The sequence below is a fragment of the Saccopteryx leptura genome, chromosome 6 (genome assembly GCF_036850995.1).
Source record: "Saccopteryx leptura isolate mSacLep1 chromosome 6, mSacLep1_pri_phased_curated, whole genome shotgun sequence".
NCBI lineage: Eukaryota > Metazoa > Chordata > Mammalia > Chiroptera > Emballonuridae > Saccopteryx > Saccopteryx leptura.
Window position 1 is genome coordinate 55,928,558 of NC_089508.1, and position 102,399 is coordinate 56,030,956.

The 102,399-nt window shown below is 41.2% G+C and overlaps 1 protein-coding gene across 1 annotated transcript; it reads right to left on the reverse strand.

Annotated features, from left to right (window-relative positions):
• Positions 1 to 3,391: 3,391 nt before the first annotated feature.
• On the reverse strand, positions 3,392 to 77,384 carry RAB8B (RAB8B, member RAS oncogene family). Its single transcript, XM_066341531.1, has 8 exons — positions 77,175 to 77,384; positions 24,951 to 25,011; positions 22,233 to 22,293; positions 15,394 to 15,471; positions 13,986 to 14,075; positions 12,645 to 12,710; positions 8,875 to 8,925; positions 3,392 to 7,729 (listed from the first exon to the last, which is right to left on the reverse strand). Exons 1-8 carry the CDS (start codon positions 77,296 to 77,298, stop codon positions 7,637 to 7,639), a joined length of 624 nt encoding a protein of 207 aa, XP_066197628.1. The 5' UTR covers positions 77,299 to 77,384; the 3' UTR covers positions 3,392 to 7,636.
• Positions 77,385 to 102,399: the final 25,015 nt, after the last annotated feature.

A 102,399-nucleotide genomic window follows, 5' to 3' on the forward strand; every position in this document is an offset into this window, starting at 1 on the left:
GTGTGCCCTGGCCGAGAATCGAACCCGGGACTTCTACATGCCAGGCCGACGCTCTACCACTGAGCCAACCGGCCAGGGCCCTTTTTGTTCCTTTCTTATTCTCCTATTCTCTTCACTTGTATATTGATGTCTTTCTGTAGTGTTGTGTTTAGATTCCTTTCTCTGTTTGGGGGAGGGGAAAGGAAGGGAGAGAGATGAGAAGCATCAACTCATAACTGTGGCACTTCATTTGTTCATTGATTGCTTCTCATACAGGGGGCTCTAGCCAAGCCAGTCACCTTGGTTGGACTCAAGCCACCAACCTTGGGCTTCAAGCCAAGCAACCTTTGGGCTCAAGCCAGTTACCATGGGATCATGTTGATAATCCCATGCTCATGCTGGAGACCTTGGGGTTTCGAACCTGGAACCAAAGTATCCCAGGTTGACGCGCTATCCACTGCACCACCGCCAGTCAAATTGGATTCCTTTCCCTTTATTTCTTGTATATCTCTTGTAGATTTTTGGTTTGTGGTTACCATGTGCTTATATATACCAGGCAGTTTATCACAGTCTATTTTAAGTTGATAGTCACTTAAGTTTGAACAAGTATAGAATTACTACCATTCTTAACCCTGCACATTTATATTCATATTTTTGTTTTGTGCATGTTTGTGTGTATCCTTAATTTACTGTTGTGATTACACATGATCTTCCTACTTTTGCCTTTTAGTCTTTATACTAGCTTTATTGTTGGTTGATCCATTGCTTTTGTTATGTGTTTGCCTTTGTCAGTGAATTTTTTTCTTTGTAATATTTTTATTCATTTTCTTTATATTCTTTTAGTGATCGCATAAAAAAATTCTTTTAGTGAGAAGAGAGGCAGAGAGATAGACTCCCGCATGCACCTTGACCGGGATCACCCAGTAAGCCCACTAGGGGGCGATGCTCTGCTCATCTAGGGCCCTGCTCCCTTGCAACCTGAGTCATTTTTTAGCTCCTGAGGTGGAAGATATGGAGACATCCTTAGTGCCCAAGGCCAGTTTTAAAAACATGTCAGCACTGTTTAAACTGGCTTGGAGCAGAATAAGATTAGTGAGTAGGATACTAGTTAGGAGAGGTTGCAGAAATATGGGCAAAACACGAGGAGGCCTAAAATAATGATGATGAGACCTGAACAGAAAGGACAAAATAATGGATGACTATATAGATTAGCAAGATTAGGGAGTTAGGACCCATAAGACTTGGAGGCTGACTGCTTTGGGGTCTAGGTAGATGACAGTGCCATCTATTTTGATGGGGAAAAGAGAGGACAAGCTTCTCCTCCTGAATTGAGGGTTGCTGGGGGAATTGCTGGCGATGGGGAAGGATGGAGAGCTGAGCTGGAGTTGGAGACGTGTGGTTCGATTACCTGTCGCAGATCCAAGAAGAGATGTCCAGTAGGCAGACTGACTTCAAAGCCTGGCAGTTTGCGAAGAGCTCAAGGCTAGAGATACACATTTGAAAGCTGTGTGAACATCCTATTGCTGTAATAAATTACCACAAATTTAGTGGCTTAAAACAACACAAATTTATTTTTTTACAATTCTGAAGGTCAGAATTATGAAATGAGTCTTAAGATCTAAAATCAAGCTGTCAGGTTCTGGCTGGTCCCTTCTGAAGGTTTTAGGGGAAAACCCCTTCCCTCACCTTTCTCATAGCCTAGCAGCTACCGACAGTCCTTGGCTCATAGCCCTGCATCACACCTTTTCTCCTTTTGTTCCCATCATCACATCAGTTCCTTTTCATTCAGACTCCTGTGTCGCTCTCACAGAGACCCGTGGGATTACGTAGGGCCCTCCTGGATAATCCAGGAAAATCTCCTATCTCAAGATCACAACTGCAAAGTCCCTTTTGCTACATCAAATTACCACTCACCGGTTCTAGGAATTAGAACATGGACATCTTTGGGGGCCATTATTCAGCTTACCACAGCAGCACATTTAAGAACCATGAAAAAGAATGAAATTACTTTGGAAAAGTGGGGAAGACTGTCACAGAAGCTAAGAGAAGAGAACATTTCTGGGAGGGAGCAACATACAGGTCAAATGCTGACAAGTTAACCAAGATAAGGGTGGAAAACGCAATTGCTTTTGCAACAAGGCCATTGTAAATATCATGTCAGTGAAGTGATGGAGGGGAAGTAGGCAGAGGAATGAACGGGAAATGGAAAAGCGAGGACAGTATCTATAGGTAACACCTTGCAGAAGCTTAGCTGTGGCGAGAAAAGGAAAGAGCAACAGGTGAGAAGGACACGAGGCAAAGGGGTGGGCAGGTTAAGGGTGCTTAGATGCTAAGGGGAAAGGGATCACGGAGGGTAAGAGTTTGGAGGTGTTAGAGCTGTGAGTTCCCTAAGAAGCAGGATAGAAGGGCAGGGGGATGAATCCAGAGAAGAGGCAGGGAGAAAAGCGTGGACTAGGAGGCATGCCTCTGATACAAAAGAAGGGAGGCGAGAATGAGGGCAGATGTAGCAAAGCCAGCCTGTGGAGGATATAGGTTGGGGAGGGAGAGGCAGTTAAGGTGCTTTTCTCTGTGAGGCAGGAAATGAAAGATCTGTTGACCAAGAGTCAAAGAAAAGAAGTAGGATGCTTGAGGAGAATAGTGACAGCTTGAAATAGTAGTTGTGGCAATTAACGGGAGAGGCTACAACTGGAAACACGCACAAGCACAGTGGTAGAACATCAACAGGGCTGGGGCGCTTGACCCATGTTATTTGGAAGTGAAAACAAAACAACAGGCCCTGGCCAGTTGGCTAAGTGGTAGAGCGTTGGCCTGGCGTGCAGGAGTCCTGGGTTCGATTCCCGGCCAGGGCACACAGAGAAGCGCCCATCTGCTTCTCCACCCCCTCTTCCTCTCTGTCTCTCTCTTCCCCTCCTGCAGCCAAGGCTCTATTGGAGTAAAGTTGGCCCAGGCGCTGAGGATGGCTCTATGGCCTCTGCCTCAGGTGCTAGAATGGCTCTAGTTGCAACAGAGCGACGCCCCAGATGGGCAGAGCATTGCCCCCTGGTGGACATGCCGGGTGGTGGATCCCGGTCAGGAACATGTGGGAGTCTGTCTGACTGCCTCCCCATTTCCAAATTCAGAAAAATACAAAAAAAAAAAAACAACCAAACAAACAAAAACCAACAGAAACTAAACTGGCAAGGACTAAGAAGGGAAGGATGATCAATTTAAGGCTGCAGTTCTATCACAGAACAATCTCAGTGTATTCTGATCTAAGTATAAACAGGAGACCTGGCTATTTTTCTAAGTCTTTAAACAATGCTACGTCAGAAAGGTTGCTGAAATATCCCAAGCATGCCGTGCATTGAGTCACACACCTATAAATTTGACTAAAGAGTTTCAAAATGGGCAATCCATTTCAGAGAGTCATGAGTATTTTCATTATGTAGTCTTTATTTTAAACGAACATTTTTTGTAAAAAAAAAAAGTCCACCTGGAATAAATCCATTTAAAAAAAACAAGAACACAACATCAGTATCAGTACACAGTTAATGAACTGGCTTAAACAAAGTTAACCACATGGCAGGTCCGCTTTAGCTGCAGGAGCTCTCCACATACAGCCATTGCAGCAAAAGTAAAATACACTGAGACATATACAGAGGATAATTCTATGGAAAAGCTAGATATTTCCCATTAGGGGCATGATTTTAGTCAACTTGTTTATGGTATTTTGTGTTAAAGAAACTGCAATGTCAGCTGCAAACAAAATAAAACCCATCAGTAAGGCCATAGGAATGAATTATAATTAAATTCACATTTTTAAAAAAAGGTAAGAAAATGAAACAAGAAGTTCTATTAGTTCTTGGCAATAAGAAATGCAATTGCATATGGTACAAGCATTTCAAAATATGAAATAGAATTTGAATATATCCCTAAAATAATTGTGTGCTAATTTTCATTTCTGTAAATTTTTTTTTAATTATTTTTAATTATTATTATTCATTTTAGAGAGGAGAGGGAGAGAGAGAGAGAGAAGAGACAGAGAGAGAGAAGCGGGGGAGGAGCTGGAAGCATCAACTCCCATAAGTGCCTTGACCAGGCAAGCCCAGGGTTTCGAACTGGCGACCTCAGCATTTCCAGGTCGACGCTTTATCCACTGCACCACCAGAGGTCAGGCTCATTTCTGTAAATTTCATTTAGGTTTTTTTCATAGTGAGCATGACATGTTAATTTTATTAGTCTTTTTAAGAAAAAAAGACTGATTCTACTGTAAAATTGCGCTAGTATTTGAAATTTTACTAGCATATCCTGTCTCCCTAGGTTTCTCTAGGACAAGAAATTTCATTTTTAGACATTCTTCCCCCCCTTCTTTAGATATAAGAAGGAAAAAGGAATGTACTTTCTGTTAGAAGAAAAATTCTAAAAACCTGACAGCAGAAATGACTGCTTAAAATCTGAGACAAGTAAACCAACATAATGAAGTGCTGTTTTAAAATTTTAAGCTTTGAAGCTCATCTTTAAAGATTAAGAACTAAATTTATAAAGAAATCTAAGTCAACTGGAAAAGAAAGTCTGCTTCAATGTATTACCTACTGTTCACATGAAAAACTTTATTATATAAGCCTTAATACAGATTCTCAGCATTAGAACCTGTAAAATGGAGCTATAATTTCTTAGTTAGAAATTTCTGCAAACATTTATCTATATTGCACAGCTAAATTTAGTTATTAATGGAGACAGGGAGATAATACTCCCCCCCCCCCACTACTGGATATGACATTTATGCTCTATTCTAAACTATCCCCTACTATTCCCAATGATACCTTTAATTTAAAACAAAACATATAACTTATATTGTGTTGGATGCTGAAAGGCTGGTTCACTGTTTTTCTACCAGGTATTAGAATACTAGTTAGCTAAATGAGGTATAATTAAAAATAGTCCTTCAAAGTAAAGAGTATAGTCTTCTGAATATTTATAACAAAGACTGCACAAAATGTTCATGTAAATAGTAAGAAACCCTGCAGCACCTCCTAACTGATGCACAGGTGGGTTGTTTTCTCATAATCTGTCTGAAGTAAAATATAGCTAAAATATGTTCCCAGTGAAACATTTTACAATCAGCTGATTTACATGCTACTTAGTTACAGTTCATTTTCACTGTCCAATACCCTCAGGCTCTATTTGAAAAGGTCCAGCGTCCAATCACATTGGCAGAAATTAGCACACTGATAATAAAGTGCCATCATGGAATACCATGAATACTGCTGCAGAAATCTTCATGGACCTCATCCATACAACCAAAAAAAAATGCTCACATAAAACTAGATTTCTTCAGTTTCAGCAGGGAACAGACAATTATCTCTCACTAAATTCATCTACAAATAGAAAAAATAATGCACTATATGTACATTATTAAGTAAAGTGGAATATTTATTGGGTCATTTTACCATGCAGACTGTGAATTTCCTATGGTTTTAGCTCAAATTATATACAATTTAGCAAGACTAAATGTAAGAAAATAGCAAGGACAATTTATTTCTATATAACAGAGCATATACCCCAAATTTGCTGCTACTTCAAAGAGCACCTTTAGACTCATCTAGCTTTTACAGGCTCTTTCAAAGGGAAGTTCATGGAGACTAGTTATTATTCCATATAAGACAAAAGAAGAGAGAAGAAATAAAGCAAAAGCAAAGCATTATATATATATATAAAAAGCTAACCACAGAATATGTCAGATTTGGTATGCAGACAACCCCTGAGATATAAACCAAAGTGTTAAGACACCAAATAGTCAGAGGTAAATTACTAGAATTACATTCATACATGGTGTCATAGCACTTGCCTTTTAGAAACTACTTTGTTACCTTCTAGAAAGCTTAACTGCTTAAATCTTTTTTCAGAAAATTAGTAAATACAAGATGTTTCTTAGAAATTATTTTCTCTTTCCAAAAATGTATCTAATTTTAAGACAGTAGACTTACAATCAACTTTCAATCAAAGAACCACTTGATCATACTGAGATACCAAGAGATGCCTTTAAGCCTATTGGGTAAGCCAAAAAAAAAAAAAAAAATCAAGGAGGCTGAAATCTCTTAACAATAAGTTTAGTATATCCATTATATCCATCAAAAATTCTCTGGAATATTTGCTGTAGCTAAAATGTGTGTAGGTTTTCAAACAAGTAGTAAAGGTTGGATGGTTCAAGCATTCTAATGATACATCTTAATTTGAAGCAGAATTCTCTGTGGTAACAAGCAATCCGTTTCCACTTTCATTTCCCATTCTTCATTTTAAGCATGATGGTAAACTTTGTCGGGGAAAAAAGGCCTAAGAGAAAGAATAATTATCAACAGAATTCATTTCCTTTATCACCTCTTTATTACTATCTTCTGTGTTACGACACTGAAGGCTAGAATAACAGCAATGACATAATGGTCTTAATTTGGCACATAAGTTAACACTAAATATCTTTATGTGATGGTTTCATCTACAAAAGGTTTACCAGTACCAGTGTTTGGTGAGAAAGGCAGCTAAACTTTTGGTTGGCGTTGGCCCAAATGACTAGCCCAGGTTCTCTAATAACGAGCCTGAACAGATGGAACTGGGTTCTACACATTCAACTATACTTGTTTTAAAACTGAAACCTTGCTTGTATTTTCTCTAATGAAAAGGAATGACTTTTCTTAAAGGCTGCACTAAGTCTAATTACTTTTACTTTTTTAAAAAGCCCAAGTAAAAACAGAACTAAAATCATTATTTTCACCATTACCAAGAGCTACCTCTACTAAATTTATGTTAACAAAGGAATTTTTCTCCCTATAGATAAGCTTTCTATGAACTAAAATCTAAATCTAACTCTTGTAGACAAGGATTATGGTAGGAATTGGTACTACAACTAACCCAGCAAGCAGAGGTATAAACCTAAGAAAAAATATTAAAGCTATGCTAAAGTGATAGAACCACAATTAGACACTGAAATATACCCTAAATGGTACATCTCTCTGCCCATAGAAAATTTCAGCTCAAGAAGTTCACAACTAGAAACAGACAATAATGGTCAAGGATGTATGTATAAAGAAACTGTGGCCTCTGATGAATAGATGGACATTTTTATAAATTTTTAAAATAAATTTTATCAGAATTTAATGATTATTAACTAAGAAAATCACAAATCAGAGCCCTTAAATAAATTATAGGAATGCAGTGACATCTGGCTATATGAACCAGACCAAATGTCCATTAATTTTAGTAGACTGACCTCTGCTTTAAATGTTCTACTCTTTTTTTAAACATCCCCCAAAGCACAAATTTGCCTAGAACTTCAGGAGACAAAAGTATGCACATCCGAGTCTAAGACTGTGCTATACCAGGGAAAGGCTAACATTGATGTGCAAAGTGAAAAGAAAAGGTAGCAGCTTCTGCGACAGGCAATAAAGAAAAAACAAGTCTTGCTGTGTCTCCATTTCATTGCTTCCGTGTCTGAAAAAAGGAGCCTGTTATCTTGATAGGCCACGAGGCTGGAATCCACTTGGCGTTCTGTGACAAGAGGCCTAGGTTCAGTGGTGCTCTCAGCAGCAGCCTGGTGATGCAATTCTGAGGCTGGGTGACCTGTGCTTTCAGAGAAGCAGGAAAGTGTCCTCTAGGTGTGCTGCAGTCTCTCAGAAAAAGTTTATCAAAGTAGTGAACAACGGAAGAAACTGGTCTTCTTTGATCGGTTTTCTGTTATCTTCACTGGTCCACCTGCCCCTGATGAATTGCTGTCGTTCTAAAAAAGGGAAGATAAAGTTACCAAGAAAATAAAAGTTTCAGCTCATGGTTTGATCCCAATTATCTAAAAATAACAATATCAAACCATACTGTAACTGTGTACTCAGTAGAGGATTTTATTAGAAAAGGAACTAGTGAAGCTCCAATGTTGGTTTCTTTGGAAATGGTGGATTAAAATGAGAAAAATCGTTTTAGGATAGCTCCTTTTATACATATTAAATGTAGTTAGGAAGCTCCTATTTCCAATTCAAAGAAATTATTGCCAAGGGAGTGTAAAGTTTCAAGGGTAATGATGGAAACAATGCTAAGATATTGGTATAGGCAATCCTGTTGTTAGAGGTAAGAGTTGGTAACATAAGGTAAACAATTATATTCAGAATTTAGGTTAAAATAAACTTTCAAGGTTGTCCTAATGATTCATCACTGAGATCATTTCAAACTTTTTTTTTTTTTTTTTGTGACAGAGGGAGAGAGACAGATAGGGACAGACAGGAAAAGGGAGAAGCATCAATTCTTCATTGCAGCTCCTTAGATGTTCATTGATTGCTTTCTCATATGTGCCCTGACCAGGGAGGGGGAGGCCTACAGGAGACCAAATGACCGCTTGCTCAAGCCAGCAACCTTGGGCTCAAGCTGGTGAGCTGTGCTCAAACCAGATGAGCCTGCGCTCAAGCCGGCGAGCTCGGGGTTTGGAACCTGGGTCCTTCGCATCCCAGTCCAACACTCTATCCACTGTGCCACTGCCTGGTCAGGCAAGATTGTTTCAAATTTAAGCAAACTTTAGCAACTCCAATTTCATATAGATATAAATATCAGTCACATCAAAACTGAACTAGATAATTTTATGAAAAAAATGTAATTAGTGCCATTATTATTTTAATTATTCAGATCAAAATTCAGTCAAAGTCCACTAAAAGAGCCAGATGAAAGAAATGAAATAGCTGCTGTTCAGAAGTTAAAAACCTGAAGAAACAGAAATAGGAATCAAAGTTCAACCAGGTGAATACATGAGTCAAGAAAAAAAATAAGTTCATGTGAATATATTATAATCAGGCCTATCCTTCTAATCAAATAAATACACAGCATAAATAATACAAATTTACAAATAGCATAATGAAAATAAAAATTATAAGTGATACAAACCATTTTTCTGTTGAGTTTTGTCATTATATCTCGTGCGAGTGTAAAAAAGGCCTAAAGGTAAACCAAAAATAGCATTATTATATATTTGTAATATATTTTAAAATAGAAATGTAGAATGTTTTCATTATTACACTATAAATTATAAATATATTATTTTAAATCTTTTATAAATTATTTATTTATTTATTTATTACTGATTCTAGAGGGAGAGAGAGAGAGAGACAGGAACATAGATCTGTTCCTGTATGTGCCCTGACTGGGGATTGAACAGGCAACCTCTGGGCTTTGGGTTGATGCTCTACCAACCGAGCTATCCAGCCAAGGCTATTTTAAAGCTTTTAATTAAGAAAAGATCATAACTATAATTATAGTATACATGATTATTGTATCTTATTTTTCAATTATATCATAAACATTTTCCAATATTATCAAAATGTCATTCACTCATCAAGTATTTTCTGCACATAATATCTGGCCCAAGTTCCTAATGTGATACTTTTTTAGTTATGTTTACCTTCCTCAGTACACCAAGAGCACGTGAGGAACAGAGGCCCTAAGTCACCCCTACATCCCCAGAGTAGGGCACAGCGCCTGATCTAGGAGATGCTGACTATGTGTTTAATAAGTGAATGAATAAGTACCCTATAGTTCTAAAATCTGTTTTACAAAAATCTCTGCCATTTACTCCCAATGTTCTCTCTTTCACACTGCTTTCACTCTTATTTGTATCTGAGAATATATATAATCTTAACATTCTAAAATCCTGACAGTGCCTACAGCTCAGCTAAATACCCTTCCCCCTGTGGAAATCAGTTCAAATGTGAGGACAATCTGATTCATCTCAGAAACATTTTATAAATGCCCAGTGTCTCTTGGCCTAAACCAAACATTTTTAATCCTATCATCCCTACTTTGTTTCTAGGGAGCCAAGACTCTTAAAGCTTCTTCTTCTTCTTCTTCTTTTTTTTTTTGTATTTTTCTGAAGCTGGAAACGGGGAGAGACAGTCAGACAGACTCCCGCATGCGCCCGACCGGGATCCACCCAGCACGCCCACCAGGGGCGACGCTCTGCCGTGACCAGAGCCACTCTAGCGCCCGGGGCAGAGGCCAAGGAGCCATCCCCAGCGCCCGGGCCAACCCTGCTCCAATGGAGCCCTGGCTGCAGGAGGGGAAGAGAGAGACAGAGAGGAAGGGGGGGGGGTGGAGAAGCAAATGGGCGCCTTTCCCATGTGCCCTGGCCGGGAATCGAACCCGGGTCCCCCGCACGCCAGGCCGATGCTCTACCACTGAGCCAACCGGCCAGGGCCCCTTAAAGCTTCTTTAGTTGTTTCCAAGCTAAACCCACTACTATGTTAGGCTCTTTGTTCCCAACCATACCTGATGTCCTCCAAAAATTCAGCAAAAGGAGTATTTCCAGTTATGTCAAACAGACACAATAAGCAACTATTATCACTCACTGTTGGTATCTTACTGTCATACTGGTCACCTCTGAGTCTAAATTTCTAAATAAGCCCATTGTTTATGAGCCTAATCACACTAAGTTAAAGCTCTGTGGAAATTGCTAATTTCTGCAGAATACCAGGTCAGAATAAGCAGCTTGGGCACCTCCCAGTTCTACATTTCCATAACTCAGTGCTCTCTCTAAGTCACAGGTGTGATCAGGCAGTCCCTGGGTTATGAATGAGATAGGTTCTGTAGGTGTGAAAATGTTTAGGTATTTATATGCACAGAAAGGCAAAAATTAACACAATGTTAAGACTAACAGAGATCTAAGCCTGCTCCAGTAAGCCAGGGTACTGAGTTCATTCTACAGGAGAAATCCTAAGTGAGCTACTTCAGTGAGCAAGCTTTTCTCCTGTCTCCATCATTAAAGCTGACGTAAGCCCTAGCTGGGTAGCACAGTTAGTCAGAGTGTCATCCCAGTAAGACAAGGGGGTTTGTTCCCCAGTGAAGACACATGCAAGAATCAACCAATGAATACATAAATAAGTGAAATAACAAACTGATGTTTCTCTCTTTCTCTCTCTCATCCTATTCTTCTCTCTAACATCAATAAGTACAAAATAAAATAGAGCTGACTTAAGAGGCTTCCCTTTCTGACAGAAGGAAATCCTTTTGTGGCAAGCAGAAGGAAGCATTTTTCTGCTTATCCATGCTTATGTAAATAAATCAGTACATTTCCTGTTTCCTAACACCCATTAGTGAACCTGAAAAAAGAGTTTTAGGTTTTTAAAACAAAGAAAAAGTTCTGATCAGTGTCCACTATCTAATAAAACCATTTAATCCTCAATTTTTAGCCATGATATGGTAAACAGTAATTAGCCTAAGGATGTTTATGAAATCAGTATTACTGTTAAGTGAATTACATATATTAAAAATATTACATGTAATATTTTTATGATCAGTTAAAAAATTTATTTTTTTTAACTTTTCTGAAGTTGGAAACAGGGAGGCAGTCAGACAGACTCCCGCATGCGCCCAACCGGGATCCACCTGGCATGCCCACCAGGGGGTGATGCTCTGTCCATCTTGGGGCATTGCTCTGCTGCAACCAGAGCCATTCTAGCGCCTGAGGCAGAGGCCACAGAGCCATCCCCAGTGCCCAGGCCAACTTTGCTCCAATGGAGCCTTGGCTGCAGGAGGGGAAGAGAGAGACAGGAAGGAGGGGGAGGAGTGGAGAAGCAGATGGGTGCTTCTCCTGTGTGCCCTGGCCGGGAATGGAACCCGGGACTCCTGCATGCCAGGCCGACGCTCTACCACTGAGCCAACCGGCTAGGGGCAAAAAATTTTTTTAAAAGAAAATATAATCAACATTTCTGTCCTTGGTAAACAAAATCTATTTTTAGAAAACTTTAGATGATTTAGTTTTCTTTAATGGTTAACTAACTAAAAATTTATTAAAGTACTCTCTGATAAACATACTTCCTTATTTCTACTAAATGCCATTGTGTTACAATGTATCATGCTTAATCTACTTCAAACATGTACAATAAGATAATTCTCTATCTCTCTTGGGAGAGTACATGAAGAGTAATTACATAAAAATAATTAAGACTTTGCTGCTACAGGCTACTGATGACATGAACGATAAACGATGAAAGAGAGACTGTGCTTGGTCAGCTAGTGCAGATTTCCAGCTTCCCAAATACAGGGCAAAACTGAACTTAAAACTGAACATCTATCTTTGTTCAGTGAATCTTATTTCTTCTTTAAGAGGGAGAGAGAGGAAGGGCAGGAAAGGAGAGAGGGTGAGAAACAGTTGCTTTCACTGAAGTTGTACATTGTTTCTCATATGTACCTTGGCCTGGGCCATGCCAGTGTCCCCCTGTTTAAGCCAATGACCTTGGGGTTTTTTTCATACCAGTGACTTTCGGGCTCAAGCTGGTGAGTTTTGGGATCATGTGGATGATCCCCTGCTCAAGCCAGTGACCCCACACTGACGAGCCTGTGCTCAGAGCCAGCAACCTCAGGACTTCAAACTAGCAATACCAGCATTTTGGGTTGACGCTTTATCCACGGCACCACCCACCATGGGTCAGGTTGTTCCATGAATCTTAATTGAGCAGTCAAATATATTCCATGTGGGGGCTGGGTACTAGAAATTCAACAACCAGGGTCCACATAAAACTCAGAAGTTCACAAAATGGAGGTGGAGTTCACACAAGGCACTCAGTAAGTCAGAGAAAAACAAGGCTTTGAGAACTGCTTGAACACAGGCACTGAAGCACTAGTGTTACTATATAAGAAGTCACCGAAAACTTCTTCCTTACCTCTTCTACATTTGTACTGGATTTTGCACTTGTCTCCAAGAATTTAATCCCATAGTCAATTGCTAACTGAAAGGCAAACAAACACATTTAAATTCAGTGCAAGTTAACTGAACATATAAAGCATATGTATTTTCTAGGTTTTTCAAAGTCTCAGAGGTACAGTATCTAGTTCGGAACGCCTGTAGTTCTCAAATCTCTTCACTTGTGTGTTTGAAATAGAGACATCTCCCTGAATCATCAGAAGTAACCCGGCATCATTTCCATTCAAAACACAGTTTAAGTGCTTCTCTTTCTTCCTATTTTATTTTAGTTCCCTAATATACTTACAAGAAAAACTATGACAGACACTCAACCCTACCATTAATCTGGGATTCATCTGCTCCTTTTATCTGCTCTGAAAGTACAATTCTCCAACAGTCACTATATGACTTTTCATTATTTTTTAATAAATTGCTGCTTAACAGAAAAGCTTAAAATACTAATTACTCACTGCTTTGGTTTCTACTGATTGTGACAAATGTGAATTCTTCTATATTTCAATCTATTCCCAAAGAGTTCTCACCTCATTTATAACACTAATATTTACGAGAATGTTTTCAGGAGATAAAAGTTGCAGTCAGATTGAAAACTCACTCTCTTTCTCTCTTTCTCTCTCTCTCTCTCTCTCTCTCTCACACACACACACACACACACACACACACACACACATACACACACATACACGGGCACGTGTGAAAGCAAAATCCCAGACTTAAAAACGGAAGCCTCTAAGTCAATTTAGAAAGTGTCATAGAAGTAAGTACGTATATATAATAAACTCCTTTGCTTTTACAGGACACAAAATAGAGAAATGCCTATAAATGATCAATAAATGGCATCCTTTGCTTGATGACTTACAAGGAGTTTATCCATAATAACCTAAATTTAATATGTGGTACAATATTCTTTAAAAAAAATGATTGGGGAATGATTACTGAAGAACTTCACCTATCCTATTACATTTTTTTCCAAAGAAAATAAATTATTTTAACTTTAGAACGGGTCATTTTCACACAGATATGGAAGAAATAGCCTGAACTCTTTAAACTGCAAGAATCTGAAAAAGAACCAATTCTGTATTGCCCAGAAAAAGAGCAAATTCTTTAGGAATGAGTCATGACTACACAGCATACAGAGTTGGATCTCGAATACTAATTCATACCATTCAAGTATGGATTATACCTCTTTGTTGTTTTTAAAGGATTGAAATATAGATATTTTTAAAACTTAAATAATTATACTAAGAAAATAAAGTCTTAATGTGTGTAGATTTGAACCTTTATGCGTTCAGTTCAAATTTACCTTCTCTCCTCTTTCTTTTGACACTTGTCTTTTGTCATTCATGTCACATTTGTTACCCAGAATCATTCTTTCAACATCTGAAGAGGCATGCTGCAGGAGAAAATAGTGTGTTATAAAAACAGCCCAAGAAAATCACAGTTATTCAACAGACAAATCCTAACCTGTCAGAAACATACCCAGGAATTTGATAATTAAGACAACCTTCCACTTAACACAAGGCACGATTCAGACAAAATTTTAAAAGATGGGAGCAGGGGAACAGCTATAGTATAAGAAGCTGTGCAAACTTTCTTCCCAGTGGCTTGAAGGAATTCTCATTTCTTTTTGTACATGAACAAACAGAAACAAAACTTACGGTTATTTAACAATAAAACTTCCAAATATTAGTTTGAGTCAAAGAAGAAAAAAAAACTTGATACTGAGGGAGCCAATGGGGAAGGTATTCTGGATTATTATTATTATTTTTTTTTTTTGGACAGAGAGAGATACAAAGAGAGGGACAGACAGGCAGGAAGGGAGAGAGATGAGAAGCATTAATTCTTTGTTGCAGCTCCTTAGTCTCCCTAGTTGTTCATTGATTGCATTCTCATATGTGCCTTGACTGGAGGGCTGCAGCAGAGCGAGTGACCCCTTGTTCAAGCCAGCAACCATGGGGTCATGCCTATGATCTTACACTCAAACCAATGACCCTACGCTCAAGCTGGTAAACCCTCGCTCAAGCCAGATGAGCCCTTGCTCAAGCCAGCAACCTCAAGGATTCGAACCTGGGTCCTCCACGCCACCGCCTGGTCAGGCTGGATTCTGAATTACTTAATAAATAAAATCATGAAAGTTAATATAATTGTGTACAAAACTGTTCCTAGGTAAGATTTCTTCCTGAAATGTCAAAAACATTAAAAAAAATCTTAATACCAATCAAACGGGAATTATTTCAAATATCTAAGAGGAGAAGATGGTAGAAGGGCCAAATGATAAGTTGCTGGAATACATAGTTTTTTTTGCCAGTCAAACAGATGGTGAAACAGAAAGAACCTGGGAATCATATGTTTTAACCCTGGCTCTCCTTTTTAAAGACAGGGAAGTCATTTCTTTATGGACTGTTTTCTCACATGAAAAATGGGGACTTATGTTAAATTATTTCCAAGATCTGGCCCAAGTTTAAACTTCTGTGGAACTGCTCCTGTTCCACAGCCCCCCACACCGAGATCCAGCTGGGCAGTCAGACTGGCAGACAAGCGAGCTCGCGTTCTAGGTCGCCAGCAGAGCCAGGGCCTGACCCACCTACGCCCTACTTCTTAGCAGCTCAGCTGCCTCTTCTAGCGACAGGAGCCTTTATAAGCGGCCGGGTTGCATCATTCAGTATCACCATGATGATCTCCAGTACCAACATTCTCTTTCCTTTACATACCTCTTCAATGTTTCTTATCCAATTTTTAATATTGTCAAAGGACTTTTCATTTGTGATGTCATAGACCAGCATAATTCCCTATAGAAGAAAAAAAGATCTTTATTTAGTACAGTATACATTTAAAGTTATAAAATACAACACAAATAAACTCCTCCCCTCTAGAAACCTTTTCTTTGTTTTGGTCGTTCTAAAAGGTATTCACAATAATATTTTACAGTACAGAGAAGCAAAAATAAATAAATTCTACCACTGTCTTGCCATGTAAATAAATACCCTGTTAACATTTCGACTGTTAACCTGTAATGAATTAGTGATTATAGTAAAGATGATACTCCCTTTCTACCTGACCCCACATGATAAGAACTGGCAGCAACTGGAGCTGAAAGAGTGTTTAAGTTAAAACAGAGATAACGTTGAGAGTAAGAGGCAATCTCTTCTGCTGTGCACTTGTTTATTGCAAGTAGAAATTGTCTTGCTTCTTGCTCCTATGCTAAGATTGTAACCACACTGCTTTAAAATTATATCTTTTAATATCAGTTGATCAAAATGTCACTACTTAAGTAAGTCACAGATACTTCAAATACATTAAACTTATTATACAAGTTTAATGAAATCATATTTTTAAAGCTGGCTGGTGTTTCTAAAGGGCTTATCTTCTAAATCAGGGGTCTCAAACTCGCGGCCCCGGCCCGCAGACTAATCCACAAAGTTCAAAATATTTTGGATAAAATTAAGTAAGCCTAGGGGCCTACTTGTATTTTCATTTCTCTAGCATCCTAGCTAGATATTAGCTTAGTTAACAGCAGTTGTGATGCGAACTACAGTTTCTGGTCGTTTTGTGACACTGAGTAAACTGCTTGTACGATTGTGCTTGTTGTACTGATTTTTTTTTGTTTTCAACTGCAGTGAGAAAAGTGTTGCGTAACAGTTGCCTTTTGTAGACCTAGTGCGGCCCGCCGAACGGCTGTGATCTTGCTCTGCGGCCCACATGCTGAGTTGAGTTTGAGACCCCTGTTCTAAATGTTTCAAATGATAACTGTATGCTAACTATTCCAAACTCTGTATCACCAGACCACGCTTCTGTATTAAGTGCTAGTTCCACCCACCCATTCAGTCATTCAAAAAATATTTAGTGGCCTGACCAGGCGATGGCGCAGTGGATAGAGCGTCGGACTGGGATGCGGAGGACTCAGGTTTGAGACCCCGTGGTCGCCAGCTTGAGCGCGGGCTCATCTGGCTTGAACAAAAAGCTCACCAGCTTGGACCCAAGGTCACTAGCTCCAGCAAGGGGTTACTCAGTCTGCTAAAGGCCCGCGGTCAAGGCACATATGAGAAAGCAATCAATGAACAACTAAGGTGTCGCAACGAAAAAAAACTGATGATTGATGCTTCTCATCTCTCTCCATTCCTTTCTGTCTGTCCCTATCTGTCCCTCTCTCTGACTCTGTCTCCATAAAAAAAAAAAAAAAAAAATTTAGTAAATGTACCTGATCTTATACTAAGTACAATAAGCAGTGCACAAGATACAGACAAATCCCTTCCTCTCATGAATAGATAGCAAAGAAAACAATAAACAAAACAATTATACAACTAATTATGATTTTGATAACTGCTATGAAGAAGTATGAGGCGATCTGAGCACAAATGCTAATGTGATCGGCTTGATGGGCTGGGTTGTTCAGGGAAGGCTTCCCTGAGAAAAGGACACTAAAGCCAAGGCCTGAGGGCTCAGTAGACTTGACGGGCAAAAAAACTGAGGCTGAGGTGAAGAGGGAAAGACCACAGTGCCCGGCACATAGGAGGAACGTTATAAATACCTTGCTGACCAGGAGGCCCAGGACCCACTGGTCCGAGTGAAAGAATGTCAGCTTGGCAGCAGTGCAGAGATCCAGTGGGAGAAGAGCACAAGACAGGGCCAAAGAGAGAGGCGGGGTCAGATGTGACTTGGAGACCACTAAATGGACATCACTTCCCAGGTGTCCTCTGTGGTCACTGAAACTTCAACTAAGTAAAACACGAGGCTATCTTCATCCCCTACAAATCTTTGCTTCCCTCTAGTCCTCTCGTCTTGAGGAAGGGCAATCCAGCCCTGCCAGTTAGTGAGTCCTCTCCTTCACAGTCAGTAGTCACCAAGTCCTGCAGGCCCGATACCCTCAGTATTTCCAGAATACAACACCTCCCAACACACCTGAATGGCCTTATTAACATTCTCAGTAATTAACCTTTACCTGGATTATTGCTATAGTCTTTAAGTGGTCTCTCTGCTTTCATTCTTAACCACCTCTAACCCACTCTCCATAAGGACACTAGTTATCACTTTATTCATACCTCTCCAGTATATGCATAATTCACTAAAATTTCTTAACATGGGAGCCAAAGTCCTTCAGGGTCTGGCTTTCAACTTTGTAAATAAATATAAAACATATATGTAAATAAAAATAAATATAAAATACACATGTATACACTGACAAAAGGATCCAGGAAACAATTAAATGTTAACAGAAGCTATCTCAGGGTAGTGGAATTTTTTTTTTTTTAAGTGAGAGGAGGAGAGATAGTGAGACAGGCTCCTGCATGAGCCCTGACCGGGATCCACCTGGCAACCCCTGTCTGGGGCCAGTGCTTGAATCAACTAAGCCAGGGGTAGTCAACCTTTTTATACCTACCACCCACTTTTGTATCTCTGTTAGTAGTAAAATTTTCTAACCACCCACCGGTTCCACAGTAATGGTGATTTATAAAGTAGGGAAGTAACTTTACTTTATAAAATTTATAAAGTAAAGTTACAGCAAGTTAAAGCATATAATAATAATTACTTACCAAGTACTTTATGTCGAATTTTCGCTAAGTTTGGCAGAATAAATCTTTATAAAACAACTTACTATGGTTAAATCTATCTTTTTATTTATACTTTGGTTGCTCCACTACCACCCACCATGAAAGCTGGAATGCCCACTAGTGGGCGGTAGGGACTAGGTTGACTACCACTGAACTAGGCCATCCTAAGCACCCAGGGCCAACGCTCAAACCAACTGAGCCACTGGCTGCAGGAGAGGAAGAGGGAAAAAGGGGGAGAAGGAGGAGGAAGAAGCAGATGGTCGCTTCTCCTGTGTGCCCTGACCGGAAATTGAACCTGGGACATCCACACACTGGGCCAATACTCTATCCACTAAGCAAACTAACCAAGGTGGTGGTGGGATATCTGGATGATTTCTTGGGTTTTTCAAAGTTTTCTCTACTACATGTAACTTCTGACAATCAGAAAAATATATGTTATTGTTTAAATGACAAGCAGTAATATCCTGTATCCTCCTTCTAGCCTGGAGATTTTACAACTGTCAATGTAAACAACTTCTTTAAAAAATCAAAGTGGAAAACTATACACTTAAATGGTAAATTTTATGTTGTTATTTTACCATACACACACACACACACACACACACACACACACACACACACAAAACCACCTCAAAATGGAATCTGAATAATTCCTGATTCAAAGTACTTAGCTGCCTAGAATATTAATGTTAACCAAGTACCTGCCATCGCTCTATGAACCTTTGGGGTTATATGGACCGTCTCGATCATAACTGCCTATGTCTGTCAAGTGGCACTCTGGATGGTTAGAACAGGACGTGTGGGCAGTGCAGTGGGCAAGGACATAGGCCATGGACTCAGAGGCATCTCCTTGGAGATCCTGCAGATGTTATTTTATCCCTCTTGGTCTCCAGTTCTCATTTGTAAAATGAGGACAGAATGTTTTCCACAGTGGATTCTTCTGAGAATCTGAGACATTATGTATAAAGTATTTAACCTAGAACCAGAATAAAGCTTAGACTCAGTAAACAGCAGCTATTTTTAATTTATATCTTAGGTTTTAATAGCAAAAAAACTCTTTGACTATTTAATGTAAGCATACTGATATTATGAATCAGTTGGAAATACAGACTCAAGCATTCCAGTTAAAACTTTATATATCTTGCCTGACCAGGCGGTGGCGCAGTGGATTGAATGTTGGACTGAGATGCAGAAGACCCAAGTTCAAGACCCCGAGGTCTCCAGCTTGAGCAAAGCTCACGAGCTTGGACCCAAGGTCGCTGGCTCCAGCAAGGGGTTACTCGGTCTGCTGAAGGCCCGCAGTCAAGGCACATATAAGAAAGCAATCAATGAACAACTAAGGTGTCACAACAAAAAACTAATGATTGATGCTTCTCATCTCTCTCCATTCCTGCCTATCCCTCTCTCTGACTCTCTCTCTGTCTCTGTAAAAAAAATTAAAAAAAAAAATAAATTAAATAAATAAATAAAACTTTATCTTATACAGTATATACCTATAATAACAGTTTCCTTTGAGTTCTTAAGACAGTGTTCCTCTATGAGAAATGTTGATATGGTCCTTTTTTTCTCCAAAAGCCTGATTGTCATCAGGGTTACTGCTTTGCCACTAAATGTTGCTGAATAGCTTGAAATAGACCAAAAGACTGTGATGGTGGCTGATTCCAGTACAATGCTTATCAACATGTTGCACACCTGAATAAACCAAACTAACCCCACCAGAACTACCACTTGCTAAAATGAGGACATGCCCCAATAAGAACATGATGCCCAACAAGAACACGATGGCCACACATCCCACTGGAACAGATGACCTGCAAGATCCAAAACTCAAGTTGAACAGGCTTTCCTGAAGATTTACCCAAGATGGTATCTAGGTCTGAAATTTTCCACTGATTCATCCCTCCTGCAAGTATCTATTGGGCACCTACTATGTGCCAGGCACTGGCAATGCAGCAGAGTAAAATACACAAAAATCCCTACCTTCAAAATGGAAAAGACATAGTATCTTAGAGTAGCAACAATTTCTAATTATTTGTAGTAATGTGAAGACTAGGCAGTAGACAAATCAAAAAGACAGCCAATCCTCAAACTGAAATTAAATAACACATTTCAATGCCCTCTTTCCTCACACCATGAACTAGAACTAGACATCCAAGGGAAAGGTGCCCCCCAAGTGTTCCTGCCCAAGCATGCAAGTGGTATTAATACACCTCTCCTGGGAAATAAAAACAGGTCAATAGAAAAGCTTGTATTTATAAGACGCTTCTAATCAAAACTACCTGTAAACTATCCTAAATCATCCCTACTAAGATATTCGCATTTATCTCTAAAATCCTTCCTGGAGAAAACCAACAACAAACTTCTTCCTGGTACACAAGATAAGTCCCTCCTTTGATTATAATCTAAGCAAAATAGAGAGTAGCTGACAATTGCCTTTCTTAAAATGGTGACCTTTCACAATAGTAATATAGTATTATAGGGTGAAGTGTGGGGAATACATACACATAAAATGCTTAGTGGTGTATAGTGCCAAGGTCATAGAGCTTTAAAAAGAAATTCCCCATATTTTTGCGGGGATGGGTTACTGGTACTCAAAGAGAGGCTGAGTAGCAATGGAGAAGGAAAGGAGGGCAGCATGATAATAAAGGGATCCGCGGATTCCGATCACATCTTCCTGAAAGCAAGGGAACAGCTGGAACAGCTATCACCCCTACAGCTCTGTCACCCTGACACCATTCCCAGGAGCACGAGTCTTTTCAACAATGGACTGGGTATAATGGCAGCTGGTCCCCACAGACTAGGTTAAGCTTCAAGACCTCCACTTCTCAGCCTTCTAAGATTCTCTGAGCTCACTGAGTTTCATCAAAATTCAAAGCTCCAGGCCCTGGCAGGTTGGCTCAGTGGTAGAGCATTGGCCCAGCGTGTGAAAGTCCCAGGTTCGATTCCTGGCCAGGGCAACATGAGAAGTGCCCATTTGCTTCTCCACTCTTCCATCTCTTTCTCTCTATCTCTCTCTTCCCCTCCTGCAGCCAAGGCTCCATGGGAGCAAAGTTGGTCCGGGCACTGAGGATGGCTCCATGGCCTCCACGTCAGGCGATAGAATGGCTCCGATTGCAGTGGAGCAACACCCCAGATGGGCCGAGCATCGACCCCTGATGGGCATGCCGGGTGCATCCTGGTCAGGCGCATGCGGGAGTCTGTCTGCCGCCCACCCCAGCCCCTCATTCCTCACTTCGGAAAAATACAAAAAAATAAAATAAAATAAATTCAAAGCTCCAGTGTGTGCTTGGATTAGGCCTAAAAGCCAGAAATAGAGCCCTGGTCAGGGCCTGGCGTTCTAGGCGTGTTCAATACAGTCTTCTTCTCAGCTGCCTTATTCACCACTGTTCTCCTGCACCACTCAGAATCTGCACTGAGCCAACAAGCAATATAAATGGGTTGTATAGATGAAGCCTTAGGATGGAAAATAGCCAAGTGATGAGGTTACGCTAACAAGGATAAGGCTAACATGCAGCAAAGCAGGATTTGGCAGTCAAGATTTACTAGATTCTAGACCTCAAAGAGCCACATAGCATTTGACTCCTTCCCGGACAGCTAGTAGAACGTTGTTGGAGGAGGAGCCATTAGGAGTGGATGCTGTGGACCTAGTGAGAGGTCAGGAACGATGGCGGCAGGGCTGGATGATGAGAGGGTGCAAGAACTGAATACTCAGTCACAAAGCCTGTGGTTTGCTAAGATGTGGCAACGGTATTAATAAAAGGAAAAGAATATCACAAAAATAAACAATCACTCAGAGGAGGAGTTCTAAAACACCCACAGGCTAATTACCTAATAATATTATGAAGGCTGATCTGATGAGTTACTAAACACAAAACATTTTTCACATCAAAAAAATTTCCCCCCATTGTACTAGACTTTAGCTTGACTCCTATAAATTTGATAAACGAATATTCATGTTTTACCTTCACCTGAAGAGTTACAAACTCCCAAAACACACTCACCATGGCTCCTCTATAGTATGCTGTCGTGATGGTTCGAAATCTTTCCTGACCCGCTGTGTCCCTAAAATTTGAAACAAAGGATAGAGTGGTTTTAAAAGACATCACCAGCATTACTGTGGAGAGACCCAAAGCTATGAGTGAGGTAATTCTGGTCTGTTCACAAATGAAGTGGTTTTAGAGGAGAGAGGAATAAGATACAAAGGGAGCCTGTTGTGTGTCTGTGAAGGGGAGGCAGTGGTGGCCCCGGGAGCCTGTCATGAGCTCACAATGACTTGGGTGAAAAACTTGGACCATGATGACAAAAGCAGCAACAGGAAAACCCATGGTCTACTAGGAACTGGCATACAGTATTAGTCAAACACATGTGGGAGAGAACAGAGAATAGTTCTAAATTCTTGGACTCCTAGAGGTAGTTACAATCCCTTTTAGAAATGTCTAATGGTTAAGGCATTTTTCTCTCTTGAGTGAAACTCTGATTTCTGTACAAAGAAAGCAACTGGGCTGGACTTATTACTGTAGATCCTGCTCAATAGAGCACACCAAAATGGATCTCCTCTAGGACCTTTTCAGCTGTGGAGCCCGTAATTAAATGGGAACTTGGAGTTTAACACATAATTGTTGATGATGTTTCCAAAGACTTCAAAATATGAACAAGACCACGATATTACATAAGCTTTCATATACTCTTGCGTAGCTGACAGCATGCCGTTAGGATACATTCTAGAAGATACAAAACTTTCCAATTACATTTATTGAAATAATCCCTATAAAGTAGGTCAAACTTCCTTGATATCTGTGAAAAACCAATATTCCTAAATTTGACACTAACAATACTAATACACTCCCTGTGCTACTAACACAACCTAGATTGTACAATTTAATTGTATGGAAGGAAGTGGCGTTTGTGAAAATACACTAGAAATCTAATGCATACCTAACCCAAAAGAGAGATGAGGCCCGAGGGAAATACAGTAAATTTAAAACATTAATAAACCCCTTCATACTTACATCCTCGTTCCACAGCAGAGAAAAAGGTTTCGGAGGGCTGTGTTCCTAGTTCTGCCACTAACCAGCTCACAGCCTCAAATGAGACTCAAGCCACCTACACATTGGCTGGTATGGCAGGCCCTCACCTCAGTAATCTTACACAACCCTTGTCACTGATCAGGATTAGCTACACAGGACACTTGTTTGGTACATGGCAAACAAGTCATGGGGACAATACAAGCCAAGCACCCTTGAGTAGACTAACCGTATTTTGATTCTAACACACTTGATTTAGAACCAGCTCTGCAGCGAGACTGAATAGAGACCACTTTGCTGCTGAGAGTATCTGTAAGTAGTGCCATGATGTTATATTAAATTCTAGCTAGCTGATCACCACAGGCTCCTAGAAACACTCCCTATGCTATGATCAGGACTACACATCACAGAATCAGAAATTCTCCTTAAAGATTATTTTACATCTTTAAAACATTTGGCTTCTTATTAAACACCAATAGATAAAGAGGGTAGCCTGTGGTGACCTCACACTGTTTCCTAACGACATACTGGATCTGCTATACTAATATACGAGGTTGACATGATGCTCCAGGGGATTTAGGTAGCTGTCTGAGCTTTATCTCCAACCCAGACACAGGGCCTCCTACTCTAAGTGCTAGTTTCCTCCTCCATAAAGGAAGGTCCAGTGAATTTCAATATAATGTTCTAACTCTATCCCTATTCCGAGATTCAAAGAAGAAAAACAGCCTAGGAAATAAGTTTATATATTACTTTACCATTTTACCCTGTGTCGTCTGTGTAGCACTTTATTTCTAAGCTATGTCTACTGCTGTCATCATCACACATTAGATCAGTAAACATCATCAAAAACCTTTCCCGGGGCTCCAAGTCTATATGGCTCCATGGAAGGTGCTGTACTGAAAGAAATTAAACCAGCTTATAGGAGGTTAAACAAAAAATCTATGAAGTTTCTCAGTTCAGGCCAAAAATGTTCAACCTGGCCATCTGGAAGAACCATGCTTATTCACTATACTTGACAAATTCTTCAGGAATTAACCAATCCGATTTGGGTGGTCTTATGGAGATCTTTACCTTATATGTTGCAACATGAGAGATGAGAAGTATGACTATTTTATCCCTTATTTCCTAGTCCAGTAGTCCTTTTTTTTATTATTTAATGAGAAGAAATATGCAAATAAATTATAACGTATCAGAACTGGAGGAGAACTCAGATATCAGTCTAATCAACCAATATACAAATGAGAGAAAGTGGACCCTAAGAGGAGAAGTTGCAACAGACCCCACGTTCTCATCGTAGAGGTATTATTCTTGGCTGGAGCCCAGGTCTGAGCTTCCTGTTTAAGGTTTCTACCACTGGACTACTAAGCTTTATCTGATTTCACAGCTGTAACAACTACAATAAAAAAAGTCATTTACACTTTAGAATTTAGTTTCTTCCCCTATAAAATTAGCATTGGGGAAGAATGAGTTCTCAGCTCTCTTCTGGCTGTGAGTTAGTGATATCATTCCTTACCTTCTCCATCATGGTGGAGAGACCTTTGAATACCTACCCATTTCCCCCTGGTTCTGATAAAGAAAAGATGCGTTAGCTACCACAGAATACCTCTAATTTCTCACAATGCACATTTTAATTCCCACTTTCAATTCCTGACTAAAGTAGAAACTCTGTATGTGTGTATATATTTATTTACTTACCATATCTGAAGTTTAATTTTCTTTCCATCTAGTTCTATCGTTCTGATTTTAAAATCAATTCCTGCCAGAAAAAGAAAGACATTCTAAATTTCTTCAAATATAATCCAAGTCTTATTAGAAAAAGGACAAAAATTTCTATTGAAAAAAATCTCTCCAACGCTGTGGAAAATGTGAACACAGAGAGGGTGTGAATGGTATGTTTATTCTGACTGCAGGCTAAAGAAAGGAATGCTAATTACTCTGCAAAGAATCCCCACACATGTTAAATGCAATGTAGTATATGTCTCATTATTTTGGCATAAACAGATCACATCCCTCAAAGTTACATAATTTTTTTTTTTAAACATTTTTTTTTTTTTTTTTTTACAGAGGAGAGGGAGAGACAGAGAGAGAGAAGGGGGGAGGAGCTGGAAGCATCAACTCCCATATGTGCCCTGACCAGGCAAGCCCAGGGTTTTGAACCGGCGACCTCAGCATTTCCAGGTCGACGCTTTATCCACTGCGCCACCACAGGTTAGGCAAAGTTACATAATTTAGACTGAGAACATGCCATATTTTCTACTTCCTGAAATACATATAAAAAATATTTCCTACCCCTCATGCCCTATCGGTCCCTAAAGACAGCCATGGGGCCTCTTCACAATGTCTTCTTCCATCTCCTTCCACCTGTTTCTTTAGAAATCTGTAACTGGCTAAGCAAACCACCAAACAAAACAAAACAAAATAACACCCTGTCTATTTGAAGGCAGTGATGGAAAAACCTGTATATTTATTTTATACAGTTAAGAAGTATTTTACATAAATTTTAATAAATGTTCCCCACATCATACTGGCTAGAGCTGAAATAACTAAAATGGTTTTAGCCCTGGCTGCAGTTTAATATTACCTAGGGAGCTTTATTTTATTTTTATATGTTTATTTTATTGAGTTTAGAGAGAGGAAGGGAGAAGGATGGATGGAGGGAGGGAGGGAGGGAGGGAGGGAATGAGAAAGAGAGACAGGAACATTGATCTGTTCCTGCATGTGCCTTGACTGGGGATCAAACCGGCAACCTCTGCGCTTTGGAACAATGCTCTAACCAACTGAGCTGGGGAACTTAAAAAAAAAATGTTTATAACTAGGCCTGCTCCCTTCCAAAAATTCTGAGATTCTGACTTAATTGGTCAACATAAAGTCTGTGCCATAGTAATTTCCAAAGCTCTCTAGGTAATTCATTCTAATCTGAAGCCAAAGTTAGAAGCATTCAACTGGGGCTGACAGATAGCATGTGGAAATCATTTGGGGCTTGGGCAGGAACTCCAAGTTCAACTCCTCCCTCACATCTTCTCCCTACCCCCCAATATGATAACTCAAAACGTATTAGGCAATTTCAACTACAAAGCACCACAAAGTCTTGGACAAGTATCAGCATGCTCTATCAGGAAAAAGCCGCTACTCTTCTTAAAGAGACCAGTTAGAGAATACAATGTGACTGTAACGTGCTAAATCCTCATCATCTGGCTACTCCGATTTCTTTGAGATTTTTGCATTCTTTTGCATTCTATACAGAATCTGGTAAAGTGGTTTCCAAGACATTAAAAAAAACACATGTCAAATATGTATCCTCTAAATCAGTGGTTCTCAACCTTCCTAATGCCGTGACCCCGCAATACAGTTCCTCATGTTGCGGTGACCCCAAACCAAAAAATAATTTTGGTGGCTACTTCATAATTGTAATTTTGCTACAGTTGTGATTCGGAATGTAAATACCTGATATGCATTATGTATTTTCCGATGGCTTTAGGCAACCCCGCTGGGGTCGTCGACCACAGGTTGAGAACCACTGCTCTAAATTGACTTAAACATTAACTGTAGTAATCTGGGGGGAGGAGAGCCTTTAATGTCATGTTACTACAGAGTTTCTACATGTCAATATTGAGAGCATCCAAAAAGGCTGCCTGCCAACTCCAGCTTCATAATACCTAGGCATAAAACAAGTGGGTTCCTCCTTTTCCTCTGCATTGCACTTTCCCCTCAGGGACCTTTTTAAGGTACTCTTGTGTATCTTGAAATAGACAACAATCATACCCAGGTAAATCTGGCAGGACAGCTTCTCAATACTCCTTCTCCTCACTAATAACCAAACAAGTGCAGTACTGGAGACCCAGTATCCCCAGGTTATCCAGCTCCCATTTCCTCCAGGGTACCTCAGCATTACAGGGTCAGCAGTGGCAGGAGCAAAACTCAGCAAAACAGTATGAGTATTATTGTTAGCATCACACAGAGTTTACTGTGGCCACCACTCATTTAAGATTTAATATGCATTGATTTTTACTGTGATTTATCTTTTTTTTTTCTTTTCCAACTGAGAGGAGGGGAGATAGATTCCCACATGCGCCCAGATCAGGATCCACCTAGCAACCCCTATCTGGGGCTTATACTCTGCCCATCTAGGGTCATGCTTACAACTAAGCTATTTTTAACGCCTGAAATGGAGGCTCCATGAAGCCATCCTCAGTGCCGGGGGCCAATGAGCTTGAACAAATAGAACCATGGCTGTGGAAGGAGAAAAGAGAAAAGGAGGAAGAAGGAGGAGTGGAGAAGCAGATGGTCACTTCTCCTGTGTGCCCTGACTGGGAATTGAATCTGGGACATCCACGCACTGGGCCAATGCTCTACCACTGAGCCAACTGGCTGACCAGGGCTGTGATTTATCATTTTATACATCTCCAAGTCCAGTGTCACAAAGACCTTCTAGGGATTTTCAGCTATCTTTTATCTCTTTTTTTATCCAGGCATCAAGAATAATGCCCAACAGGCACTCAATAAATGTTTCTTGATACTAACATTTACAAAGAAATTCATAATTTTCCAAATTCACAGAAACAGAAAATAGAATGGTAGTTACCAGGGGCTAACGGGAGGGGGAAATGAGAGTTTAATGGGTATAGTTGGGATCTGCAAAAGATGAAAAAGTTCTAGAGACCTGTTTGACAGTGTTGACTATACTTAATACTACTGAACTATACACTTAAAAATGGTTAAGATGATAAATTTCATGTTTTTTTGTTCACCATAATAAAAAAGAAAAGACATCCATGACTGTCAAAATGCCAACTGTAGCTGGAAAATTAACTTTCTCAGTTGGAAAGCTCAAGTCCAACATTCCATCATTTAATAATAGTTCATTCACAGTTTAAATAAGAGATGGTGTATATCAAATGCCTGTTTATATGAATACTTCCCTTATGTTGGCTTATTGAGATTTTAACTCTTGTTCTTTCAAAGTTGTTTCTGCCTGTAGTTGGGAGTCATGGGCAACTTTTCCACCTTTATTCAATGAAGCCTTTTGAGGTTCCCTTAAAAGTCTCAGTTACTCTCCATTCATTTAAAACATTTAGGAAACTTTCTACTGACCTAGCCTTTTGTTTTTTGTATTCGTTAGAAGGGTTACCTTTCTGTTATCTGAGGAGGATTTACCATTATCTGGGAAACTGAACTATCTTTTCACTATTCAGCAGTTTTCAATGTTTATAAAAGTGTGAACTGGAATTTAGCTTTTGTTTATGTGCTTGTCAGGAGCCAGTTGACAGACATATGCTGCAGAGCACAAATTAACACAACTTGAATTTCATTAAAAATGGAAAATATTGTTCGTATTATTGAAAGCAGTGGATTTGGAAGTCAAAAGACCTAGACTGTAGGTTAGGTTCTGTCATTCACAACTTTTAGGAGGTTGCTTAATTGCTCTAAACCTCTATATTCTCATTCTTAAAAAAGACTGTAAGGATCTATTAGATAAATTAGATAATGTATATGATCGAGCTGTGGGAACTTTGAAATGCCATGTAAATATAAGATTCAGATTCTATATATTATCCAGCAGATCTTGTCACTTCGTGCATGGATTATAATAGCTTCCCAGGACATGTGCCAACCTCTCTCCTTGATCTAATTCCCTGCAAGCCACTGTGAGAATAAGTTTCAACAACGCCTGCAGTGATATCACCTCATTATTTAGGAAGCCCTGGATCCAACCTCTCAGCCTGGTGCTACAGCCTTTCCCACCAGACACCCGGCTCTCCTGACACCGCACTCCTCAGAGCCTCGGTTCAACTTCGGCCTCGGCGTCTCAGCGGGCTGCGCGCGCCCTCCCCTCTGTGTGTCCACGGCCAGCCACCTCGGCAGCCTCTCGGAGGACGCCTCTCTACTCATGCAGTACTCTCCCTTCTTCCTTCCTCCGCTGTCCACTCAGCCATGGTCACCCCCTCTCGAAGGCCTGGATTTTGCACAGTAATTCAATCCTGTGTTATTTGGTTTATTAACTTATTGCTCTGAATTGCTCTAACATCAAGCAAAGGTTCTATCCTCTCTATCAGTTAGATTGTACAAAGAGACACGTATTCAGTACAGTGCATAATAAATGAAAGGTTAAATACTCTTATGAAATTACATAAAGGTTAAATTCTACTAAGTATGGAGAGAGCTAACAATACCATGGAAGTCCAAAGTTTTCCTAATATACTACAGCAGTTTTCAACATTTTTACACTAGGGGACTGGTGAAAATAGGAGAATTATTTTGGGGACTTTAGGGGCAGAAATCACCATAAGCATAAGTGAATTCGACTAAGATCACTTGGGTCTACAATCTTCATACATCAGTAACTCTTTTGTGGACCAGCACAAAATTTCTGGTGGACCGGCCCGCAAACTGGAGGTTGAAAAACACTGTTCTATAGTAACAATAGTAAGGATGCTAAGAAATCTTATTACAGTAAAAAACAAACAAACAAAAACACAACAACAATCGAAGATCTTTATATTACAATTAGTTTGACAATATCAGTAGACTATATAGGTTAATAATAATTTTTTTTTATTTTTTTATTCATTTTTAGAGAGGAGAGAGAGAGGGAGAGAGAAAGGAGAGACAGAGAGAGAGAAGGGGGGAGGAGCTGGAAGCATCAACTCCCATATGTGCCTTGACCAGGCAAGCCCAGGGTTTCGAACCGGCGACCTCAGCATTTCCAAGTCGACGCTTTATCCACTGCGCCACCCCAGGTCAGGCCTCATTTTTAAATTTAAAGGAAAAATAAGTTCCTAAGGCTACTCCAGGATTAAAAGAATAACCAGTCATAGGAATAATAATACAATTATATCAATTAAGATGCTTTCTGCTGTGAATAACAGAAACCCCAAATCAAACTATCTTAATTTGTTGACTCATATAACAAGCCCAGTGGTGAGTTGGGGTTCAGAGAGGGCTCAGTCCGATAGTTCCGGCTCATTTCTCTGCACCTCCTTTGGCTCTACCCTCCTGGGAGTATCAATTTCATCCGCTGACTGTTAGCAGTTCCTGACCAGAACAGCAATACCAAGAAGAAAAGAGATCATCTTCCTGTGCCTCTTTCTTAAAAGAGAAGAAATGTTTCCCCAAAGCCTCCAGCGACCTTTCCATCATGTCTCATTTTTGGATTGGAATGTCATGTTCTGGAGACTATGGCTAAGTTCCTGAGCCAACCACTGCATGGGCAATTACCAAGATTAAATTAATCTAAACCTATCCTAAATTTAGATTAATCAAGGTCCATCCTGGGAGCTGGGTCACTCTCCCCCAGATCCACAGGGCTGCTAAAATTAGAATGGAAAAGCTACTGAATCATTCATAATATGATAGAATACTCAAATCTATCTGATTAATACAACTTTATATTCATAGCCATATGAAACAGACAAATCATACAGCTATCCTGACTGCCCTGGCATGAATGTTTTTAAACTTCATGACAACTATAGTACTTCTCTGAAGGTAATTTCGTCTAGTGTTCAGCCACAAGCCAGAAAATGTGAAGATGAAAAAAGGACAATGAGCCTGACCAGGCGGTCCGCGCAGTGGATAGAGCGTCGAACTGGGATGCGGAGGACTCAGGTTCGAGACCCTGAGGTCGCCAGCTTGAGCACGGGCTCATCTGGTTTGAGCAAAGCTCACCAGCATGGACCCAAGGTCGCTGGCTTGAGCAAGGGGTTACTCGGTCTGCTGAAGGCCCACGGTCAAGGCACATATGAGAAAGCAATCAATGAACAACTAAGGTGTCGCAACGAAAAACTAATGATTGATGCTTCTCATCTCTCTCCATTCCTGTCTGTCTGTCCCTATCTCTCTCTCTCTCTCTGACTCTCTCCGTCTCTATAATAAATAAATAAATAAATAAATAAATTTGTCCTGTTTTGTAAATCAATTTCTTAAAAAAAAGAAAAAGGACAATGAGCAACCTAAGGAGCTGCCACAGCATCTCTGTGCTAAACCGTGATCACTGCCGGGAGAGTTCCCGAGCCCACAGTTCCAAAGCCCTGGTGTGTGCTCTACCCTGACTGTTTAGACTGCCGCGGAGGGGGCTGTCATAGGAACAGCAGCAAGAACTTCATTACAGCTCATCCTGTGGTAAGGGGGCGCCTTTCCTTTTTTTTTTTTTTCATTTAAAAGGACTATATAATATCAAAAACATAGCTTCTGAAAGGCATTACATTTTCAGAATGCCCTTCACAATTCAATAGCCTTTCAGAGAGCATTTTTTTTTTTTAGCAGCACATCATACAATAATTCATGTCCAAAATAATGACCCTGAGTCATCTACTCATGAGCAATCCATGAGCCGCCAGGCTGCATGCAGCCTTCCTTCCCAGCTGGCAGCGCGGCCCAGCCTCTTCGCTCAGCACACGGTCTCCAACGTTGCTACCATGTTTCTGGAATATGCCCTGACATTCATCTTTTCATGACTTGAATTTTTTTTTATGGAAGCACCAGTTCTCTCATTAATATTTATCTAGTCAATTACATGGGAAACCTAAATTAAAAGAAAACATTCCCAAGGGATTCAAAGCCATTTTCATTTTAAACACACACACACACACACACACACACACACACACACACACACACGTGCACACGTGCGCGCGATTTTTGTTTTTTCTGAATAGATTCTCATGGTAAACAGTTACTCTTAACTGATACATATACACTATAGGACACAGGGAAGTGAGTATGAAAGGAATCACAGATTTCCAGACCTAGAAAGTACCTTAAAGTTTGTTAAGTGTGGTCTTCCCTTTGTACCTAAGAAAACTGAGTCCAGAAGACTGAGCAACTTATCCAGATTCACAAAGACAAATTTTAAAAGGGGTTGAAAGTGAATTTTGGCATTTAAAAATCAGGTTTTCCCAAACAGACATGTACAACTGAGGAGGCTTCTTTCTCCTTAAGGGTCCTAACAAAACCCTAGCAACCACGGAAATGTCCACAGTAGGAGAGGAGACTGCCTTGGTGTTCAAGGTAATACTCGTGAGCAGTGAACAGCCATGTGTATCAACATGAGTGAACCCAAAAACAAGTGAAAAGAGCAACTGCAGAAATTTAGTCAAACCACTTCTACAAAATTTCAAAAGTACCAAAACCAACAGTATCTATCATTTTTATATACATACAAGTGTAATTTAAGTATAAAAATATGCACAGGAATAATTATCAACAAAATCAGGATAACTGTTACCTCGAGAGAAATGGAAGAGGAGGGATTAGGGAACGGTTCACAGGGACTTCACTCAACTCTGTAATTTATTATTTCTAAATCTGTGTGGTTGTTACAGTGTTTTATATTAGGTATACTTTTGTATACCTGAAATTGCTTATAATTTTTAAAAAGCAATGATTTCTTATCTAGAAAAATAACATATGGAGGCACTCATTCATTCATGATAGGAGAAAAATTAAACTAAATTTTAGAGATGAAAGGCGCCTTCTGGATTTAGAGGGGAGGTGGAGCGGCACTGCCTCCTCCTGCCCTTGTTCAATATACAGACGGCCTGTGATCAAGAGCAAAACAGGATCAAGCTCAGAGAGTGAGGGGACAGATCAGGGGCTTAGGGCAGTAGGCAGTGCTGGCTACTCAGATTTCAAGCAGGGGTCAGGGACATTTCCTTCCCTGCCTGGAGGTATAGGTGCTTCCACTTAGGCCAAGGGAAACAGAAAGAATATACATTTGGTCACTATTGGGAGTGGCACTCTGGGGGAGAACAAAGGAGTTCTGATTTTTCATTCCAAAGACTGGAAAGAGGAAGCCTGGAGACGGGGATGCGGTGAGGAGAAGGTAAAGTTGTACTTGAGGCCTCCGCATTGCCCAATCGACCCATAGGAAGAAAAGTTGGCAGAGGCCTTACAGGGAGGCTCTAGCAAGGGATATGAAGCCAGCACTTTGAAAAGCACTGATTATCAGTCATTTCTCAGACACCTGTGGTGCATTTGGAGGCAACTGGAGGGAGGGCTTGACCAGCAGTACGGAGGGAAGGAAACTTTGACCTGAACCACGTCCACAGTTAACAGATCTACCATGGAACTTGGAAAGACCAGTGTTGAGCCACCTTTCATTCTACAAATTAGATATAGTTTAACATGGAAAGGGAACAGATTGACAAAATTCTTTTACACTGAAGCCAAATTAGTCAGCCAACAGATATTTAACAACATAATCTTTTCTGTTTCAAGAGAACAGGAGGGCACTAGCCAGTTGGCTCCTGGCGTGTGGATGTCCCGGGTTCAATTCCCGGTCAGGGCACACAGGAAAAGTGACCATCTGCTTCTTCCTCCCCTCACATCCCCCTTTTCCCCCACAGCCATGGCTCATTCAAGCAAGCTGGCCCTGGCACTAAGGATGGCACCAAGGCCTCGCCTCAGGCACTAAAATATAGCTCAGTTGCTAAGCAATGGAGCAATGCCCCAGATGGGCAGAGCATCATCTGAAAGGGGGCTTGCTGGGTGGATCCTGGTCAGGGAGCATGTGGGAGTCTGGCTATCTGCCTCCCTGCCTCTCACTTAATAAAAAATAAAAATAAATTTAAAAAAAAGAGAGAGAATAGGGAGGTTGCCATAGGTTTGTGAATAAATGAAAGGATACCATGGCTAGAGTATGAGAAAGAATAGGAAGAAGGACTTTTCCAGGTCTTAAGACTAACTCTCTGGGCCCACCAGACCTTCAGCATAAACTCGGCGCACTTTTGCCCTGTGGGTGGTGTAGCACACACACAGCTCTCTCTTCTGTCTGATGTACCATCTTGGTTTACTTGAGAAAATCTGCTGCTTGGCCCAGGAAAATCAGGGGTAGAGAAACAACAGGGACCTTCAACTGAGGTTTTAAACACATGGTTCCCACTGAAATTTTTCTAAAAGTCCAATAAGGATACAGCCAAGAGAGCCAGGAAAAAAAAAAATCTTATTTCTGGGACATTTAGGCTTACAGTGAATGACTGCAATGCAAGATTCTAAAACTGGGTTTAAAATCAATGAAGAAAAAACAAGGGCTATCTATACCCTTTGACCCACTTTAAGAAGCAGAAAGTTAACACTGCACTTTCACAATTAAAAACATGTACTTTGCCCTGGCCGGTTGGCTCAGTGGTAGAGCGTCGGCCTGGCGTGCAGGGGTCCCGGGTTCGATTCCCGGCCGGGGCACAGAGGAGAAGCGCCCATCTGCTTCGCCACCCCTCCCCCTCTCCTTCCTCTCTGTCTCTCTCTCTTCCCCTCCTGCAGCGAGGCTCCATTGGAGCAAGGATGGCCCAGGCGCTGGGGATGGCTCCTTGGCCTCTGCCCCAGGCGCTAGAGTGGCTCTGGTCCCGGCAGAGCGACGCCCCGGAGCGCCCCCTGGTGGGCGTGCCGGGTGGATCCCGGTGGGGTGCATGCGGGAATCTGTCTGTCTCTCCCCGTTTCCAGCTTCAGAAAGATTAAAAAAATAATAAATAAATAAATAAAAAACATGGGAGTTATTGGCATCTATTTAAAAAAAATAGAAAAAAAAAAAGAAATGGTACATTATTCACTTCCTTACTCAGATTTTAATTGTTAATGATGAAGATAGTGCAGATGGATCCTGCCAGTTTTGAAACTTTGACACCCACATTTTGCTTATGCCTTTTTTGTAGACTCTTAAACATGGAGATTAATGAAATTTTACAGTAGCTGTCTTTAGCATAATTAACTAAAATCTCTAATTAGAAAAACAGATTCCTGAAATAGGAAAAAATAAGAGTCATAGATTGAAGCTTTAAAATACATTTTTCTCCAAAATAAATTAAGGTCTTGGAGAAAATATGCAAATGTAGAAATGAAGTAAAAAATGTTACTTAGATTAAAAGATGTTCAAAGCATTGCTCTTTTGTAAATACACATTTTTTTAATTTCATAAAAGCATATTTTCACCAAGCACCAATTTTGTGGTATATTTAGAACCATTTAACTTTTGTTTTATTTATATTCAAATTTACAATCTTATTTTTTTTGTTTGAAAATTAAAAAGTCTAAAGTTTAGTACGAAAAACACTTTAAAAGTAAGTTTAGAAGACACTTTAACAACAGTTTGAAATGATCACTGACAGCTAAATGTTAGTTTTGTTAAATCCAACACAGGACAAGGAGGACTTATTTTTAAGTAGACTAACAAGTGGTCTGTGAGTAGAATTTGCCCTTTAAAAGGACACTGGATTGAAAAAATAAATAGAAAGACTAGAATTTTTCAGATTTCTTTGGTTCCTCCATTCTGTGACAAGGAAGTGATCATTTAAACCCCATTTGTGGTATAAATCAACACTAACACATACTACCACTTCCTGCTGAAAAGGCAGCACATCTTGACACTGTTTCAGAATTTCTTAATTGTTATTGAGTTAAATTCAACTCCGGGCATTCTTCATAAGACAGCAACACCCATAAAATCTAATCATACCCACAAAAGGTAACACACTCAAAAAAAAAAAAAAAGGTAACACACTCAAACTAATTCTAGAAATTAGGAAGTATTTACTAATTTTTCTCTGAGCCATAAACATATGCATGACAAATACAAAAATTGTACATTTAAGAATAGTTTTAAATAATGTCTACATTTGAGAGTCTCCAAGAGCATTATAGACTTAAATATAAAGATTAAATTAACCCTTTAAATGTCTCTGGGAAAATAAAAGGGACAATTAACAAATCATTATATACTAAAAACTACTAAAATACATATCTCTTGAATCACAAATAAAAAGTTTCTAAAATGCTAGAACTACTAAAATATCAAGAGAAAAACAGAAATAGCAAACAAAGTAAAATAACAGCTACAATTTTAGGAATAATTGAGAACTTTAAGTCTGAGTAAGGAGCCATACAGATTACCCAGGATTCAACTCACCATTTGAGAATGGCCAAATGAATGTACAAGTCTCTTGCACTTTCAAAAGGAAATGTGCCTTAAGTGTTACTCAATCTGGAAATAGCAATGTGCCTGAAGTTATCAAAATGTAGATTCTAGAGAGAGGTTCTCAGTGTTTTACCTCCAATAAAATCTCTTTTCATAAAGAGCCTAATTTATGAACTAAACTTTCTGCAGAATTAAAGTTAAGAATGCCTCTGAGCCTGAACAGGCGGTGGCACAGTGGATAGAGCGTCGGACTGGGATGTGGTGGACCCAGGTTCGAGACTCCAAGGTCACCAGCTTGAGAGCGGGTTCATCTGGTTTGAGCAAGGCTCACCAGCTTGAGCCCAAGGTCGCTGGCTCGAGCAAGGGGTCACTAACTCAGCTGTAGCCCCCCAGTCAAGGCACATATGAGAAATCAATCAATGAACAACTAAGGAGCCACAACGAAGAATTGATGTTTCTCATCTCTCTCCCTTACTGTCTGTCTGCCCCTATCTGTCCTTCTCTCTGACTCTCTCTGTCTCTATCACACACACAAAAAAGAGTGCCTCTGAGATTTCCATCTCTTTCCTGTTATTAATTCACGAGCAACTCAAAAACCAAACTACCTCTCAGTGAAACCAGTTGCATCTCCTTTGTTCCATCTACTATTTCTGAGAAAATGTACCTTTTTGGCAGGCACACCACTCCAGCATGAGTCACTACCACTTTCCTAACCCTGGAATTTCCTTGTTTGCACTTTGACCACTCAGGGTCAGGTTTGTTTCATTTAAGGGTAAAGGGAATATTGTGGTTATTTGAAGGATGAGTAAAAAAAGCAAATCCCTGATTTTACATACTATTGCTATGGGAAAACTATACTCCCAAATCACTGGAATTATAACTGGAAAAAATTACAACTACATTCCAATGATGTTGCACCAAAAATGCAGTGAAACTGATCTGTTAGATCTTTCCAAGTACTGACCATGTATCATATTTTCCATGCATTTGGAGGTAAGTGAAAGCTAAGAAGAAAAAGAATTATAAAGTAATAGAAGTAAAACTACCACATAGTGCACCTAACTAAAAGCAAATGATAGATATTTTTACCTTTGAGAATGAGTTCTGAAACTAGGAAAAACAAAAAAATGTTACCAACGTCAAGTATCAGCAACTACGGCTAAAACGGAATCTGGCTACATTTTTATTATTTTCCAGGAATATTTCCAAATCACTTGTTTAAGAAATATTTCAGCTTATATTGGTGCAAAATGTTAAATTTAGTAATTTTTCCTCTCCCTGTTACGACAAATCAACCTTTCTTTAGGAGGGGGTAGGGTGTCAGTACCAAATTACTGGAGTCCAAGGAATCTTCATCTAATCCTACCCTCCTACAATACCCACCTCACCTCTTCCCATCTTCTCCCTCTGACTTCTGTCTAGATAAAAGGAAAGTGATCAGAGATGATAAAATAAACACAACTACAAACTTCTCAGTGCTCTGAATCTAGTTAACAAAAAGGGTGTTTTATTTATTTTTTTCTTTTTATTTCTAAACTATAATCTGGTTTTCCTATGCTGCTTACTCAAAATGGTTTGATATATGTTTTTGTTTTCTCTTTTTTTCTTCAGAAAATTAAATTTAACAAGGTGATATTGGTCAACGAGAATATATAGATTTTGGGCAAACATCTCCACATCATTTGGACAGTTGATATGTTGTATATCCATCACCCAAAGTCAAATGATCCTACTCACCACCCAAAGTCAAATCATCCTCCATCACCTTATATTTGTCCCTCTTTATACCCCTCCCCCTCTCCCTATACCCTACCTCTCCCCCTCATCCCCCCAATCCGTGACCACTGCACTCTCATCTATGTTCATGAGTCTCAGTTTTGTATCCCACCTATGTGTGGAATCATAAAGTAAAAAAGGCTTTTCTTGATCAAAACCAACATCAATGTTATAAAAGTATAACCAAAGTAAGCAATACTTACAGCTTACTGCAGCCATAGAGACAGATGGATAATGACAATAAACTATTGCTAATGAGGAGGGTTAAAACAAACAGATCGAGTATATTCAAGTAAAAGAGTAAGACAAAAATCAACAAAAATGGCAGATTGTAGTTTTTTCCCAATCAAAAATGAAAAACGATTAATGATTATATCATCCTGATTTTTAAACACAATTCCCTCTAACACCAAAGTTTAAAGTTGATAATACTCTATAACCTTCATGCATCCAGTTCATGCATCTCTCATATATATAGTAATCCACCTTTAAACACGACATTTCCTAACTTTATAGGGTGATAAAAGACTTCGCCAGTTAACTACTTCCTTGACTTGGCTTTAACACAATGCAATGGCCCGAGCTGTGTGCTGGCTGGCGCAGTGGATTAAGCCTCGAACTGGTAACGCTGAGGCTGCCAGTTTGAAATCCTGGGCTTGCCTGGTCAAGGCACATCTGAGAAACAACTACTAATGCTAGGAGTTGATGCTTCCCATCCTCCTCCTCTCTTCTCTCTCTCTCTCTCAAATTAATAATACAATACAATACAACGTTACTACTAGGCTGGTAAACCAAAGATCTTCTCCAACCTATGTTTCAGACTTACAGATGCTGTCCAGACTAATGAAGAAGCTAGAAAACTTCCTATTTTCTTTTGTCTCTATTACCCCCTAATTTCCATTTTAAAATTCAAATACCAAATGATGAGTAATAATTATATTCAAAGCATAAAATGAGTGCGTTGTCAAAATATGATACAGCAGACTTTAGATGTGACTATTATTCGCCCAAATTCCAAATCCCAGTATTTGTGGGGGGTGGGGAGGAAGAAAACCTAAACAATATTGACAAGTAACCATTTTTAAAAAGCCACCCTAAAAAGAAAAAAAAAGCCATTCTGATACTTAACGACTTGGAAAATCAGCCAGTGACACATTAAATAATTTCTCTAAAATTGACCAAAAACTATTTCAAATTATATTTTATAGCTTGTTTTTATAATACCAACTTCAAAGTATAACATCTCATTCAAGGTCTGCCACCCACCCCCAATACCAAGGAAGAGCCTCACATGTTAAAGCAAGAAATTAACTGCACAGTTTCTACTGACTAGTCCTCAACCTGGGATAGGTGAATTATTCACCTTATACTTCCCTTTACCCACTTCTTTGAAGATACATAGTTCTTCCCAACTCCTGGAGAAGTACTTTATGGATCACTGAATGATCACTGTTATGCACCTGCCTTTCTCAGGCAAGTTTTACAAAATTATAAATACAAAATGCTTTTTTTTTGAATAGGTCATAAACAGGCAACTGCAGCAACTGACAGATATTTAAGATACAGAGGACCCATTTGGAAGTCTCTATCCTGACTTTGGGTCCTAAGAGCAGAGAACCTTATTTCCTCAACAGAGTATATCTGGGAGTGAATAACCAAGGAGCTATGTCTTCTCTTGGATAAGTACAGACACACTGCCTTGAAAATACCATCCTCCCCCCTCCCCCAACACACACACACACACACACACACACACACACACACACACACACCCCTCCCCTTACTTCACAACGCTGGAGTAGCCACTCAAGGCAAGCCTTATGTCTTTTCACCATGAAGAAATATTTGTAAGACATGAAAAGTAATCCTTTATCATAATCAACATTATACAGAAACTTAGAAAGTATTGATGTTATAATGTTAAAAGTAGTAAATATAATGTACTATGTCTGTAACTATGTTGAAAATAGGTGCATATGTGCAGCAACATGTGAGACAGTAAAGTAGTTATATTAGGGTGTGTTACTATGAGATGCTTTTTGAAATTATGAACTTAAGATTTTCACCTATTCCATTATTTTTGCATTAATCGATTTTGAAGAAAATATTACACATGCTAAAGTTGAACTGGTAGTACTCACTACAGCTATACTTCAAATTCTACATTAAAGAAGCTTTGGGAAACTGCTCTTGCAAAATCTGACCATAGAGTATAATGCTGTTTCTACGGGGGAAAAGCATTTAAAAAGCATACCCAACAAACAATTTGCACACTCCATTTGAAAACAGCCCATGTTAACTGAAGACTTCAACCATTATTCACCAAGTAGATCAGACAAATTGATCCCTCTTTCTCTAATTCCTACAAGTCCAATTTATTTGCTGTCAGCTGAAAGAGAGTGTGGGGGAAGACAAAGAAAGGGACAAAGAGATGTGTGAGCTTGCTTTCACATGATGTGTCTTCGTGGCATCTGCAGAAACAAACCCAGGAAGAAGGGCATCATCTGCAGACTGCATGTTTCCATGTTATCCCTGTTCCTAATTAACAGATAATTCTGATCATATTCAATTAATCTAATCAATTGCGAAATAGGAGAGGCCAACAGCGCAAGCTTTAATACAGTGAGCTTATTGGACTTTGAAAGCTGTTCAGCTGAGCTCAGCGAATTCCCACACACCCAAAGGGCTCAAGTGGCCTTGGTGAATAATTTGCATTGTCTATTTTTAACTCATATTTCTACTCATTAGGTCCCATATTACAATGTAGATTAGAAAAAAAAATAGCAGGTCTATAGAGATTATTTAAAAAATAAACTCAGGAATACAGAGGGTAGAGAATTCTGGACTCTTAGGGATGTAAGGGATGGATGGAGCCAGAGTAGAGCCATATATAAACAGCTGAGAAAAAAACTAAAAAAAAAAAAAAAATCCCAATGACCATCAAGTTGAAAATTTTACCTGTGCAATTGAAAAGGTGGTATTTTACAACGCTAAATTTACCTCCTCAGTTTTTGACTGATAAAAAAGTACATGGTAGCACCCTAACTATAACCCTCAGTTACTAATATGAAAAACAAAAACAAAATTATCCACTCACATGATCATTTTACAGACACACTGTCATTTCAAGGATGTCCTCAGGCAAGCCTGGGGCAGGATTTCCACATCTGGTGGTCACAGCGTTTTGTTCCCAGTTTGGACAGTGTAGTCATTAGGTCAGGAAATGCACACTACAGTGATGCAAAGAAGTTAAGAAACATGATACACAATGACTGTGTATTTTTAACCCCAGATGGTCTGTCAGCAGAATAAGGAGGAAGGTGAAGGAAAATGTCACTGGCCATTTTGGGAACAGAAGAGACCACAACCACTGGGTGCTGTTCTTTGCATGAATTTCTGAAAGTGACAGAAGAAAGCAGAAAAAAACTGTACATTCAGAAAAACAGATATTTAATCTACTTTGGATAAGCCTTTGCAGGCCTCAAGAATGAAGTCCATGCTTGCAGATTATAATACTGACTTTGCAACCAATTCCTCAACTAATGTGGGAGTACAATCCATTCTCAAAATTATAGAACAGAAACTGAGAAATAGAAACTGACAAGCTTTACTTGGGCGATACAAAAGAGATGGCTAAAGATTTTTCAACCATATATGATACAACGAGGTTTAGTTTAGTCAAATGTGTCACGCTTAATGAAAATCAAGTTGACCAATGAAAGAGCAAGTTTTAATATTTAATTTAACAAAAAGTACCGAGCCCAACACGAACCTGACACTGTGCTAGGTGCTAAAGAATACAGAGAAAAGTTACAGGCCTCAGGGAACTGCTAGGCCAGCAGTCACTAACATTTTGGAATGTGAAAATCCTACAGCATACATGTCTCTTCTGCAAAATACAATACTAAGGCCTGTTCTTCAGGAGCAGGAACTAACAATAGATGATGAACCAAAAGAAAACAAGATTTTCTAAGATACGAAACTGCCTGCTTTAATTCTGTGATTCCCACAAGGAAGCATATAATTATTTCACTAAAGGCTGAGAGTAAACAAGTGGCATTTGTCTATCACAAATGGCAACATGCTAACAGCAGTTTTTCACTGTTGTTTAGAAACTAATTTGGTTTAAGATTTAAGACAGCTTTTTAAAAAGTACTCACTGTCGTATCACCTTCACATTTCCTCCAAGCATTCCTGTATATATAATATAGTCTTAATTGAGTTTGAAATTATCTCTGAACTCTAACAGCTTTGATGATTAGATGAAAATTAAAATGAACAAATACCACATTTAGCAAAGGCTGAAGAGCGCAGCAAACCTCTGTAGCTCAGGTGTAGTCTTGAGTCCCAGACTCCAAAGTCTTTTGTCTGATAAACATGATGAAAATCTATTCAAGAGCTACCATTTCTGGTGCACCTTCTGTGCGCCAGGTATAAGCCTAGGGATGAGCCATCATTATCCCCCATTCCACCAATAAAGGACTCGAGGCTTAAAGAGGTTAAGTATGTAATTTTCCCAAGACAACAAGCTAGCAAGTGGCCAATCTGGGATATCTGCTAAGGAGAATTCTGTGACTCAAGTGACACTGACAGTGGAACCTCCTTTCAGAGTCTTCCCTGGAGGTACTAACTCACCTTACAAAGGATCTGTGAAGAAGCAGTTTCTAACAGAGCACAAAAAGCTGAACCTAGTTCTAGGTCATCTCTAGATCATAAAAGGAGAATGGTCTCTTCTGGGTGGACCTGAATGTTAGGTATTAGTTCTTTGAGCCCTCTGAGTAGGCTTAGTAGAGCCGTTCCATAAAGAATTCATATTCTAGATTAATATGAAATAGATCTGATCATCTTGGCATCACTGAACTGGAAGAATCCGTCACAGCAAGTCTGTTTTGAATCAAAGTCAATCTCTTCCCCAGGGCAAGGCCCAAAGTAATGGAAGTTCAGGTGGAAGAACAAAAGGCTTTTAGGATTGAAATCTATCCTAGTTAACCTGCAAGACAGGGATTGTGAAATTGACACTGCACCAGGGAACTGCTCTTGGTCCCACAGGAAAGTCTGGGTACATGGAGTCCCATCAGTGGTCAAATTGATTTCTTGGCCATTTAGAACAGGGGTCTCAAACTCGCGGCCCGCCGAACAATTTTGTGCGGCCCGCAGACTAATCCACGAACTACAGTTTCTGGTCGTTTTGTGACACTGAAAAGTGTTGCATAACAGTTGCCTTTTGTAGACCTAGTGCGGCCCGCCAAACGGCTGTAATCTTGCTCTGCGGCCCACATGCTGAGTTGAGTTTGAGACCCCTGATTTAGAAGATACCTTTTAAATACTTATAGATTTCTTCCTATATGAGATGAATGCTTTTTCTCTAATTATAGTTGCATCTTCCAATTCTCAGTTTATAATGAAAAAGAAACTATATTAGAAATAACTATAAATGCTTGTAAAGCCAGTGGCCATGGCCACCATCACAGCCGCCTGGCCTGTGCAGGTTCGCATTAGATTCAGACAGATGGTAATGAAACAATGAAGCCAAGAACTGGTGGGCCATTAGCTTTAATCCTAGCTTGCACCAAGCGGGCAAGAAATACACACAGTGGGAAAACACTTTCCTTTCCATTCAGGACTCCCAAAGCCACTGACTTATCCAAGTTTCCTAGCATCAAAGGTTTATACCTTACCAACCTTATTCACCTCTGTTCCCATCTCCTTCTCTCTGCACAGACTGGCTTCTCCTTCAGCACTCCGCCATCTTGGCTGCTTCTATCCTCCACATGGCCTTTCTCTGCTCTCCTCTCTAATGCTAATCTCAGGAACCAAGAGAGAGCAAGCTCCCGGTCTGCCCCATTTTGTAGTGTAGAAATCAAAACCTTTAATCCAATATACAAACAAGGAAGTCTCTGATACAAAGTTACTTATCTAAGGCATAATGGGATTCCTCATGAGAGTGCACCACCCCCTATCATGCAACAGTCAAGGGTGTGAGGAAAAGCTTAGTCTTAAAACTAAACTTAGTCTATAAAGACCCTGCCTGCTTACAGCCTGTCCCCCACACCCAATGCAAACTATAAGCAAGCAAACATATATATTATATTTACAAACTTATTTGACCAACAATGCTCATAAAAAAATCACCTGACTGGTGGTGGCACAGTGGATTGAGCATCAGCCCAGGATGCTGAGGGCCCTGGTTTGAAACCCCGAGGTCGCCAGCTTGAGCACGGGATCATTGACATGATCCCAAGGTTTCTGGCTTGAGCCCAAAGGTCACTGGCTTGAAGCCCAAGGTCTCTGGCTTGAGCAAGGGGCCACTGGCTCAGCCTGAGACCTCCACCCCATGAAGGCACGTATGAGAAGCAATGAACAACTAAAGTGAAGCAACTATGAGTTGAGGTTTCTCATCTCTCTCTCCTACCCTTCCTCCCATCCTGTCTTTCTCTCTAAAAAAGAATTTTTTTTAAATTAAAAAATAATCAGCTGGTAAACTTCTGTGACATCCCTGGGGCTCCAAACCCAATGCTCTTATAACCATATCACACTGCTTCATTGAGACATTTTGTGGGATAATAAATAGGTTGTTTTATACCATTTCTGAGGCTGCATCGTAGGAAAAAAACAACATAAGAGACAGAGGAGAAATTCCTTTCTGGCACAATATATCAGGCAGGGTCTAATCAGGAAAAACAAAATCACTTCAAGAATTTATAACAGAAGGAATTTAATACAAGGACTTGATCACACAGTCATGAAGCTGCTGGAGCCAAACAGAAGATAGTCAAAGGTTTAGCAACAGCAGGAAGCCAACACCACCCCTAAGGCAGAGAGACAAAAGGAAATGGTGTGACTGGACCTGAAGGCCTAGAGTCACCTGACAAGAGGGTGGAAACACCGAGGGCCTGTTCAGTGGGAGCCAGAGCTCCAGAGAAGCCGCCTAAGGCAGAAAGGGACAAGAGAAATGCCCTGTTTTCTCCCTTCCAAAATCCTGCCAGTGTCTCTGATTAGCTGAACCGAGTCTGCAGCCTTCTACCCAGGAGTCTGGGCAGGGGAAGAGGGAGGAGTGGAGCAGAGGGAAAATTGACCAAGGGCACGATCAACATTTAGCTGCAAGAATTTAATGTGTTACTGTTGTTAGCCACTGAGATTTTGGGGCTATGTAACAGCAAAAGCTGACAGATACTGCCACAAATACCAAGTAGGTAAAAAAATAAGCAGAGAAGCAGAAAAATGAAGAATCAAATGTGAAATATTATTTATAATAACCGCTTTGAGGAAAACATTTCCACCATTAATTTGTGAGCCAGGAGCAGGGGCAGCTCCTGTACAGATCCCCAGCCACACCCTGGTCTTGCAGAAGCACATTTGAGAACCTGTCTAGCTGGAGGTGGGAAGTAATCCTGGCCATTACTATCTTGCAACTTCACAACCAACTGGGAAGTTCAGGACAGGATGACCTGGTGAACTGGGAGTGTCATATGCTGGCAAGTTAGGAGCCAGGGCTTCAAAAAGGAAGTCTGTCACTGAGTCAGCAATGTTGCCAAGTCTTAAGCCAGAGCAGTATCAATATAGCTCAACGGTAGCCACTGACATGGTGACACCAAGCTTTTTGCTTGTAATACTCCCATCACAGTACTCACACTTCACCCTGTTAGTTATTTATCATCCCTCCCTAGTCCCAAAATAGACTGGATGTACCCACAGGATGTGAGGTACCTTTTTAGCTTATAGACTCTACAATTACCCACCTTAAAATACACAGCCCCACCCAAAATGGCCAACCCTACTTTTCACAGTTCCTCAGTACACACCCTCAGTAACGCCTCCTTCATGTTGTACTCTGATATTCTCTGCTTCTAAGCATTTTTCAGGGTCCCCCCTCCCCATTTTATGGAATATTCTGCATCCTTCCCATTAAGATTCAGCAACTCTCCTTCCTCAATCCTCTAGATATCCCAATGAGCCGACTCTACTAACTCTCTACCCAAATTCCTGCAGAATTTATAATAAATGTTAGATATGGCATTTAATTATTCTTGTTTCACCTGTAAGTTTTTGCCTTCCCAATTAGGCAGAGAATCTAGCACAGTAGTAGGTGCCCAATAAATGGTTAAAGGAATGAATGAAAAAACAAGCCTGTTAGAAGCAGGAGCCTCATTTTGTAAACTTACAGTACTGCTTTTGGAACCTTTCTCCTGTTTGCCAAGCACATCATAGGCATCAAGAAACACTTCCTGACATTGATTAATTACTTCTATTAAGATTTTTATTCACTTTAGAGGGAGGAAAGAGAGAGAGAGACAGAGAGAAGGGGGGAGCAGGAAGCATCAACTCCCATTTGTGCCTTGACTGGGCAAGTCCAGGATTTCCAACCAGCGACCTCAGCGTTCCAAGTCGATGCTTTATCTACTGCGCCACCAGAGGTCTGACAGTTAATTACTTCTGAATATAATCAGATTCATGCATCTCCAAACTGATCCTGCAATGCATTTTAATGACCAAGTTATGTATTTGGATAACTTTAGGTAATAATGCAAAAGAAAAAGGAAAGTAACACATGAACACTAGAATATTTAAATTTTAGTGAAAAGAACAAAAACAAATCACAAAACACAGTACTAAGCATGTATAAAATAGATGTCCTTTATTTTAGAATGAAGAAAAGATAACAATGCAGTCTCTTATAAAGACGTGGAACCGAATTAAAGGTTCTGTTACGGTTTTCTCAAATCTAATCCTTAAAATCATGTTAATTTAGATGGCTTTAGGAGTCTGGGTGATTTTAAAAAATTCACACACAATGAAATAAATACCGATTCTGTATTGTATTAGAGGTACTAACATATGTGCTACCACAAGGGGAGAAGGAAAGAATAGGATAATTCAAGTTGGTTAGAGAGTTTTACTTTCTTCAGAAATGGTAATTTTCTTAGAACTTTGGCAATGATCACAAAACCATACATTGCAAATGTCTCTGCTGTGTGGGAACTCCTACCATTGCTCCAACAACCAGAATGGCTTCCAGGGTCCACTTAGACAGAAAAAACAGAAAACCAATAAAAGGAGAGAGACAATGAGCTCATTACCCAAAAAACCCTGAGAAGCACAGCAAGTCAAATCAGCAGTGGTACTCTCCATCAACAAGGGATTGACAATTAAAAGGCCCAGTTTTCTTTCATGAAAAGAAAAGGCATTTGTCTGATTAAGTACAGCCTCCACAGAATTGATTTTTTTAAAAAAAACTTTTAAGTCTTTAGCAGCAAATCCAAGCGCAGCAGTACCTTTCTACCTTTTTTTACACACAGTTAAATGCTTTTTTTTTTAAGCTTAGTTTTTTTATTTTTTTATTTTTATTTATTCATTTTAGAGGGGAGAGGGAGAGACAGACAGAGAGAGAGAGAAAGAGACAGAGAGAGAGGAGACAGAGAGAGAGAAGGGGGGGAGGAGCTGGAAGCATCAACTCCCATATGTGCCTTGACCAGGCAAGCCCAGGGTTTTGAACCAGCAACCTCAGCATTTCCAGGTCGACGCTTTATCCACTGCGCCACCACAGGTCAGGCCAAGAAATGCTTTTTATGTCCTAGCACATTACATACACATCTATACATACTTAAATAACTGAAACAAAAGTTTCAAAAAATAGCACTTGACCTTTACTCCATTACTCTTATACATGTCTCCCTTCCTTCCTTCCTTCCTTCCTTCCTTCCTTCCTTCCTTCCTTCCTTCCTTCCCTCCCTCCCTCCCTCCCTCCCTCCCTCCCTCCCTCCCTTCCCTCCCTCCCTCCCTCCCTCCCTCCCTTTTTATTTTTAGAGACAGGAGAGAACGTGGGGGGGGGGGGAGGGAAGCATTAACTCATAGTAATTGCTTCCCATATGTGCCTTGACTGGGCAAGCCCAGAGTTTCACACCGGCAACCTCAGCATTCCAGGTTGACACTTTATCCACTGTGCCACCACAGGTCAGGCTCTACTTTCATTATACAGTAAATTCCCAAGTTATATACATCTGACTTATGTGCAACCGCACTTATGAATGAAGCGCCGTAAGGGCTAATGGTAATCAACTGCAGTTGGACATCAGTGAAAATGATATCATAGTTACTCGACTCCCATGGGAAAGAACTAATCAATGAAGACCTTATGGAACTAGAGCAGCAGATGAGACAGCATTTAGGGAAGAAAACAGGGACCTAAAATCTCCGGAACTGAAAATGTTTTCTACAAAAGAGTTAGCTGATGCTTTTAGTCTCACTGAAGCAGGAATGGCAAAGTGCAAGGATCAAGATCCTGACACAGAGAAGTTCACCAAAGTTTACCCGTACAGTTACTGAAGGCAGGAGATGCTACAGGGCCATTTATGATGAGGAAAAAAAAAAAGAGCTCTGTACAAAACCTCCCTCAATGCCAACTTCAAGAAACTGACTCCAGCAAAAGAATCAAACTTTGACTCCCCAACACCAGTCGCATCTTCTCCAACAAATCCATCATCTTCTGCATCATCAAAGATTGTTTAAGGTTGCACTTGAAAATATTTAAGAATTTATATACACAAAAAGGTAAAAATAAATTCTATGTTGACAAACATCTAAGATGCATTTAATCGGTAAATGTACCTGTTCCAACTTACATACAATTTCAACTTAACAAACCTACAGAACTTACCTGGTTCATAACCCAGGGGCTGCCTGTATTCTCTTAGGTTCTGATCTATTCTCTACCTCCATTAAAAAAAAAAAAAAAAAGTTGGTCTGGACACACTAAATTGACTTCATTACCCAATGGGTCGCAACCCACACTGAAAAACATCAGCCTGAAGAACATTCTGGAAGTCAACCAAAGGTCACAAGCTATTTCTTCCTTTCTCTTTTAAAAATCCATTGCTGATAAGGAAAGAATAGAGGTAGTACCTTCATTTTTCAATGAGAGAAAGAGAGGAAAAGATGACAACTTCAGAGCCTTGCATATAGTAAGCACTAATATCTGTTAAATTTAAAAAGCCATTAAAAAGGTCATGTGTGTGTATGTGTATGTTTTATGGGCAAAGTAACAGAAAGGCACAGGGGGGCTAAGACTTAAAGGAGAAAATGGAGAATTCCAATCATGGAAATACTGCCTGGGCAGCATGCCTGATTTTCTGAGCATGACATCGCCAGAGGTGCTGCTCCCTCCAGCACTTGAGCTGTTTTTGCTTCACCGCCTAAGGCCAAGAAGCAAAAGAGGAAAAGGCCCATCACAAAAGGCAGAAGAGTTTAACATGGTTTGATAACTGACCTTATTTCAAATGAATGAGACTATACCTTTTAAATGAGGGAATAATTGCCTGCCAAATCAAGGACTCTCGTTTAAATCAATCCAGAATGGCCAGAGCACAAACTGTACCCAAGAACAAAATATAACCAAACAAAATGAGCGTCAGGCTAGATAACCCTGTATAATGGAATCAAATAGTATTCCTCAAGATACTCTCCTGAGATCCCATGCCACCTCAACAGATAATGATGCTGACAGCTATAATGGGATAGGCTATCATTAATAAAAATAGCTATCACTTCACAAGTCCACTTAGTGCCAAGCACTGTGCTAGGTCCTTCACTATCCTCCTTACAAGCATGGGGACCATTACCCGTTTTACATAGAGGAAACGGAGGTCCAAACAGAGGCAAAAATTCAAATCAGAGAGTGGGCTAGTGACGTTATGAGAGAGGAAGAAAGCTGGGACTGGATTATGCAGACATCAGTCTTCACATTCCAGACTCACTGGGCCTCAGGTGGTGCTGTGGGGCAATCACAGGACTTGGCCACAAACAGAAACAGAAGGTATCTGTTGTGTCGGGAATAGGGAACAGGCTTCAGAGTCCTGTGCGGATTACAGACACTGGATTCTGTAACAATGAAGTGGAAGGTGTGAGGATACAAGAGCTCTAGAAACCCTATCAATTTTAAAGACTTTAATAAAGAAAAAAGATAGAAATACTGTATATGCATTCCATAGAAAATATCAATATTTTTTCTTTTTTTCTTTAAACAACACTGTATGTAGTTTTTCAGTTAGGAGGAAAAAAAACAGAAATGTGAACTCTCAAAAGCAGAAACTCCAATCTCAAGGGTTACATAAGAAAAGAGAAATGAACTGCTGCAGAAACTGGAGGCAGGCGATCGGCCCTAGTCACATCCATTGTCAGAGGCACAGCTTTGTAAACTGTTTGAAACTGAGCACACCCATTCCCAAGGAATTCAACACCACTACAGGACTCTCTTTCAAGCTGAAATGAAGCTCTTGAATCACTACGTTAGACAGACCCATTACCTCCCACACTGCAATAACTTGAAAGGAATGACCAATTTGAATTTCTAGGCACTGGAAAGTTCTTTATTTTACAAAGTTGGTGGAGAAAAGGAAAATACTGTCGTTTGTTCTTGAAAGCAGATATGACATAGGAATAAATGGAAAATGTAGAAAGCTATTTGGAAGACAGAATTTACCCATTTTAAGTTTCCATACTCATAAACAAAAGCAGTTGGAAAGGAGTCATGTAGAAATTCCCCTTAACCAGAGGAAACTGTTTTGTTTCGTTTTTTTTTGTTTAATTTTTAGTGTCTATATACAACTTAAATTTACAATTTAAGTTTTTATCATTATTTTTTAAATGAAAGCTGCACCATCTATAGTCATAAATGCACAGCCTGCTGCATCTAAGAGGCACATATTACAGTTTTAAACACAAGCACAGTGAGTAAATGACCAAGACATTCTTCAGGCCCCCAGTCGCTCGTCTGGGCATCAGGCACTATTTGGAGGACCATGATTTACAAAGCACCAATCCACCAACTGCAGTCATATTATGATTGCTCCCCTAACCTAACCTCTGCCTCCCTTCCCGCATCCCACTGTGTTACATCTCCACTTGTTTTTGGTGAAATAATACCTAGAAGATACTTATCCTCATCAGATTTTATTTGAAGATATCAATAAGAAAGCAATTATCTAGTATAACTTAGTTGCAATTTCAGCTACCAGCTAGGAAGCAGGAAAATAAAAATTAATCTATGTATAGGTTGAAGATTGTCCCTAGTGTTGAAAAGAGTCAGAATCTTTTGAATCCAAGGGGAGGAGGGGAAGGAAAAGGAAGGGAAAGAAGGAGGGAGAGAGAAAGGGCAGGAGGAGAGGAGAGGGAAGACTTAAGACGCTAAAACATGCTTTAGTTTCTGCCAAATAAAAACCTAACACATATTTCATAGTTGACTACTGACAGTGGCATGTGCTTTTAATTATATTCTGAAAATGTGCAAGCAAGCAAGCAAGGCAAAATTACATCATGATTCTCATTTACATTTACCATTTCCTCACTGTGGAAATATATAATCACTTGCAGACATCTGTGGATGATTATATATGAAGATAGGCCTTTCAAGATTAAGTTTAAGAATTCTTGTTGTGTCTTTCTCTGCAAACACCAACCATGAGGCAATTCACTAGAACTGCTTTAGTGAACAGGGAAACATGTGGGGAAGTCCAGAGGCTATATATATTTCCTCAACATGTATGAAAATTTTATAATAATTTCCCTGATCCCCCACCTTCCTTCTGACAGTAAAGTTCAGAGGACATTTCCTTTCCTCCTATTTGTTTATAAGTTCACTTTGTACTTTACAACTGTAAGGATTCTCTATTTTTCTCCTGAGTTAAAAGTAATGCTAAATTGTCACTACAATATCTTGACTCTTTTGATCCTCAATCAGAATTTCCCCTCCCCTAGTTGAAAGTGACATTTTCTAGTACAAAAATTTTCAAACAAAATGGGGTCAGACTAGAAAAAATATGAGTCACAGCTGAACATAAACTGAAACAGAAAATGGGCTGGTGAAGTCCCTCCCTTAAAAACTTTATTTCACAGCCCCGGATGTTTTTTTGTTTTGTTTTGTTTTGTTTTGTTTTGTATTTTTCTGAAGCTGGAAACGGGAGAGACAGTCAGACAGACTCCCGCATGCGCCCGACCGACCGGGTGCCGGCACGCGCCCACCAGGGGGCAAGGCTCTGCCCACCAGGGGGCGATGCTCTGCCCCTCCGGGGCGTCGCTCTGTTGCAACCAGAGCCACTCCAGCGCCTGGGGCAGAGGCCAAGGAGCCATCCCCAGCGCCGGGGCCATCTTTGCTCGGCTGCGGGAGGGGAAGAGAGAGACAAAGAGGAAGAAGAGGGGGAGGGGTGGAGAAGCAGATGGGCGCTTCTCCTGTGTGCCCTGGCCGGGAATCGAACCCGGGACTTCCGCACGCCAGGCCGACACTCTACCACTGAGCCAACCGGCCAGGGCCTAAGCCCCGTATGTTTAAAAATGATAAACACCGTGACCTATGCAACAACAACCTGGATGTCAAGTTTTTGCTGCTGTTTGTTTTTGCTATGAACTAGCTCAGCATGCTTTGCTTGTTATGAACCAAGGATGCTTCTACACCAGCTATGCCAATTCAAGGCAGGACCTCAGTGAACTGTGCTAGAAAACAGGGCTCCAAATGATGTTGAACAACCAACTAGGGGCATTTCACCTTCGGATCTGATGTATACGAGCTGTACTAGCAGGTAAAGATATGGCAATTCTAAAAAAAATGTGGTGGCTGGCAAAAAAATCCACCAAAACCATAACTGGATTTAACGGGAGATTACTTTTGAACCCTGCCACACTCACTTTTCCTTTTAACAAGATATATTTAAAAGAAGTATTTGCTCAATATAGTAAGAAGCTTTATAAAGAAAATTTCAAACCAAGACTCTCTCAAGTCTTATACATCCTTTCCCGTTCAAATGGCCATCCTAGTTAAGATATAATAGGGTTAAGTGAGCCTGTCAATGAGAGCTACAGTGAGTGTATACAGCCTGGAATGGAGCAGTTATAAAATCCCACTATGTGAGTCATTAATCTCCCAACCTCCCAACACGTAAAGGGGCAAGAATTCACTCAACTTGACTTAGTTTCAGGAACATCTGTGAAACATTTCCCCATAAACTCAGTAATTTCTATACTTCTTATCTACAATGGATATTCTACTATTTGTTCCTCTGTCAAAAAATAAAAGTTATCCCAGTGAAGCCAAAAGAAATTTTAATGCAAAACAATTAAGCCAATGATAGCAAAATTGATCATTCCCTTTTATTTGGGCTTTTGCCGATAAGGCACACATCTCAAACAAACCTCAGAGTACTCCCCCATTTTTCCTGCTTTTATCTTTTGATATTGTAAAAGCGCCAGTGAGTCACTGTGTAATGGTATATTTTGGCAAAAAACTTTCCTCAGGTTGAGTTTAAGGCGTGGTGCTTTCCAAGCTAATTAAAACCAGGCCACAGAGAATTGTTAGCACCAGACTAGAAAATCCCTGTATATGAATGATATCAAGCTTTCATTTCAAGAGACAAGTCACTATCTTATCTTCTCATAATACAAAACTAATCTACAGTTTAGAAAAGAAGGCCAAGTCTGGTCACTGCCCACAGCTGCGGCTGCCACCACTGCCATCACTACTCACCACCTCCCCCACCCCCTTTCAATAGAAAAGACAAGACGGAAGAGGTAGTGGGACACTCTTCCTTCTCCGTTCAGGGTCTTCCATGTCAGAAACCCCGCCCATTCCCCCAAGTCCAAAATGATTTCAGTGTTTCAGTGGAAAGAGTTGAAAAATGGCTTCACTGCAAAAGGTCAGAAAACCCAAAGGTAGAGGTCCTTTACGATGAAGGTTTATACCAGGAGGCCTAGTTGTGGTACTACCTACCTCTCTTCCAGGTTCCCTTTGGCATAATTCAAACTCAGGAACAACTCATTTTGGGGAAGAGAGTAGAGCTAGACAAAGCAGCATGAAAAAACAAATTCTCTTTAAAAAAAATGAGTCTGACCTGTGGTGGTGCAGTGGGTAGAGCATTCGACCTGGAACGCTGAGGTCGCTGGTTCAAGAGCCCAGGTTTGCCCCGTCAGGGCACACATAGCAGCTGACATTTCCTGCTCCGCACCACCCCACCCCACCCCCTTTCCCTTTCTGTCCCCCCACCCCTCTCTCTAAAAATCAATTAATAATTTTTTTTTAATTTAAGAACATGAAAGTGACAGGCCTGTATATAGCACACAGCACAAAGGCAGCTTTCCCACGGACACAGAGAAAGCCTCACTGTCTAGATCAGGCCCATGTTCGCAGGATGCCCACGCTCAAGGGAAGAGCAGAGACAAAGACACTGGAGCCTATCACCCAGGGCAAAGGTTTTCAGGACCTCATCTGTCAGAAGGAAATCACTTTTCAACAAAGATTTCACAGAAGAGCATCATATGAAATGTGTCATTTCTCAATTTAACCACCTCAACCACAGCCAACCTTAATCCAGTATTGAGATTTCTAGAGTTGCAGTCTAAGATTACTTATCTTTAAAAGATAAATGTGCAATCATTCCTAACATGTTTTAGTAAACAATTGTATGTCTAATTTCAGATCACTGAAAAAAAAATTGTAAGCAAGTACCTTTCAAGGATGCCTCCCCCTGAGAGCTTTATTTAATCAAATTATTTCATCAGTATCTCTCTGAAATTTCAGTGCAATGACAGTTTTTTTGAGCACCAAATATGTGCCAATTACAGTGTTTGGTAATGCCAAGAACACAAAAAGCTAAAACGAGCCTCTGAACCTAAGAAAGTTATGTGGAAGTGGGGAGCAGGGAAGGTGGAGGAGGAAGAGGATGGTTCTACTTTCAATGCAGTAAGAACATGGGAAAGTCTCAAGTTCTGCAGGGTTCAAAATGCCACTGAGGAAAGAGAGCATCTTCTAGTGGGGGGGGGGGGGGGGACAAGAAGCCTGTGACATGGCATCATAAACAGACATCTAAGAAGCATCTGGAAGGAAAGGCAGGATGTCAAAAGGCAAATATGAGGTGTGTTTGTGGAACCATCCATTCTGGGAAGTGCAGTGATTCCTAGACTTTTAAATTATGTAAGTTGGTACAATTTCCAGAAACAAACAAACAAATGGTGGTTGTGGTGAGAAGAATAAAAGACTTGAAAAGAAGAAATATACTAGGCTAGGAACTATGTATTACATGAAATTTGCTTGGGGTGAAAATGGCAAAAATAGCCTTTTCTCCCTCTAAGAAACAAAATAGCAAGAATTCTACTGCAACCTTTTAAATTTTGCAAATGATAGTGAGATGAATAATAATTATCTATTTATCACCACTTTGTAAGAAGTATTTTATTTTTTATTTTTATTTTTTAAGATTTTATTTATTCCCTGGCCGGTTGGCTCAGCGGTAGAGCGTCGGCCTAGCGTGCGGAGGACCCGGGTTCGATTCCCGGCCAGGGCACACAGGAGAAGCGCCCATTTGCTTCTCCACTCCTCCGCCGCGCTTTCCCTCTCTGTCTCTCTCTTCCCCTCCCGAAGCCAAGGCTCCATTGGAGCAAAGATGGCCCGGGCGCTGGGGATGGCTCTGTGGCCTCTGCCCCAGGCGCTAGCGTGGCTCTGGTCACAACAGAGCGATGCCCTGATGGGCAGAGCATCACCCCCTGGTGGGCGTGCTGGGTGGATCCCGGTCGGGCGCATGCGGGAGTCTGTCTGACTGTCTCTCCCTGTTTCCAGCTTCAGAGAAATGAAAAAAAAAAAAAATAGATTTTATTTATTGATTTTACAGAGAGAAGAGAGGGGAGAGTGATGCAAGAAGAATCAATTCATAGGCCCTGGCCAGTTGGCTCAGTGGTAGAGTATCAGCCTAGCATGTGGAAGTCCCAGGTTCGATTCCCAGTGATGACACACAGGAGACACAACCATCTACTTCTCCACCCTTCTCTCCTCTCTCTCTTCCTTTCCCACAGTCATGGCTTAAACAGTTTGAGCAAGTTGGCCCCAGGTGTTGAGGATGGCTTTGTGGCCTTGCCTCAGGCACTAAAATAGCTCAGTTGCTGAGCAACAAAGCAGTGCCCCCAGATGGGTAGAACATCACCTGGTAGGAGGCTTGCTGGGTGGACCCTGGTCCAGGAGCATGCAAGAGTCTGTTTCTGCCTCCCAGCCTCTCGCTTAATTAAAAAAAAAAAAAGAATCAACTCATAGTTGCTTCACTTTAGTTGTTCATTGCTTGCTTACTGCTTGTTATGTGCCTTGACCGGGCAAGCCCAGGGTTTCAAATAGGCGACCTCAGCATTCCAGGTCGACACTCTATCCACGGTGCCACCACAGGCCAGGCATAAGAAGTATTTTAAATCCAAAAAATGTAAGAAGCATATCCTCTCAAAAATTTAGAAAGGTCATTCCTTCTCATGAAAGGGCAGTTGGTAACCTTACACAGTCAGGCGAAACTGTAGCCACAGCCTGCCAGGTACACCTCTGTAGAAGTCCCTGGGTTGGAGTCTAGGACTCCTGTAAGGAGCAAAAGAAAATACAGTTGAAGCATGTGGTAGGGAGTTTGGAATGGTAGGCTGAGGAAGATATAGTCAACTAGGCAAAGTGAAAAATAAGACTATTGGCCCTGGCCGTTTGGCTCAGTGGTAGAGCGTCGACCTGGCGTGCAGGAGTCCAGAGTTCGATTCTCGGCCAGGGCACACAGGAGAAGCACCCATCTACTTCTCCACCCCTCCCCCTCTCCTTCCTCTCTGTCTCTCTCTTCCCCTCCCTCAGCCAGGGCTCCACTGGAGCAAAGTTGGCACGGGCGCTGAGGATGGCTCTGTGGCCTCTGCCTCAGGCGCAAGAATGGCCCTGGTTGCAACAGAGCGATGCCCCAGATGGGCAGAGCATCGCCCCCTGGTGGGCTCGCCAGGTGGATCCCGGTCGGGCACATGCGAGAGTCTGTCTGACTGCCTCCCCGTTTCCAAATTCAGAAAAATATTAAAAAAAAAGAAAAATAAGACTATTAAGGGAAGAAATAAGGAATGAATATGACATATAATCAGAGCTATGCTCTACAACTAATTTGATCAAAGTGTGTAGAATGGAATGAGGGAGAGTGAGAGCAGTAATGCCCGAGTGAGTCTGGAAGTGCTCAGGCCACCAAGGAGAATATTGCAAAGACAAGGTGAGAGGAGCTGAGGTGGTAGAAGAATGCAAAAGACTATGCAACAAATTATATACACGATTTAAGAAAGAAGGACACAAAGATGACTTCCAGGTTTTGAACCTAGATAAATTTTAAAAATATAATAGTGGTAGTATTAACAGATATATGACAATTCATGAAAGGGTCCAGATAAGAGGAGGAAGTAAGTCATTTTGGGGTGGGCATATGGGTAGGAGTTTGGGAAAGGCTAGGGATATAATGAGACAAAGGTTGGACAATCATATGTGGAAGGCTTGGAGAGGGTCAAGCTTACCACCTTCTTGACTTGGAGATTTCTGAACCCTGCCTGGGTAGAGCCAGCCACTGTCCTAGATGCTAGGGATACAATGAAGACCAGCTCTGATACCTACACCCACGGCGTTGCAATCTCGCGGAAGAGACAGATCCTATGCAGTAATCACACAGATGGGTCTAATTTCCACTAGAGAAAAAAGGGGAAAGTAAAAAAGACTACTTGGAAAATGACTTGAATTAAAAGACAAAATGAGACTATTAAGGGAAACAGAAGACACTGTGAGAAGAGTAGGAAACAAATCAGAGCAGACAATTCCTGGAAGCCGGTGGAGGAATGAATTTCCAGGAACAAATAACAAACAGTGGTAAACGCTGCAGAGAGGCTGGGGGCAAGTCCTGAGAAATGGCCACAGGCCTGCTCAGTGAGGACAACAGGTCGGCCTGGGCACGTTGCTGAAGCAGGCAGAGCAGGGTTTTAAGAGGTTAAAGAGTAAGGAGATAGTAGAAAAGTGCAGGTGACAAACTTCCCTTCCAGGACAGTAAATAACCTAAGAAAGGAGATGGAGAGGTGAGTGACTGGAGAAGCAGAGCATTTAGGGGATCTCCTTATTCAAATGGGACAATTTCAACAGGACTGAAAGCACAGCAGAAAGAGCCAGAAGACAAAGAGAAAGAGAAGACAGGAAATGTAGGACAGGAGGGGATGGCTGCCAGAGCTGGCCCCAGGACCAGGAAGGTATTACATCAAGACCATCAACCAACAGGTCAGCACTGGCTCCTTGGGGAGGGGAGGAAAGGACAGGAAGGAAGATGAAAAGACCCAGAAATGAAGTGATAGCAAGTTGAGGAAGCTCCTGTTAGGGGCCCATGTGATCTTTTCTGGAAAATAGAGGGTGGGGCAAAAGCAGGTTTACGGTGTTTGTATGGAAAATAATAAAATAATAAATTATCATACAGAGATAAACTGTTTTGCATACTCACAATTGCAAACCTACTTTTGCCCCCCCCCCTCCAGTAGATGCAGAGGGGAGTCATTTGCTATGATCTGAGTGAGACATGAACAGCTGGATTTGAGGAGAGTACCATTAGCCACCAAGTGTACATTCACTCAACAAACTATTACCGAGTGAGTGCCTTCCATGCCCCAGAAATTGGACATTTATTCATGGCATCAATGAAGTTAGCAGGCATTTCTTATTATAAATACTCTGGGTAAAAAAGGAACAGGTTTTTACAGCTCTCACATTTAGAAAAAGGTCATCAGCAATAACAGGTGATAATTACACATCCTTTGAAGCTTATGTATGTGCCAATGGATGATATCATTATTGCAGAAGCCCCATATCCATTCCTCTGAAAAAAATATATGATGTTAGTTCATTTATTCCACAAACAGACACAGTGTGTCTGAGCATCAGATAAATGAGCCCTGAGGAAGCAAGCATGGTTTCTGTTCTCCAGAAGTTCACAAGCAGATGCGATGTCCCAAAAGCCTCTGCTCTTTTTTGGCACATGCATTGCTTGGAGTATTGACTGAACCCACCATTGCAATCTTTTTGCTTCATTAGAAGGAAAGACTCTGGCCACCTGGCCCTGGCCAGGTTACAGCATCATCCCAATACGCCAAGGTTGAGGGTTCAATCCCCAGTCAGGGCACATATCAGAATCAATCAACAAGTGCATAAACGCCCTGGCCGGTTGGCTCAGCGGTAGAGCGTCGGCCTAGCGTGCGGAGGACCCGGGTTCGATTCCCGGCCAGGGCACACAGGAGAAGCGCCCATTTGCTTCTCCACCCCTCCGCCGCGCCTTCCTCTCTGTCTCTCTCTTCCCCTCCCGCAGCCAAGGCTCCATTGGAGCAAAAGATGGCCCGGGCGCTGGGGATGGCTCTGTGGCCTCTGCCTCAGGCGCTAGAGTGGCTCTGGTCGCAACATGGCCACGCCCAGGATGGGCAGAGCATCGCCCCCTGGTGGGCAGAGCTCCGCCCCTGGTGGGCATGCCGGGTGGATCCCGGTCGGGCGCATGCGGGAGTCTGTCTGACTGTCTCTCCCTGTTTCCAGCTTCAGAAAAATGCAAAAAACAAACAAACAAAAAAAAAAGTGCATAAACAAGTAGAACAACAAATTGATGTTTTTCCTTCTCTCTCTCTCTCTCTCTCTCTCTCTCTCTCTCTCTCTCCTCCCCCCCTAAAATCAGTCAGTAAGTAAAAAAAATTTTAAAAGACTCCGGCCATCTGAACATTTTTAATAAGACACTTTTCTGGATGCAACATAATTTTAGGAAGTGGACTGGACCAGAGAGTTCCACGGCATGGTTTTTCAGTGCGATTAAACCTTAAAGTGAACTCTCTTAAAACCACTGTAGCTTTTTAAATTGTAAATTAAATATATGTCTCTACCTTGCACATAATCTGCATATGTCTTTTCAACTATAGTCAGAATAAGTCTATCTCCACCCCGGTCAGATAGCTTGGCTGGTTAGTGATCATCCTGAAGCACCGAGGTTGCCGGTTTGATCCCCAGGCAGGACGCACAGGAACAGATTAATGTTCCTGTCTCTCTGTCTTCCTCTCCCTCTAAAATCAATAAAATAAAAACATTAAAAATAAAATAAAATCCATCTTCCTTACACTGACCTTTGAGGCATCTCATGATCTCATTCATCCCTGTCTTGTACTATCCTTCTATATTTTTTTAATGTTTAAAAACACTTCTAAATGAGTGAAAAGCATCTCAACTCACCTTCCTGGTCCAAAGCAAGTACTGTGTAAAATCAAACCCAATTTCAGATGTATGCCTACTATATATATATAATCATCATCATGTATTAAATCTCACAAGAAGGAAATGTTAAAAGGCGAGGAAAATCACCTGACCAGGTGGTGGCACAGTGGATAGAGTTTTGGACTGGGAAGCAGAGGACCCAGGTTGAAAACCCTGAGTTCACCAGCTTGAGCATGGGCTCACCAGCTTGAGCGCAGGGTCGCTGGCTTGAGCAGGGATCATAGATATAACCTTATGGTCGCTGGCTTGAACCCAAAGGTCACTGGCTTGAAGCCCAAGGTTGCTGGCTTAAGCCCAAGGTCACTGGCTTGAGCAAGGAGTCACTGGCTCTGCTGTAACACCCCCCCCTGCTCCCTCCCACACCTCCATCAAGGCACATATGAGAAAGCAATCAATGAACAACTAAGAAGCCACAACAAAGAATTGATGCTTCTCATCTCTCTCCCTTCCTGTCTGTCCCTATCAGTCCCTCTCTCTGTCTCTGTCACAAAAAAGGGGGAGGGGGAAATCATGCTTTATGTTTATACTGACAAATTTATTCCCCTAATTCTCTCGATTAGACAGTTTAATGAATAGAAAGAAATTAATAGCATGTATTGATATTGTAAAAATATGATTAATAACCTTTTTGAGATTAAAGTATCATCATCTTGATTATAAGGTAAAGAAAAGCCTATTAACTAACTTTCAAGTTGGGTAATTTACTCCATTAAAATAGGCTACAGTATTTAAAGATTTAATGTATTGTTCAAATTCATGTATGCAAACAAACTCATTAAGATTCAAGAGCGGTCACTCAGAAACCCACTGCACTTAAAATTCTGCACCCTAACAGAAAACAATGAGCTGGAATATTTTCATTGAAACATTTGTCCTTTCTAAACAGAGCATCCTATACTGATTTTGTTTTTATTTTCACCCAAAGGAGGAATTCAAAGCGCCCTGAGAGTCTGCAGCAGCTGGAAGGCTGCAAAGAATTTACACCTTTAATTACACCAACATTCTGTGCCTGAAGTCAAGGGCTGCTCTTGGACATCTCCTTATGCCAGGGGAGGCCAGGGACAATCACCTTCACTCTGGGAATGAGTTTAAAGACAAATATTCCTCATTCTATCTTTGTAAAATGCACGCAGTCCTAAACTTGAAGAACTAATTTTCTAGAAAACTGAAGCACTTCCCATTATACAACCAAAATGTTTCTGTTTGCATTTTTTTATGGAACTCACTCTAACATTACCTGGAAAAAAAATAAAGCCCTTCACAATTTACTGAGCCTGACTGTGTGTGAGGCTCTGTTCTAAATGCTCTATTTCAGTACTTCATTAAACCACCATGCAACAATCCTCCGCAGAAAAGGGGACCGGGACCAAGGAGGTTAAAAGAATAGGTGACATCACCCAGCTGGTAAGGAGCGGTGCCATTGTTCACCTTGCAGCACATCGCCTCATAAAGATAACCAATCTTTTTAAACTTTTAAAATATTTCTGAGTCACTTGGGAAATAAAGAAAGGCATAGTGGTTAAAAATACAAACTCTGGGACCAAACTGCCTGGATTCAAACCTGAGTTGGTTCCACCATTCACTAGCTGTGTGACCTCGAGAAGTTCACAGAATTCAACTACTCTGGGCCTCAATTACCTCATTTGGAAAATGGAAATAACAACTGAATGCACAAAAGAGTTTGCTGTGAGAATTAAATAAGTCAATCCATTAAAAATGTTAATTTATGTGAAATGCCTAAAACTGTACCTGGTATATAGTAAGCACTCAATAAACGTTAGCTGATCATTAAAAGCAAGTATTATATTGGCCTGACCTGTGGTGGCGCAGTGGATAAAGCGTCGACCTGGAAACACTGAGGTTGCCGGTTCAAAACCCTGGGCTTGCCTGGTCAAGGCACATATGGGAGTTGATGCTTCCTGCTCCTCCCTCCTCTCTCTCTCTCTCTCTCTCTCTCTTTCTCTCTCCTCTCTAAAAATTAATAAAAGTAAAAAAAAAAAAAGACGAAGCTCTTCCCCACACCCTTTAAAAAAAAAAAAAAAAAAGCAAGTGTTATAACAATGAAGCCCCGAGGATCTAAACACGTTCACACACACATGCCTTTTTTTGTGTGTCTCCCATGTGCCAAAGATATTATACATACAATAATTCATTTCTTTTAAAAATAAAATGAAACAAAATCCTGCAAGGGAGTTAGTATTCTTCCTTTATCAAGAAGGAAACTGATTAAATAATTTGCCCAAGGCTCTTAAATAGGAATTAGCAGAATCAATTCAAATTTGAGAGTTTCTGTCGCAAAATCCCAAATTCTTTTATCTACACAATGTTATTTTGAGTTCTTATTTCTACTTTTTCTATTTTTTCGGGGAGTCCATATAATAAGAGCAGAGTTTTAGAAGAGACTTTCAAGTGTACCTAGTTCAACAGTCCCTTTTTGCTCATGAAGCAATGGAAGCGCAAGAAGTTTATTACTGACTTGCCCAAGGTCAGATAACAAATGCTGGGTACCACACTGCCATTTTTTCTTTTTCCTCTCGGAGGTTGGTGACCTGACTCTAGGAGGCCCTCAGCCTTGCTCCTAACCTTTTAGGGACTCAGAAAAACCAATGACCACAGTACAAATCAAGAATGCAATGGCTGCCCTGACCATATAGCTCAGTTGGTTAGAGCATCATCCTGTTATGTAAAGGTTGCTGGTTTGATCCCTCCCTGGTCAGGGCACATACAGGAACAGATTGATGTTTCTCTCTCTCTCCCCCCTTCCTCTGACTAAAAATCAATAAAATAAAATTTTAAGCAATCTATAAAATTTTAAAAAAAGAAAAAAGAATGCAACGGCTAACTGAAGACCCAGGGGCTCCCCTCTAAGGCAAGTTCATGAATTTTAGCAGATGGACTTTATTTAACTTTTTAATTTTTATTTTATTTTATTTATTCATTTTAGAGAGGAGAGAGAGACAGAGAGAGAGAAGGGGGGGAGGAGCTGGAAGCATCAACTCCCATATGTGCCTTGACCAGGCAAGCCCAGGGTTTCGAACCAGCGACCTCAGCATTTCCACTGGTCGACGCTTTATCCACTGCGCCACCACAGGTCAGGCCAGATGGACTTTATTATATCAAATTTAGCTGCTCGAGCCTTTCTGCTTTCTGGGCTTTCCAAACAAAACCCAGAGTAGAGACAATTTCACCCTGAAAAAAAGGAAAGGATAGACTAACATGAGGTTTAAACCCAATTTGTCAAAGGAAGGAAGCTCACAGTTATAATAGCTGTTCCTAGCAATGTTATAGTCTAGCTAAGGCCAACAACATACAAGCTCAACAAACCATCGGCCCCATGTAGGAAGGCAATGCTGAAATTTCTGACATTATTAGTTTCCTTTACACAAAAGAGCTGGATTTGTAATTACATGCTGTCCCCCTCCTGCCCACCACATTCTGCTGTGCTTGTGTTTGCTTCCTAAGGGACAGGGTTAAGGGCCAGCAGACAACCCAAAGCCACAAGTCCACTGACCTCTCGGGGTCAACAGGCAATGTGATGCATGTTTGCAATAGCTGTTCCTGGGGCCTGTCCAGAAAGAGGTTGATTTCATCTTGCCACTCAACACACATCTCAAGGGTTTGCTGGTCAGTTTACACAGTTTTCACAGACCACTAGAAGTGACCACTCTTACAGGCCAAATGCCAGAGCTCTGAGTCCCACTGAAAACTCCAGGACCCATTCTGAGAGGAGCAGGTTATTGTGGCGGACTGTGGTCCAGAACTGAAGTGCGAGGCTTAAGCCCCGGCTCCTCTACCGATTTACTTGATTGATCAAATCCATTACCCTCTCAGAACCTTAGCTTGTTTGCCTATAACATGGAGATAATAATCTCTGTCCATGGACAGGATTATTGAGAAGTTTAAATAGTGAGGTAAATAAAAGTACTTTGTAAACAGGGAAGATCCTAGTGAACGTAAGGGGCAACCGACATTGTCTGCTAATCTCCTAACTGGTCTGTGTGTGAAATCCCCAGAGACTGTGCTCTCAGGATAACGGTCCAGACTCTTGAACAGGTTTAAAATCCCTTCACAATCTGCCCTCTATTGCCCTCCAACTTTACCTCCTGCCGCATGCCCCACTCCACTCGAGGCTTTAGCCAAACAGATTTCCCCGAGCTCCTGTGGAGGGCCGTGCTGTATGGCAGCTGCAGGCAAGAGGCCTCCTCCTTAGGCTCTCCCACTTTACCCAGTTAACTACGCCAGGTTCTGATTTTAGCTTCAACGACATCTTCTCCTAGACATTTTCCTCTATCTCTCCTCTGTACTTTAATAACAGCTCTTTATCCACTTGGGACTCTTTATCATTGTATTAAAGCTGCCTGGATAGCCTGACCAGACAGTAGCGCAGTGGATACAGCGTCGGACTGGGACGCGGAGGACCCAGGTTCGAAACCCCGAGCTCGCCAGCCAGAGCACAGGCTCATCCGGCTTGAGCAGAGGCTCACCAATTTGAGCAAGGGGTCACTCACTCTGCTGTAGCCCCCCAGTCAAGGCACATATGAGAAAGCAATCACTGAACAACTAAGGAGCTACAACAAAGAACTGATGCTTCTCATCTCTCTCCCTTCCTGTCTGTCTGTCCTATTTGTCTCTCTCTCTCTCTTAAAAAAAAAAAAAAAACAAAACACAAAAAACTGCTTGGATACTTGTTACTTTCCCCTCTCAAAATTTGGTGGACTAAATAATGTTGTTCACTGAATGAGTGAATATAGTGACCCTAACAATCACTGGCACACCCTTCCCCAGCCTCTCCTTTTAACTGATTAAAACAACAAAGGCTGAAAAAAATAAATAAATAAAACAAAGAATATGAAAAAATTAAAGACTTGGTTGAAGCAAATGGTTAATCAAGAGCAGAGATGTACTTGGACCCTACATTTCCTAATTCAATTTCTGACTTGTCTTCCACAAAATGCTATGTCCAGATTTTATGCTATAGCATCAATGTCTTTTCCATAGCAAGACAACTGAAGGCAGATGAGGTATAGGAGAAAAAAGACTTGCACTCAGAAAGCCAGTGCTCAAGGCCAGGCCCTGTGTGACTTTAAGCCATCTCCAAGCCTCTGAACCTCAGGCCCCCATCTGTCAAATGGAAATTTAGCATCGGCATATACCTAAGCAGCAAAAGCCTTCTTATTTTACTTTCCATCTACTTTGCCATATTTTATATGAAGAAAGTGAGAGCCTGACCAGGCAGTGGCGCAGTGGATAGAGCGTCAGACTGGGATGCGAAAGGACCCAGGTTCGAGACCCCGAGGTTGCCAGCTTGACGTGGGCTCATCTGGTTTGAGCAAAAAGCTCACCAGCTTGGACCCAAGGTCACTGGCTCGAGCGGGGGGTTACTCAGTCTGCTGAAGGCCCGCGGTCATGGCATATATGAGAAAGCAATCAATGAACAACTATGGTGTTGCAACGAAAAACTGATGATTGATGCTTCTCATCTCTCTCCATTCCTGTCTGTCCCTGACTATCCCTCTATCTGACTCTCTCTCTGTCCCTATTAAAAAAAAAAAAAAGTGAGATAATTTGAAAATACTTTATATCTCTCCTTTGAAGTAATATTTGTACAACTTTCAAGTCGTTATTTTTCTGATGATCTTTAGCTTTATTATTGAAACCAAGGCATTTTTAAGGACAGGGTTTGAAAACATTAAGCCATTTCTTTAGTATTACAAAAAGTTTAACTGATACAATCAACATAGGCTGGACTTGAATGAACTAATGCTACTACTACTTCCTTCTATCCTTCTGTCATCAAAACACCAGTGTCCACCTGCAAAAGAACCCCTGCCCAAATCATTAACTGAAGAACAAACAGTACAAACCCCTTTTACTTTACAACACTACTTGATTTCAGATTTACAGAATGCTACAACCAGAAGAAACTCCGAGACCATCAACGCCTGCCACTGGCTGCAAGATGAGGAAAGGCCTAGTCTAATGTCCTTGGAAGGGGCTTGTGCCATGACTAATTAGTAACATGCACCAATTGCCCTGGCCGGTTGGCTCAGTGGTAGAGTGTTGGTCCAGCGTGTGGAAGTCCCGGGTTTGATTCCCAGTCAGGGCACACAGGAGAAGCGACCATCTGCTTCTCCATCCCACCCCCGCCCCCTCTCTCTCTTCTCCTCCTGCAGCCATAGTTTGATTGATTTGAGAGCACCAGGCACTGAGGATGGCTCCATGGCCCTGCCTCAGGCACTAAAATAATAGTTCAGTTGCTGAGCAACGAAGCAGCAGCCCCAGATAGGCAGAGCATCTCCCTGTAGGGGCTTGGCAGGTGGAATCCAGTCAGGGATGCATGCAGGAGTCTCTCTCTCTCTGCCTCCCGGCTCTCACTTAATAAAAAAAAAAAAGAAAAGAAACATGTACCGATTGTTTTTCAGAGTATTATATACTGTATTCTGCAATAATATAGAGATAATTTGAATTAAAAATATGGTAAATCATACAATGAGATCACAACATAAACTTAAAATGTAATGGTGTTTATCAAAGTTGAAGGCTGAGCCTGACCAGGCAGTGGCGCAGTGGATAGAGTGTCGGACTGGGACGTGGAGGACCCAGGTTCCAGTCCCTGAGGTCGCCAGCTTGAGCGCGGGCTCATCTAGTTTGAGCAAGGCTCACCAGCTTGAGCCCAAGGTCACTGGCTCGAGCAAGGGGTCACTTGGTCTGTTGGAGCCCCCCAGTCAAGGCACATATGAGAAGTCAATCAATGAACAACTAAGAAGCCGCAACGAAAAATTGATGCTTCTCATCTCTTTCCCTTCCTGTCTGTCCCTATCTGTCTCTCTCTCTGACTCTCTCTGCCTCTGTCACAGACACACACAAAAGTTGAAGGCTGAAGAGCCACGATAGAGACATACTTCTGATTATATTATATACACATGTTTTTTCATTTTAATTATAACAGAATTTTATGAAAGTGAAAGATTATTTTTCATGCTCCTATATTCAATGAAAATTTCAAAACAATAGTTAGTAGAGAAAATAGAAAATACACTCACTTAAATTATTTTGCTTTTGGATGACACCCTTATTTGTATGTCACTGTTCATTACTGGTAGTGATTGAGACAAGCATCATCTCTTTTATTTTCTAGTGCTAAACCATATAAAAGAGCCCTGGTCGGTTTGCTCAGTGGATAGAGCATAAGCCTGATGTGCGGATGTCCCGGGTTCAATCCCCAGACAGGGCACACATGAGAAGCGACCATCTGCTTCTCTTCTCCTCCCTCTTCCCCTTCTCTTACTCTACCCCTCTCGCAGCCAGTGGATCAGCTGGTCTGAGTATTGGCCTCAGACACTGAGGGTAGCTTGGCTGACTTAAGCATTGGCCCCAGATAGGGTTGCTGGGTGGATCCCAGTCAGAGAGTATGTGGGAGTCTATCTCCCCTCCTCTTACTTAAAAATAAATAAAAATAAACAAACAAACAATATAAAAGAGTAATGCAGTCAGAGATCACTATTAGTTTCCAAGTTATTTAGGGCAGAAGTTTTCAAACCCAATAGTTGACTCCAACTGCTAACAAAAGCGAGAGACTGAACAAGTATCCAAAGACATCAATAGGGGAGGAGTTGTTTTCAGTATTCTCTTTGCAATCCAATGCCCTCTCCCCAAATCCTGGGATGGGCGAGGTCTTAATGGAGACAGTGAAATGAGAAAATGGTCTGAGTCATTCCAAAAACAGAAGTTAACTCTCAATAAAGAATTGTTTTCTATGCCATCTCAAGATTTTATTCAAAGACCTTAATAAAAAAAGTTAAATATTCTTTACTGAAAACCATAAACAGCTATTTCATCTAAATTCATAAGCAACAAACTACAAGAGGGTTAGTTACTGACATCTTACAACACAAACTCTTGTTTGTAATGGATTTTGTGTATTTCTTTTGTTAAATAAAAATTTTAACTTTCACAGCTGAAACTTTTCCAAGGAGAGAGTTTACTGGACCAATGCTAGCAAGAAAAGAAAAGAAAAAAAGGACCAGGTCCTGCATCATCAAGTTTAAACCACAAGCAGTAGTACCAGGTAGAAGAGTCATGTCTGCCACCGTGGAGTTGAGCAGGTTTTTTATACATGAAGGAGGGGGAGGACAGATGTAAGTTGTTTTGAAAGAATTTACATTGGCCATAGATAAAGTGGTGGGAGAAGGTGAGGAGTCCCTAAGAAAAAGTCCTTGGATTGGTTATAGACAACAGTCTGAAAAGTTCATGTGTAAACAAGATGCGAAGGTTCCATCCAGGGGTTGGGGTTTGATGGCACCTGGCTATCTTCTCTTTCAGATAGTAGCCATCTGGAAGTTCATTCGGAGTTCCAACATACACTCCCGAATGTGAGCAATCCTGTTAGCTGGCTCCCCAGCTACTAACGCCTGACTGCTGTCTTTCTCTCACTCTGCGACCCACTATAATTTAATTAAGGGCATCTCAGAATTTTTTTTCTTGTCAGTGTGTGACATTAAAATATTTTGCAAGAATAAAGCGTCAACCTGGAAATGCTGAGGTCGCCTGGTCAAGGCACATATGGGAGTTGATGCTTCTAGCTCCTCCCTCTTGTCTCTCTCTCCTCTCTCTCTCTCTCTCTCTCTCTCTCTGTCTCTCTCTCCCTCTCTCTCTCCTCTCTAAAATGAATAAAAAATAAAAATTAAAAAAAATTTTTCAAAAATATTTTGCAAGACAATTTCCAGATAAATGAACATTGCATAGGGTCTTAAGAAACAAATTCTTACAATTCAGCTTTTAAATAGACCTATATTTCATGTCAAAACCTGATCACATATTTTAGAGATTGTCCTTCCGCTATACACAGCAGGACAGTATCTACGAGTTGTTAAGACAATTACTAACAAGTTCTTTGCCAAAACAGGCAAAATTATAATGTGATGTGAGGGATGTCACATATGTCCAAGCTCTGCCAGTAGAAAGCTGTGCAACACTACACATTGCTTAACTGCTTTGTGGTTGGTTTGTGTCATGATAAGGTGAGAGTCTACTCTAACTCAGTTTTTAGAAAATGCTTTGAAATCTTACAATGCTGTCATGGGACTGCAAGTAGCACTGTCACCCAGTCTATCTCAGGGATGGCAAGCCAAAATTTGAAGAACATTAAGGACACGCAGAGCTTTAGAATTTTCTCCTGGGAGTCAAGCATTAAAATTTATGTCCAACGGTTCAGCAACAGGTAAATACTAAAGTACCCAATTAAACTGATGCTGAATGCTACAGGTAGGACAGCAAGGAAATTCCTCATCAGAGCCAAGTAACAGGGCTGCTGCCGAGACTGCTTCCAAATTATTTCCACCACTGTATGTGGCTTCCCAAAGGAAGTCCCAAGTAACTAAGTAACAAAAAATAAAACAAAAAGCAGGCCTATTTCTTTTATAGACAATCAGGCATCCGCTTCCTTTTAATTCAAGTAAAAATAAGAAAAGTCCCCAAACACAAATTTGGCACTTTCCTATGTTTAATAAAAGAAGGAGAAAACAACACATCTCCAGATAAAATCTAGTCAATAATCATTCACCAGTAATATTTTTAATACTGAAATGTAGACATAAATTGTTGGATAGCTACCTGTTCACTTTATAAAACAGAGTGTATATGTCCGATGTCACCATCCACCTCTCCCTCCATGCCATGACAGACATCAGGAATCCATGACCGCCCTCGAGCTTGCTACACTCAGGACCTCAGAATTCTAAACAACACAGCATTCCATGTGGCCCCTGCCAGTTCATCAGCACAGGCATTCATGCTAAAGCCTATTTCATCCCGGTATGTCAAAATATTAAAATGGGTCTTCAAAGAAAGCCACTTCCTGATAGTTTCAAGACACAGTAAAACCTTCATTTCAACAATAAAATGGTAACTTTTTCCTATAATAAGAACAGCGAACATAACTGCAAACATTAGTTTTAATCTAGACACTAGGCCAGGGGTCCCCAAACTACGGCCCGTGGGCCACATGCGGCCCCCTGAGGCCATTTATCCGCCCCCGCCGCACTTCTGGAAGGGTTCCTCTTTCATTGGTGGTCAGTGAGAGGAGCATAGTTCCCATTGAAATATTGGTCAGTTTGTTAATTTAAATTTACTTGTTCTTTATTTTAAATATTGTATTTTTTCCCATTTTGTTTTTTTACTTTAAAATAAGATATGTGCAGTGTGCACAGGAATTTGTTAATAGTTTTTTTTTATAGTCCGGCCCTCCAACGGTCTGAGGGACAGTGAACTGGCCCCCTGTGTAAAAAGTTTGGGGACCCCTGCACTAGGCTATTCCAGTGAGATATGCAAGTGGTTCTATAAAAAAAAAAAGTTTATATTCATCTTTTTAAAAATAGAATTTGGCTTTATTCAACACAAACACCTAGTTCCAATTCACTCACTACCCTGTCACTCAAATGAAATGCCGGGCAGAACATAGACACAAACACAGCTCCATCTGCTAATTAAAATTGGGCATGAAACTGTTAACAGGCATCTGTTGCATTGTTTGACTCTAATGGGCAGAGACAAAACTGAAATGGCTCTTTAAAAGGAAACCCAGTGATTTCACTCATTTTCTCTTTGGTATTTATGTTAGTGGGGAGTTGGAAGCATGGTGTTAAACAGCTTATTATGGAGTCTGAAAGAAGATAAGTGACATATATTGCATATTTTAAAACATCCCTTTATAACTGATCATAGAAAGATATACAGCATTTTATACTGGAGAAATACCATTCTTGTGTAAAGAATTCATATAAGCACTTTAATCTATCTCACATATTGTCTAATCATCTATAATACTATGAAAGATATTACCTAAAACCTAAGCAATGCTTTACAATTTATATAGTGCTTTAACAGTTCATCCGTCAAGTCATTCATTCATCCAATTAAGTGCTCATTTGGAGATTTAGAAGGTGAATAAGATTTGATTCCTGCACAGCAACCCTGAAAAGTTGGTACTGTATTATTATACTATACTTTAGATGGAAAAACAAAGGACCAAGAAGGACAACTGACTCACTCCAGTCCAGGAAACAGGAAAGGCATATGCCAGGACATGAACTCAGATCCGAGTCCAGACCCTTCACTCTGCTTAAGGCACCATGCTAGCTAACCCCCTAGCAAGTCTACTTCCTTGGCTACTTACACGTCAGAAGCTCCACATTGTTACATTCCACAATATTATTACTAACAAACTAAGTCTACTTCTCTATCCCCACTCCAATGTTCTTTTCAGCCTGCTGTGAAAAACTCTTTCCTGCAAAATTTTTCCAAGTAGCAATTCTAACGCACACAAGAGAGCTGGTCCCCAGGATGGCTGGCTGTATGTGCAGGCAGACAGACCTAAACCAGAACCAGCTTCAGGCCACGCCAGCAGCATCCTGGTCTTCCCCTTCTGATTCCATGGTTCTTTTCAGACTCGTTATCAGGTTCAATTCAAAAAACAACTGCTAAATCTTTTCTCGTCTTTAAAGACTAGACTTATTTCTAAGACAATATGTAAAGCGTTATTTCCCTCCAGCTTTCTCAGTGGATCCAAACCATCTTGGTGCTGTTGCCAAGAGAAACTCCTCCCTGATTTGCTGTCATGAAGAACAGCTGGCCAAGCTCTTTATTCAAGTACACTTATGCTTAAGACATATCACTATCTGTATTCAAGACTCAGTTTCCCCGCTCCCCTCCTTAATTTGTTGGGCAGCATTTTTCATTTGCTAGAACACAAACTGAGGGGATGAGTTTAACCCTTTATTAACAGGCATTAAATTCTACTTTTTCTGAAATAGTGTTGCTATTTCAAAGCTATCACTTAGGAAGTCTACTGACAGCTTTGAAAGAACACAATAACATTAAAATAAGGCTTTATGGACAAAATGTTCAATTTGAATGTTCCATGCATATTTTGGTTTGCAGGGATGAAACGAATGAAAACAACTATGAAAATTAAAATCAACTTGCTCTACATATCTGGATTACACTCAGCCAAATGTTGATATCATCTTGGATAAAAATGTAAACATGACAAAGTTTATTTTTCAGTCAATAAGTCTTGATAAAAGCTTTGAATTGCTACCAAGAAAAAACAGTTTTTAGTTTTAAGCTGGGGTCGGCAAACTTTTTCTATAAAGAAACAGTAAATATTTTTAAGCTTTGTGGGACACATGGTCTCTGTTGCATATTTTTCTTTGTTTTGCTTGATTTTTTAATAACCCTTAAAAAAATGTAAAAACGCCCTGGCCGGTTGGCTCAGCAGTAGAGCCAGGCGTTCCAATGTTCTGGGTTCAGTTCCCGGTCAGGGCACAATGAAGAAGTGACCATCTGCTTCTCCACCCCTTCCCCTCTCACTTCTCTCTCATTCTCTCTCTCTCTCTCTCTCTCTCTCTCTCTCTCCTCCTCCTCTCCCACAGCCATGGCTCGGTTGGCGCAAAGTGGCCCAGGCCACTTAGGATGGCTCCATAGCCTTGCGTCAGGCGCTAAAAGATCTTGATTGCCCAGCAACGGAGCAACAGCCCGAGCAACGGAGCAACAGCCCGAGATGGACAAACATCGCCTCATAGTGAGCTTGCTGGGTAGATCCTGGTCCAGGCGCATGTGGGAGTCTATCTTCCTGCCTCCCCACTTTTCACTTAATGGGAAAAAAATGTAAAAACATTTTTAGCTTGTAGACTGCAAAAAAAGGCTGCAGGCCACGTCTGGCCTGTGGGCAACAGTTTGTCAACCCCTGATTTTGAGGAAACTAAATCCAAGAAGAAAAAAAAAGTAATGTTACAGAACAAAATGTCTAAAAGTGCTCTGGTGAGACTAGGCTATAACAACTACCAGCATATCCCTACTAATATGACTTTTAAAAAAAATTTTTTTTTTATTGATTGATTTTTGGAAAGAGTCTTGGGAGAAAGAGAGAGAGAGAGAGGGAATGAAAGAGGAGAGTGAGAAAGAGGGGGGAGAAGCAGGAAGCATCAACTAATAGTTGCTTCTCAAATTCTCCTAAGTGCCTTGACCAGGCAAGCCCAGGGATTCAAACCAGTGACCTCAGCATTCCAGGTCTACGCTTTATCCACTGCGCCACCACAGGTTAGGCCTAATATGATTTTATTAGTTATTCTGCACATACAAGGAATTTTAATGACAAGATGCCCTTTGATCTCTTAACCTGAAGCTACAGACACAGAAAGGGCAAAGGACAGCTATATTATGCTTAGCTATCCCTGTATTACCTCCTCCAGCACGCTGAATCATTGTGTGATCATTTACTATTTCCCTGAACAGATTTGGCTAATCAAAGTGGGAACATTTAACTTTCTCCACATAAAAGTAAATGTGCAAAATCTAACTCCTCCTTAGAAAAGGTGACAAATTTATGGAGATGGTCATACTGATTAGATATAGCAGCAGCTTGATTGTGAAAAATGACACAGACTTGGGTTTGGGGTTCACTGGAGGCTCTGCTACAACCAGCTGTGTGATCTTGAGACTGTCAATTTATTATTTATAAAATTGGGACAGGGATATAAAGTAGATAATTTCTAAAACTTTTTCTGCTGTCAAACTATGACTATACTGAAATGAAACCACTCAGGAAATACCCTACTAGGAAGATGGTGGGGGGTGGGGGTGCAGGGCAGGGGAAAGGCAGCAGAGGGGAGAAGCTTAGACTGTCCCGTTAGAGGACAGGCCCTGGTTTTCTTTATCTTCTATCAGAACCTTATTCAGAACAGGCCACTCCAAGATGCCAACATTCCTTCATATCAATATTAAAATGCACCCACATCCCCTAGGAAATATAATACACAGCTAACTGTATAGCCGTTTCTGAGCTGTCTTAATGTTATATTTTATAGACATTTAATTGAATATTAGTTATGATTATGTAAGAGGTTTGGAAAGCCAATCAAAAAACTTTTTTCAATTCTCAAATATCTGAACTGAAAGGCTATTTGTTCCTTGACACTGGGCCTATAATTTCAAATGGATGAAACACACCTACTCAATAGTTGACAAATATTACCTGACTCATATACTGGAAGAGTCCCAGTCAGTCAGCTGAAGGAAAATATACCCTCTACCACCCAAAGAGCAAAAAGGAAATGAGAGGGCCAAGATATCAGAGAAGACAGAAGAACCTTAGAGCAGTAAGAAGAAAGCCTCTGTGAGACAACTGTACCTGTAATGAAAATGACTAATTGTCTCCTTCTTCTCGTGATGGCAAAAATCCTACTGAAAGTGTTTAAAGGTGGCAAGATGCCCTTCTTCAAACTACTTAAACTAAGTCTTTAAATGTACCCTCATGAGAGGAAGCAACAGGCACAGCAAATACAAATCTACCAACACACACCAGGCGTTAAGAAACGGATCTTCTCTGTGACACAGACCTTACCAAGAACTTTCCGCAATGCTATGACAGACCTTGTCAAAACCCAGACGTAATATCCAGGAACTTACACAACCAGGTACTTCAAGAAGTAATTATAACTGGGAGGAGAGAGACCACGAACTAACTCTCTCTCACCTCAACAACTTCAGATCAACTGGGGACAGGATGGGGGTGTTGAAGGAGTGAGATATTACTGCTAAAGATGTGGTCACTCCACACCTATGTCTGTGGTCAGTGAAAAGTATGTGGACATTTTAACTAGGATGGTATTAACATTCAATACCTTAGTTAAGCCTAACTTAATTTCAACTGCAAAGCGTTATGTTTCAGGTATATTAATTCTTCTACTATTTGAAGGCAGTGTGTTACCACTTCCTGTTGGGGCTCTGAGGCTAAATAAGAGGCAGGGAAGATTTCCCCTTCCTCCATGTCAACTGAAGACACAGCTCACAGCCTCTTTTTACCACATCCACCCCAGAGAAAATACAAAGCCTAAGATTATTCATGAAATTCACCCCGTTTAACTGCCTGCCACCTGTTCTAAACAATTTCCGGACACTGTTTTTCATGCCTGAATAGCTGAATAGCAGCAACTCTCCACTGAACTGAATTTCACTCATTTAATTTTAAAAAAAATCCACACAAGAAAAATTCTAATTCTTCAGAATGTAAAGTAATTCTTAAAAGGTACTATTGTAAAAGACAGCAGTCACCCTTACAGGAAATGTGGGACAAAAATTAAGGCAATTAAGGGGAAACTAATAAAACTATTACAAACAAGAAAAGGTCATCCAAGGAGCTTAACAGAAATAGCATCCACAAGACTCCCTCACTTTCAAAGCAGTAGAATGCTTCTGGGAGGGTCACACACAGAATAGACAAAAGACTACCCACTCAACTTATCAGAAATTGTCCTTTCCCAACTGGACTGCATCATGTATCAACAATATAGAAGGGTTACTCAGGGTTTTGAAATTAGTACCAGCATCAGAATTAATGCCCTTTAGTCGCTGTAACAGCTCCAACCAAATCTCTTAGGAATATACTTGAGACATGACATTTAAAATCTGCTTCCTCAGAAAAGAAAAAGTCCCACTCAAAACTGACTGCCAAGAACTTGCGACTAAAACTTCCCTAAGCCCAGACATCATAACACCCAGGAAGTTTCAGACCACTCAATCTATATGAAAGAGGCCAGAACAAACCAACAAACCATAGCCTTCCCAGTACTTGATTTGATGAGCACTCTAAACCCAAATATTATTTTTTAAAGTAAATTATTGTTAAAATATACAAATAATCAAATATACTTGTTACCATAGCACTAACCCCCAATAATCCTAAAAATCCATGGTGAAATATGCTGTAAGAACCATTTGAAAGATGCTAAGTGAACTGCTCTTTGAAGCCACAAACATCACCCAGACAAACCAAGAGCTAAGATTATGAAGGTACTTAATTAACTGCAGTTATTTAACAAAGGAAATGATGTTAAGGTCACTTTTATAGGCAGCTTTAAACCAGTTTTGATTTCCTCTTCAGTTTATAACAAATTAAAGAACTGGTTACCTGAACACAGTCTTCCAGTACAAAAGTAGGAAGGACAGCTCCCCACCAAGATCAGGAAAAACCGAAATTGAAAGTAGTGGGGGTATATTGTATATTGTGATTCATTAAGCAACTAATAAATAAAACCAAAGCAAAATATACAGGGAGGCAGGCAGACTCCTCAGCTGAGAATTTATTAAACACTCAAAGTCCAAGAATTTAAAAAATTGAGAAATGTTGCTTTTCAGGAGACGGTAGTAAAGGAGTCATACTGTCCTGACCACACCATTCCCCAAAGTCACCAACTCTCTGAAGACCAGTTAACACTCACAGAACAATTTAATGCTCCACAGACATCATTCCATCATTAGTGACTTTTTCTCTTTCCTGCTCTTGATCCAAAGGAAGGAAAGAAAATGGTAACAATGCTCCCAGTTACTGAAGAAAGTCCTGCTTTCCATTTCCTCTCCTTTTCCCACTTTCTCTGTCTTCGCTGCTGCTCAACCTCTATACTGTGTATCCTGCTTCCTTTTTCTCTTTTAGTCGCACATTCAGTTCTCCTTTATTTTTTTTACACCAAGTATCCTCATTCTACCCTCTGGTGCCCTGAACTCTCCTCCTACCTACGCATATGCCCCTTTCCAAGACATCTCTGCTCAGACCTCTTGTGCCTGTCCCTTACCTCCTGATCACTTATTTCCCTGAATTATCTTCCTATTGCTAGATTCCCACCATTCTTGCCCCGCGTGTCCTCTGTTCCTTTACTTCACGTCCCTCCGGTTCCCCCGACCCATCACTGCCCCCTTCACAATTCCTCCCTCTTTCTTTTTAATCCATTTCACACCCTCTATCTCTTTCTCTGTCCATGAGATTTCTTGTGTTCCCCTCCACACACACTTTGTCCCTCTAAGACCCTTTCCCGTCACTCCTCCAACCCTCTCATTTTCTCCAGTACCCCCAGTCCTTGTTCCTCTGGTTCCCCTTCCCCTTTCTTTGCCCCCAAGTTTCCCCTTCACCTCTCAGCCTCTCATCTCCGCCCGACCCTCTCCCTCACGCCTTCACCCTTTCCGCTGCCTTCGCCGTCCGGCCGTCCCCGGGGTCCTCTCCCGGGAGTCCCCTTCCTGGGCCCCCAAGCCTTCCCCCGTCCCCTATCCTGGGCCCCCTCGCACTCGCCCCCTATTTCTCAGTCCCCGTCCCTGGCCGCGGCCCCTCCCTCACCGATGGTGGAGATGAAGGTGGTGTTGAAGGCGTCCTCGGAAAAGCGGAAAAGGAGGCAGGTCTTGCCCACTCCCGAATCGCCGATCAGCAGCAGCTTGAACAGATAATCGTACGTCTTCGCCATCTTCTCGCTCCGGCCCTCTGACCCGAGAGCAAGAACAGCAGCGGAGCGAGGCGGGGAGGGGGCCGCGGACGAGGGGGCGTGTCCGTCCAGCCGCCGCCGCTCGCCCCGCCCCTAGCCCCGCCTCTTCCCTCAGAGAAGGCCTGCGCGCCCCGCCCCGCGCGACCAATCCACAGGGGTTTTGTCATCACCGCCCCGCGCCCTAGGGCTTCATGGGACTTGTAGTTCCTTCGAGGAGCTTCGGGCGTGCCTGGTGTTGGCTGTACGGACTGCCCGAGAGGATAAAAGCGATCTGCTCTGGGCGGGGTGACCAGGTGGAATAGGCGTTTCCATCCAAACTGAAATGGGAGAGTAGGTTTCGAAGTCTGCTTGTCTCCCTGCGGGTACTTAACTTGGTCATTTCTTTGTGTGAGGGCGCCTTTCAAATCCAGGACCTCGGAATCGGACTCCCACGGTTCTTGCTTCTTATCTGCCGAGACCCAGAGCTGAGATGCTTTTTTCGTTATCGCTGCTGTGGTGTAGCTGGGGGATTATCTGCAGTACATTGTCTGACTTCTCCTCCAGTTCCTGCCTTGCACCACCTCTAAGCCCGCTCCCGCAGCCTCTAACTTGAACCACACTCCTGTTTTCTTCAGGCCTTCAGAACAGAACCAAATACGATGGGTATTTTAGAGGATCTGCTATACGGACGCTCCCCTCTTCTCACAGGAGGATGGATAAAAATATCTTGGAACTGAAAATACTAAGGGTTGTGCTGCAGGCCTGCCCTTAAAAGTTGCAAGTATCATGTGAGGCAGGAACTATGACCAAGGGAATCTAGAGACTAAGATTTGGATTTTGTCTTGGTTAAGCTGTTTAACAGCACACAGGTTCTCTGCACCTCGGTTTTCTCATCATTAAAATGAGTATAAGCCTGACCAGGCGGTGGCGCAGTGGATATAGCGTCAGACTGGGAGGAGTAGGACCCAGGTTCGAGACCCCGAGGTCGCCAGCTTGAGCGCGGGCTCATCTGGTTTGAGCAAAAGCCCACCCGTTTGAACCCAAGGTCGCTGGCTCCAGCAAGGGGCTACTTGGTCTGCTGAAGGCCCGCGGTCAAGGCACATATGAGAAAGCAATCAATGAACAACTAAGGTGTTGCAACGCGCAATGAAAAACTAATGATTGATGCTTCTCATCTCTCTCTGTTCCTGTCTGTCTGTCCCTGTCTATCCCTCTCACTGACTCACTCTCTGTCTCTGTAAAAAATTAAAAAAAAAAAAACAAAAAACAGGTATAAAAGAAGCTGTTTCATAGGGTTGTAGGGAAAAGTAAATGAGATACTGAATGAGCTAGCACCTTGAAATCCACAAGGCATTGTAGAAATGTTAGTAATGGTTCCCTTCATTAAGTGAGGCACATTCTCACTTAATGGATGACAAATAGGGGGGGGGGGGTGGAGACAGCATTCTGTCATAAACAATTTAATCCTTTATTTACTGTCATACACTATTCTTTGCTTTTGTGGATGTACTACTGTTCAGGCTTCTTTCATTCACTAGTGGCAGAAACCCAACCAGATCAAGTTCTCTGAAAAGGAGTGTTTACTGGTTCAGGTAAAGCCAAAGGACAACTAAATAGCTAAGGAGGTCTGGCTGACCAGGCAGTGGCACAGTGAATAGGGCATCAGACTGGGATGCAGAGGACCCAGGTTGGAATCCCCGAGGTCTTTGGCTTGAGCACAGGCTCATCAGCTTGAGCATGGGCTCACCAGCTTGAGCGTGAGGTCGCTGGCTTGAGCATGGGATCATAGACATGATCCTATGGTCGCTGGCTTAAAACTCAAGGTCACTGGCTTGACAAGGTCGCTTGAGCAAGAGGTCACTCACTCTGCTGTAGTCCCTGGTCAAGGCACATATGAGAAAGCAGTCAATGAACGACTAAGGTGCCACTTGCTACCAAGAATTGATGCTTCTCATCTCTCTCCCTTCCTGTCTGTTTGTCCTTATCTAGCCCTCTCTCTATCTCTGTCATACACACACCAAAAAAATAGCTAAGGAAGTCTGGGTCCAGAAGCTCCACCCAGTCAGAACTCTTCATTTCATCTCTTCTCCTTTCTCAGTTTTAATTCTAGTATGTCAAATATTGACAGATAAACCCACATGAACAAAAGCTCTTTAGGATTCTCAATAATTTTTAAGAGGATAAAGGAGTCCTGAGGCCAAAATATTTGAGAAACAGTGGCTGAGGCATTTACCTTAGATCTAAGGAAACACCTGGTAGGTTAGAAGGAGTTATTAAGGGAACCAGTGGACTCAACTGTTAGTGAAATAAGGAAAGAACTTGGACAGATAGTTGAACAAGACAGCAGGCGTTTATAAAACGCATCTTGAGTGCTTTGTGACTTCATGTACAATGACAGTGATATTCCATTTTTAGTCATGGTATGGAAAGAGATTCAGTTGGCCCTAGTATTGACCTTTACTTTCTATGTGGGGAGAAAATGAGATGTATCATTAATTCACACCTATTGATCATACAGTACCCAGAAGATTGGTGTAAATCTAATGTCTAATTTCTAGAGCTCTCTTGATAGGAACAAAGCTCTAAGGAGGTCAAAGTCATAGTTTCTGCAGCCTAATGAGCAGGGATTCTGCCCTCTGGCACAGGCTGAGCTTCCTTGCCCCAGTCAGTTCTTAGGCAAGTCTGTGAACTTGGCCTCAGCCAAGGCTGAACATGTGTGGACAGTTCAGTTTTACACCTTCATCTTCATTCTGGAAAAGGGAAAAAAAATCTGCAAAGACCAGCAGGATCTTCTTTCTTTTATAAAATGTGTGACTGGCCCTGGCCGGTTGGCTCAGCGGTAGAGCGTCGGCCTGGCGTGTGGGGAACCTGGGTTCGATTCCCGGCCAGGGCACATAGGAGAAGCGCCCATTTGCTTCCCCACCCCACCCCCCTTCCTCTCTGTCTCTCTCTTCCCCTCCCGCAGCCAAGGCTCCATTGGAGCAAAGATGGCCCGGGTGCTGGGGATGGCTCCTTGGCCTCTGCCCCAGGCGCTAGAGTGGCTCTGGTCGCGGCAGAGCGACGCCCCGGAGGGGCAGAGCATCGCCCCCTGGTGGGCAGAGCCTCGCCCCTGGTGGGCGTGCTGGGTGGATCCGGTTGGGCGCATGTGGGAGTCTGTCTGACTGTCTCTCCCGTTTCCAGCTTCAGAAAAATACAAAAAAAAAAAAAAAAGTGTGACTAAAGTAACTTTTAGTCCCACTATCTACATGCAACTGTTGGCATTCTGAATAAGGACATGCTGATGTGCTAAAGAACGTAAGTTCAGAAGAGAAGCTAGAGTTGGAATTTTAAAGTCCCTAAATTTCCATAGGGGAATTTTGTTAATTAATGGAATTTTTTTAAAATTCTGTTTTATTTTCACTTCCCTGGTGTTTCTCTACTACCAAGTGTTTATAACATTGGGACTTTCTAATAGGTAAGCACCACTGTTGAACCATTCAAGCATTTTGATATATTGACATTACTTCAACAAGAATCTAATGTTTTCTTTTATGCATTATTAATTTTGATATTTTGTACAACAGTATGTTACTGGAGATGAGATTTTCGTGATAGTAACTACTAATGAATCAAGGCATTTTTCTTAAAAGACTAGACAATATATTTGTAGATCTGAGGGTACCACAGGTAACAGGTTGCTGGTTGCCACTTTCTCCAGGTGGCATCTAATGATCCCTTTCTAAAGGAAATCACATTAGTACTCTTTGGCCAGTTACCCAAACCCACCCTTGAAATGTTCCATCACTGCAGAGCACTAGGCAGACCAGCACATTCAATCTGGCCCTGAGAATGTTTATTGGAGTTTTTGTACATGACACCTTGACCTATGGAAATCTAGATGTCCAAGGAGTTTACCCTCTGTGGTTTTTGTTAGGCCAGCACTCTTTCTTTCTGATTTTGGGAAGCTGCTTCTTCCCCATTGGTGACATTACTCCTCCAGCCACAGAAGTAGTCATATGATCAGACTGGGTCAATTTGAATTCTTCCCTGTAAATTTTCTAATGATGCTGAAAAGAAGTCTATCTGGTGTGAGGTCTGTATGAGCTTTTGGTTTTGATCAAAACTCTAGTTCATCTCTGCATTTTACTGTGGCTGCCCTCCTCGGTATGTTTAGTTTGTCATCGGGCTAGCCTTTCCTCGTGATAGCAAGCAGGACTGGCATGTTGCACAATTCCAAAGGCATTATTGACTTCTTACAGTTGTTAATTTATATTAGGGGTCACAGACCTCCAAGAATCTGCAAACATGTTCTTGAGGGTCCTCATGTTCTCTAGGCAAATTTTCCGATTTATTCAGGCATTCTTTAACTGGTTTAAATTGTTCTGTGACACTTGAGTACAAGAAATGTCACCTTTCTTAATTGCTTAAATTAAATATATTTGGCTAAGACTCCTACTTGTCAAGGACTGGCACAATTGGTAGCAATCATTATTGGAACTTAAAAATATTTTAAAGTTTATTTATTTATTTATTTATTTAATGATTTTAGAGAGAGAGAGGCAAGGAGAAAAAACAGGAACATTGATCTGTTCCTATATGTGCCCTAACCAGGGATCGAACCAGCTACCTCTGTACTTCAGGATGATGCTCTACCAGCTGAGCCATCCAGCCAGGACCACTGGGACTTTCTTCCTCTTAATTGTATCCTACAGGAATCCAGGCACTTTTGTGGTCCTGAAAAATTAGGGGAAAAGCATCCTCTAGCCATAATCTGTACCCATCAGTGTTGACGCTTCTGCCCAACCACTCTAGAGTTCTGGTCCTCTGCTATCTGTTGAGTACAGCTGTCTTGGTGGGCTACAAAGATGCCCCTCATGGTGATTATTTTCACTGACTGATGACTCAGTCATCGAATAAATTGTCTCTCTGTTATCTAATAATAGTTTGTATACTTCTTAAAACTTGAGCTGATTTAGGAAAGGAACATTGCTAATTTCTCAGTTTGTCCCCAGCATGCCTAGTATGATGTTTTATACATAGTAGCTACTCAGTTGAGTTGTTAAATGAATGAACGTCTATCATGCCAGCAGTCTAGGTATTTTAAAATCAACTGGGACACCTTCAGTTTATTATTTGCTATAAGACTTAGGTATTTTTGGCCTCACCAGTACCTTTCTGGTTGTACCTTAGCTTGTATTTATATGTTATTCATTCTCTAAGTATACTAATCATTGTTGTGTTTAAGAAATTAGTGTGATTATATATTATTTCCCTACCTTGTCAAGATCATATTGAATGATAACTCCTGAAAAATACCAATTTCTCTTTACCACCTGTGTGTCATCCAAAAACATGTTATTTGTTTAATGATATTCCAGTGGGATAATGCTATAATTATCTTTATCAGAGAGGGACAAACTATACTCTTTCCACCCACTGATGTTTCTTGAGCAATCACTAGGTGAATAGTGTCTACTCAAACAAATATTCATTAAGTTCACCCTATAAAACCAACTCAGCATGGCCACCTGGAGGATACAGAGAGGTCTATCATGTGTTCCCTGCCCTCAGTTTGCTTCCCAGCTAATTGAGGAGAGGACGACAAGTGAAAAGTTTAATGATAAATGGGAAGCAAATATTTGGCTGGTACACGCTTCATTTATTCTAATGGGTCAGGGGCCCATTCTGATTGGTTGTTTTTTGCTTTTTTGTGTGTTTTGTTGTTGTTGTTGTTGGGTTTTGTTTTGTTTTTTGTTTTTTGGGGTTTTTTTAGAGAGAAAGAGAGACAGGAACAGAGAGAGATGAGAAGCATCAACTCATAGTTGCAGCACTCTTAGGTGTTCAGTGTTCATTTATTGCTTCTCATATGGGCCTTGACTGGGAGCTCCACCCAAGCCAGTGACCTTTTGCTCAAGCCAGCAACCTTAGCATCAAGTTAGTGACCATGGGATCTTGTATATGATTCCACGTTCAAGCCAGCAACCCTGCACTCAAGCTGGTGCACCCGTGCTCCAGCTGGTGATCTCAGGGTTTCGAACCTCGATCCTCAGCATCTCAGGTCCAAGCTCTACGCACTGAGCCACCTCCTGGTCAGGCTGGTTGGTTTTAATTAAAATTGATTGTCTACTATGGCCATACCACCCTGAACACACCCGATCTCATCTAAACTTGATTATGCTTCATTCTGATTGGGTGGGTATCCATTTTGATTATTTGTGCACACATTCTGATTGGTCAGACCTCCAATCTGATTGGTCAAATGTTCAGGCAAAACTGATAGTAAAATATTTTGTGTATCACCCCTTGATAAATAAAAATGACATGACAATACAAAAAAAATATGCTACATGAAAATACAGTATCCAACAAATCTCTACAAACCTAGCTTTTTATAACAAAGTCAGCAAGGTATAGAAGAGATGAGAGGACAATGACAATGGGAGGCCATCTATGTCATGGGCCCCTAGAATATAGGCAAGGGCCATGGTTAGCATCCAGATAAAGGCAAAATTCTTTTCTTAGGAATTGGGAGTAGTTACCTAATTACCTCGAAGAGAGAAGAAGCCACCACCCAAGTTGCAAATTTTCTGGGTGGTTCCACTACTGGATAGGGTCCCACAGAAAGGGGAGGTAGAGCTTAGCCTGGATAGAGAGTCAGCTCAATATTTTATTCTAATAAAGGGTGGACAGGAGGGAACCATTCTCATACCTTTTGTATTATTTCTTTCTCTGATAATAAAGTTTCTGACTATAAAATATGTTAGTAAAATTCATTCCTTTCAGTAATCTCAGAATTGCAAAGTAGGATTTTGTGTCAAATAGGGCATATGCATTAAGTACTAGGAGTTGTGAGTACAGTTTCTTATAAGCTTAAGTGATTAAAGAAATACTTTTGGGACCAATTTTAAAATTGACTCTGATCCAGTAGTAAAGTCAAGATGTGCCAACACACAATCAGCATCATAACAGGAGTGGGAAGCTATGTTCATAAATAACAGAGTACTAAATGGCTTAAATAAGAAAAAGATTTAGTCACATACTAAAACAATAAGAAATAGAACTAGTGACAGGTAAGTATTCCAGCAGCTCAAATGACGTGGTTTCTCTATTTTCTGCTTTCTCTATTTTGGTTTCTTAACAATGCTTCCTCAAAGTAATACTTATTTCAACAGCCTGGCCCCAGGTGGTTGCAAAATATCTTCCTGAAACTACTGGGACTTCTTGCTTCCAGGTTTAAACAAAGCAAAATGTAGAGAATTCTATTCCTCAAAAGTTCAAATAAATACCCTAGAACTGAATTCCCTGGGCCCTGACTGCCCTTTTGTGAACAAACCCTAGGATTCAAGAGCATGGCACAAGCCAGCTGGCTTAAGCCACTGGAGCTGAGTGTGGGGTCAAACTCACCCTAAATCACAGGGTTCTGCTAGAAATGAGAAGACAGGCCTGACCAGGTGGTAGCGCAGTGGATAGAGCATCAAACTGGGATGTGGAGGACCCAGGTTCGAGACCCCGAGGTTGCTAGCTTGTGCCCGGGCTCATCTGGTTTGAGCAAAGCTCACCAGCTTGCACCTAAGGTTGCTGGCTCGAGCAAGGGGTCACTCGGTCTGCTGGAGGCCCACAGTCAAGGCACATATGAGAAAGCAATCAATGAACAACTAAGGTGTTGCAATGAAAAACTGATGATTGATGCTTCTCATCTCTCTCTGTTCCTGTCTGTCTGTCCCTATCTATCCCTCTCTCTGACTCTCTCTCTGTCTCTGTAAAAAAAAAAAAAAAAAAGAAAAGAAAAGAAATAGAGAAGACAGAAGGAGACAAGGCTGCAGAAGCAAAAATGAATACCTCTACCCGTTTCACTGTCAAGTGGATGTATATATTTGCATCAAGTACTGCTAAGTGGTTCGTTATTTTGGAATTTCTGGAGAAGTCATGGAGCGGAATACAGGAAAATTCTCACTTGCCACTCTCTTAAACAGATCTTGGACTGGCAGAGGCGGATTAAGGTCGGTTAAGGCCCTGGACTCAGAAGAAAATATTGGGCCTCTTGTCATTAGAAAACAGTGTAAAGTTGAGGTTTTGTGGGGCCCTTCAGAAGTCGGGCCCAGGGCACGTGCCCGGTGCACCCACCATTAAGTCTGCCTCTGTAGACTGAGAAGAAGAGGTAAGAAAGAAATATTGTTTCCTTAATAAGGGGACATGTGGTCCAAAGCTAGAATTAACATAAGCACTTAGACCAGGGGTCAGGAACCTTTTTGGCTGAGAGAGCCATGAACGCCACATATTTTAAAATGTAATTCCATGAGAGCCATACAACGGCCCATTTACATTATACATTATCCAATAAAAATTTGGTGTTGTTCCAGAGGACAGCTGTGATTGGCTGCAGCTACCCGCAACCATGAACATGAGCAGTAGGAAATGAATGGATTGTAATACATGAGAATGTTTTATATTTTTAAGGTTATTCTTTTTTTATTAAAGATTTGTCTGCAAGCCAGATGCAGACAAATCTGGCCTGACCAGGCGGTGGTGCAGTGGATAGAGCATCGGACTGGGATGCAGAGGACCCAGGTCCAAGACCCCGAGGTCGCCAGCTTGAGCGCGGGCTCATCTGGTTTGAGCAAAAGCTCACCAGCTTGGACCCAAGGTCGCTGGCTCGAGCAGGGGGTTACTCGGTCTGCTGAAGGCCCGTGGTCAAGGCACATATGAGAGGGCAGTCAATGAATAACTAGGGTGCCGCAACGAAAAACTAATGATTGATGCTTCTCATCTCTCTCCGTTCCTGTTTGTCTGTCCCTGTCTGTCCCTCTCTCTGACTCTCTCTCTCTATGTCTCTGTAAAAAAAAAAAAAAAAAAAAGAGCCACATCTGGCTCACGAGCCATAGGTTCCCGATCCCTGACTTTGACACCTGGACCCTTTTCTACCCTACTTCAGCAACCAGCTAAAGTTAAATACTTCAGCAGCCTTGAACTTTGTAAATTCTCTATCAGGCTCTGTCAGGTCTGTCCTGGGATTTTGTAATGGAAAGAAGAGTGGACTAAGCATCTGGTGACCTGAGTTCTGTTCCCAGCTCTGACACTAATTAGCTCTGTGACCTTAAAAAAGAACAACCTTTCTGCGCTCAGTTTCCTCATCTGTAAAATAAGGGGAACTGGGTTAGATAATCCCTTTCTATCTATAAAATCCTTTGGCTCTTAAATCCACGCCCTCATAACAGATGACCAGAGGTTTGCCATGGGGGTTCCAGTCTTACAGACAAACCAAACACCCTGGTGAAGCAAGGGAACTCATCAACAGCCTTCAGGCCTAGTGTATCCCATGGAGGCCACGCAGGGTATGGTTCTGGGAAAGCCCAAGACACCTAGTTCCTTGTTCTAAATAGCATTCAGTTTACTCTATGACTCAGTTATCAGTACTTCTCTCCAAGGAATGCAAAGTTTAGTTTCAGTCCTCTTTGTGATGGTACCAGTTTATTAAGAGAAAAAATAAAATTCTGTTTTGTATTTTGAACCATATCCAATCAGATTTCTGTCTCAAACTGCTACTTAATAATGTTTTATTAATGTCCTTAAACATAGACTGTTTTTTTCCTATAGCAGCAAGGGCTGATAGGTGGAATTAATTAGAGAGCATCCGGAATGCTCCCGAATTTATGATAAACACACTACCTCTCTTGAAATCACTGTTTAGGCAGAACTGAAGAGTTAATATGAAATCAAGCAGAACTCCTTGATTATTCATTTTTAATATTTATGATTATAAATGATGGTGACAACCTAAAATAATGCTGAAGAAATAAGGCTGAATAGGTGATTCTTGTGGGCAAGGGTAAATACTCAGATTAAGAAAAACTGCTAGCCCTGGCCAGTTGGCTCAGTGGTAGAGCGTCGGCCTGGCGTGCAGGAGTCCCGGGTTCGATTCCCAGCCAGGGCACACAGGAGAAGTGCCCATCTGCTTCTCCACCCTTCCCCCTCTCCTTCCTCTCTGTCTCTCTCTTCCCCTTCCGCAGCCAAGGCTCCATTGGAGCAAAGTGGGCCCGGGCACTGAGGATGGCTCCATGGCCTCTGCCTCAGGCACTAGAATGGCTTTGGTTGTGACAGAGCAACGCCCCAGATGGGCAGCGCATCGCCCCCTGGTGGGCATGCCAGGTGGATCCCGGTCAGGCTCATGCGGGAGTCTGTCTGACTGCCTCCCAGTTCCCAACTTCAGAAAAATACAAAAAAAAAAAAAAAAAGAAGAAGAAGAAAAACTGCTAATGAAATCCTGATCACATGGTAGTTTCCCACCTATTACTTTCTGAAACTCCAGTAGCTATAGGGTCTGACTGGGACTATTTGGGGGATTATTACAACATCTTATTTCTGCAAAGAATAGCATCATTCGGCATTTAATACTCATTAAAGCTTTTATGAAACAGAGAGGTTTCCATATGTCTCAAGAGTAAAACATTTATTTGTGCTTGCCATCTGCTACTCAAAAATTTTGTTGAAACAGAATGCAAATCGCTTGATTTTAAATACTTTGAGCTTAGGCTATGTGATAGTTGGGAATGTGGGACAGCCAATTCACTGTTAGGAGAATGTTGTTTACTTAGGCACCAACTCAAAAAATTCTTTACAAGCAAACAGCATGAAAAGAAATTAAAGCCTAGTATCATCTTTGTCTTTTTGACTCAGTGCAAAGGCCACTGTGAAGTGATATGTGAGATTTTTTAAAGTCAGCACTAAAGAGACACTATCAAGGACACTAGACTTTAAAGTCAGTATAGCAAGCATCAGTTCTCTTTCCTTAGTCCTGACCAAAGAAATATATGACTCAATAATTAAAAAAAAAAAAGGAAAGAAATTATAGGATCTCTCTTTGAATTTAGTATCAAAGAAAAGGCAATTTAGTCTTAGTCACCTAGGAGCCAATAACCCAGGCTTTGGATTCTGTGCCATTTGTTTTTCCTTCCTCCATCTCATTAGCATCTTTTAAATTCTTTAAAAAATTTCCATTGATTTGAGAGAGAGAAAAGCATCAACCTGTTGTTCCACTTAGTTGTGCACTCACTGGTTGCTTCTCATATGTGCCCTGACCGGTGATCAAACCTGTGACCTCAGTGCACTAGGATGACACTCGATTCATTGAGCCATGTGGCCAGGGCCTCATTAGCGTCTTCAGTTGTGGATAGTTCTCTGCTCTATAACATCTCCACTAGCCTGTGAACATGCACCATTAGTTTTGCTTAATTGGAAGTAACTTCAAACAATGGAGTTTAACCAAAAGTAGAAACCCTGGAGTTTAGAGATTCTCTGTAGCTATCTATTATTGATGCTTTTTCCAGCCTTCCTCATAGTAAAATTTCATTTATTGGGGTTATTTGCAGATGGAATGTAAGAAATTGACAAATGGAAGAGACTTAGTTTGGCCAGACTGTCTACGAGATCCTACTTCATGGACCTCTTGATGTCTAAGACTAGTTTCTGCTTTAAGATGCTAAAACCAATAAATACAGAGTTTGTTTATTGTAATGTTCCCAAAGTTCATACCTCAGCATACTAAGTCAATCAACCAATATACTGCTCACAAAAATTAGAAGATATTTCAAAATGAATATGAAGTGATAAAAAAAGCATTTGATTTTTTTTATTAAACAAGAACATCAGAAAAGCAAATGACAAGTCAAAGAAAGTTGTTCAATTATGCAAACGAGATGCAAAACCAACTTTTATGTCATTGGTGAAAATGCACTATACAAAAGACTGAAAGTACTGAAGTATTTGCATGTTCCCTGATCCCCTAATTTTTGTGAGCAGTAGTAAGTGAAACTAGGAGAAAGGGTTTCATGGCTAAACCCCTTTGAGAAATGCTGCTAAAGTGTTTTGATGGTACAACTTTTCAGAACTCTTAATATGCTGATGTGCCTTGTGACTCCACAACTGGGTGCAGTGTGCACTTTTGTCCACACTCCTGCCCAAGGCCCCTTTATGATAAAGCATCTTATGTGACCTGTGTCCTCAGAATATATGTTGAAAAACTCTGATTTAATCTAGACCCTTAGTTTTAGGTATGAGTGATTTTTTTTTTAATTTTATTTATTTATTTATTTTTTACAGAGACAGAGGGTGAGTCAGAGAGAGGGATAGACAGGGACAGACAGACAGTAACAGAGAGAGATGAGAAGCATCAATCATTAGTTTTTCATTGCGCATTGCAACACCTTAGTTATTCATTGATTGCTTTCTCACATGTGCCTTGACCGCGGGCCTTCAGCAGGCTGAGCAATCCCTTGCTGGAGCCAGCGACCTTGGGTCCAAGCTGGTGAGCCTCGCTCAAACCAGATGAGCCCGCACTCAAGCTGGCGACCTCAGGGTCTCAAACCTGGGTCCTTCCGCATCCCAGTCCGACGCTCTATCCACTGCGCCACCACCAGGTTAGGCTGATTTTTTTTTTTTTTTTGTATTTTTCTGAAGTTGGAAACAGGGGGGCAGTCAGACAGACTCCTGCATGTGCCCGACCAGGATCCACCCGGCATGCCCACCAGGGGCGTTGCTCTGTCGCAACCAGAGCCATTCTAGCGCCTGAAGCAGAGGCCATAGAGCCATCCTCAGCGCCCGGGTCAACTTTGCTCCAATGGAGCCTTGGCTGCGGGAGGGGAAGAGAGAGACAGAGAGGAAGGAGAGGGGGAGGGGTGGAGAAGCAGATGGGCGCTTCTCCTGTGTGCCCTGGCCGGGAATCGAACCCGGGACTCCTGCACACCAGGCCGACGCTCTACCACTGAGCCAACCGGCCAGGAGTTTTAGGTATGAGGATCTAAATTGTAAAGTCCTACTATCATGATGAAGGTCAGCCTGTTTACAGGAAAATGTCTGGAAGGGAGGCAGCATCTGTTACCAGAGCTTCTGACAAACTGGACCCAGAGCACCTGTTCCTGCCTCCAGGGTTTCTCCTGGATCTCAGCGCAGAGCTCCCTCAGGCTGCTTCTGCCGTTTCTCATACTCACAGGAAGATCAGCCAAGGGGGGCACTGCGATGGCTGTTTCCTCCTTACTTGGGGCAGTTGCTTTACCCCTAACACCTAGGGGACTGACAGACACTGTACTCAGTTTAATGTAGACATTAAACTGAATTGAAAATCTTATGTGCAGAAGCAGATTTACTCGTAATTCTGAAAGTGCAAAAAACTAGATTCTTCTTAAGGTGACCAAATTTTTTACAATGAAAAGGAGGACAAAAATAAATTGAAGAAAACAATATCGTACATAAAAGAAACATTTTATTCATTGCAACAATAATACACTATAATATGATAAATGCACAGTAAAAACATTTGTAATATTTTATATTGTAATTATGCTTACATGCCTATTAATTTTTAATAATAATTGTAAGCAAAAGTACTCATTTAGATAATAGATAATATTATCTAAATGAGTACTTTTCCATTGAATGAACATTTTATGTCAGTGTATCATTTTATAACAATATATTGGAAATATCTGAACAAGAAATATCCTTCATATTGAATTTTATGGCAAGTGCTGCAGCTAGAGTATCAACATTCAATCTCGATTTCTCACTCGTCCAAAAGTCATTAGCAATTGAAAAAACTCTTTCAACTGCTGCATTAGTTCCAGGGCAGCACAGTGTAAATTGAACAAGAATAAATAAATTTTCACATGGAATATGTTCATTTTTGAAATGGCTGAATATTTCCATCCATCTTTTATCAATTTTGATGTGTTCATTTTCCCATTGCATTAATTTTTCAGAATTTAAATATACATTCAGCCTTCTAATTTCTTCAAAGAGACAATTGTCATCTATTTTGATGTCTGGAATTTCTTTAGATAAAAACTCAAGACAAGATTCAATATCTGTCCAATATACTTGTGATGAAGAAAAAAAACACCATTGAAAACTGTTATTTCCCGTGATGTTTTTTTCAGACCATTCTTTGATATATTGAAAACATGTCTGGTAAAAATTCTGCACTTCTTTGATAAACTTTTCTGTTATGCCCGGATTTGATTCCTCTAAGTCTGACAATTTTCTTTGTATAATTAAAGGAAGAAATTTTTCTTTAAAATGAGATTTATGTTAAAGGATAAAGTCATTCAAAATAAGACTAACTTCCATAGCTGAAATGTGTTCACCTTCAATCTTTTGAATTGTTTTGTAAAAAATAGATGCTTCATTATGTACAAAATACATTAATATCTCAGATATTTTATCATTGAAGAGCGATTCCAGGATTTTAGGACATTTGTCTAAACTTAAAAAATATGAATGGAGGCCCTGGCCGGTTGGCTCAGTGGTAGAGCGTCGGCCTGGCGTGCGGGGGACCCGGGTTCGATTCCCGGCCAGGGCACATAAGGAGAAGCGCCCATTTGCTTCTCCACCCCCACCCCCTCCTTCCTCTCTGTCTCTCTCTTCCCCTCCCGCAGCCAAGGCTCCATTGGAGCAAAGATGGCCTGGGCGCTGGGGATGGCTCCTTGGCCTCTGCCCCAGGCGCTGGAGTGGCTCTGGTCGTGGCAGAGCGACGCCCCAGAGGGGCAGAGCATAGCCCCCTGGTGGGCAGAGCATCACCCCTGGTGGGCGTGCCGGGTGGATCCCGGTCGGGCGCATGCGGGAGTCTGTCTGACTGTCTCGCCCCGTTTCCAGCTTCAGAAAAATACAAAAAAAAAAAAAAATATATGAATGGAGAGGCTCAAATAATTGTAGAACCCACTCTATAGCAGGTGTTAGAGCAAGCTATCTAACTTTTGAATATCCTAAGTTTTTGTATTCAACATGCTCTTCACAAAATTGTTTTAAAGTAGCAACACGAATGGTAAAATGACTAAAATGCAAATAAATTGTAGTTATTATTACTTCTACATCAATTGGCATGGCACATGATGCTGTGTTGATTGCATTTGACAAGATATGTGCATTACAACCTATTCCTAGTATTTTCTTTTGGAGTAACTCTTGTAATTTTACATACACATTATTTACCTCTTTGGGTCTTCGCCACCAAAATTTGTATTTGTATTATCAGCCGTTAGTGCAACAACTTTGGATTTCAAACTGTTTTCATTTATTATTCTGTATAGATGGTTTGACAAAATTTCTGAAGTTTCTCCCTCAATGGATTCTAAGTTTAAAAATTTTACTTGAATGCCCTTGGTAACATTAAAATATCTTACTATTATTGGATACAATTTAATTTTATTATGATTTGATACATCAGAAAAAATCATTACAAATGCTGTAGTTTCTAAGTCCTCTGTAAGTATTTTGTCACAGTAATTTTTATTTATTTATTTATTTATTTTTATTTTTTATTTTTTTAATTTTTCTGAAGCTGGAAACGGGGAGAGACAGTCAGATAGACTCCCGCATGCACCCGACTGGGATCCACCTGGCATGCCCACCAGGGGGGCGATGCTCTGCCCACCAGGGGGCGATGCTCTGCCACTCCGGGGCGTCGCTCTGTTGCGACCAGAGCCACTCCAGCGCCTTGGGCCTCTCCAAGGAGCCATCCCCAGCGCCCGGGCCATCTTTGCTCCAATGGAGCCTCGCTGCGGGAGGGGAAGAGAGAGACAGAGAGGAAGGAGGGGGGAGGGGTGGAGAAGCAGATGGGCGCTTCTCCTGTGTGCCCTGGCCGGGAATCGAACCTGGGACCCCTGCATGCCAGGCCGACGCTCTACCACTGAACCAACCGGCCAGGGCCTCACAGTAATTTTTAAATACTGATTTCAAAATAGCCTCTCATTTTGTCCTGGCACATGAAAATTTTGCATTGTGAAACTTTTTCAATTATTTATTTGTACAATCCATACTATGAAAACTTTGTGAGTTATGGTATGAAATGCAAATGTTCTCTCCATTGCAGCCAACTGTTTTTCATCTTCAGAATAATTTGAAGTTTTAATAAAACTTGTTACTTTATGACTAGAAGCTGATGCATCTAATGATTGCTTATGTTTGTTGGTAGTCCAGTGTTTTGTTATTGCTGCTCTGCCCCCAACGGCAATACAAAATTTTCTGCTGCAAATATTATAGAAAACAATGGTATCTTTCTTGATATGAGGAATGGAAATTCCTTTTTCAATTTATCATTGAAATGGCATTTTCTCTTTTTTGAGTTTTCCATCCCTTAAATGAAATTAAAAATAAAATATAGAACTACATGAACAATGCAAGCACATTACGAACTGAAAACGTTACATCATGGTAAGCTAATTTTCCAGAAGCTAAATTGACAAAACTAAATATCAAGCAAAACCACTAATTTGGAGTGATATTCAGGTGTATTTATCATTTTCTAATTAAAAAACGTCTGTTATATGCAACTATTTAATCAAAATGTGTTGTTAATAGATATGGTTTGAGGTTAGATTTCCACTTTAAAACTAGAATTTCGGCCTGACCTGTGGTGGCACAGTGGATAAAGCATCGACCTGGAAATGCTGAGGTCGCCGGTTCGAAACCCTGGGCTTGCCTGGTCAAGGCACATATGGGAGTGATGCTTCCAGCTCCTCCCCCCTTCTCTCTCTCTGTCTCTCCTCTCTCTGTCTCTCCCTCTCCTCTCTAAAATGAATAAATAAATTTTAAAAAATTAAAAAACAAACAAACAAACAAACTATAATTCGGGGAAAAATTTGTAAGTCAAATTATACATATTTGGAAATTATTAAATAGATAATAAATTAATAAAACATGAATTGTGCTTACCTATAATTGAATATTCACTGAGAAAGAAATAATTGTGAGTCTATAGTGTCGTATGTGCCATGTGGTGTTTTAGTAAGTAGTACACAAAGCCATTTGACGCTCCCGCTCAGTATATTGCGCGCTCTCTCAAGGTCTCCCATGCGGAGTGCATGCGTCTCATAATCGCATCTCACTGCACTGCACTGATCCTTGACGAATTGTCATGTCAAATACAAACACGTCACATCACACGCAATGGATCGACTCTGCATCAATCAAATACGGACATTTACAGATTAGTCTTCCAATATCAAAAAGGAGGACATGTAGGAGGACACTTTTCAAGGGAGGACTGAACTTACAAAAGAAGAACCCCAAAGAAGGACGATTGGTCACCTTAAATTCTGGATACTGTGTCTTCTTCAGTAAAAAACACTAACGTCAAGTAATTAAGCTATAACATTTGCTTTTTTTCTTTTGTATTAGTCTGTACTTTGAGTGAGTTGTAGGATGTTAGAGGATCACATCACACCCAGGCTAATTTCCTGCAGTGATGTGTAAATTCTGTAAAACAACCTGCACAATAAAAGATGTATTTAAAAATGAATAATTCAAATTTTATGAAAGCATAAATTACATTCACAGTGTATCCATAATGACTAACACAGGACTTGGCATATATTAGGTATATAGTGATAAACATGTTTGCATTAATTAGTAAATTATAATCTGGTGATTGGACTTTAATAAAATAACGGTAATGATATACTAATGGTACTAATGATATACTACTTTTTCAAAAATCTCAAAGATAAATTCCTTGACCTGGTTAAGATTTATAAGCTGCTTAACACTCCTTATTGTAATCTTTTATTTTCATCAACAGTTGTCCTGTGATGTGGTGTTTCTTTTAGGTAATAATAAATGAGCCCACTTCAATATTTGACTTTTAAACACATGCACATAGACTTCAAATTAGAAATAGTTAGTAGATAATGAGTCCTAACTTCCAGTCATTGTAGAATTGCCCTTTCAGCCACTTGGACTGTATTAAGCATACTCAGAGATATCACACATGATAATGAGCCTGAAGAAATGTGTGATCCTGAAGGACCTTCCGTCATCAAAGAAAGATGAAGTCAGGTTGGTAAATTAGTTTGTGTTCTATATTTTCATTCATTTAATAAAAACTTTTTTAGTACCTCTGATATATAAAGCAACTCCCTAGGTACTATATGGAAATAAAGATGCAGTGTATACAGACTACCCTTAAGAGAAGCCTGTGGTCTGCAGGAGAGGTGGGGCACACATGTAAATAATTACAATGCTAGGTGAAATTAGGATGTACCATTAAGGTGCTGTTGTCTTAGTTTATATTTCTTTCAAAATTAGTTTATTGTTCTCCCCAAACTGGCAGTCTGCAGTGAAGCAGATTAGCCAGAACTCCCTGTTCCCTAGCTACTCTGGATAAATGGAAAGTTAGATCACTTGGTATCAGTGATATCAGGTTTTACTAGCAGTCATCAGCATCATCTATGAGCCATGCTTCTCATTCGATGGCAGGACAGGATCATCCCAGCAAGGTTATTGACCAGCCCCAGGCCACTTACCCTGGACATATAACTCACCTGAACCGACGGGCAAAGAGGATGAATCACATTGACGTGGGAACCCGAACTGTGGTGGGGAAGTTGTGTGTATGCTTTCAGGAAGTTAGAAACTTGTGTGGGCAGTGACACAGTAGCAGATGGTCCAAGTTGTCAAGTGACAACTGGAAATGGGGTCAGTAGAGGCATACAAATTGTTCCTGGCTCTGCAGAGTAGCTTTGACTGAACGGATAGTGAATTTGTGGGGGAGAAGCCTATGGGGGCAGGAGAGAGAGACCTGTTTGTCTACACCACAGAAGTGACTCCTACCTGATGTTGTGAACTGACTATTCTGATTTGGGTTGTATTTTCACCTCCCTTTAAAAAGCAAAAAATTTTAAAGGAATTAATTTAAATAACTAACATGTGAAGATCATTACAGAATTACCTCCTTTACATATTAGGAACAATGCTATCAGAGCAGATTGAACTAAAGCTTTTGTCTGAGCCAAGAACCCACAATTCAATTGTTAGCATTGTTAACATATACACAGGTTAGCATAGCACAACAACAAATTAGCATCAAAGTATACACTTTACACATTCCCCTACTGGCATCTTTGCCTTGAGAATTGATGATAAAAATACCTTTCATATGAGGACATCGCTCCTTTAAAATTAAATTTTGTGAATCATTAATTTAAACAAAATCAAGATGTGAGTTAGTAAGAAAGCTCATAATTTGAGCTTCTTTGCATGACAGGCCAGGACTGTGATCCTGATGGTGACTCTGAGGGAAATGATGTGCACAGAGGAATCTGTTTTGTTCCACAGCTCCTTGCAGCCTTGGCTGACTCAAGGACCCCTCCGCAAAGTGAGGCAGCACACATCTATCTGGTGGCCCAGAGAGTCACGCTTTTCTTCTTCCTCCCACTTGGTCCATTTTGGGGAGACAACAGCAGGGGTGCCCACCCTAGGATCACCACCTAGAGCTTTGGTGTCTGGTTTTTCATCGGAGCACAACTTCTCCAATAAAAAATTTAAGACCAATGTTTATTCATTTGGTTTCTAGCCCTTATACCTACTGAAGACTATGCCTACTGCCCAGAATAAGTAAGTTATCTGTGAGAGGCAGTAGGCAAAACACTGGAAACAGTTCATGTTTCTGTGTTTTATAGTTGAACAATTATTTATGGTATCCAGATTTATACGGGGTCCAGTATTAGATCACACTTTTGGCCTATTTATTATTTGGCTAGATATTATTTGCTCTTAGCTCTTGGCAGGAAGGTCTCTTCTCCAGGGGCCCACTCTTTAGAGACCCCTACCTTGCCCTCTTCTGGTCATTCCTCCCCACTGGGCAAGGAATCCACAGGCCAGGTGGATTTTTTATTCTGAGCCATGCCCCCCTCTTAGGTCACACCCTGGGTACCCAGACCCCAGAATTCCTGCTAAAAAGCCCTGCTTTCAGGACTGGTGTGGGTCTCTAATCTCAATCTAACCTTCCAAGGGCGGACTGTGCCATTGGTATGGCACCATAGGCCCAAGAGGTGGCCCAAAAGTGGGTGGTGATATGGCCAGAGCTTGAACATATGGTCTGGGATCCTCATCATGTGTGTGAGGTTCTTTATGAAGTGGGTCAGGCCGGAGGTGGGAAAGGAGGACACTGGTCTGGGCCAGGAGTGCTCTCCCTGGGCCACCAGATTCTGGTGTGGAGCTCTGAGCGGCTGGAATACTCTAAATCCAAACCCATTTTCCATTTATTAGAAACAGATATCTGTTAAGGTAGGAAACTAGCTTATTAACATCAGCTACAGTTTTATGTATTTAGACACATGATATGTAGGCCTCCATTTTTATTCTTGTCCCAGGCCCCACAAATACAGGACTAAACCTGCTTTTGGAATAGGTTTGATTTTGAGTTCATTTAAAATTATAATACAAAGGATCTGGTAACAGAGGGTTAAAGTGTGAGTAGTGGGTGGGCTGCTTTCCACCAGGTCAAATGTAGCACTGCTCCAAAGTAACGTTCCAACTATGTCTCAATGTCCTGGCCGGGCTCCCTGGCCTGACAGGAGAAGTTAGATGTGTGTGTGCACGCATGTGTATGTGTACGTGTTTACCATCCATTAAGAACCAGAAGAATATGATTTAGCTCTTTTCAAATAATCCAAGCCCCACACTATAGCTCTAGTCTAGATTACTGCTGTTTCCCAGCCAAGCAACTTCCCAGTTGACTTCCTTAAGCTGCTTGGAGTTAAGAGCTGGGCACTTTGAAGGCCTCTTCCAAGTGAAAAAAATAAGCTGGAAAGGGAATTGGGCCAGGCCTCCTTGATTGAACACCACTTCACTTCAGCAAATCCCTAAGCCTTTCTATCTGTTTTGTCAGCTGTAAAATGAGCAGGCTAATTCAGCCCTACCGCAGAGTGGCAGGTTTAATTAACGAAGATTGGGACAGGCTTTGTAATGTAAAGTTGAATATAAATGAAAAGGAGCATTGGAGCTATTTTATCCAAAGTCTGGAGCTCATCCTGCTTTCCCCTGCAGTTAAGCCTCTGAGTCCTGATCACAGACTGCTCAGACTGCAGTGGTGCCAAAGCAGAGTCGGGCTCACATAACCTGAACTGAAAGTAGCGTTTGGTAATGGGAGTGGAGCGCAGTGTGAATAATCAGTGCATGGTTCAGATTTCTGGCAGCACCAAGATCCACTGGGTCCAGCTGGTGGCAGATGATGGCATAGTTTCTGCAACCAAAGTACAAAGAACAGGTGTACTCACTTATTCCTGGGACTGTCCTGGAAAGATCCTTGAGATTTAAAGTGTGATACTGAGGGGAGAGCTCTTTCCAAAGGTCTCCCCTGCTTCTTCCTGTTGTGCCTGTCATGGCCTGCTGGCTGATAGCTCACATTAGAGATGTTTTCTTCAGGGGCAGTGTGGTTTGAACTTGTCTAAGATCCATTCCTTCCTTTAAAGTCTTGTGTCTTATTCTTAGGGGGTCACATTCCACAGTTCACTTATAAAGACATGGCTACCTGACCAGGTGGTGGCGCAGTGGATGGAGCGTCAGACTGGGATGCAGAGGACCCAGGTTCGAGACCCCAGGTCGCCAGCTTGAGCGTGGGCTCATCTGGTTTGAGCAAAAGCTCACCAGCTTGGACTCAAGCTCGCTGGCTCCAGCAAGGGGTTACTCGGTCTGCTGAAGGCCCGCAATCAAGACACATATGAGAAAGCAATCAATGAACAACTAAGGTGTTGCAACGAAAAACTAAGGATTGATGCTTTTCATCTCTCTGCATTCCTGTCTGTTTATCCCTCTCTTTGACTCTCATTCTGTCTCTGTAAAAAAAAAAAAAAAAAAAAAGACATGGCTACCTGATTTACCAGATGTCATACCCAGCCTGGTGAGAATCACACCTGGGAATTGATTACTTTGACTAACACGGGAGTTATGTCTCTCTCACACAATTCATCTAACACTCACAGGCAGCAAATCCTAACCTTTACATACTCAGTAGACATGCTTTTTCCTTCCCGCAATCTCCTGGAGCTGTGGTGTCTCTAGGATGGCGTAACATACTCAGAATTGCTATAACTATGTGTGGATGGCTCTTTCCTTGATATTAGATGGCCTTGAGCTCCTTAAAAACCCTGAGAGGGTCCTAATCATTTTTTCATGGCCACTAACATCAGTGCTCACAAAAATACAGAATTGTTCAAATGCATTGAAAATAAAAAGACCTGATGAGTGATGAGAAATAATAGGAATGATAACAGGAGTGAAGCACAAGATAAGTTTCAGTGCCTAATGCCCATTAAGGAGCTTCATTTTCAAATATTTTTAAAGTCTTGTTGGATAATCTAAGTATATTATATTGATTAAGATCAAAGGTCTTTAGCCAGACTTAGACTTCTACCATGGTTCTGCAAATGACCATTCGTGGGCTCTTAGGAACCATACCTGACTAGCTCTGTGCCTTAGTTCCCTCAGCTGCAAAATGAGGATAATAATGCTATCTATCTTATGGAGAGGTACAGATTAAATGAGATAATTGATGTAAAGTGCTTCACATAGTGCCTGGCACAAAACAAGCACTCATGATATCATCCTCATCCTCATATATTGTCGGGGAAGGAGTCTTGCTTGCTCTCAGAGCCTAATCGTATAGCCTTCAGATTTAACAACCTGCCCCCACACTTCCCTTAATGCCACATTATAAATCTGAAGCACAATCCATTTAGGTCAGAACCCCCAGATTTTCTGTTTCTAGACTCCGATTTCAGATTCTCATTCAGTAAGACAGTTCTCATTCAGACATAATATGAAGGCCATTTAAAAAGGCACTTTGCAAATTAATTGTGTCTACACATAAATAATTTTGTTGGTTGTAAAATATATTGTTAGGCAATATGGATCCTTGTAAATGGTCTCAGTTCCAACATACTTGGTATGTTTTTAGTTTTAACTGGCTTCTCCCCTCAACAAATCCCTAGGTTTGATTATTCGACATAAAAAGTCTTTTTGTTGCATTCATGAGGGTATTTTCAGTTAACAAACTATGTCCAATTAATATTCAGTGTTTCAGGGAGGAGGCAGAGCAACAGCAAGGCAGCCGGAAGGATGAAGAACTAGACCGCTGGAGAGAGCAGTCACCTTATAGCAGCAGTTCTCAACCTGTGGGTCGCAACCCCAGCAGGGTCGCCTAAAGCCGTCGGAAAATACATAATGCATATCAGGTATTTACATTCTGAATCAAAACTGTAGCAAAATTACAGTTATGAAGTAGCCACCAAAATTATTTTTTGGTTTGGGGTCACCGCAACATGAGGAACTGTATTGTGGGGTCACGGCATTAGAAAGGTTGAGAACCACTGCCTTATGGGCTCTCCATTCAGCATATGCCTCCTTTCCTAAGAGCTTTCCCCATTCCCTTCTACAGGAGTGAGCCCCGGGAGCCATTATCACCCCGAGCACACACAAATGATTAGAGTAGACACTCCTGACCCAAGCTGACACGACCAGGTTCTTTTCCAGGACATCTGGAATTGGGACACAGGCCTTCTGGTCAGTCACTCCTGCCCCTGGAACTAGGACACATATAACAGGGAACTGGCATGGCCATTTTCACTATGTGCTCTGGGAGGCAGAAAAAACTGGAAGGTAGAGAAAGGAGACTGAAAAGGTGCCAGGGAGAAGTAGAGATGAGAAACCAGGTCAACCCTGAGAGAAAAAGGGAGGTGGCAAGAGCACAGCCATCTCCATTCCCAGTGGCCTCTCAGGGCTTTGTTCTGACCCCCATGAAGCCCAGCTACCCTTCCTGCCCTGGCCTGGGTCCAGTCCACTCTCCATTTTAGCTCAGGCTAGCTTGGGATGTATCTGTTACCTGTAACCCAAGGAGCCTTGGCTAAGTGAGTGAGCTGGCACTGAGAGAGAGGCTAAGCCAGGATTCTGGTTACACAGGTACGGTCTCTGCCTGATGAGGACCACTGAGGTGGTCTCATCACCTGGGCCTGCCAAAATCGGGCATGCACACAAGTCATTTTTGCTGATGATAAAACTAAATGAAACAAGAGTCAGAATTATTCCTGAAAGTTCTCTCTTAGTCACTTCCTGATATACTTCCTTGTGTAGTAAGGTAAATAGGTGGCATTATAGATGGCACACCCAAAATTTTGTCCAACCCTGAACACCTCTACAGGGGTTTGTTTATCTGTGACTGTCATTGGTCATGTATGTTGCAGCAAAGACAAAAAACACTGGCTAGGCACTGGTCTCTTCGAACGATCTGTCAGTCCCCATTCCTGGGCCACTTGCTACTCATCCACAGCTCTGGCCCTCCACCAGATTCAGTGACAAATCCCATCTCTAGCTGAAGGCTTAGAGAAGCTTTGTTTTAGTTGTTCAGGGGACACAGCCAGGTTACCCTGTGACTTGTCCTGCTCTGATCAAATACCCTGATTCTGGTTTCTGGCCTTCTACTTTCATCCTGACACTGAGTCTCCGTTCTGATTCCCTCTTGCAGGACCTGAGTCTTTGATTGCTCAGGCTTCAGCCCCTGTCTCCATAACCTGACCAGTTCCCTGATCTCTCCAAAAATCAGGACTTTCATTATTTACATCTGTTTTTCCCGGTAACACACTTGAAATGCAGACCATGCTGGGAGTTTGCTATCTGCCTCTTGTCCTGTCTAACCCACACTGCCAGTCTGTGTCACTTACATTGTTCTTCCCAACATTTCCCCACCACCCCCATTTTACCAATGCCAATAATCATATTTACTCCACTTATGGTACATCTACCTTTTGCTACCTTCCAGATCTTTCTAGCCCTGAATTTCTCTGAGTCACCATATCACCTGTTACTACTCTGAGGATCCACGTGGTACTGGAGCTCTATGAGCCTGGCAGATCTCTACCCACTGACTTTGACTGGGTGCCAGTTACAAAACTTAGCACACAGCAGGGTTGCAGAAAGACTGTGGTATGGTGAAATGAGCATGACATGACATGGGCATCCTGAACAGATTGGGTTCAAATCTTTGCTCTTTCACTTGTATAAGTTTCGTAATTCCTCTAGAACTCAAAAGGACTGTTGAAAGGGTTATATGAGATAATGTGTCTGGTACAATTTAGTAGTCATTTAATAAAATACAAAATTTAGTATTTAATAAAATACATTTTTTACAAATTTATTTAAATAATATTTTTTAACAAATTTATTGGGATATAATTCACATATTCAACCCACTGGTTTAAATGGTATAATTCAATGGTTTGTAGTATATTCACTGGACTTAGATTCCTTAAAATACAATTATAGGCCCTGGCCGGTTGGCTCAGCGGTAGAGCATCGGCCTGGCGT

What these genes read in the sequence shown, in the direction of transcription:
- RAB8B (XM_066341531.1), bottom strand. Translation starts at nt 77,298, where the DNA reads ATGGCGAAGACGTACGATTATCTGTTCAAGCTGCTGCTGATCGGCGAT. An exon ending in CACCTTCATCTCCACCATCG is followed by an intron (nt 25,012 to 77,174) that starts GTGAGGGAGGGG and finishes TTTTTCTGGCAG; the next exon opens with GAATTGATTTTAAAATCAGA. An exon ending in GGATAAGAAACATTGAAGAG is followed by an intron (nt 14,076 to 15,393) that starts GTATGTAAAGGA and finishes TTTCTCCTGCAG; the next exon opens with CATGCCTCTTCAGATGTTGA.